Raw genomic sequence first — 144,179 nt, 5'->3', positions numbered from 1 at the left:
AGGTGGTCTCTGGAGCCAAGGAATCCTAAAAGGGGGACTTTTCTTGATGTACCTCCTGCTAGAAATAGGCCCTGATTCATTAAAAGTCTGAAGATGGTTGCTTAGAACTTTTTTTAATATATTGGTGCTTATTTTTAAGTAATTCTGGTGATTTTTATCCTGAAGGTCTACAAGAAATACCATTGCTTAGGGAATGGTGCATCTATTGTCTACTTCTGTTTTAGATGAGACATCACTGAGGAAATCATCAGGCCCATTGAGAGGGAAGTGGAGAAACTGGTGATTTTTCACATGTTCAGAAGATCACAGGGAGGTCAACATTTTTAATGAGCCAGAAACCAGCCTGTGGTTAGGTGTACACTGGAATGTAGAAACTGAGAACCTGATCTGATCTGTTCTTGCAGAGAGAAGAAAATCCCCTCTATCCTAACCACTGCACTTTTTTGTCTACTTTTTTATTCTCTTGGAGTCAGTGATGCTTCATCCCTGAGTGTGTGCAGTGACTCTGGTTCAACAGCAAACACTCATGGTGGCCTGGTAGAAGAGTGAGAGCTTATGTTCACCTGTTTCCAGGTAAAAGGAGTCTTGGAGGTGAGTGATGCCACTTTCTGGGTGAGTTCTCCAATGCTAAGCTGGCTCACAGAAGATAGAAAAAACACAAAACAGCCCAGGGAATGAACAGTCACATGCCTTTCTAAAGGATAATGTAAACTAGGCAACTAGGTTTCCACATTTCTGCTGCAAAAGGAATTATTTTGATGAAATATTCACAGTGGTTGGATTCTTTGAACAGTGCAATAGCCTTGGCTTGTGTTTGCAATCTCCTCAGGGGCTCAGGCACAGAGGTATCAAAACTCTGAATGACAAGAGAAGTGAATGTCTAGATGATCATTTGGAACAGGCCCTGAACCTGTTCAGGTGCATATGATTAAATAAGCAGAGCTTTCTGGCCAGCCAGGAAGGCACAGGTGAGTTTGTGGTGCTCCTTTGAATAGGTGGCCCTGGACCTATAAAGCCTGGACCTATGAAGCTTCATCACCTCAGAAGCCTGGTTAGGCTTCTGAGGTCATGGTCTCAGACCCAGGTATGGCTAGTCAAGTCTTTCTTTTGTGATTTTTGTGTGCTTGGGTGATTCTTTTTACAAGTCTCTAAATAGCTGATATTTAGTTCAGCAGACACCACTGGTGGTTGTGGTGCTGTAACTTGATGTGCCTGGTGCCCCCACAGTGCTTTCAGGAAACAAATTTCTCAGATTTCCTTCTTCAGAAACAATCAGGAGGGAAGCAGCACCATCTGGTGAGCAAACAGCTTTTCTAGTTATGCCTTCATATGTTTTTGAGTAGTGCAAATTTTCATGTTGCCTGAAATGAGATTATCAGTGAGGATCCCTTATGGGAGTAGTATGGGATGAATATTCATTTCCTGGAATATTACATGGGACTCTAAAGGCAGAAAGTTGTCTCCAGAATCTCTTCAATCATAGAGAAAGAAATCAGCCCTAAAATGGACAAAATACCTATATCCATAAAGAAGCAAGTTCTGTCAGTCAGAAAACTGAGTCCAGCCCACTCCCAGGTTTTCTGGTGGAATTATTCTAAGGCAACTTTAGCTATTCCCAGTGTTCTCCGTTTTCTTTCTGAGTTGCACAGTAGGGCATATTGTGCTAAGGAAGAGGTAATATATTCAGCAAATATTATCACCAAGTCTATTACAGATAAATTGCTGCAAACACTGTCTTCCAAGTGCTGGCATGCTCTTGTATCATTGTCTGGTTTGATTGAAAGCTCTTCTTTGAAGACACCTATTCTTGAACACCACAAATAAACTGTCCTTGTGTAACACACACAAAGAAAAGAGGCAGAGGTTAATGTGTTGCCTTCCAGGCTATTCAACAAGTCAGACTAGATTTGGAACTAGAATTGAAGTGCTTTTCACTCCTACTGCCATGTTGATGGATAAACTGTTTTGTGGTTTTTGGTTTTTTTTTTTTGGAAATTATAGAAGTAAAGGTCTTAAAGAGCTTTCTGCAAACTTAACTCCTCCTGTCTGGAAATTTCCTAAAGACTTTACTGCACAGGTTCTCAGCCCTTTGCTTTTTAATAAATCATTAGCAACTATGCTCCATAGGAAAATCCATCAGTCTTTAAGACCATATGAGAATCTGCATCTTCAGTTTCCTACTGAAATGGTGTCTGTTGTCAATTTGTCAGTGGTTGATCACTTGTTAACCCAGAAGCCACAATAACATGCAATGAAATATGAAATAACAATCCACAATCATATTCTGAAGGTTGAGAAAGTGCAAATCTTATTATAAAAGTACTTTTAGGTTTCAAAACAGGGACTAATGAAGAGGACCATTTGTATCTTGAAAGCTTAAACAACAAAAAAGACCTCTACAAATCACAGCTGCTAAGTCTTTTATAATCTTATGCCTTTAAAACTAACCATTATCAAGATTTTTGTGAGGTCTGACTCATGAGTCTTGACTGTTTGTGATTGGCCAGTACTGAGTAACAGATGGATGATTCAGATTGTATTTAATTATCTGTGAATTCAGAACTGTAATAAAATGAAATTAATTCCATGAAAGTACATAAATTAACTACAAAATGTGAACATGTTGTAACTACATTGAGAAAAATATATCAGGATAAGGAAAATTGCCTTCAGAAACTGTAATTAATATTTTACAGAATCCTTACAGCAAAACCATTATATATCCTTTCACCATAATTTTGAGGTCAAGCCAGTTAAAATCCCTTTCTGCTTTGTATTCCAAATAAATAGAATTGGCATTTTGAGGCAAATAGAAAAGCCAAACTATCAGGTGTCATATTTTGTAATAAATATTAAATGTGATGAGATAGAGAACAGGTGGCAACTTATGTTTAAAATGAAATGTTTCTCTTTTTTGGTATTCATGTTCTTCTTAATAAATTATGACTGCAGCTGAGTAAATAGTTCATAGTAAATAATTTATCCACAGGCAGCTTCTGAATCAGCCTGCTGGATATGTGGAAATAGATTAGGCTTAGCTCTGATGCTTTTGTTTGGGAGTTGATTTGTCTTCACAGTCTGACTAATACACTGGCTCACTGATAATAGTTCTTAAAACTCAGAACTGGAGCTCTTGTGTTGAGTTACAAGTACCTAGATACATCAAGAATTATTTCAATGTCAAAATCAGAAGAGACCAAACTATAACTTAAAACTACTGTGTACAGTAATTGAAAATGTTGCTACCAAGAACCCAACCATTACAGTTCTTACACTTGTCAGTAATGCTGTTATTGCAAATCGGCCTGCTTTTTAAAATTACTTATAACAAACATATAAATGTTTGAATGTTTGATTATAGCTTGAAAATGTTTTGTTGTTCTCATGAGTCTATCTGTAAGTGGATATTCAACTACTAATACAAATTGCTCCCTCTGATGATGTAGAGAAAGCAGGACCATAAGCATAGCACTTTTTGATGAGGTTCTCAAGTTGAGTCATGCCAGAGATGAAAGGTGCAATTGGTGTAATATGTCTCTCTGTGCACAATTTTAGCAAATCTGGCTCATTATCTCCTCAAACCCTGTGCAACTCTTGCACCATTTCTTTGCCCTAGATTCCTCCTCAGAAATGAGGCCTATTGGGACATTCATACCCCATTTCCAAGGTCTCTTTTTAAGAGCTTATGGAGTGCAGTGTCAGCTCTGCAATGAAACGTGGCTACCACAGCCAAGTGTAACACATTGATAAACCCTTCACCCTTTTACCAGTGGAGCAGCTGATAAAAATAAGGCCTTGTTCTTTGTAAATGGCATTGATTACTTCTGCTGTGCTGAAAATGAATCCACTCCAACAGTTTTGTGTAAGAGACAGCATGTTATTTCAGGTTCTTATTTAAAACACTACATTATTTCTATTCAGAAAAAACCCACCTATTCCTTAGAGAGGTAGGTGCTTATATCTGGTTTGCTACTGAAGAACAGCCCCCATTATTTGTCCTTCTTTTAAATAGGACACCTTATCAGCCTGACCAAAAGTTTATTTAAAGATCTCCTGCCTGCCTGTTTGCTCAGATTCTGTTTCCAGGTAGCTACTGATTGCTGCTCACTTGCATGAATTTCCTCTTTCTCCCCTAACTCACAAGACACCAGACCTCTTCTAAGATGAAATTTTAATAAATTATTCAGACCATTAATGTCAAAAGTAGAGTTGCACCACAGCTTTTCAGCAATTAGCCAGGAGGTGTTTTGTGATGGGATATGCTCCATTCTCTAGCCTGCTGAGGGTGCTGTGTATTCAACTAATCCATGCTGAATTTTGTCTTTGCAGGTATTTAGGGTGGGGGTGGCAGAAGGAGTTGGCAGAGACTTGCCAGGAGGCCTGGGAAAATTAAAAAAATTAAAATCTGGCAAGAATTGGAGATCATGGAAACTGAGGAAAAAAAGAAAGAGATAAGACTTTTTGATTCAGTGGTAATGAGAGAATAACTCTTTCTACTTAATTAATTACTTACCTCAGTAACATCATGTCCTTTTTTTTTTTCTGTAGGATTTTAATACAAGAACATGAAGACCACATTCTACCTAAGTTTGCTGCTGGCTGGGTTTCACACTGCTGCCCACAGTCAGCTCCCACCCAGTGACCACAATGGACATGACCCAAATGACCCTAAACACCACATACATCATGGAGGTGAAGCGATGGCTTGCCTCAGACTTGTGCCAAACAATGCTGACTTTGCATTCCAGTTTTTTAGGGAGGTTGCACAGGAGGCACCAAATAAGAACATTTTCTTCTCTCCTGTGAGCATCTCCACTGCCTTTGCAATGCTGGCCCTTGGGGCTAGATCAGCCACAAAGTCTCAGATCCTGGAAGGACTTTCCTTCAACCTTACAGAGATTCAGGAGAAGGAGATACATGAAGGCTTCCACAACCTAATCCACATGCTGAACCATCCTGAGGGTGGAGTCCAGCTCAACATGGGGAATGCCATCTTTGTAACAGAGAAGCTGAAACTCCTAAAAAAGTTTTCAGATGATGCCAAGGCTCTGTATCAGCTGGATGCTTTTACAACTGACTTTAACAAACCCACAGAAGCTGAAAAGCAGATCAATGATTATATAGAGAAGAAAACACATGGGAAAATTGCTAATTTGGTCAAGGACATGGACCCACAAACTGTAATGCTTCTGGCTAGCTTTGTTTTCTTTAAAGGTAAGTCTCCTCTAGGGTTCACATTCTCCCTATTCATTCTTATCAACACCCCTAATGTCGCCTACCTCAACTAAAAACTGGTCTGGGGAAAATTTCCAATGCTCCTTGCTGAAGGCCAGAAGATCCCCTAATGGCACAGTGGAGGTGGTGGAGGGGTAACAGGAGGCAGGTAATGGGCAGGCAGCTGGAGGCCACACAGTCTTGTTTCTCTCTGTGACAGCTCCAGGAGCTCTGTTCCAAGCCACAGCCTTCCAAGCTGGGTGTAACTGTAACTCCAATTGTCCCATATTCTTCTCATTTTCAGTGAAGGCACTGAGACTTATATAGGACCTCATGCCTCTTTTTAGATTACGCATGATTCCATAGCCTAATTTACTACATACTCCTTTTTTCTCCCTATCAGAGTCCTTTATACAGGCACACTAACATTTTTATATGGGAGAAGCTAGTGACGAATAGGGGGGAACATTTTAAGGAACAAAGCAGAAACAATGTGCATTTCTGATGTGGGTTAGATGTGCCCTTAAGCCCGACATAACACCAGTCAGATATGAGATCCTACAATATTTTATCTACAAATATGATTAAAGTCAGTAGAAATTATTGCATGCAGTATATGAGTACACAGATGATATTTACAGAAAGCCCACATAGATCTCCTGAACAGAAAAGCTGTGGTAGGTACAAAAAACCCCATCTAATTATTTCATTACTGGCATCTGAATTATAAATTGAAAGTGGAATACAATGCACTTTTTTGAACAGGTAAAAGATCCTTGCATTACTGTGATACACATTCTAAAGTGTCACATTTGAAAATTCAGTATTTAATGCATGGAGAAACAGGTAAATATTACTAGCTATAAAAAACTTAGACTATGATGAGATAAAACATTGAATATTCAGTTAAATTCTCCTTCTCTCTATCAGGCAGCTGGGAAAAGCCTTTCAAACCAGAGCATACTGAAGAAAGGGAGTTCTTTGTGGATGCTGAAACAACTGTGAAAGTCCCCATGATGTACCAGATGGGCAGATTTGACTTCTACTTTGATGAGGAGCTGTCATGCACTGTGGTACGGCTGCATTATAATGGCAGTGCTACTGCATTTCTGGTTCTGCCTGCAAAAGGGGAAATGAAGAGTTTAGAGCAAACTCTGGACAAGGAAACCATCCAGAAATGGTCAGACCATCTCTTCCAGAGGTAATCTTCTGCCAGTCAGCTGCAGTGGCACCTAATTTGTAGTATTTCTTCTTTTTGGGGAATGCAAACACTGTGATTGTGGTGATTCTGGGAACTGAGTGGGTTATTTTTGGCTCATATGCCCTAGTTGTAAAAATCTTGCAGCTGGTTGGTATTTAACTATTCTTTTGTTGGTGGATGAGTGACTTGCTGGACTCCCAACCAGAGCAGAGACCATCCTATTCCTACCTGAGGAATAGCAAGCCTAGACTGGTGTTTCTAAAATACTCCATGGACTGAAAGGAATGGTTGCAATTTTAAGTCAAATCTTCTATACTGAGATTTCAGCTAGTGTGTTTTTCCTCTCTTATGTCACTGATACACTGTGACTCAGGCATAAGTATGAACCTTAAATAAACCATAACTTACACAGTTTGTAGTAGTGCTTACAGGCATGGTATGTCCTACACAATTATCTTGCAGTTGTTGTTAGAACAGGCAAGTGATTAATTGTGGATGTCCTGATTTTCTGGCATTTTGTTTTGAAACTATATCTAATGAGTTTCTGTTAGCTTCAACCATTGACACCAACATCAGCTAATGCATTTTACAACCTTGTTTGTCTGGGAGAGATCTTAGCAACAGTAGATGAGTAATATCAAGTTAATATATGCTTAATTTACCAAGCTCTGCCCTAATTCACAATTAATAAGGCTGTGCAGTTCACACCCATCTATCTCAGTGCATCATCACAGAAATACCAGCACAGTTAGTAAAAATATAATGGGTAGCAAACTGAATATGAGCTAATAATGTGATACCTCAAATATCAAAATTAGAATGTATCATTCTCAGCTGCAATATCAGAAAAACCCTTATCTAAATGAATTTGTGGTGCGAGGTCATTGAGGATGAATATAGGAATAAGTTCTCCATGGGAGAAACTGTGAGAACCAAATGGCAATTTCTGTTTTACTGTTTTGTTGCAAAGCAGCAAAAGACTTGAGCTACCTAAAGGGTAATCACTGCTGTGGGTGACTGAGGACCCCTGGACAGGGTGTGAAAAGAAACCCAAGATAAATCATACTGAGCAGGAGCTGCCTGCAGACAGCTCGCAGTCAAAGGCAAACTTGATCATGGCCAGCCCACAGGAGGAAGACAATTAGAGGACATGGAATCCAAACGTGCAGGCAGCAGATCTTTCCTGGGGCCATGCCAAATGCCCCAGTTATGCCAAAAATACTTATTTGATTTGAAATGCTGGGATTTGCCACACTTCTCCCCAGGCAGACTTTGATCAGGACTTCTCTTCAGCTGTCTACCTTCCTGAGCATCATGGGCTATCCTTTGTCTCTGCCTGTAAAGAGGGGCTCTTGCTACTGTTCTAGTAGAAGGCAGAGTGCTTTCAGATTTCCTGAAAAAAACACCAGATAAATACTATTATGATTGCTATTTTTATTATTAAGTATGATAGTGCTTCTATCACCATGAGAAGCACCAGCAATTGAATTGGTGCCCACTGTACATTCAGGGTCCAAACACCTGGGATTTGATACTCAAGGGAATTAAACAGATTTCTCACCATCCTTTATATTGCTGAGAAATCCTTCTCACCACACTTTGTGTTTCTCCTCTATCTAATAGATCTATGAACTTCTATTTCCCCAAATTTTCTATTTCTGGGAGCTATGAAATAAGTAACACCCTTAGGAAGATGGGAATTGTGGATGTGTTCACCAACCAGGCAGATCTCTCTGGCATCACTGGCACCCCAGATCTGAAGGTTTCCAAAGTAAGTATTTTCCATTCATGCAGGAAAATCCATAAGTGGTAGTAGCATCCAGCAACACCAGGTATCTACAGCTCCCAGCTTCCCACCTTGCCTGCAGCTGGGTCACCCAGGCCTCAGCCTGCAAGCTTAGAAAAGGAGATTGGCTCTTGGTGACACTGGAGATCAGATTAGATTGCTGCATGTCTGTTTTTTACCAAGAATAGTATTGGCCAAAATTTTTTGGACAGTATCTGAAACATGCGAGGAGCATCAACCCCTGACTCCTCAAGGAAAACCACTAATGCTCCCAGGCACAGCACAACCTTCTCACCTGTCCTTCTCACCCTGGAGACTCAGTTTTGGAGGCACAGACACACAATTACAGGTGGAGCCTCTATCCTTCATCCAGTACTTTGGACTTTTTTAGGAGATCTCCATAGCCCCATCCTAACCCTCATTTAAGCAGCCATGACCACAACAATAGAGCTCTTCTGCCTCTACTCACTTCTCAGTGGATCCCCCAAAGCAAGGCTGCTTTAAAAGGACTCTGATTAATTTCTCAAGAGGCTGTTGACTGCCCAGAGTGACTCTATTTTCCTTTTTCCTAGGTTGTCCACAAGGCTTCTCTGGATGTTGATGAGAAAGGCACTGAGGCAGCAGCAGCAACTGCTGTTGAAATAATGCCAATGTCTCTTCCTCCAACCATTGAATTCAGCCATCCCTTCCTCATGCTGATTTTTGACAGAGATACAAACAGTACACTATTCATAGGAAAAATAGTTAACCCAACTAGTTGAAGTGACATATGAATTTTGTTTGCTACTACTAATTAAAGATGTGAAAATGCATTACATGATTTATTTCCATTTGTACCAGCTCATATATGGTTCTTTGTTAATAACAGTTTTTATTTTATGTCATCATCAAAAACTGTTGGTATTGACACTTGCTGAAGAGGAAGGAAGAAATTGTTTTAAATTCAGCTAGAAAATAATGCCTTTTTTACCTGACTGAAAGACCTAAGCTTTGCCAGCATTTGGAAAGAAATGTTTAGGTTATAATGGAAGACTCCTGCTTAATACGAGGTAGTCCCAGGTAAAATTATGAACATCCTTGCAAACAAAGCAGAAGTGGTTGCAATTTACCATAAGTAAATCTGAGATGGGAACAGTTGGATTAACATTGCAGGGTCACAGAAAGCTGAAGCTCCTAATAGATTCAGCACCGGGAATGTGAAAAGCGGCCTTCAACAGTCTTCTGTACCAGACACCTTTTATCATTCTTAGTATCAATCTAGCAGCAAATCTTCCAGAGTTTCTTGCAGCTTACAAGAGAGCAGGAGGATCAAATCTGCCTTGAATCTGATTTTCACCACATGTTACCAATTTGACAGATTTAGATGGAGTTACTGGCTCCTCACATATGTATCTATCAGTGGTGAGGAGGAGGGTGTAGCTGAATGGGAAGGTGAGGTATTTGGATGGCAATTACTCAAGCATACTGTCAGCAGAGATTTGTGGAAAACCTAAAAGGAGATTCTGGGAAATTAGAGATCTTTCAAATGCTTTTGTCCTTTTACAGCCAAAGGTGTAAGTCAGGAGCATGCAATAAGCAAATCATCTGACCCAGGTGGGGGTGCCAGGCACGTAGGTAGAACATAGGGCAGCTTGAAGGCTGGCTGGAAACCACCTTCAATGGACTTGCCTTGGCACCTGGTATCAGAGGGAGTACAATTGGCTCTGTTTTCCCTAAAGCTGTGGGGTTTGGGAAGAAATGAAATGGTGTCATGTCATTGCCAATGAGGCTGGGAGCAGTCAAAGGCTGGGGAAGCCAACACAACTTCAGCAAGTTCTTGTGTGCTTGCTGTGAAATTAAGAGCAAGTGTGATTTTATTAATGTGGTGCAAAGCATTGTCTCCCCTGTTGCAGTCTAAAGGAAAGCTCCCTTTCTGCTCTGTGTTCCTAGTAAATACCCTCTGTTAACAGGATGCTTGAAGGTGTTTTTTGACTAAATATAGTCTCAGTATAGGTGAACATACATATCAACAACTCACAGTATTGAAGGCAGGACTCACAGTGACAGAAATCCAGGTACTTTTGCAGCACATTCCTGCATGTTCCTCTGTTTGGGTGCCTTTGTAGCCTACTGCCCACACAGCAATAATTAATGAGACCTCTTAAATACAGCTGGAGGCTGCAGCCCCAGTGGGGTCAGTTTCAGCTGTTCTCACTCCTGCTAAACAACGGGCATCCAGTAAAGCCACAGTAAAACCTTTGGGGGGTAGAGAGCTCAGAGGCAATATCCTTACTTATGAATTTAATTCCCTAGAGTTGCAGTTAAAAAATGGAAATAATTGATTTTAGTAGGGTGATTCTCAGTTGACATCAAGAAGTGTGGAAGAAGCAGAGGCCACAGATGAATTAAATATTCCTTGCTCCCTTGTAAACCACTTTGAACTGGATGAAGACATAAACATAGAAATACAGCATAGTAGGAGGAAAGTTGTTCCCATGTGGTTCTGGGAGAAAATTGAAGAGAATTTCTCACCTAAGCTCAATCAGCTTTTGCAGGCTGTTAATCCTTATTTTTGGAAGGAGATTCCTACCTCTTCTACTGTTAGTGCCTTGGTGCCCTGACAGACGTGCCCCCTTGGCAAGCAGGATGCTGGAATTGTGTTTCCCTGACATATTCCAGGGAGCAGAGCCCACTGGGCAGCAGGACGGGGGCACAGGAGCAGCTGCGCTGCTGCCAAGAGCCGGCACTTCTCAGTTTGTGCTTCTCCTCTCACTGCATCTCTCTCTTACCCGATCTCTGCGTGTCTGTAAATGCGTGGGGAGGTTACGGGGACGCCGAGCGGTGCCAGCCGTGGGAGGACAAGGTGGCAGCGGTGCGGAGGGGCGCCTGCCGCTCCCATAGGGGATTTCCTGTCCATCAGTCGGCGTCCAGGAGCTGTTTGCTAGACTTGCTTCATCAGGCAATAGCTCCTGCTGTACTGACATCATGCTGTGATTTTCCACTGCGGGATTTGCCAGAGACAGTGCTGAGAAGAGGCAGGCACCACACTTAGCACAAAAGAGCAGCAGACAGCTTGCTCCCTGCCTACATCCGTACTGTGCTGCTGGTTATGTGGCCCCTTCTCATCTCTGCCCCCATCCGCCAAGTCCTACTCTCTTAATCCTGCTCTCGTCGCTGCAAGCAACAAAACAGGTTTTCCTCGTTACAGTCACTCTTCCCATTTCCTCTCCGGACCAGCTCCTTTTCGCAGCCTCCCACTCTCCCTCCTGCAGGCTAACATTTCGTCCCTCCCACTCGCCGGCGCCGTTTGTTCACGCAGGAGGGGAATTGCTGCCGCCTCAGCTGTGGCGGCGGCCCCGCCAGCAGGCCCTCCTCTCTCCTGCCCAAAAAATGGAGGGCAGGAGGAGACAGGGTCCTCTGCCTTCCACAAAACACCTCCAGGGCACTAGGAAGGCAGGGCTTCAGGTCACTAGGCTATTGCCATTTGCTGTGATGGGCAGTGTGGGAATGTAAATGAGCCACAGGCACATCTCAGGGACAATTAGTGACCAGGTTCATTAGCCATTGAAACAGCTGATACAGGTATAGAGTGCAAGGATGGAACTGACGGCTGTGCTTGTGGTCATCCCAGGTTTGGGTGGCCTGCCTGTCGCTGGGCCGGGTGCCAGCCCTGTTTCAGTGACTGCACCCCGGCAATGCTATGGGCAGCAGCCTCCAGGTGGTCGGAATGGCCCATCCTGAGGCTGCCACAGCCTCCTGGGCTCACACACTGCTTGTTGAAGCAGACACTGAGGGATTTGCTCTTCCCTCACCATCACTGAGGCTGTACCTCCAGGAAGGGAGCCAAAAATCCCCTCACTTCCCACCCCACACCGTTCAGCCTCCCTCCAAAGAGGAGTCAAGGGAAAGACGCCTTATTCATGCTTCAGGCAAGTGTGAGCTGATAGCTCTTGCTCAGCAGGAGGAAAGACACAGGTCAGCAAAACCTCTAACTTTGCAAATACAGCAGTGTTGTTGTTTCTTGTAGCCCAGTGGCCTCCTTTTTGTTAAACTAACAGTACAGGCCTTGATTCTTTGCACTTGCCGGGCTGTGCTTGGACCTGGCTGGCTGTGCTTGGACCTGGCTGGCTGTGCTTGGACCTGCCCAGGCCTGCCTGGTGTTGTGTTTTAGCTACTTTTTGTGTAACAGTAACTGTGCAGCAATTAGGTGCTAAAACCCACTTTGTTTAAATTTTCCCTTAGCTTTGGATGATTGTATACAGATATTTGTGTAACCAGGAGATATTAAGAACAAGGAGTTCTGCATGAATGAAGTGCCTGTGGCCCTAGAGTGAAAAATGAAGGTATGCAGACAAGGTAGAATGATAGCAGGGGACTGGAGAGTACAAGCAGAGGATGATGCTGGACACCACAGAGCTGAAATAATTTTGCCAGTGGTCAGTCACTGGTCATCAAAGCTTTACAGACCTGGGAGCTGGGTGAAAACAGTTTGGGGCTGTTTACCTAGGAATAACTAGGACCGATGAGAACAGAGATTGAGTACACAGTGTATGTGAAACACAGCCCAGGTACTGTGTCCAAGAGTACTGTGGACCTGTGAAACATTGAAGAAAATCAAGGGGAAGAACAGGTGAGCAAACGTGTAACAGTGATCCCAAGCAGACCCCAGAGCACAGAGGTTACATTTGCCCCTTGTACTCCTCCTGGCAAGGATGTAGCCATCCCTTTCCTGAGGTTGATGGTAGGTGAAAAACTGATGTTTTGGAAAGAAAGCATCCCCCCCAAAACACCCCTTTGTAGTCAGTCGGTGAGCTCTGCCAAGTGCTTCAAACCTTGTGGATCAATGTTGGACAAAAGGCAAAAGTTGGTGCAACAGGGGGAAGAGGAATCAGAGGCAAGGAGCCAGCCCTGGGTAGCAGTCCCGATCCTCTCCCAAAGACCCTCCCCTGGCCTGCCCTCCCACCAAGCCTGCTGCTGAGTGTGGGGCCACAGGATAGTCAGCTCTTGCCCACAGCTGGGCTGCAAGACTGTGAGGAGGGCTGGCAGAGGGGCAAGAGGGGCAAGGCCCCAGGCAAGAAGCTGTGATCTGCAGCCCAAGGACCTCCTGGGTGACCACTCTGGGGCTAACAGGCACAGAGCTCTGTTGAGGAGATCTGTCCCACAGACAGAATTTCACACTGCTTTCTTTGTTAGTCCAGAAACTGAAGAGAGCAGTACAACAGGCATCAGTAGAACTCCTTTTTCTGTGCCTCCTTATCTTATCTATTATGCTGATACTCTGTTATTCAGTCACTAGATGTTTAGCAACTTGACCAAAGCACCTTTTTTTTTTTCCCCTGGATAGCTAATGATGTCATCATTATTTATTCTGTCTTATCTTCAGGAGCTGAGCTAGTCAGCTACAGATTACTGGAAGGCATGAGCATGACTCTACTCATTGACAAAGGAGAGGAGCTCACTAAAAAGAGGTGAATCAAAGCTTAAAACTCTAGTTGGTTGCTTTCTTCATGGTTACAGAGAAAACCTATTTTAAAACAAATCTTCACATCTGTAAATGACTGTCAGTCCTGTGACAGCAACAGACAAGCTTCTGTGGCAAGACCCCTGTGTGCTCATTCACATGTGTCAGAGCTCTCAGCCTCTGACCAGAACTGAAACATCCAGTGTTGTTGGTGTTGGGGCACTGAAAACAGCCAGCATTTTTAAGGGCACCTTGTTGCAGGCCACATGTGAATGTGGTTGTGCAGGTTATTGGTTGTAGGAGACAAGCATGAGAGTCTGGTTTTGTTTGTCATCGCTCCCTAGGATATCTGGGTATAATTTGAAGCACTTAGATTACAGCTTGATCTAGTTCTATCCATTATTTTATATCCCTGGGTTGGCTATGTTAATTTACACAGAGAAATTATTTGCCTGGTAAATGGTGCAGCTGAGAGATTGTCAGACTACCTGCTGTGTTGAAATAGCTGGCTTCAAAGCACAGGAAAAACTGTTTAATCAATTTAACATGTTTGGCCACAGGTAGAAGTCTAGCATGACTTAAGAATTGTATAACATTTAAAACTTTAACAAAAGCTTGGGGGATTTATTTTGTTTTATTTTATTTTATCTTATTTCTTGGTCGATTTAACTTTCAATATTCTCAAAATATATCCTCAATCCCTTTTACAGTCATGTGGAAAAGACCTACTACTGGAGTGGCTCTGCAGTGGAAATGAGCTCAGCCTGTCACGCTGGCCAGTGAGGGTGATGCCATCCCACAGAGCCCAGCAGCATCAGCCAAGAAAACCTGTCTGAATCAGCAGTGTTCCCAAACAGGCAGATTTTGAGTGCATGTTTCTTTGTCAAGCTTGCATCCTTTGAAGAAAACAGAAGAAAAACTTCCTAACGATTCCAGACTTCAGTAAAATACAAATGCAAAGTTCAAGGATGTGTTTAAGCTGGTGTCTGCAGAAAAGCTCAGCCTCTTTGGATAGCACACAAGGTCATCTCACTCTGCTTCTGCCCATGGCCACCAGAACTGGCAGTGCTGGGGCTCAGCCTGGCCATGTGTGAGGCCACTTGGGCAGAGAAAATGGGGGTATCCCTCCAGGGGGGCTGATGATAAGCAGGAGTTGAGGTGAAAGGAGCCTTGGGTTTGTAGCTCTCAGCCTCACTGCCAGGCAGAGAGCCACTGATCATGATACAGAATCCCACTGCCATCGATGGGGTGTCCCTGAGTGTGCTGTCCTTCCTTGGGTAGCACACACAAGCACATGAGGGGAAAGGAAAGATTTCCATGAAGCTGGAAGTCTGAAGTCAGGAATGTGTTTTTGCTGCTATATTTGTAGGCATGATCTCCCCTGCAGAAAAAGCACCAATTTCCAAATGTGCCCTTTAACATGATACAAGCAAACCCCACAATTTTTAGGATATGACAGCTGAGATCACCTTATCACTGCAGAATCAAGAATTCACACTTGAAGACAGCCAATGCATTCTGTTTCAGCTCAGCTCTGCCTACCATGTATATCATATTGTAACCCATGCAGGTCACATTTACCAACACAGGGCATATCTCCACACCTCCCAAAGTGCATCAAGAAGAGATGAGTCTCAGACCTGCTGCAGCTGGGGAAGTGAACAAAACCACACATCAAGATGGCACAAAATCTGGACATTTTTGAAATTACTGGGAGACTGTGATGACAGCACTTTATAATACAGATTTCTCCCCAGCTCAAAGGCATCACTGTTGAGATGACAAAAGCAACAATGGGGTTTAGGTCTCTGCTCCCTCCTGGCTGTTTCCCCACACCACTGAGCAGTGCTGGGGCTGCTTGACATGTCAACAGGGCTCCCCATGTGGGCTGTGCTCCAGCAAGGCATATTGTCTTCTGATTCCTTCCCAAGATCTGCACACAGGCTGACTTCAATTTGCCATCATTCCTAAGCAAACCCTGGCTAATGGACAGAGAGACACAGCCCAGGTCCTCCCAGCTCTGCATCTGTTTGCTAAAGTCCTGGCACTCAGGCTCAGTGTCCTATTTCTTTCCTACAGATGCACCCACAAACAGATACACTTGCACACACTGGCACACACTGATCTTTACTGTATGGTTTGGGGACATCAAAGTGTTAAATTACACTGTTAGTGTAATTGAACCAAATTATTCTAAAGGAGATGGTGGGTAAGGCCCTCAGTGCACAGAGGAGGTTCCATGAGAAAATGCTTTGCTAGCTTATACCTTTGTTTTCTGCTCTCTCAGGGCAAATTTAAGATAAGGTTCATGTTTGCTTTGCAGTGAGCATGCTGACGTCGCATTGTTCTTCCACCCCGACTCCCTATTGCTTGATTTTAAACTAGGAGATAAAACTCTGGGCAAAGACTCCATTGCACAGCTCATTTTTCTTTTCAGCAGAGCTGAAAAGAGATGAGGCATTTGCATTTCATATGTGCTTAGGACAAAATTTCTAGCCAGGCTTCAGCTTTTGCTTTTGCAGCCTCATCTGTTAGAGCTTGTTTGCTGGCAGGCTTTCAGTGTCACGCTGTGGACTGGCCTCAGCAGCTGAATCTATCACAACTTCTTGAACTAGACATGCTGTTACCAACATAAACTGTAGCATGTGCATAATTAATTACTGAAATGGTCCTTGCCTGAGCAAGGGCAGTTAAACCCACAGCCTGCTCAGTGGAGTGATGGAGTTAAGTCATTGTACCACTGTCTCGTAGGGAGACTGTTTATGTCACCTCCCTGAGCTGCTGAGCTGCACTGCTACAGGCACAGCTGTAGTGGTGTAATTGCTCCTACAGGGAGTCTCCCCCTGGCTCAGCTCTCAGTGAGAACTCAAAACACCATGGCAGGTCTGGGCATGCCAAGAGTAAGAGCTGCTGTGCAAGTCAGCTGAGTATGGAAGTACATAGCCACAGAGGGACAACAGACCCAATCCTTTGGTGCTAGCTAGCAGTGGAAGCTGTGAGTTTTACAAGGCTTCATGTGTTGAATTTTGGTCAAAAAGGCAGAAAGAGTTAAATCAATTTCCCAAAATTATATTCAGTGATGTGCTGAATCATTCCATCTTCCATTAAACTTGATGCACACAAAACCAAGGTTCTGCTATGATCTAAAGGATTGGTTTAAAATAATGTAGTTCTAGATTGAAAAATTTCTGTACAGAAACTTTTGTTCTGACATAAGAAATCTTTTTTTATTTGTCATCTGTTGAAGAGTTTGCGAGTTTAAGCTCACCGAAGAAGTCAGTCATGCTAGAACAGAAATTCACACAAGGATTTAGGATAGTAACACTTTCCCATCACAATTCCACTACATTATTTCCTCAGGTAATAAGCCCTATGTCAGTTAAAATTTACTGCTATAACAATGAAACATCCACAGAGAAGGCACTGGTAGTTTTTGTCCCCTTACTATTGGAACTGTCTGTATCTTGTATGTTTCTTTTTCATATGAAGAACAGTTCTCTAGTTTTGATGTTCTGTTTCATGCTCCTGATCTGCTGCAGCCCATGGTGTCACACTTACCTGGGAGGAGCAATTTGATCTGGTCACAGCAGCAGGAGAATGAGCATCTGAGCACATTGTCACACATGATCCACATTGCTGGCACACAAACCCAAGGAGCTGAGACAGGATGCCTGCAGCAGGTTAAAAGCAAAGATGTTTGCCAGACCAATCTATATGAAGTGGCAGGGTGGATTATCATTGGGTCTGACCTCCCACAAGCATCACAGTACAATGCAATGACTGTATTCTGCCTTTAGAATGGGAGCATCTTTGTGTCTAAGCTTAGATCTTCCAATGCCTACCATGGCTACCTTGTGCTTAAGTTGTAAGATAGCTACAGTCAAGCAAAAGATACAGGTTTGGGTGGCAAGTGTATGAACCATGATTTTAAAAAGTCTTTTCTCTTACAGTCTCTTGATAGAGTCCTCTATTCTTCGCTATTACTGCACTGTGTGTTCACATGAGCACTTGTTTGCTTTTTGGTCAGAGAGAGCAAAGTCTTGTTAAATATAGCCACTTGCTCAATAAAATGTAGCTGAAATATCATATTCACCCCACGCTTATCTTCTACTGAACAGAAGTGTTGGCTGACAAGAAGTCTGACCACAGGACTGGCTGTCCTTTAGAAGGACAGTGACTGGAACTTGAAGACACCACTGCTCACTGAAGAAGAATGGGTGGTGGCTTGTAATTTAAGCCTCCTGTCAATGCAAATGTTTCCATGCTCATTACAATGCCAAAAAGAAAAATGAATACCTCCATCAAATGCAAATTATATGATGCAGAAATCTTGCATTCATTCTATAATCACATGCTGACCAAGGTTACTATCATTTACTATAGAGCGACTTCAGTGGGATCCAAAAATTGTTTCATTATATAGGGAGCAAAATAGGTGCTTTCAATCAAAAATGCCTAAGAAGGAACAAGTAAAGATGCTAGATGAGGCCTTCTGGGAGGTAAGAAGGATGGCTTGGATATGTTCAGGCACTTATTCTGATCTGGCCACAGCCCCAGGAAGTGTCTGAAGTAAGACTGCTCCCACACTAGAGATACCACTCTCTTTAAAGGAATATATAATACAGTGTATTATAGGCTTTTAAATGCTTCAGTTTGGCACAAAATCCTGACTGTAGGAGGCTAGGAATCTTTCCAAGAAAAGGCATAAAGAACAGTGCTGATACTGTAGTTATGACCGTAGCACAGAAAAGCAAGACTAACCTGCAGCTGAATTGCCACCGGGGTCCTGACAGTGCAGGTGCTTTGAGCTGACCCATGGTCCACATCCTGTGGGAACACAACTTTCTATTCCAAGTGACCCAGAGAGTTCCCTGAGAGACTGCATTGTCCATGCCAACCTCTTGGGAATGTGCTAGTACTAGCCAAGAAACAGACCTTGAACAGCCACGTTTCATGGATTGATGGAATCTTGGGCCATGCTTTGAGTGCCTGCAAGGTTCCTTTTTCTGAGCTCTGTTTGATAAAGTCTCAGCTTTCTGCAGCCTTGATTGTCATCCTTTTCTTCTCCTTCTAGCTGTCCTATCACCCTATAGGAATGGATACTTATACAAAAACTGTTAATCATGAACATGTCTCACTACTCTTTGTTATCCTGGAAGTGAGTATTAAGATTTTATCTGCCTCTGACACATTGATGGGATTAATTTACCAGCATAAAAATAAGTATCTGAAAGCAAATGTATTTTCACTTTTTTGGTACATACAAAGAGTTATCTGGCCTGCAGATTCAGTGAAACCTGGTTTCCATATCTTCTCTGGTGTGGATTATCTGATGTCTGACAAGGATGAGCTCACCACTTCCTCCCACAGTACAGGCTGTAAAAATATCTGCCCTGGATCAGGTCATTCAGCTTCATGAGCTTGGTATATTTCAGACCTTTATCATTTTGTCATGGTGGATGCAAAAAGAATACTTTCAAAATACATAAAATGCAATTGAGAGAAGGCAAGAGAGAGAGAATGAGATAAAGAAAATATAACCTAAATCTCAAAAAACCCAAGCAGAAAATTTATTGACTCAAAGTTCAGAGTTGGATGGCATTTTAACCAGAAAACATCAGGAACTGGGAAGAGCAGTTCTGGGAGGAGTAGCAGGCTGAAAGAAAACTCTCAAAAGAACTTTAAACTTAGCACCTGGTTTCCATCAGGACTGAAAGTGGTTCATGCATTTGCTTCATTTGCCAAATTTTTTTCCAATACAAATTATCCTCTCACTAGCAATGTATGTGCATCCTTAAGAAGTTCCATTTCAAAGATGAGTAAGGTTGCTAAGTGACATGAGCGCCTAAATCAAGGAAGTGAAAAATTAACACCTCACATCTGGCACTGCCCACATATTAAATGGAATATTTTTATGAAACATCAAGAAAGCCACATTTGAGTACCTATACAGCTCACAGAGGTTGCTGTCCACTTAATTATTTCGCTGTCTAAATAATTTTCCTTATGAGAAAGAAAATGGAAATGTAGATACTGTAGATACTGTCTTCAAAATATAGATACATAGATCACAACACGGATACTGTCTTTAAAAACCTCAGGAAGGGTCACAGACCAGCATGTATAATGAGTAGAATCAGAGAGGTATGGACATGTCTCATGGAAGAACAGGTAGTGTAAAGTGCTGGAGCAGCTTAAACAAAGTCACCAAGTCCTGTATGAAAACTGATTCCTGCTTAAATACTTCATGAGAGCAGAGCCAAGTAGATACAAGCTTTCTTGAGGAAGAAGTGTTGCTTTTGAATATCCAATCCATGCATCCTCCAACAGGAAGAGCACACACAGTGCCAGGCCTGCACTGGTTACTGCGTTGATAATTCTGTTCAAATGGAAAAACCCCTGAGAAGCACAAGTACCCAACCCCACAGTGCAGAGAGCTCTGCCAGTCGCTCTGGACAATGCAGGTAGCACTAATTTGCACTCATTTGGTGCTTAGTAACCCTCAGCACATTTCACAGGTGCCAGAGGGCACCTTTTGCATGTCTGCTACAGAGGCCACAGTGCAGAGATTTCGTCATTACATCAGATAATTGCTTCAGGCCAGACAGTCAAACACTGCAAGTCCCAGGGACTTAGATTGATTATCACAGCAGTAAGGAGATGTATGTGCAGTGCATGCAAATATAGAATTTGATTAAGAAATAGTGGGCAAATATATAACTTTTCAAGTTCAGGTCATCAGAGATTATTGTCTGTAAAATTTTCTGCCATTCTGAAGGTGCAAAAATAAGGGTTTTTTTCCCCTTATACATGCCAGTCTCTTACACACTTTGTCATTCCAGCCTTTTGAATTGGATTTTTTCCAAGAATTTAAAATAGAAATGCACTTGCATTTCACATCTCCTGGAGAAACTTTGAAATGCCCTCCCTGGAGAACAGAAATATCCACCAGTACCATTTTCTTAAGTTTGTGTCTCCTGCCTGCTCAAGTCCGGTCTCGTGACAAAAACTTAGTAAGGCACAGAGAAGGGCAGCTGTCCAAACACACAAAATTATCCTTCTTCCCATCTGAGAACTAAAGGTTGTGATGACACCTGCTGGCTCGATGGGGACTCAGCAAACACCAGCCAGCCCCTTCTAGAGCTTTGCAATACTTGCAGGTAAAAATGGAGGATAAATAAATATTAAAATTTTTCATTGCTGCAAGCCAGAAAATCACAGGAAACAAGGCTAGGCTAACTTTAAAAGGTCATTTACTCAATTTCCTGGAAAAAAACAGGGTTTGTGCTACTTCCATCATACATCATGAATGATTGCCTCTTTTTACCTCTTACTGAAAATTGACAGTACCTCTCTGGACACAGTGTTACAGTGTTTCATCATTTTTGCATTTCCTATAAAAGATTCCACAGTAAGATGTGTTATTAACATACAATTATACTTTCATTTGGGTGTTCAAGGACAGTTAGACAGCCCTTGACTGTGAAGTTGAAAGCATCATGGAGATACTTCTGCCCTATTTATGAGCTACTGCAGCTTTGCTGCTTTGTTGAGCTTGTACAGTAGTACACCCATCCCACCCCAGGTGACAGGCAGCAATAGGTGCCTTCCAAAGAGGCTTTCACTACAGCAATCCTGTCACATGAACAGTGGCACAGTTGTACAAAAGGGCTCAAGCTTATGAACAGCGTAGGCCTGGAGCCACGGTTGCATCCTGATGATTTCAATTATTATCGTGCGTTCTTGGAGAGGGAGAAGCAGCAGTCACCTTGATGAATCAGCTCGTTGACAAACTAAGTGTGTTCAGAAGACTGTATAAGGAGCTGTTTCATAACTGCTGGAGCATGTTAGTTTATGTGTTATGAGTAATTTCACAGTGAGACTTCAGAAGAAGTCCCTGCAAATCATCCCTGAAAGTCACCCATCCCCTGCACCATTCCTGGGATTTTGTTTAGTCTAAGAAATGTGGAAGAGGTTAGATCACATTCAGCCTAAATATTCTCCTGAACTGACACTTTTTACTTTCTCATCACTCTCCAGTATGGTCAGTATTTCTGACTGATTTCACCTAGATCCCTCAAGACAGTTGTAAATGCCCTGTGTCTGCCCTTGAGAACCAAATGTATAGCCATTAGCTGGGGACAGAAATTTGCAGGGTCTTGACAGAAATGTATCTGTTTAGTTACTACCTTGTTTGAGCAAGGCAAGAAATTCAGTTCCAAAAATCTCTCACTGGGAAGCTGGTACAGATACAAGTAATTAAACCACCCATCTCCTTCCTGGAACCTGCTCTCAGTAGTGCAATCATGCCCACCATATCTCATAGCCCACTTTGAATCTCAGCTGTGGTCAAGTTACAAACTGCTAAAATGGGCCATGGAGTGTGGAACAGAGGCATTACCTAGTCAAGAACTATTGCTGCTCCAAGGAGATCATAACTGGGAGGAATCAGACTCAGCACAGGGAACCTAAGCCCCCAAACCCCCAATATTAGGATGACTGGTTTCTTCATGGTCACAGAAGGTTTCCTAAAACTGACTGAGGAAATTAAGTAAGAGGAAAAGCAGCCATTGAAATAGAGGTGTTGCCAGTCCCACAAAAACTGAAAAAGGAAGAATTCTGTCTTATAACAGAAACTCTCTGACTATTTGGAACAAGCAGCTGAATCTGCCTCTGCAGTATCTACTCCCAGGTACTCAGGAGTCACAGGGCTATGTCAAACAGATTGGTGAGAACCTGGACTACATCATCACTGCCAAGTTTTTCAGAGTTGCATATGCATCCAAAACCAGTTGTCTATTAGAGAACAGACCATCTTTAGCTCAACTGCTGCCCAGCCTCAGCACTGCCACAAGCTCCCAGCAGAGACACAAATGGGCAGCAGTGCACCTCCATTGGTCTTGCTTGTTCTGGTTTTAGAGGTGGTTCTGTCCTGATGAACTGTGGAAAAGTGCAATTCTGCCAGAGTCACACACAGGCAATCCTCTCCCAGTAAATCACTCTGCATGTATAGTTTGGCAGAGTGTTACCCATATGTTGTGTGGAGTTTAACTGCTCAGAATGCTCTGTTGAATCCAAAGGGCAACTGACAGTATAAATAGGAGTTGGTGGGAGGAATACGTTACTCCTGATAGTGCATGGTGGATACACTCAGCAAGGTGTTACCTGGCATAAAAAACTAGCTAGGGCTTTGTGAGTAACTAGAGAGGAAGACAGTTTTCTCAGATCTCTGTACACAGCCAATACATCTCATAGCAGCCTCCTTTTTCCTCTGGGTAACACAGGATTGATATGGGCTTTGTGGTACAGCAAATATTTAGCCTAGAGATTCAAAAAATTTAAGATTTCTTCAAGCCCCTCTTTTCAGTACCACCTATAAACAATCTTAATCTTTTGAATATTAAACATCAATATTGAGTCTCTTAGCTTCCAGCAGTGACCACATGTGTCAGCATCCTGGTGCAAGGAGGAAGAGCTACTCTCATTGCAAATAACTGCTGATTTTGCTGAGCACAAAAGCCAGGATCTCTATCCATCAGGTTTTCCTTGTATTTTATTTTGGGCCACAACCACAGCACCACAGTCTCCAGAAGACACACAGATTCAGAGGCACACCACAGTAATGCAGCTTTGTTCAACCATATCAGATGCAAATTTCTTCCATGCGATGAGAGGACATTTGAATTTCAAATCCAACTGAATTAACACAAATACATATAGACTAGGAAGTAGGAAAAAAAAGTCCAGTCACATGGACAGAGAACAGAAGTTCTGAAGTCACTGGGGCATCCACAGTAGAGCTTTTTCATGCTTAGGGACTAGACTGCCTGACATTACAGGCCCTTCAGTTTGTAACCCCATCTTATTTTCCCATATTCTGTAATACAATGCCTACACTGGGGGCCTATTATGACTGGGATTGCTTCTAAAAGGAAGAATATTTTAAATTAATTTTTAAAAAATGGAATTTAACAAGCTAGAGCCTGTGACCTCTCTGTTGAACTCCTTAAGAGCATAAACCCCACAACTGCCCTCCAGTATGGTATCCTTGCAACAAGGACACAAATCTGATTAAATAATAGAGGGGCTACATTCAGTTCTTAAGCCCTTCCTAATGAAATCTTGCATCTTGTAAGCAAACACTCTTATAGAATCAATACTCATCAGCAATAAACAAAAGCCTTTTTTAAATTGAGTCCTGGATGCCCTAATTCTTAATGGGCTTTCTAAAATGTCTAATACATCCATTTAGACTGCATATAATATTTATTTTTTTCAGTTCAGTGGAAAATCAGAGACTAGTACCCTTATCTCACATTCTAAAGCCAAATTATTTTTCTTTTACAATCCAAATCAAAATTAAGTGTTCTATTTCATTTGGGAATATTTTTGAAAACAATTTAGGACCATGAGGAGATGATAGGGAATTCCATGTGTATGTTTTATCTGGAATTAGGCCAACGATCAAAATAGTGAAGAGTTTGGACCATCCCACTCTAGAGAAATTGTTGAATGAACTGTCTTAAAGAATGTGCCTTGCCCAACTAATAAGGCTCAAGACCCAAATCTATTCAAGCAAGACCAACTGAAAATTAAAAAAATTTATTAATGCCTACCATAGCTCTGCATAACTTTTGCAGGGATATCAGCTCGGCCCACTTTGTATTTTATGGGAGAACATCCCTCAGTGGTTATCAGGCATTGATGTTGGTAGACTGATACATCACCAAATACCTGGCATGCTCTTCAAAGAGGGAGTGGAGCCCTGGCCTCTCCTCTCAAAGCACGGCCAGATTGCAGGGCAAGGATGCTGGTAACACCCCTACCAGTGTTCTGGACCTTCTCCCTCTCTCCTCCCTCATGCTCCCCCTGCCTTGGTGAATATTGATATATTCTTCTATGTAAGGGGATAATTTAAACAGGATTGGATACTCTACTGAGTAGCTCAGAGCCTGCCTGAAAAATAATTCTCATGGGCTACTGGATGTGGGGGGCCACATCCTGATAGGGTGCTGAAGGGCTAAATGCAAAGAATTTATTGTTCTCTTGTTTCTCATGAAAGACAGAACATATTTACTGGAATATAACCCTCCCTTATTATGCCATTTATAGGAAACACACATTCAGTGTTTATAAAGCAGTTAATTTATAACAGACAAAACCAGATTATCTCTCTTTGGAAGAGCAAATATTTGTTCAAAAACTTCTAAATGCAACAGACATCTTCATCTCATTTTTAAACATAACTGATTGAGAAACGTAACAGAAGAGCCACCTAATAGGTAAGATAAGATTTATATGAAGCATTTAGATTTTAAAGGAAAGATTATTATATCTTTTATATATATATAATGCAAGTTTATATATTTATCAATGATTGTCTAGATGTGATGTTTTAAATGGTTGTCGACCTTAATTAGCTCCTAATGGATTTTTCTCTTGCTCTAATGCCTTCAGAAGAAAAAGGCATTTGCACAAGAAGCTTCTTTCTTTGATATTGATATTACTAGAAATAAATATTTCTTTAAATGGAAATAATGTTCACTTTGCTCTAACACACATTTATTAATGAACTGTCTGGTCTACAAATAAAGTGAGTTGTCAAAAATTAGTAATAAGCTTCACTCAGGTCTAAAAATACGAGTCTATAATGTACATAAATTCTACTTTATTGTTCCCAGAACTGTTTTTCCTAGTTCTGGAGGACATGCTCTATTTGTAACCAGTAAAGGTGAATGATGCAGCTGCTTTAATGTTAACTTTAAATGTTTGCAATCTCAGATTTGCAGTGATTACTTAGTGCAACTGCAAGGTTTTTATTCCCGTGTTCATTGCACCCAAATCAGTAGCAGATGTGTATGTGTTTGCCTGAGGATTCAGGAATCTTGAGTGTTGTATAGTTTGGGAGAAACCTGTAAACAAGAGCTTTTGCGTTTGTCCTGCCCTTTCTGTCCAAAACCTCTCTGTGTTGGGAAGGCAGAGCCCTCTGGAAGGCAGCAGCACTTTGCCCAGCCGGTCCCTTCACATCTCCTGGGGGAAGCTGGTGGCCACTTGAGCCAAGTCCTGTCCCAGACCTCCCAGAGAGAAGCAACAGTGATGTCTGCCAGATGCAACACTGTGTGCAGGAATTGCACCCTGCCTAGAAAAGATGAGGAAAGGCTTGTGCTCTGCAATGCTTGGTGAGCAGTTAGGCCTGATGCTAACTGCATTTAGAGGGACAAATTGCTGCTGCAGTGATTGAATATGATCAAAAGCAAAATTTTCCAGTCCCTGCCTCTTTGCTAGACCTGACTCTGCAGTGTCCAAGGATGCTTCTTCAAAGTAGGGATGATTCTCAGAGGAAAGAACCTCCTTCTTTGCTGCCAGGGCAGATGCAGCACTGTGGCAGGAACAGGACCCCTGTGCCTGTGCTACTTCCCACAGAAGTGGGTCACTACACAAGCAGAAGGAATGCTCAGCAGTTACTGCACTAGCTCTGAACTGCACTGCTTCAGCCTGCCAGGGGACAGTGAGTATCCCAGCACTCCAGATGTTGCAGGCACCACTTGACCACCAAGGCAGGAGCTGAAGACAAGTCATCCCCTTCCCTACTCCAGTCCTGAAAATCCAGACACTGGGAATCTCATTAAAAATAAATCAAGGGTTAATAGGAAAGAAAAATAAATTTTAAAATATTCACAACATATTTACTGCATATTTTGCTCTGTTCTCTGTCTGCCATGCACTCGAGAGCAGGCATAACATTCATCGAATTCGCTGCCTCCCGATTAAGTCATAACAGCCCATCTGTGCTGCAGCAAGTACAGAACGTGACCTATTATCTCCAAAGAAAATAGCACACCACCTGACTGCCAAAAGCACCTCGTGACTTGGCACCCAAATGTCTCAGTACTCACAGCAACATACCTTTTCAGGACTAACTCCCACAGCCTGAATCAGCCAACTGTGAAATTCAGCTGAACTCTGAATAAACCGGGTAAAACCAGCTTTCCCATATGCCAAATCACAAATTATACAGTGACCGTAATTTGCTGTTACAGATCCTGAGCTTAAAAGGAGTAGTTAACAATTGCCACGTGATTCTAGACTGTTGAATCACTTACTACTTTAATGATGGGCCATATAATCCATCTTTTAATCTCATTTATCCCTTTGCCCACTGCTATACAAAAGGAATCTGCGCAGGTTTGGTGGTCTTGAACATCCCATTTAATTTATAATCGGAAAATGCATCTCCAAAGATTGTAGCCATTCAAAATTTTTCCATGAAGTGCAATTCAACACTGCTGTATGGGAGAGAATTCATATATTGCTTTATGGAAAGATGGATGATAATCATATTTGCACTATATGCAAAGTGCATTTCATTTGCAAATTTACACAATGTTTGATGCTAAGGTTTGCCTTAGGTGTCCTGTAAGATCTGCCTGGTCTTCTCTGAACATTTTGTTAGACAGGTTTGGAGTATATACCCTGAAGGTGCAGAAAGACCACTACATCTTTAACCTTTTGCATTGTGAATGGAAGAACAAACTAAAAAGTCATTTTGTTGCCTTTCTTTTTTCTAGGAAAAAAACCAACTCTAAATAGTTCATTATTGGATGTCAACATGAAAGCAGGAATCTACATACTTCTCTTAAGTGAAATATGTTTTGAATTCATCCAGGCTGATATCAAACCTAAATTTCCAACGGAGGAAAAAGAGAGTAATTTCTTGGAAAGAAATAACATCAGTATTTCCAAAGAGTGGTATCATCACAAAAATATCTCTAAGTCTTTTGAACACCAAGGTTTTGAAGACCAAGGTCTTGAAGACTTCACTCTTCACAACTTCACTGAAAAGACCACAAATTTTGGATTTAACCTCTACAGAAAAATTGCAATGACACATGATAACAATGTAATCATCTCTCCATTTTCTGTGTCAGCTCTCATGAGTGTCTATATGATGGCAACCAAGGGAGAAACGCAGAGACAAATTGTAAAAGGTCTAAACCTCCATGATGTGAAGGACAGAGTGGATCGCCAACATTTACCAGCTTTGTTTAAACAACTGACAGGTAACATCACAATGAATGAAGAATTTCTCCTCATGCAAGGTGTTCTTTCTTTTATTCAAAAGGACTTCAAACTCAAGGAGTCTTTCCTGAATTTATCTAAGCAGTACTTTGATATGGAATTCCTGAAAGTAGACTTTGAAAACTTAACACAGGCAAAACTTTTCATCAATCAAAAAATTAACAAAATGACAAAAGGAAAAATCCCAAGACTTTTTGAAGAGCTGGACCGCCATAATAAACTGGTGCTTGTGGACTACATTTTCTTTAAAGGTAATTGCTGGTTTTACTATGCAGAATAATTATTTATTAGGATAATCAAGACTCTAATGTCAGCTACATTAGGAGGAGTTTAAATTAATTTAGATGTCATGTTTTCTCTATGTCTTTATCTAAGATTACTTTTTTCTATTAAGCTCATATAATAGGAAATTATTTTTCATTATAGGAAACCACAATTCTTCTATGCTATCTTCCATAAAATAGAGTCTCAAAGAGAACAAAAAGCCCTGTATCAAACTATCTCAGTCCATCTCCAAATTATCCCTCTTTATGACAGGAAACTAAGTTTTATTTTAATTCACCCATTAAAATGAAAAAGTCTTAATCATAATAGTCTTAAATGCTGAATACTGGGCATAAAATCATGCACTGATTTAACATAGTACACAAAATCATTGAAACAAAAATAATTTCTCTATTTCCATCAAGAATCATCTGCCCCAGAGGAACACAAGAATCCCATCACCTTACAGGGGGAGGGAAAGAAATACCAGGGATGGTCAGAAACCATTCCATGGAGAAGTCAGTGAATCCCCATCCAAAATATTGGATAATTAAATTAAATACAGGATACTGAACAGCTGGTAGACAATTTCAGAGAAGGTTACATGTTACAAAAGGTCAACTGATACTGAACAGCTGGTAGACAATTTCAGAGAAAGTTACATGTTACAAAAGGTCAGATGCTCACCAGGCATTGATAAAATAAAGATAACATAAATTCTGAACTTGAGTGGCAACTAACCAACCTTAGAAAAATATTTCCCTTCTTTCTGTGCAATGAAGCAGTTTATTTTGTGGATTACTCTGGGGTTTTTTCTGTAAAAAAAAATTTATATACAATAAACATAAAATATACTGAAATTGTCATCCACTTATCCCAGACACAACTGACAGCCACTTCAACTAGATGCAAAAAATATCCTATAGGTTTTTTAAGTTTTTAGAACATTTTTCAGAACAAATCTAAACACACATAATGATTTAATTTCTTTCTTTCTTTCCTCAGGCAAGTGGGTCTATCCCTTTAATTCCAAGTTCACAGAAATTGAGACTTTCCACATAAACAAATACAGAAGCGTACAGGTACCCATGATGTTCAAGTCAGATAAAATTAATTCCACTTTTGATGAGAACTTAAGATGCACTGTGATAAAGATACCTTACAAAGGGAATGCCCACATGCTGGTTGTTATCCCAGAAAAAGAGGGTGACTATATTTCAATTGAAGACCATTTGACTGCAGAGCTTGTGGAATCCTGGCTTGGGAACATGAAAACCAGGTATTGCTTTGACACCCATGGGGCCCTAATGTCTTTGATGTCCACTGCAGAAAAGCAACAAAGCCCAGTAAAGATTAGCTGGTCTTCCTAAGCCTTTTCCCATGGTAGCATGGCAAGAGCTATGTACAGAGTAGAGGTCCTTTAATGGCCTTTCCACAGCCCAAGTGGCATGTGAAAGTTGTGACTTAGAGGCAACAAAACTTCAGCTCATCTCAGTTAAAAATGTCTCTCTTTGTGAGAGAAGGCATGAGTCTTTCCATATTCTTCCTTAGGTCTCCTCTCTCCTTAAATTTAGCACTGCCAAGAAAAAACCACTATAAATCTAGACATTTATTAAACATTTCTTACTAGGGGAAACCCAGAAGAATTGATAAATTTGAATATAAAAATGTAAACCCAAATGATTCCTGTGAAACATAGTTCCTGAAGTGAAAATTCTTTTCACCAGTCAATAAATTAGTGTGTTGCCCTGGTATCAGGGCACTGTGACTGCTGGTGGAAGTATTTATACAGAGAAGGAAATGATTTGTAGCATCACTGGCAGCCAACAGGTTAGAAATTATTTTCTGCAACCTAAATGCCAGCAGAGACTGTCCAGTTTTTGTCCCTTCTTTTTCTGTGTAAAGCTTAATTCCTGAGTAGTGTGCATTTCAGCAGTCAAGTGACTGTTTGCGTTAATTTATTTTTTTTTAACAGAAAAGTGGATATTTCATTTCCAAAGTTTAAACTAGAGCAAAAATACAAAATGAAGAAACTGCTTCAAAGTCTTGGAATTAAAAAGCTTTTTACACGTTCAGCAGATCTTAGTCATCTGACAGATCATGAATATGTAGCGGTTTCACAGGTAAGCCCACTAAAATTATTTGTTGTTTGGATTATAATAGCATATTATTATTATTATTATTATTATTATTATTATTATTATTATTATTATTATTATTATTATTATTAACAGCCCAGCCAAGATGGTCATATAAATTTATAGGGACACTGATAGCAAAGTACCTCATCAGCCAGGTATGTGCAATCTACACATCTTAATCAGGATGGATCCCACTTCAAGTATGAGTTATGTAAGGGAAAGAAGCAGTGACATCTCATAGGTGCTCAACACCTCCCAGAGCTAACCCATCACAGGAGAAAAGCTCTGCCTCAAGAGGAATATGGTTGGCAGAGAATGAGCACAATTTCACAAAAACTGTGAACAAGAAAGACAATGTAAATGAGAATCAAATGGTAAAACCCAGGGCAAGTAAGGAAATTCAAGGAAAGAACTCCTCGTACACATTCCAGAGACAGTTATACGTTATACTTCTCAAAAAATAAAGAACCTTAGAAAGATTAAATAATAAAATCTCAAAAAGGTAACAGTGAGAAAGAGAAGTCAAAGCACTCCTGTTTTTCCCTCTATATACCATGGAAGAGAAAAAACACAATCTCACAGGAAAGGATTGGCACGATATAGTTGCACTCCAACCCATACAGATGTTCCACCTTTTATGCTGAAACTTTCAAAGAACCTTTAAACAGGTAAAGGAAAGGGCAGTGAATGGCCAAGAAGGCAGGAGCACAGCCCCATGGAAAAAGAGGAGCAGGAAGAGATACTTTGTACCACTGTTTAAGGGAGAGCACAGATGCAATTCAAAAGACTAATGGAAAACAGAGGCAGAATGAGAAGCAAAAGAGAATGGAAAACAAAGGACTTGTCAATCACGTCAATATCAAGAAGGAACAGTTCTATGTGACCAGAGATATCTTACGAAAAACAAACAGCTAGTCTATAAAAAAGACAATTTGCTGGTAATAGAAAATTAAAATGAATGGTCAAAGAAAGGAGATGAAAGACAAAACACACAGAGATACTTGTGCCCACAAGAATGGAGTGTGTGGAACAAGATGAAAAGCAATGAATTCTAGATACAAATTCATACATTAAAGTTAAAAAAATTTCTGAAACAAGATGAATTTATAAAGAAGATCCAAATAAAATTACTCTGGCACAGGATTTAAAAATGTAGCTTTATAAACTTATGTAAGGAAATTGTAGCATGCAACTGCTTGTGGTTGTGGAGGGTTGTATGGCAGAGACGATCCAGGACCACAACTCCAGGAGACACTTCCCAGAATCACAGAATGTTTAAGGTTGGAAGGGACCTCTGGAGGTCACCTGGTCCAACTCCTCTGCTCAAGCAAGGTCATCTTGAGCAAGTTGCTGAGGTCCATGTCCAGACAGATTTTGAATATCTCCAAAGAGGAAGAACCCACAGTGTGCCAATGCTCAGTCAGCCTCGCATGAAAAAGCATTTCCCAGTGTTGAGAGGGAACCTCCTCTGTTCAAACTTCCTGTGTTTCACTTGGTGCCCACTGCCTCGGGTCCTGTCACTGGGCACCACTGATGAGCCTGACTCTACCTTCTTTGCACCCTCCCTTTGGGTATTTGTACTCTATGAGAAAGAATCCTTCAGGTGCTGGTCTTACAAGTCTCCCTACACCATATCCTTATAGAAGCCTTTGTGCTCAGCCAATTAACAGGGTGGGATAATAAACACTTCTATACAAGTTTCAAAAACTCTCATGCTTCATCTAAAGGTTTTCAAAATTGCAGTGGCTTGAAAAAAAAACCTTTTGGGGAAGATCTAATATCCTAAGAATAAATATTTAATGGATAAAATTGCAGAGATTTTCAGTCTAGTATGAACTATTTCACCGTTGGGAAATATAAAGGCAATCTGCAGCACTTTTCTCCCTTCCTCTTGATCATGTAACTTTCATGCTGATTCTCAGCAGTTAACTATTGTGTTATCAAAAAATCACACTTTAACAGGAACTGCTAACTGATATTAGAAGCAATATGTGCATCAGCTACAGAGTGCCAGAGGAGCATCCTGTCCCTGGGAATTGTGAAAGACAGAAGTATTATTTAAAAATATGTAGCAGAAACCTCAACACTGGTGAAGTCCTTCAACTGTTTTCACATAAGTAATTCCTAGAATTAGGAGTTTAGGAGCTGTAAATCCACTAAATGACCAGGCAGTTCACCAGTACAGACACTAACATAGCAGAAGCACTCATAGGTATAAGCAGGCTGAAAGAACAAAATGGAAAATATGAAAAAATGAAAAAATCAGATTCTGCCAGGCTGCAATTTCAGTGAGAGTGGAAAATATTCAAACCAATCCAGGACTGTACCTCATTGCTCTACATATTTAGTCTGTGCTACCAAATGTACAAATTAGAAATATGCAGGGGAAAAAACAAAGATTGGTGCAATTCCCTAAGCTCTCACAAATGAGCTGTGAATGACATGTCCAGCCAGTCAGTGTTTGTGACTGGTGAAAACACATTTCCTACAACTGAGAAACTCCTTTGCACAGTTAGGTGTCAAAGAGGAGCACTCTACACAACAACAATGCAATGGCTATTTCACGCAAAACCCCCGATTTCTAAGTGAGGTCTGTGCTCAGAAATGTGGAAAAGTGCAATGACTCCTGAACTGGCATCCACACTGTGAGCATTGTGGGCATAGTGGCTGTGCTGACTCCTCTACCAGTCTGACAGAGGTAGATTGCACTGAACTGCTCATTTTAATCCTCAACAGAAGCCTACTTCAACTGAATGCCTGCAGCTGGAAAAATACTCTTCAGGTTAGTATTTACTTCTGTCACATACTTATTTCTGCCTTGCACTTCAGGTTATCCAAAATGCAGTTATTGAAGTGGATGAAGAAGGAACTGAGGCTGCAGCAGCAAGTGGCTCAGAAATAATTGCATTCACATTGCCTCGGGTCATCAAAGTGGACCGGCCATTCCTGTTCATGATTTTTGAAGAAACTTTTAAAACATTACTGTTCATTGGCAGGGTGGTTGATCCAACAGAAATGTGAATAAAGGTAATAGCTACTATTCTTTGGTATGTAAGAGGCTTTATTTTTAATAATTTATTTTATAATAAAAAGACACTAAAATATGATATGTGAAAACCTGTTCTGTCTCTCCTAGCTAGCACTAGGTCATCCTAGCAGTATTTTATTAATGCCACACAACAAGCTAACTTCTTTAAGGCTCAAAGCAATAAAAATGTGACTTGTAAAATCTACCTTTGGTAAAAGAAAACTCAACAACCACAGAAGTGAAATTTTTAAAATCAGTATTTTAGTGATAAATCTGAATAAAAAGCCCCATTCAAATACCAAAATATTCAGGAAGCTCATTCCCAAACACTGCAGATTCCTCAATGTTATCTTCTGTTACAAAGAGACGAAGAGCCCAGTGACGTCAATGTTAGCAGAATTTTGCCAGTTATAAAAACAGAAGAGTATCAAGTCCTAAAAGAGAATTTACAAACTTTGTCTAGAGATCTTTATTTTATTACTGTAGAAAATAAGTCTATCACGAAGTCTACCTTGTGACCTCTTTCAAAGCATTTATGCAGACTACCAAATCACCTCATTTTCTCAGAGTACATGATGTGCCTTGAAAACATTCTTTGAATTTAAAAAAATTAGTTCTGAAGAATAACTTAGTTATTCTGATTTTGGAAAATCTGGCCTGTATTATTTCATAGCACAAAGCTAGCCCATAGCACAATTCTAGCTAACCCCAGAATTTCTACCTGTAATATCATCTAGACACCAGGGTGAACTTTGTAACAGGACTCTATAACTGAAATAGGCAGACTTTGGTAGGGAAAAACATACCTCCATTAAAGTGTAATAAATCTATTCACAGAGTTGAGCCTAAAAGCCAAAGGTGTTGCCGTCATGTTTCAGAAAAATATTTCCATGATCTAACAACAATTTCCTTTATTCAAGTAGAGCAGTGCATCCAACAGAATGACAAGATCTTAACATTTAATAGATTTTAATTAGCAGAGTTCTATCTATAAAGTACAAAACAATGCAAAAAGCCACTTCTAGGTTTACGTAACTAACAGATGTCAGCATTATTCTGCTTGCTCATACAACCTTCACAAAATATCTGCCCAAAAAGGAGCAGAAGACTGTTCAAAATCATTTGGCAAGGAACTTCACAGGTGTCTATCAATTAACACAAGATAACTCTGCTAGAGAAGATACAAAAGATACATTATAGGATAAAGCTGGTAAATCTCAAAAAATCACCTCAGTCACTATTTGGTGTCTGCTCACAAGAGCCCAGACACTGATGTACCCCACTCACCAAAGGACTGAGGAGGCAGGCTCTGCTATCTGACTAGACTATGAAGGTGCATCTAACCTAGCTCCAGACTGCATTACAAACATATCCAGAAAGAGAATCACTCCTTCCTGCCACTGGTCTATATGAAAACCAACAAATGGCACTGCACAGTTGACCTTCAGCTCTTGTTCCAGAGCTACAGCTGACCAGCAGGTATAAACAGAGCTTTGAAGGGTTCAAATGCAGTGGTGCTGTTTAACGGAACTAACCCAGAAGTAAGTGGCCCCTAAAAAGACTGCTTGGATGGAGGCCTGTAGTGCAAAGGAGTGATGAAAGTATGCACAAGACACCAGAGGTACTGCACAAGGAAAATGACCAGTCCAAAAATGTCTAAACACAGCATTTCAAGATTACATTGAAGGAATTTTAGGTAATTGAGTAGAGCACGTTATCAGCATTAAATAAATTAATCAGTTTAAAATGACAGACAGTGACAGCCAAGAAGGAACAAAAGACACACTGTTTACAGAAGTCATTACCTGCTTATTAAGGGGAGAAAGAATTTCAATTTTCTGAACTTACTGGTTGTTCTGCATTGCTCTGCAAGGCGTCAAAAGAGCAAACACAGTTTTGAGTCCTGTTCTACAGCTGGCTACTGATGATCTGAGTTTGGTCCTGCCAAAGGTCAGACTGAGAACAGCCTGGGCAGTCTCCTGTGGCCCACGGGGGAGCAGCTGTAGCTGGCACCTGAGTCAGCTGTGCCTGGGGAACTGGAGGTATCTGCTCGCATCAATGCAGAACCCAGGAGGAGCCAGCCCAGGTCATCGGTACACCTCTATCAATACTGAATGTTAAACATCATAAAACTCAAAGAAGCTTTTAAAGAAATCCATGATGTACAAGATCCTATGCCAGGCTGCAGAGCAAACTGAAAAATTAAGTATTTCCAGAGAACCCAAATAATGCCTGTGACTTAAGACAGAGAATACTGCTAAATCTAACTGAGGTGTAGGAAGCTTTAGCATTTAGACAGTGCTTAATCCAAAGAAACATTTTGTACTTCACACAAGACAGCACACACCCAGCATTATTAGTATTTTAAATAAATACCCTCCATGGGTAAGTGCTTTTATTAATTTTAATTATAAAAGATGCCCTGAGATTTTTCTTTCAAGAACATGCATGTACAGCATTGTCCTAGATTTTATTTTGAGTAAATCACCATTCATGTTTTTACATTATAAAAAGTAACCACACTCACATTTGCATACACAGACCAGATCATCTTTATCATACACCAATAAATTTTAAAAACCATATATTTCTGATATCAATATATTTATGCTGCCTCCATTTTGAAAGAGAAGCTGACAATAGCTTCATAATCTCTCTCAAGTATTGGCATAAATAGAACTTTTCAAAATATGATTGCATGTTTTTCCACATTAATTTTGATAGAAACATTAGCATTAATACAAACAAATGCAGATGACATCACTGAACCATGACAGTTTGCAACAGCAGCTGATTAAAAACTAGATTCATTATTATAAATTATTAAATTGAAAATACAATTTGAAATACTAAAATTAAAACAAGTATTTATACAACAAAACTTATGAAATACAACTTTTTTTTACATCATCTGGAGACATTTGCTTTTAGATTGCTTTGAAACTTACACAGGATTTTTATGAACTTAGTACTTGTAAAAACATTAATTCCAAATTCACAGCACAATGCTTCAAAAGTCTATGTTTTTTTAATAATGGTTCTGGACTTTGGTCTTAAATTAGGTTTGCAGATTCTTGAAAATGTGGGATTCCTTTTTCATATTCATAACAATTCCTTCTATTTCTTCCTTAAAATATGGGAGCTTAGGGTTGCTAAGATTGTAAAGAAGCCAATTAAATAATGGGTATGTGCATTCTAAATCCAAGACTTCAAACTATAAAGGCCTAACTGAAGAAAACAAAATCTCCTTAGCTGCAGCAGTTAAGAGCACATAGCTGAAGTTATAGTTCAAATCATTTCACTATGATGTTAAAATTCTGCAACCATTACATTGTTTATCAGAACATATTTTACACCTTGGAATTGTATGTAAAAGATTTATTTTAAATTTTTAACATTGCAGGATGCGTTTTATTCAGTTCGGGCATCAGAGAGTCCCATCTGCTGCTCCCACCTTATCCCACCAGAACGTTGCTTCCTCCAGTCCCTGGTTCCCTCATTTTTCTTTCAGGTGATTTAGGAGTTTGATTTTCTGTTTTTTCTTCATACAAAAGAAGAAACACACATAATACGTTGTTACTATATCATTAAATTGCATAACATATTAAACTGTTATTGTGTAGAACATTTTAATATAGCTCTTAGCTGCTGTACTTTAAAAGTTATGAGCTGTTCTATTGCACCCAGTGAAAAAGCCAAATGGATATATTCTGAGGGCATTCTTGTCAAGAAGGGTGAAGTTCTCCATTCAGGTGTCTACAGAAGTTCTTGTAGAGATCCATCTGAGTGAGATGATTAAGGTGGCACAAACAGTCTCTTCATGGCTCCAAAAAGTGCCAGAAGTCTGGCACATTGCACTGTGATTTCTAGCTGTTCTGTTGACCACAAGGTCATTTAGGTAATTTCTGGACTTTTCATGGCTTAATTTTTTTAATCTTTAGATATATTGGTTTTCAGTTTCAAAGAGTAGTAGATGTCAATTAAAAACAATTTGTATCAGACAGAAATATTTCCAAGATGGGTGTAACTTTTAGAACTCTTGGAAAAACTAATTTTCATCAATATTTTACACTATCATTTACAAATAGCACAATATATTGTTCTGTTTCACTGCTTTAAAACTGCTGAATATTTAAAAATGGAATATATTATATGATAATATATCAGTGTCAGGATACCTACTCGTTTCATCATAGAAATGGGACACAAAACACATGCCAGTCCCACTGGAACTTGGAACTTCCAGCATCTTAAATGTGATGATCAAAACATGAATAACATCCGTAAGCAACCACCTCCAAATGTAGTAGATCAGTGGCAAAACTATTTCATCTTGTGCTTAACTTTCTAAGCAATTATAGCACTGGATGAAAGACATTACTTTAAAATACTTATCTTAAACATTTAACTGGTACATGCACCAAACTAGATGTCTTATAGGTCAGTTGTGGAATCTTATAAAATACTGATATTTATTTAGATTTATTGTTGCATAAAAATTAATTTACTAATAATAAATTGGAAAATTAATTTTTACGCAACAATAAATCTACTCTCTCTTTTTACAAGATGGAAAACCTGTACCACACATCCTTGAAGAAAGTTTTGATTAAAAGTGAAATAAAATCAACCAATATTTGTATGTCTCTAGGCAAGATGCAAAATACTTAAATGCTATCTATGAAGTGGATGTATTCATTGACAAATCTATAAAGTTTCTAAATAGTTTTAAACAATTGCATGTTGAACATTTGCAGTCATATTACAGCAATATAAACTCAAGCAAAATATCTTCTATCTAACAATCTCATAAAGCTGAAAACATTCAAAAGAACATAATAAAGCTACATGGCCTAATGATAGAAGATCAGACTGCTTGATAGAACACAGTGTTCATGATTTATATCAATGTCTGCGCTAGGATGATTCATGATCTAACTGGCAATTCTTCAACAGGAAGTCAGAAAAACTTCTCTGCTCTGCATACTAAGCAAGATTTCTTGTGGGACAAAGTACTCAACCAGTGCTTTTTCTGATTCTTTCCTATCCATCAGGTACTCGAAGCAGGTAGCCTTCTCTTTTGTGAGTCCCTCATTAAGTTATATGGGTGCTGCTTTAGCATAATTCTGGCATTTTCTATGGCCTAAGTATCACCTAAGACCTAGCAACTGACACCTACACTTAAACAATACTTCCTTGTCACCTGCTTGTGAGTACTGGATCATTATTTACTATTTTTTTTGCAGCTGTGTTATTTTCAAAAAGAGATAAAACTTTAATTGGCACATACTTATGAATAAGTTCAGACTGAATGTTTGAATGCATGAGTGTGATAAGAAAATACTGCAGGTCTCCACCAAAGTAACTCTGAGTTTTGAAAGATTCCTGGAGCACTATCATATATGAAATCAGAAATTCTTCATCCCTGCAAACTGCACTATATTGTCAAAAGTGAACACTTACCAATAATCTGCAGAGCAATTTTATGGGAAATATTAGGCTTAAGCAATTAAACAATATTTTATCCAAACATATACCACTTCAAACTAAGAATCAATAATTTTATCTGCTTATAATTTAATTATTGTGTTACTACCCACATATTTACTTAGAAACAGAAACATATTAGAAGTTACTCTACTCAAGTTGCAGAGCCAGGAAACTAAAAGTTAGGTCTTGCCAGAATTAAGATGGTCAGTGCAAATTTTAACCAGCACATACATGAAATACATGAATCTGCACAATGATACAGTCTAAAAAAACACCCAAATATTATTTTCTCACCTTAGTGAGTTTTCTGCCTTATTCAGTCCACCAAAGGTGGTGCTCATTGTTGAGCATCAATTCAATTGTACTTCTCACTGTACAATTGTCAAATTCTTCTCACAGAGTGATTTCTGTCAGCTGCTTATATATTTGGATATCAATTTTTTCCATCATTAAACTTAGAAAATAATGCTTCCTTGAAACTGACTTTTTTTCTGGTTTGTTGTTGTTTATTTTTAATTTAAGTGTGCAAATATTTAGCACCAGGCCTGATTTCCTGAGTAAAAGATAAAAAAGTATAGCTAAACATGTCTGTGATTGAATGCATTTACCACCAGACATTCCTGTATCTGTATCTCTTAATATCTCCTCATACAGCTGCTTCATTTTCTTATGAAAACAGTTAAGTATTGGGTCAGTTTACAAACAAGAAGTTGAATCTACAGCACGGCAGACATCAGACCAAATTGAGAGATGTCTTTTCCTAAAAGAACACAGAATACTAAAACTCTTATTCAGAACTAAATGTAGAACATCCTAAGCTTCCTCTTCTTTTCCCAAAAATGTTTTTCTTCCCCTGATACATCCTCTTAGCTTCTGACCCTATGCAGTTCAGGGACTTTCTGAACCTGACAAAGCACCCAGATCACTGTGTTTGATCAGATACCTACTTTCAAATACTCTGCTCTTAGGGTATTTGTTTGGGAATGGTACACAGAGACTTGAAGCTGTGTTTCTTACATTCCACTCTCCTGCCTGAAGACAAAAGTGCAAACTGCTCTGTGTGAGCCTTTTCCTATCCCTCTGTATTTAAACAAAAGATATCAGTTTTATTTTAAATGAAAGATAGAAAAACCTTTGAAATTTTGGAATGTTTTATGTGATAAAAAATATGTCTAACTAATCTTTGCACCTCAATGCTTCATGAATATTAATTAATTCATTTTTCCCCAAATCCTTGTGGGACAGCAAGTAATTGGAATTTCAACAGATTGCTAAAAATATTTACAACATTTGAACTAATTTTCTAGTTTTAAAGCAAGGAAAAGAGGCATACAGTGATTAGGGTGAAAGAAAATGAGGTTTTGAGCACACCTGATTTTTTAAACTATGTAGCACTCCACTACATTTTATTCTCAAGATAAATGCCCCATTTACTTTAGAGATAGCTGAAAATGTCAGCATGTCTACTAATCTAACTGCTGACTTAGAAATGGTGCACTTTGAAATAAGTGACCTCCTAATGATCACCTATAAAAAGCCTGAAGTGCTGTGGGTAGTATTAAGAGAAGCCATTAGACACTGGCAAAGACAAGGACAGAGGGCAAAGTGATTTGGCACCTTTAAGTACTACTCCTGTGAAGCCACTTACTCAACAGAGGCCATCTGCATTCACAACTTAGCTTCCAACCTTCTCTACAAAATAAAAGCAGTTTTAAAAACTACAGGTCACTATGCAAGCTTGAGTTCATTCCAGAAAACAATTTATCTTGTACAGTGAAGATGGCAGAATTCCAGCAGAAAAAAATCAAGTACACAAGGAGCTAAACGAATATTGTCCTGAGAATTTCTCTTTTTGTTTGTTAAAGTTTTTAGTGCTTTATTTTGCAATTTAGTAATTTTATTAACTTAAAATCCTGACTAAAGGTGGGAAGATATTTTGGTTTTTTTTTAAAGGGAACTGAAAATACAGAAGTGGAAAAATATATTCATCCAGATATTTAATTCACCAAAACAGACCATCACTATTGTTTCCTCTCTCTACCTAGCAAACCAGTATAAGATGTTTTCTCTTTCCTATCTTAGCTTCCAGTTGTAATTTCATTGTACATTGTACATTGAAGTCTGCTTTCCCAGACTCCCTTTCTTGCTGTAGCAGGCTCCTTCCCGTTCTCCATTCTGCCTTGACTAAGAATGCAAATCTCTGCTAGCAAAGAAAAGTCTCAGTTTGAGCCCACAAAATTACAGCTAGTCCAATGACAGTAATTTAGTTATAGTGTAAAAGGAATCTGCAGGGAATTTGCTGCTAGAGTCTACAGGGATCTGGGTGAGTGTGTGTCACAGTGATTTTCTATGATTTACAGTTTTAGCACAGGAGAATAAAATACATCTTTGATTTTGTTCTTGCAAAATGCTGAACAGCACTGGCTGATGTTTAAAGGAAAGCAGCCTGAGGGAGATGCCTAGCATTGATTTTTTGTTTTTTTGTAAATGGTAAGGCAAAGAAGTCAGCATTAATAACAAATACCAGTACCAGTTCATTGTAAGGCTCAAGATTCATGATGGAATTGTTACATAACGATAAAACATATATAAGTCCACAAAAAGAAGGAAAATTAGAAATGAAGTAGTCTAAAAATACTTCAATTTCTCCAACTACAGGCAGCTAAATCACTGTGACTGTAGTTATTACATATCAAAGGCACTAACCTTCACTTTTTCCCATTCCACCCTCTCAATTATATACCAGCTGAATGCAAATATGTGCAGGAGAAACAATGTGAAAGACTAATTAGAAGGTAATGCCATCTTAGAAACAGTTACAATTGCATACACCACATTTCTACCCTGCTATTTTAGTATCTCAAAATCTGTGTGCAGAAGTATAATAAATACAGGCCTAATTTTTTTTACATGGCTCTTTTGAGTTCCCTTTGAAAGCATTACCCCTAGGCTCAGATTAACATCTTCTCAACAACTTACATGCTCATCTTTCTGAGGGTCTGACTCTCCTTATTCCCATTGCTCTTGTGGTCAGCTGAGTTGAATAAGTTGCGAGAAGAGCTGGAATGGAAGGCAGCATTCCCACTATTGCCAGCAGCATGAGTCCTGAAGGAGTCATCTGAAACACAGAGGGGCAGCTTAGACAAAGAACTTTGGTTGAAAACACTGCACAGAAAGTAAACAGAATGAGCTGTTTTTCGTGTGACAATAGTGGCTTATTTCCTATGGCACTAATCCGAAATTTTAATGGAATGGTTTCTACTTAATATTTCTTCAAGTATTTTTATTAAACAGCCCCACTAAATAACTGGAATACACATTTTCAAAGAAAATATTAATATATTTAATGTATGTAAAGAGTGTGATTTCTTAGGCCAAACTTTAGCTGCTTAAAATTTAGCTCTTTAATGTAATTTAACTGCCTAGTGGCTAATGGTAGTGAATTGAAAGAAAGGTTTCTCTAGGAAGCCATTCATCTCAATCTTATCTTTAAGCATCCAAACTCTTTAAAATTTAGTGGACAGAACTGCAAACAGTAGTTTCTCTCTCTTAATTCAGTAGAATTTTTACATAATATGCATTCTCCTCATGTAAAATAGGTGGAGAAAAACTCCAGACTCAACCTTTTTATGATACCTGAAATTCCAACCAGGACATGACAAACTCAGTTTACTTTTACTGTTTTTAAATGTCAATTAAAACAAATGTGTAGGAAAAAAAAAAAAAGAATCTGAAAAATACTTACTAGACTAGCACTTAAATGCCCAAATCTATTGGATATCTATTATTCTGTTTTCTTTAGGAGAATGATACCTTAGAGTATGCCTGCCTAATTGGGCCCATATGTTCAATAACCAAGCAAAAAAACTGAAGTAAAACACATTATAGTGACCTACTTACCACTAAAGGATAACATACAACTCTTTCCCATCCCTGGTACTGAAGATGTATATCCTGTAGCAGAACTTTTACTTTAAAAAACCAAACAGAACAAAACCAAATTGGTTATTTCCAAAAGTGTTCCTCTCAATTACATCATCCTGCAGTTTAATAGTATTGGAGGTTATTTCTGAGTTTATATGAAGAAATTAAATGAGAAAGTTGTGCTGAAATGTATTTAAGAAATGTATAAAATTAGATTTAGCAATTCATATTGAAAATTACTTTTAATATATGATAAAAGGTGACATTTATTAACTTAAAAGGAATTCATAACCATTTCTAGGCTTCAGCATGCCTTAGATGTTTCTTCCTTCAGTTAATCAATTAAACAGAAAGCTGAAAATATAAGTCACAATTCAATGAGCACATCACTGCTTTCAGAGATCCATGAGCACTAATTTCATAAGAGCTGTCCATTAGCAAACATTTGCCTATGAGGTAAGCAATGAAGATTATAAAGATACTTAGGGCACTTGTCTATGTTGCTGTATTTTGGATGCAGTACTTGAGTACTGAAAGATTGGCTTCGAACCAGCTTGGATTTTTTTTCTTCTTTGCCTAAAATTATAAAGAACATTTTTTAATATGAATATTGCATTTCCTCAATAATTAAGAACACTTTTAAATATATTTTTCTGTCAATCTATGATAAATGAAGGAACGAGATGATTTAAATACTTTAATTTAAAAAAATAATCCTTAAGTCACTATTTATATATTACAGAATGAAACAAAACTAAAAACCAGAGAAAATACATTCAGTTCTAGGAGAAGTATCTTTTCCTCTGTGCAGTAGGTGTAACTTGGGTCCACAGATGTCAGCAGCAGCTTTGCTGGGGTTTAATCTGATGATGTGAAATCAAAGTGTTTCAGTGAGTCTTTGAACTCTTCTTACCTGCTGATGTACCAGAAGAGCTTCCAGAAATAGAGAGATTGATACTTTTTGCCAACACTGATGATGTTTTACTGTCTCTACCTACAAAAAAAAAAAAAAGTCTGGTAAAATCCCTTCCCTCTTAAATTTTTATATGAGAGAGGACATAACATATCAGTCCTGGAGCAAAGAGTAATACTATCTAATCCAGTGCTACTAGCACTTCAGAAATACCACAGACAAGTACTTACACTATAACCCAAAATGAAAAATAACAGAGAACTAAAACTGTAATGTATTTTATTAATAAAGCCAAAATAAAATACATGGGTTATTATATATTATACATAATATGAGGCCATTTTTCATAAACAACTTCATTAATACATAGAAACAATTTTTATATCCAATTTCTAAATCTCTGTTTATTGTATAAAGTGTCTCTTTCCTGCTCCTTTCTCTACTACCTTTGTAGAAGACAAAAGCATGCATAAACATGTACATAAACAAACTTACGTTTCTTTTCAAACATTTTATCATTAATATTTGTAGATCTTCCTTCATTTTTCTGCTTCTCTTTTTCTAATTGTTCCTAAAAGAATGAATAATTTTCTTAGATATTACTCAGGTAAAAGTAAATAAACGTGTTTCCAAGTAACAGTTCATTTCTACTCTCCTGCTCTACAATCCCTGATGAATATCCAGAGAACCAATTAAGTAATACAGAAAGAAATCAGGGTACATATCTCATTTTAAAACCACAATCTGAAGAAAGCTCAGAGTTGAAGTTCACATCTAGAACTTATAATTAAAATTATGCCCAGCTTTTGGCATTTTTTATATTCAAAAAGATACAGACATTGGCAGCTGGCAATGTAAAAATGTTCTGTAACACAGACACCCTGAAAACAGAACAGGCAACACTTTTATTTCATACAATTCAATGAAAATGTTTTTCTTAAATTTTAAGCTGTGTCACATATATTCAAACTTTATAAAGAACTAAAATCTACAGTTGATAAATCTTTATGACAAAATCAACTATGTAAAATTGTTCAGGTTCATGGAATTTATTTGCCCTTCTGTAATACTACCCAGCCTAAAAATATATTCCATTTGATGAGTAGATATCACACTAGCTTCAAAAAATTACACAATATTAGCTAATTTTCTATACCATTTTCACAATGAAAGTTAAGTGAACCATAATTGCTCTAATCTATATTTTTCATGCCATTCTAATTACTACCCAGTCAAGAAAAGAAAGAGGTAATTAATTCAGGTCAGGGTTGCTGGAAAATAGTTCCTACAAAATCAGCTACTAAAATGAAGGAAACTTATTAACATATTCAGTACTAAAATCTTTGGCAGTTAGATACATTTAAGTGGGTTGAATGGCTCTGCATCTGTTTGGGACTGCAACATGTCCCAATTCACTGTGTGCCTCTCAGGTTCCCCAAAAGCATGGCTCTCACAGACAGTGCCAATGAGGCCTTTGTGATACAAAAGGGTGGCACAGATCGGTGGCCTAAACCATAAAAATTCAGGTGCTTTTCTAAACTGCAGCTGTAGAAACAGGGTAAAAATTGATGTCATCATACAACACACAGTAGCACTGGAGGCTCTTTTGCACCAGGCAAACCCTTTCAGTATAAAAGCATTAACTGTATCTACCTGCAGACTGCCTGAGCCAAGTTCAAGACTTTGAGTTGAGTGTGTGTGCAGGTCTGAGAATCCAGCTGGCCCAGGACACTGGAAGTGGCAGGAAATCTGTGGCTCAGGTATATTTGCTCATACTGACCTGCAATACCCACTGACAGCAAAGTGGACCACAAAGGAGGAAACAAGGACATTTTTGGGACCCTCCTGAATCTCTTCTGGTTCACTACAAAGAAGTTCATTTACTACAAGTCAGATGAACCATGCTAACAATTTTAGGATCTTCTGAATCGTGTCAGCTGCTCAGCTTCTCCCACCTCAGGCTGGAGGTGGAGGGGAGGCAGCAGACAGGAGGACTGCTGTGGTCTAATTTAGGCTTTGTGGAGATGTGGTGAAGATACAAGCTGTGTGCTGAAGTGCCTACTGCACCTTCTGCTGTTCTCTCTTTCCTGGCTAGTTGGAAAGCCTGTAACACAGAGCATTCTTTGGCTTCCTTGGGACAAAAGAAGTTATGAGAATAATTTCCTTGCCTAGGGAAGCTGTATGTGAATTCCAATTCCATTGGTCAGTTTATCATGTTATACATGGTATTTCTCAAAAAACTCAAGTTTGCCTTTCTAATTGACACAGCACAATTTAGGTAGTAAAGAAAAATGTTACATGTTACTTTGAAGGACTTAACCCTATTACAAAGTGAAACCACACACAGATAATGAACCGATCAGGTCTCTCCAAAATATGCATTTCCCCTACCTTATATTACTGCCTCATTAATATAGAGCTAGAAACTATTTTAAAATAATGACAGTGTACTGATGAAATATACCATTTCCAAAAGTAGATGTTCTTGTCTCTCTTTTTCTTGATCCAATAAATCATTTTCGTAAAATCTTTTCTGAAACTTCAAAGTAAAATCAATAAAAATAAAAAATCACTACATGAAACTGGAAACTAAGAGGAGTTTATAAGTATTAAAGTTAGTAAGTACTTACAGCATCCACAGAGATCTCCATTCTGTCCAATTCTAACACCGTCTACAAAGAAAATTAAACCATTATTTATTATTACTCTACAGCATGCCACACTATGAAGTAAAGAATTGCCTTTTCTTCCTACATATTTGAAGCCTATGCTTTTATTTTTGTGGCACAAATGCAGTTTAAAAGCTGCATAAAAGTTTATCAGAGAGTATTCTCAGAGCCCTGCTGAGACTCACAATGAATAGATTCACAGAATATCTGTATGGAAATCAAAACACACTCAAGGAAGCACCACAGCAAGAATAGCTATAGCACAGGCATAGGAACCAGGACTGAAAAAAGCAACTCAGGAACCTGTGTCTAACTCAGAAGGTTCCACACAGGTTTTCACCCAGCCTCTCTCCTGCAGACTGGCCCTGTAAGGAAGCCATCTACTTGAGCTATTTCACTTCATGGTTTCTAAATTTGAGTCTAAGCATGGACATTCCTTAAAGATGTACTTTTTTGAATATTCACATTAAAAAGACATTTGTAACATTTTAAAATCCTGCAAATGCTTTGTCTGTATATTGAAAAATATCTAGTCTAACAAGATATCTCTGTCTAACAAACCTGATGAGTTTTACTAGAATCAATATTCAATCTTTCTCTAGTCTTTTTTTTTCATAAATGGTCATTGAGTCAAAATCCTGAATTTGAATCACTACAAAATAACTGCAATATAAGTAACCAAGGAAAAAATTAACACTTCTAAATTTCACAGAACATACTATACTACATCATCTTTTAATTGTTCAAAATTACATAATAGAGAATGGAATTTTTTAATCTCCTGTTCTTACATTGAGAAAATCCACAGAAAGCATAACTTTAGTCATCTTAACTTTCAGTGATAAACCCAAGATTAAACACTGCTTAAAAAGAAAAATGCTTACTCTTTTCACAATAGTCAAGACATCTTTGTCTTTCTCTTGACACAGAAGTTTCCTTATACATAATTCCAACTGCTGAAGTAAATGTTTATCAGTGGGAATCTTCAGAGTAGATTTGACTTTTGGCAACAAGCAGCATAGCTTCATTCTACAAAAAAAACCCCAAACAAACAACCCAAATATTCACCTTTTGATGCAGACGCTTAACATAAATCATTAATTCTCAATGCATTGCATGCTAGCATTTGACACAAAATAATTAAGTGGTCTTATTTTTCAGAAGTGATTGTTGCTTATGTGTTGATTCCAGACATACTGTTTTCAAAAAGTCTCTATAGATCATGAATACAGTCCACAAACATATTTGGTTTGTCTGGGTTTCTTTTTAAAATCTAGAGAAATAAGGAGACCTCTGGATTTTCCAAGCGATATGCACACCTAACTTTATCAGTTACCTACTGACCTGCTTCTGGGATTTTCTAGCACCATTCCCACACTCCCCTGCATCTTTAGTACTGGTCATTCTGAAAGCTCTTTATGTTTTCATTCAATTCCATTATTTAAGCAAAACACAAAACTTTTAACAGTATTTCTAATATATTATTTATAGCTCTTTTTCCTGTACACTGCTACATAGTCTACATACCTGACATTTGCCACTGGGTCATGGGTAAGTTCAAGCACAGGTAAAAAGAAGTATTTACAGAAGAATGATTTTGAAAACAGTTCCATAATGAATTCACAAGTATCTAAAAAACGAAGTCTGTTCCAGTAACTTTTTCCTTGGCCCAGTTCTGGAAAATAAAAATTTGCAGATATTATCTGTCAAGTTTTCAATGTCAGATAGAAAACATTTCACAGGCTGACCTTTGACTTAAAAGATGATAATCACAGGCATCAAAAGACATATTCTCAGCCTATCTCAATTCTTTCTTTTAGTAAAAAACTAACATTCTGAATTCAATTAATTCTGTCAGTGAGCACTCAAAAAAGCAACAGAGTAAGTGAACTACCTACAGTGTTAAACTAAGTCCTGTATGCCTTTCAAACCATGTTACAGAACTATCAAAATTACTGTGTTAACATCAAGGAATGTTAATGAGAACTGTTAAAACTTCTAAGCTATCTTTAAAACACATAGCATACACCAAAACATCAAATTTAGGTGACTGATTAATAAATTAATTTCTGAGATTTATTATGCTGAAGTCTCTAGAGAATTTTACTTCTACAGCGGAACTCTGTTTTTTATATTGCTGCACCCACAACTTAGTAATTTTGGCTAAAAGAAGTAGGGTTGAGGGGTCTTGGCATATTATCAGTTTCTGCATTGCCTCTTCCCCAAGCCCTTTATATAAATCTATATAGCTCCAGCTCTATTCCTCACATATTCACAGTACATTTTACTGGTGATAATATGAGCAACTGAATGTCTTCAAAGCGTAGTCCTTCCGATGATGGAAAGAAATTACACTGAATAAATGTAACTGTAAATAGATCTTCAGCCAAAACTAACTTTCATTTCTCAGTAATGGAGGAAAGATCATCTCTTACGTTCGATCAGTTTCTGAATAACCTCGTGTCTCTGTTCCTGTTTGCGATTGTAGCGCAAATAAACGCACAGAGTCCGAGCAGCTGCTTTCTGCACTGGCAGGACATTCTTGAAAGAAATAAAAGGAACACAGTTAAATGTATCTGCAGGAGTATGACTAAAAACATTTATAGAATTAGAAGAAAAATAGCTAAAAAGTTACGCAACTTTATGAATTTTTAAATAAATGCCATAACGTAAGGGAGAATTAGGAAGTTTTGCCAATTCATGAGACACCTGCTTCTTTATTCCTTCTGCCCAACTTATAGATTTAACTATTCCATAAGCACCTTAAAATATTCCATGTTTGGCAAGGCACCTTCTGTATTGCAGGTGTTAGAAATAAAATTTACATCATCTTCTTTTACAACAGTTTTATTCATGAATTATCTCAGAAAAATTTCAGAGTAGTGGCTCTAAATGAAAATTTATTTTAGAAATGCAGAGTTCTTTCATAAAGAACAAACACTAATGTATGGAATCAGGAAAAAGAAGGCATATTTCAGAGGAAAAGGTTTTGATTTATCTAGAAACAAACTGATGATGAGCACAAGGAAAGGAAGAAGTCTTAGGTAGGAGGAAAACTGTCAATCCAAATTTTGTTCCTCAAATGGGGGCAAGTTTTCAGCAAAAAATCTTATAGAAATAATGACAGGGCTTGATATACCATATGAAAAGGATAGGAATTTAATACAACACAGGAAGTACTACACAGAGCAAATACCCAGTGGTCTTACTTGAATTAACAAACCAAAACAAATGAGAAAGCGACAGGTGGGCTCACATTTGTCAAAATGATTGTCAACATCCTGTGAAGAAAACGGTAATAGATCTGATCACTTGATATGATATGAGGGAGACAAGCATATTTTTGCAGTAACTTCTCATGTGTTCTCCATTTTAAAGAAGTCGCTGCTCTCTGTTCTGCTGCCGTTAATGCAGGAATCAAGTCAGGAATAGAGAGTAACTAGAAACAGAAAGATAAACAATAATTTTACATTTTCAAGCTGTGTGTCTTGTCACTATACTTAAAAAGAAAATCACAACAATAGAAGAAGGGAAGACTAATACAAAAGGTATTTTAGTACCTAGCTAAATAGACTTTCATCTCTAATCCCTTCTCCTGACAAAGGAAAACTAAACACCGTTCTCTTTGGAACACCCTTTTACAGATATTAAAACCATTACACCAACTCTCCTCAGCACTCTCTTTCTCAAACCAAATGAATACCAATTCTCTTTTATCCTCTTAATCTTTGCAGTTATTGTTCTCAATCCCCTAATTAGTTCTAGTAGGAATTAATTTTAGTAGGAATTGTACACCTTTTCTCAGTAGAAGGCAAAGAATTTTTAGTAGCCAAGCTAAATTCCCTTTAATATTAAGAAAAATTAAACAAACTGCCACACCTGGCATTGCATTTTCTATATGTTATATATATTTACAGCTGTAAACAACTGACAAATTCAAATTTTTTAATTACACTGTCAACTTCTTCACGTACAAGAAAATAAATTTCTTCAGTTCTTATACTACTGCAATATCTCAATTTATCATAGATTTAGGAAGTATGCTCAAAACCAGCAACCTTTCTGTTCCATCTTAGAGGTGAGGAGTCAGGGAATAAACCATCATCCAGAGCCACATACAATTAAATTAGAAAAGATGTGAGCTGAGTACAGATCTCTTAATTCAGTGTCTTCAGGAAATAGATTTTCTTCTAGCAGAAGCCTGAAAATGGCACCCACGAGCAATTGATACATCAATATGAAAAATTTAAATTAGGTATTAGCTATTAATCCCTTAACACAAAACCAAGTTTTGTTTTCACTCACCTGTGGTTAATTAGAAAAAGAACATGTATAAACTGTACATTTTCATATTAACTCTAATCTTTCCAATTTTTTTTAATGTTAAAGCTTATAATGTCAACAATAAAAAAAAAGAAATGGAAACTTTGTATCTCTTCAAAGCAGAAACTAATCATGAAAGCCTCTTCCTACAAAATTTGTCTGAAATTTCTTACTACCCTCATTTAGAAAGAAAATTTGAAAAACCCCATGAGAATACCTACCTTGCTTTCTGATCCATTGTTTTCTCCTCTATTAGTCATTAGTTCAAGGATTTCAGGAAGGTGACCCACTAGGGCATCTAACACCTATTTAAAGAAAGGCTGCATGAAAGAGGTCTGTAAATTAACTCCATTTTTAACTCTCACCAACATATCCCTGCTGACACCTTTCAAGTTACTGCTCTCTCATATTGAAAGGAAAATGGAGATTAGTTGCATTGATGACTGATATTTTAATGCAGTAAGTAATATAAGCATTACAGGTCTCAGTTTTTATTTATGTGATCAGACAAGTTTTCTAACTGGAGTAGTCTAACTTACTACCAGAGAAACCAGTATCAGAGGAAATGGTCATTTTTTTCTTGAACATGTCTGTTTTTTACATCCTAAAAAGTCTCACTGTGCTAACTGCAATATAACTGATTCATGTTCTATGCAAGTTACCATGGACCAAAACTCTTTCTGGAAATCTTGATCTTCAAACCATACACAACTTCTTTATCTCCTCCTCAACTGGACAATAAAAATGAAACAAAGCAAAAGACCTTGAATCCTATCAACTATTAGTTTAATATTGTACCAAACCCAAAGCTTTTTAGAGTTTGCAAGGTAATAAATAATTATTACCTACAATTAACTATTAACTATTAACCTACAATTAAAACTATTTAGAATTAGTATTTTTAAAAGCTAATAAATTTAGTGTGGGTTTACTAAATTCAAACACCTTCCTATTTTCCTCCTTTTTATTCACAGAAGGCTGGCATCTTTATGCAGAGTCTGTGCAATAGACGTAAAAAGCTGTTAATCATTTCAAATTGTTACTCTACTATGGTAGTGAAGAGTTATTAAACATGAAGATTATCTGCCTCGATGTAACAAGCAAAAAAAGCTCCAATAAAAGTGTATTACCTCCAGTGACTCATCCTGTAACAGTGTAACCAGTTCTTTATGTATTGTATACACATCAGAATTTAAAAGCTTAGCAACCTAGAAAATGACAGTAAGATAGCAAGGTGAAACATTCTTTAGTTCTATGGCACAACACTGCTTTCTTACTTTACAGCAAGCATGAAGAGACACAGAAAAAAGTGTTTAATATCAGCTTCCTAAAGTTGTGTACTTTCCCCCGATCACATTAAAAACAAGCTTATATAAAGAACATGAGACAAGAAACAGGTCTATTATCTAACTATGAAACATTCTTTTGGAATTAACTCTATTCACATTTAACAAGAAGTTTTTAGGCTGCACTGCAAGGCTAGAAATTTCCTTGAGGAATATTCAAATGCTGTAAATTAGGAGAGTTAAGAGTCAGCCTGCTGTATAATTTACAGAAGATGAAATGCAAAATTTTCTTATCCTGTGCTGGATTTTAAGTTTCCCAAACCTTCCACCTGAAGTTTCCACCCCTTACTCCTTTTGGTTTTTGACTGTGACTGACTCATGTGATTCATAAGTCTTATGTACACTTTTAAAAAACACCAGCGGTCCATCTCCATGCTATTAAAAAGCTTTTATAGCAAGCATAACACAAACTTGAGGAATGAGATTTTTTTTTGCCACAAGAAATATTTAGATGATTTTTCTTAATGTTCCTTTAAGCCAAGTGAAAATAAGAGCTTACTTCCAATCAAGATGAAGCTTTAAGAAAATGGCTACAAGGACTTATATTTTTTGGAAAGTAATCCAGCTAGCAGGGAATGCCATAAATTACTCATTTTTACCTGTCAGGTGGTTGCCTAGTTAAACTGTTAAAATTAAATCAACAAGAACTAAATGTATATTTAGACTAAGGTATAACTTTACAGTTTTGTTTTTTTTTTATGAGCTAAAATACTTTCCTTATATTCAGGCAGTATTTAATAGTGCTATGCAGCTAAAACAAAATATTATGCAGAATTGATGCTAATTTTACAAGTTCAACAATTATGTTGGACTATCATTCATTAAAACAAGATATCAATAGCTAATGAGAACTGGAAATCCATACATCTTTCTTACAATGGTGGAAGTAAAGCCATTTTTCCCTCTACTATTCATTTAAAAGTTTTCAGCAAACTGCTTAATTTACCAATTTCCCTAGAAAAAAAATGGGATCAAAGCTAAGCTCAAAGACTGAAACACAAGTGTTATAAAACACATTTTAATTTCTGGAATTCACTCCATAGAGTTAATAATACCTATGTATTTGTACATTTTTTTCATTGCTCCTTACAATCTGACCTAGCAGTAATCTCTTGTAGACAAATGTCACACAACTTAAATAAAATAATGTGTGTAAATGGGCTATATACTGAGGTTAGAAGGAACCAAACACCCTTGAAAAACTAAATAATTTCAATACGTTTTCTCATGTCTATTTTGGTTGAACAGCCACAAATGTAAGCTTAAAGATGAAAGCAAAATAAAATAAAACTATGTGAACAGTAACAAAGAACCATTGTAGACTTACTTCAAAGAAACTAATGGCCATGGTATATCTGACAGGAACTTCAGGGTCATGACAAAGGCAGAAGAATACAGAATAAAGTTCTAAATGGAAGTTCTTTGGATCCACAAAAACAATCATGGCCTGTGGAAGGATAAAGTCCTTTTTAAACTACACAGCTAAAGGATGACACTAGCAGATATTATCAGATGAACTTGAGAGGTAACAGGTTGTTATTTTACAGAGGAAGTGCGGAGGTTTTGCTGGCCTTGCTAAAACACAGGCACCAGGCAAAATCCAGAGTTGAGAACTAAACTGAATTAACTTATCTTCCAGACATGCTGCAGGCTGTTTTTTTGAAGATAAAGACTAAAACCATGAGATATAAAACTTCAGATTTATAAATATTGCTAATGTTTCTGTACTCTAGCAAAAACTGCAAATGGATACTTCAAAAACAAAGAACACTTCAGCAAGCAGCAAAGGAAGAATCTGAATTTCAATATGATTATGTTTGTACATACCTTGGTTTTGCTCAAGTAAACCAACAGATGTCTACCTACATTTTTGCTTCTGTGTTTGCCTCTAAAAGGCAGAAGAAAAAATAGCAGTCCACTGGCTCTTGGTGCAAACATCTTTTCATTGAATACAAATGCAGAATGTCAAAATACAAAGTAGACTTACAGAAATATGACTGGTGTATTTAAAGACCTCACATAAAATTGAAAAGTCTTTCTGTACTCAGGCAGGAACATGACTAAAACATCAACCTGAGCATTCAGTTTCAATCTCCAACTCCCTAGAATGATGTGACACACAATGAATGTGGAAGTGTAGATTCAAGTGGTTTGAAACTGGGGACTCTGTTTCACAGACCTTTTCCCAAATCCTTTGTGCTAAGTTTTTGGAAAAAATGTGTAAGAAAGAATAAGACCAGTAAACTCTTAGAACACCATTCCCTCAGTCCGAATTTGCCAATAATTTTTTGAGGCTCTGCAAAAAGTAGTATTTCCTAACTCTTTTGCACAAGCTCACTAACTGAAAGTTTGCAGGAAAGAGCTAAATCTAGCTAATAACTTGGGAATAACTCCTCTATCACTTGTATAGTCCTATATAGGGAACTATATGTACAACACAAATTAATATTAAATATTAAATTAATATTACTTACTGGAAAATTGTAAGCACAGTTCTTCCTCACTGAAATATACTTCTTTTCCTGTTCCAGAGTTTGCAGATGTAGTTGATTATCATTATGCCCATTTTCCTGCTGTAAACCCAGTGTGGAAAGCTTCTTGTAAAATTCCAAAAACCGCAAGTGCTGTTCAGGAGTAAAAATGCCTCAAAAAAAGAAAAAAAAAAAAAACCAAACAAAACAACAAACTTTCCTCATTACAAATGCTATTAATAATGTACCCAAACAAATCTCACTTTAAAATCTATCAAATAACTTGATTTTATCCCTCCCCCTTGAATATGTTACACACAAGTACTCAGAACAAACTGGAATGTAATTAGCAAGAAGAATTAAAAAAACTACAAGTACATTAGTAATAAGATTAACCAAGAAAAGGCTCAATTTTCTATTCCAGAAGGCAAGGAAAAGATATCATTGATTGGTATCAAGAAGGCTGAAATTCTTAAGAATTTTTCTTTTCAAATTCCACTAATATCATCAGGCTGAGTACAATTAATAACTCTGACAAAAATTCAAGCTTTAAGTAGAGAAACAACAGGTCAGTGGATCTTAAACAAGAGGTTTTCAAAATGTGCAGTCAGATGTGCTTCATTCCAGTACTCAAAGTACTAGTTGTTGAAATCTTAAATAATAGAATAGAAAAGGGTTGAAGTGGTACTTATATTTAATAGCTGGAGAGGGAAAGGACAAGCCATATAATTATGTAAATCAGGCTACTTTCACACCTTTGAAAAAATTGAAACAAAAAACATCTACTACTAAATACCAACATACACACGCACCCACATATATCCTCTCACAAAAAATAACAGTGGCCAACATGGTAAAAGAAAAACTTGTCAAACTGATTCAATTTCCTTCTAGTATGGGATAACAGGAGCTGTGAAACAAAAGAGGCAATAAGGCTCATGACTTTCACAAGGGAACAGGAATGATAGATTAAAAACTATAAAAGTGCTCCAAAACTGCTTGGAAAAACAACTAAGAGAAAACTACCCATATACTAGTGACAAGATAGGCAATGGTATAAAGCTCTGTCCTAGTTGTGGTACTATTTGGTATTTTCACTGACATTCTAGATGCTAGACAAGAGACTTTGCCTATTCAGAATTCTGAAAGCATCAACCAAAGACAGAGACTACTTATTCTTCAGGAAGACAGAGTTAAAATGATCTTCAGTAACTGGACATATGGTCTTAATACTATTATTCCATTAGAACAGCAGTAAGGTACCATGCTTAACCTGATCTGCATCACCTGCACAAGGAAAGAGGAAAGACTAGCTGCTAGATTTCTTTTAAAAGGCAATTTTTCATACTGGAAAATGTGAACAGCAATATATTTGGCAAGATGTGTGAAGCAATCCTTTCATTTCATTCAACTGTCCTAAGGCGTAATGCTCTGAGAAAAATATGAACTTGTCAGATGGAGTTCAGAGGTGAAGAAAGATCATGAGTTAGTAATTCAACCTAGAGAAGACTGGAAAAACATGATAAACACAGGATGGACTGTCCTAGCTCTCTGTCTCTGAAAATAACATTTTGACACTGTGGAACAGCCATTTCAAGTAATCTGTAGTGAAGTAATGGTCACTTTGATTATCTCTAGAATAATCACGAAGGTTCATTTTAAAGACCTGTAGGAAAGATCAAAGGTTTTAAGAGTCTAGGGGAAAATTATAATGTAAAGCCATGATTCTGTGCTCTTCCTCCAAAGGTAATATATGTGGGCAGAATTATCAAGGAAAATTGTGCTGTGCTCAAGTGAAAATTCAAGCACAGATTATGGATATAAAAGTAATGAGTACAGATTTGGCCTCAGCTGCAGCTGGGGAATCCACATGGCATCTCCTTTCTCCCCTGAAATTCTTTATGGAGCACACTCTGCACTGTGCCTTAAAAAGGAGATCAAGCACAGAAAAGAACAAAGTTAACATCATAATGTTTTCAGAGGTTTCTAGTTTCAAAAATTCAATCATCTAAATAACAAGCTCCAGAATACCCCAAAAAATCAGTCAAACCAATAAAGATGAAACACCATGTTTCCATCTTTGACCAAGTCTAAACAACACAAAAACAATAATAAACAATATGCAGATAGTCACCCTAAGAGGAAATTTCCAAAATCTAACCAACTACCATTTCCTTTTTCTCCCCATTCCAAGGGGTTCAAATTCTCCAATCTTCCCTCATGTTTTAGATTTTTAAAAAGAGATTAAATCATACCATATAATCCATTACACAGTTTCCCTAAATGGAAAGATAAAGAAACTAGGATAGATTCATCTGTTTTGAAGGATTTTTCACAGAACGATTTCACTAATGGGAGAACAGTTTGACTCCGATCATCTGAAAAACAAAAGAAATTTTTAGAGTTAGCCATTTGTCAATATTTTCAAAAGAGTACAGAGACTGAACTTCTGTAATAAATTGAGAAAAATTTCATTTGACATTCTCAGGATTACTTCTGGCAGGCACTCACTGAAGGTACAAAACAAGAGGTAGAGAGAAAGATCCTAAATTTAGTACTTTCCTGTTATGTTCATTTTTTGTTTGTTGTTAGTGAAAAGGCATCCCCCAGCAAAGGATGAGGCAGAAAATAAATAAACAGTGACTACCTTCTCCATTCACCAAGAATATAGAGAGAGAAAGACTACTGCAGTACTCCTACAACAAGATTTCCCACAATAGTAAGAATACAGCGAGATCAAGACTGAACAGGCTGTGACAGTAAATAGAAAAATCAGGATATTCTGTATGTTAATTTTTTAAACCTACTGAGAAGTGTTTCAAAATCTTTTGGTATACCATGAATTCACAGAGAAACAAAATAATTAAGGACACAGGAAATAAATTAAATAATTTGGAAATTAAAGCCAAATCCAAACACTCTCTGTCCTCATAAAATAAATGAGCAAATGTTTGAAGAAATTTTTATCTTTGGACTGATTTTAAATAAAATCATTGTATTAAAATGTTTGAGTTTTAAAGGGATAATGATTTTTTAATGGTAGATCAACTGCAAAATTCAGCAAATAATTGTGTCTGAACAAAGTTAGATTGGCCTGAAGAAATATTTTAATATTGTGGGAGAGACACTCTAGGATGTAATATTGGGTCACCTGCCTTAAAAAGTGTTCATTTTCTATTTCAGCCATGAAAGCAAAACCCACACAAACCCAACTTCTAGAAACATTCCTTAAAAACCTGTAAACAACCCCTGATTGCTGTCTCTAAGCTTCTCACAGTAACTCAAAGCAGTAGTTACAGCAGGGAGTGCAGGAGGAGGAGTGAAGGGTGAGAGGTGCAAAGAGAAGCACAAACTTAACAGCACCAATACAGAGGCTCAAGAACTAGAAAATTAACCTACTGTCATACTTACTGGTATAAACACTCACTGCTAAAAAGTCCATTTACAGTATTGTCCCCAAAGCTATACTATATTTTTCTTTTCCTTATCCACTCCTCTAAATGGCTTAAATACATATATTGTAATAATTCATCACCAAGTTGCTGTACAGTACATTTTTGTTGAGCTAACACTTTGAATTCTGTGTACTGATAGCACTACATTAATTAGTTAAATGCTAGCAACACAATATTCCCATAATTTATGCAGTAATTTTACTCATTCTATTTAGGTGTATTATATTAGAAACTTGGAATATGATAATTGATTTCATGGACAACTAGCTCACCTCCCTTAAAACTTTCTGCATATAAAGCACTGCAAGACATGAAATATAAGGAAATACAAAGGACAAAGCAATGAATAAAATAAAATCAGAAATGTCTGAATAATGCAGTTGGAACAAAAAGCATTTAAATACCATTATAAGATGCACTAGAGCACTAAGAATTGGGCTAGGAAGCCTAAATTAGGTTCTTACCTGCATCAAACATATCAAGCAGGTTCACCAAGGTCTCAAAAGCTGCCAGGCGTACACTGCTGCCCTCATCTCTTGCCAGCTCCACTAACTCAGGAAGCACCACAGTTTTCGTTAGTTCTGTCCTGCAACATGAAGCAAGCAGTCAAAAGAAAACTTACAATGAAACAATACTGCCACTGAAAAACAGAATTCTGCCTTGAAATATTCATTTAGATATTTTTTGGGTAGCCAAGAAGAAAAAACGGACCAAGTTCTAAGGAAATTAAAGTTAAATAAAAAACCTCCAGCAAATCTCAGAACTTTTCTTCTTTGTCAACCAAGGAAACAGGCAAACTTCAAATGCAGAACTACATCATTAAAAAAGCATTCAAATTAGCTCAAAATAAATTAGAGAAAATGTAGTCTGAAAAAAAAAAAATCAAAGGACTCCAGCTATTTCACTGTATCACTAAGAAAATTCCTATGATCAAATATGCTCAATATGAGGGTCCAAAGTCAAAATTTAATAAATATGAGCCATGCTGGATTGAAGTGTCTGGAAATTTTATAAATCAAAGATGAGCCTTCTTTACAGAGAACATCTACTGCTCAGAAAAAATGCCATTTCCCAACTAGTCTAAACACTGACTTTTGGCCTTCGTTTAAAGTAGTAAAAAAAGGGCTCTGTTTGTCCTTTTTTTTGCCTTGGTACATACTGACATACTGCTGATACTTAACTCCAGGATGCTGAAATAAAAATGCTCAAAATATCCCTTCCAATCAAACTAAAGCAGTAACAGCTGCCCCTTTTGTAAGTCAATATAAACAATAATCCTTTCAAATGTTTATAATCAGCAACAAAGTGATTTGCATCTCATAGAGTTTATTTACCTACCAGCAAATCAAGAGGTGTTAACAGTATTCTTCCAAGAAAATTATTAAATATTCAAAGAAAATTATGATAAAATAACAGATCATTTAAGTGGCAACAACCCTAACTAGTAAAAATAAGTATTTGGACTGCTGTCACATTATACCTTCAACATTTACCTGACAATTTGCTCATGTCTGTTTAGTTACTTTTTTATTTACCTACTACTTATTCATCCTCAACATGACACATGGGAATACCTTCCATAATGAAAGCACTCAATGTCCACCATTTCTCATGAGATGATTAAATCACCTAAAGCACTGAGAAGGAATTAAGCAAAAACTTCAGAGTTAGAACAGTCTATATGAATACATTAATGCTAAAAATAAAAGTTGGTGAGGAAAGAATCAAAGAAAAAATACACAGGAAAGATTAGTAATTGATAACAAAGTATTTAGCCCTATGAAACCTACTGTTCTAAGGTGGGGTAAATTACCAGTAGTGCTGTCATTTGCCACTGCATAATACATATGATTTTTTTAAACTTTCAACTCCCAGAATAAGTGAAATTTAGAATAAATGAAATTTAGTTCATTTTAAAGACACTAAACAGAATTTAGAAAATTTCTTTTCCAGTATGGTTACTTATTAGTATAAGATCTAATCTATATCCCTGCTGTCTAGCACTGGGTAAGGAATGTTACTTGATAAATTTTCAATCTCTAAAAGAAGTTACTGTTTTTTTTCCTCCCTGACAAAATAACAAGTAGAGAGACCTCGAATTTTAAAATATTTGTTCAGTCAGAAACCAATCCTGTATGTAATTAACATTTTCTTTTATTAAAATTCCAGACTTTTTTGAATCCTGTGTGTGAATATTGAAGGCCCTCAAGGTTTGAGTAAAAGTTGATACTGAGCTGAAATTTGCTTACAAAAGCCATTTAGCATTTTTTCTCAAAACACTGCACAATAATTATTAAAACTGCTAATACTTGTCAGAATTTTTAAATAAGACAAATACTACCAATGGATATTTGAGATCATTTCAAGAAGCTATAGATGAAGTCATTATTTAAAAAATCTGCTGGGTTTACGGTTCAGCAATTTTACTATAAAAGAGAAAGAAAAATCTAAAAGCGGAAAAGAGACAACTGCCAACAGCAAATTACTAAGAACATCTGTACCTTCCAAATTCATTATTGAGTATGCATTAATTCAGCAATTTTAAAAGGAGTTGTTAGGTTGACATTTTAGAGAAATATTTTGTATTTTAGATCAGTCAGGCAAATTGCACTCACCCTATTCCTCGAGCTACATGTTCCAGCTGCCGACACATGCAAGCTCTAACTTCATATTCCACATCCTGGCACAGTGATTTTACCAATGGAAGCACCTCTCTTTTAACACTAAAAATGTGAACATTTTTTATTAATATATAGAAAAAGAATATATAAAATCTACTGAATAGTACTGAAGTTATACTCACATATTATTTGTTTATCCCATATAAAAAGTTAATAATTTATCACACACAGTAAAGGATTTTTCTGATAATCAGCAATTAGAAAAGAATATTGTACATTGGATGCAAATATGTGTTACAAAGAAACAGGAAAAGGAATATTTACTGTCATTATAATTTGCTCATAGTCATCTATTATTTCTTATAAAAGAAATAATTTCTCTACAAAAACAGTAGGTAGGCTACTTTAGTAGGATGCTGTCCTCATTTAATAAATTCTAATCTTCAGTACAATTTCTGAACAGCCACTGAAACAATAAAAAGATTATACAAATGGAAATGCAAATCCCAATTAAATGTCTGTAATACCTCATCTTTGATATGCAGGTATCACCCAAGACATAATTAGGAAGAAAGAAGAAAAAAAATTTAAGGCTAAAAGCTTGAATATTGCAATGCCTTCAGACAAGTAGACCAAGTATTCATGTAAATTAATGGCAGATACAAAATAAAAATTTTGATTCTTATTTCAGTAAAAACATATATTACAACTTGGCAGAATCAGTTATTGTGTTTCCTTTCACTGCTCAAGGTTCTGTCATAAGTATTCATAAAATATCCCTATAAAAATCCTTATGTTATTGCAAAACTCAAGATAAATAATATGTAGACACTGACAAGCAAATTTTCAAGCCAGCTTGCACAGCCTCTATTCATTTCAGTGGAAATTAATTTACTTCTTACAGAAAAAAATTAGCCTCAAGTTTCAAAAATTGTACAGTCTTGGAAGTTTGGCATTTTAGAATACACTAAATTAGGGGCTACATAAAAAGAAAAAAATACTTTTTATCTTGGAACACTGGAGGGTACAAAAACTAATGCTCCGTGACAAGGACAGGATATAGAAAAAAACTAGGAATAACATCAAATATGAAGTTTTTAATTATAGCATAAATTTTATGAGAAAAAACTGTGCCATTCTGCAGAAGAAAGTGAAGATATGTTTGTATATTGCCTACTCCTGAGGATAGATATGTCTTCTGGGCCTGTACCAAGAGCAGTTCTGAAAGGGGAATGAGAGTGTGCCCTGAATTTTACTCAGCCTGCCACATTCTAAACCTGAGGACCCAGCTCTGAACTGCACTCAAGAGCTCTCTACCAGAAAAACAACATATCCCAGAAAATTCTGAGTTATCTTCCTAAAATGTAGTGGCTGTGCAGAAAAAGTGCTAGGATCTGTTTACTGAAATGTGGGGATTCCTGCTTCTGAAGAGCAAGGAATCATGTTGAAGAAACATCACAAAAGATGTGATTGTTATGGCTACGAATTAACACTACTATATTTAACAGAAGATTCCAAGTAATCCATAAAGTCACTTATTTCCATGAGATTGTAGCATCAAATAAATAAATGCAGCTACTATTCTGACAGAGTCCTAGATATTTATATTAGGTAATTTATAGATATTATTAGATATTATTTAAAAAATCTGCTGAGTTTATGGTTCAGCAATTTTACTATAAAAGAGAAAGAAAAATCTAAAAGTGGAAAAGAGACAACTGCCAACAGCCAATCACTAAGAACATCTGTACCTTCCAAATTCATTATTGAGTATGCATTAATTCAGCAAAATTTGGTAACATTCTCAAAAATACTACTCTACCATTTTCATTAAATTTTGCATGTTCAACAAGTATATATATTGTCCTGTTCTTCTTTTCTGTTATGCTGAATTCTTATATTTTCGGGCAGATCAAAATCATTGTTAGAGTGAGCTTCCTCAACTAGGTAGTTTCTGGGCATTTGGTGGCCCACTGTGGATTTCTGTTGTAATTCAAAGTCATGTTGTGCTGGATTATCCAAAGTAATGTTGTGCTGGATTGCCCAGATACCAAACACATTTGGGGAAGTGGTCCTGCTATCACAGGCCTGAGTAAACTGACCAAGGAATTTACCACACCAACTGCTTTGAGCAGATGAGTGACTCAGATTTGCTTTCATCACTGCACTCTCTCCTGTCTAGGCTCACAGACACTGAATCTAAGGGCTGGAAAATATCAGGGAATAATATTAGTTCCTCATATATCTACATTTTAGTTAGGGATAGAAAAAAAAACAGATCTACATGCTAGATTTGGTTACATAATAAAAAGTTATGAATGGAATTCCTCTTCCTATGACAAGAAACTTAAAGGAGATGAAGTTGTGTTTTGTGCCTGTAAGTTTGCAGAGAAATCCACAGTGTGACTTATTTTCTACTAAGAAAAACAATGTGGAAGAATGGCCTGAAATGGTATCCATTCAAATCTGTAAAAGAACATACAAACTCAAGTTATAAAATGATGAACATCAGCAAATCTAAACATGCTAGTTAAATAATGAAAAGGATCTGTGAAAAAAAAAGTATTTCATTTTTGCAATGAAGTCTACTTTTCTTGTAGTAATTTGTGTCCACTAACAGAGAAATACTGGTTTACACTGTAGAATGAAAATACATTGACAGTCTACTTACATATGAGCTTCAAATTTGTTAGCTACTTTTCCCATGATTTTACAACTAACTAAGCGGGACTGAAGTGTTGGAGAAAGCTGTGCTTTGGAAACAAGTGGATTCAGAATCTACATGGAAAAAAAAAGAAGGCATATGAGTGGAAAAAATTGTGAGCATCAAATAAAGTATTCCTCTTCTTAAAAAAAAATCTACAAAAACATATCCCAAATGTCATTAACCTTTTCACTGAATTAATCAGTACTAGCAATAATGGCACTTACGCATATCAATAGTCAATTCTGTTTAAATTACATATTTTAAATTACATTGCAATTAGATTTTGAAGATGACTAGAATAATTTCTCTGTGTGTGTTCCAACCTTATGTTTTACCCTTTATAAGTTGAATTTTTAAACAGTTCTGAATTTCACTCTTATTTTAATGAGGATTTCTATACTACACAAATAATCGTTTATTTAAATCTCCATATTGTTTTAAATTATAAAAACAGTCAATATGTCTGTTGCAAAGCTTTTGAACTTAACAAAATATGAACACTCAAAAGTGAATAAATTAGCTGACTAAAGGGGACTGGCATTATAGCTTAGTGACAGATTTTCTTCTTTCTTTCTTGAGCTACACAGTGAAAAATGAAGAGTGTTTGCAGTGCATTAGAGTTTTGGTACACCAAGAACTACTGAAATACACTAAGCAATAGATCTCCAGCATTCAGTTCCATTTAGCAAATATTGGAATTTTAGTCCAATAGTAAAAAAAATGTAGTTTCTTCATGAAGACATAGATTGAGATACTAACCTGTAAACCAAAACAGGGTGCAGGAAAACATCTTACTGAGAATACAAAGTGCAGTGGAAATGTTACAGTGGAGTGTAAATAAGTGTTAACCTTATTTGCTGAAGAACACTACGTTTTTTAAGGTGACCTCCCTGTCTCGCTATTTCGCCCATTCATCTCTTACAGTGTGTTCCACAATCATTACCATTTTCACAGGTATGGAACTGCCACAAATCTGACTGAGGTGAATAAAACTTGCAAGGACATACAATCTTACAATCTTAATATTTTTTTGTGATCATAAGAAATTAGTATTACCTCATGTCTGACAGTTTCTTTTGGTAAAGCTTCTATTACAGCAAGAAGAGTTTCTAACCATGCATTGCTGACACCTGTTTAAAAGATATGAATTACATGTGATGTCTTATATTGTACATACAACAACTAAACAAAAACATGTACCAGTTTTACAAAATTTGTTCTAACTTTTTGCATGCATCTTCAAGGAGCTATGAATCTGAAAGCCACCATATTAACATTCAAGGCTTCAGAGTATGAAATAGGATAGGTAAGAAGCAAGGTCTGCCCCCATTTCCTTTCCCTTTCCAATTCCTACATAAAATTATTAACTACTCTAATTGCTTTATAAAGCTAATTTCCCTCATTTCATTCTTTTCTTATGCCCACTGAAACTTTCTAGTTGCACAACAGTCCTTTTCTTTCCTTTGTATTCTAAAATTAGTGTCAAAGAAATTAAGAAAAGATAATCAACACAGAAGAAATGTCAACCATCCTCCCTCCATTTTCTCAGCCGCAAAATGTTGGTACTTCAGGAGAAGCTCAGACTCAGAAACAAGTATGGGATTTAATCCTTCAGACAAAGTGAGAGGGGTTTTTCTGCTTCAATCAGAATTACATTTAAATATCAGTATGAAAGTGGTCATCATGCAAAAATCTTTCCATTCATGCAAGTCTAGATACAAAGTCACAGTGATTGCACTCACTGTTGACACAGTATTGTAGGGTCGCTAAGGAAACAAAACATGTAGAGGTCATCAGCCATCAGAGTGGCTGTGCAGCCCTGACCTGCATCTCTGTGTTCCAGGTTCTGGAGAATGATGTGTAGGAAGGAGTGGGAGTATGTATGAATGGACACCGACTCCTCTTGCAGAACAGTCAAAAAAGAAACAGCAGCTGTTAACTGCATTTCCACTCCTGCAACATGCAGAACCTCCTGTATAATTACAAATTATAACAATTTAGAGAGTGAGGCAGAAATGTACTGAAAGAACATCCAAATTTTTACATTCACTTTTAGAATTAATATGCAACAACCAGGATAAACTACAAAAATTGCTGTAAAATTATTTTCTCTTAATAGCAATTTATTGCAGAGATTATATTTTCTTATGATATATCATGAATCCTCTAAGAAAAAAAAGTTACTTTTAATATTCCTTGTGACTTTAAGTTTCATCAATGCAATGCATGGATTTTTCTACTTTACAAAACAAGAGGTAGAAACAGACCAGCCAACAATTGCACTCCTCTTGTTTATGCACATGAATTAAAAATAAGTATTTCATTCATTCATTCAGTAGGACATACTAAAATAGCAGAAGGCAATTTAAATTTCATCCCTTGACTAACATGGAATGCAAATAAAAAGTACATATATATAGTCTTAAGAATAAAGCAAGATCCACTAGAATATTTATCTAGCTAACTAAACATTTGTATTTCTGAGCTCTGACACACAAGAATGTCATTAATTAGGCAGTTTTTAAAATCATCCACTCAGAAGTTAAACAAAGTTAATATGTTGAAGTGAAATGAAATATCACTATTTTTTTAAATTTAAAAACAGGCAATTTAAATTTTAAATTTCAGATTTATGCACAGACCTTGCAGGATGCAATCTTTGACACAGCATTCATTGTAAGTTTTAGTAACTGTAAATACCTGTCAACTAAGTGAACATTCTATTTGTTTACTTTTCTAAGTGTGTCTTTCTATTTCCTGAGAAAATAAAAAGTTCATTATTCTAATACTAAAGCATTACACTCATTTTACAAATTACTCCAAATTCAGTAGGAGTCTAAAGCCCATACTTCCTACTTAGCATTTTATATATGTGGTTTTTTAAACTGCTTGATATGAATAGTGTTTTCTCAGATCACTCACCAAAAATCAAAAATAAGCCAAAATTAACTGAAAATAATAATAAGCCTGGATCAGATTAAAAAATATATATTCATTTTGCAGCTAAGTGCATAGTTGCTAATGGATTGTACTCTTCACTGGGTTACAAACTGTCTGCATGGCTGGGTCCCGAGTGTTGGTGAATGGAATTACATCCAGTTGGCAGCCAGTCACAAGTGGGGATCCCCAGGGCTCAGTGCTGGGGCCAGTCCTGTTTAATCTCTTAATTAATATCAAGGCCAAGGCCAATGGTTTGAGGTTCAACAAAGGCAAGCACTGGGTCCCACACCTGGATCACACAAACCCCTGAGTGCTACAGGCTGGGGACAGAGTGGCTGGAGAGTGGCTTTCCTCACTCAAAGGCTGGTCAGGCACTGGAACTGGCTGCCAGGGACGTGGTGGAACCACTTCCACCATTCCTGGAAATGTTCAAAAGACACCTGGATAGGGAACTCAGAGACATGGTGAAAATGGTGCTGCTGGGTAAACAACTGGACTTGATAATCTTAGTGTTTTTCCAGATTTAATGATTCTATGACTCTAAACATTGCATATCAGAGGTATTTTACTGAGAAAATAGTTTGTAGAGAACATCTGAGAAATTACTATTTGACTTGGTATAAAATAAGTTCTCATTCTACAAATGTCGAACCATTTGTACATACAACTGTACAATTATTAGCTATTTCAAGGAGAACAATAACTTATCTTTCAAAACCCATCCCAGTTTACAACGATGTTTCTTTCTCAAAGGATTCTGTGTGTCCTTGCTCCCACAAATGAAAAAAAGAAACAGCACTGTGCTGCTTTCCAACAAAGTATTTGCATTCAACACCTATGGAAACCACCTTCTTCTTATTTCCACAGACTCTGACCTTGTTCCACCACTGCTCTTACAGCCACAGCCAAAAAAGAATAAGAACACCTACCAGTTTTGTATTTTGAATATTTTTGGGATCAGAATACATGTCCATACTTTTATGGGATTCTGGCTTAAAATTTGTTCAAAAAAACATCACCAAGAGAACCAAGAGAACTATCCACACACTGTAGATTCTAACACAGCAGTGTAGACCAGAAATTTACGGAGCAGTGCCAGGTTAACAGTTGGACTTGATGAACTTAAAGGTCTTTTCCAACCTAAATAATTCTGTGATTCTATGAATTCAGTTTTCCGTACATATTTACTTTGTACTCAATACAAACAGGGTTACTTACCAACAAACAAAGTTTCCAAATAGTCTCCTCCACTGATCCACATAACTCTGGATAGTCATGTGTGAGAACACATTCTCTGGATGTGCCTCCTCATGGACCTCGGGAGACATTGAAATATAAATTTCTAGACTGCTTACACACCTGCCTGCACTGATGTTTACACTCAGAACTATACAGTTCTGCATTTGGAAAAGCATGGGTCTCCTCTTTCCATTTTCATACAACCCAAGCTGAGTAACTTAAATTTACTTAATATAAATTTATTTATTTAGAAAGTAATGTATTTTTCTACACATGGATAGTCCAAAAATTTTCACTCCAAACTAAAAAAGCTCTCCCTGTCTATCTTATTCAGACAAGCATTAAGTATTTAATGGAATTTAAGGGTATTAACATGTTCTTAACTATTCTAATGTCTACAAGTTAAACTCAGGCCTCAAAGCGTAAAATTTAGAAAGCCTAGTTTATGCCATTAATTGGAAAAAGGAAAATTCATCTCTAGTTTAAATGAAGATTTTCTCCTGCAACAACAGAATTCTCTTGAAAGAATGCTGCAAGCAGAGACATAGTCAAATCATTTTAGTAATTGCATTGGTATGATAGAAATTTTAGACTAAAAGACTAAGAGACACAGAAATAATGGAGATTACAGAAGTTGAAGGATATAATGAGAATGGACTTTGAAATTAATGTACAGTATAAGGAAGGATAAAAATCACCCCACCTTTTCTTAAACCATAAAATCAGCTACAGAAAAAAAAGCTTTCAAGAGGAGGCTGATATATTAGGAAAATAAGTAACTCTGAGAATTAATTTGGAATTAATGAGACAACATTGAATAAAGCTTGATATATACACGACAACAAGAATAATCATAGTTTGCTGCAATCACAGCATTTGGAAAAATCTTATTAGTTATTCAGATAGACACCTGCAATCTCCCTCCATCACTTTTGGTTGCAGAGCTCAAAGATGGAAAGCAGAAAAAATACTATTAACATCATTTGAAAAGAGCCATTTTGTGCACAAAGAGAAATGCTTTTAAGAATGTCTAAGCTTTGCCTAAATCTGCATTTCAATGACTTCGAAGGTTCATGAGGAGGTGCATGCAGAAATCCAGAGTGGGCTTCTCTATGCAGAAGAACACATACAAGGATGCAACTTCATTTAAACAGCAGAATTTTAAAAGAAAACTTCCTAATCTCATTCCTACATTAACATCTAAATTATATACTGTATGTTTGTTTAAATAGCATAACCAAAATACTGACACTTAATTCAATGATTACTTATGTATGTCACATTTATTGGTGTATTGATTTTACTCATCTCAAATCTAAAATATGTTAATCATATAGTGTCTTTGACACAATTTTAATTTAACTAGATTTCACAAAATGATAAGCAATTAGCATACACCCATTTCTATATTTCTAGAAGTAACCATTTTTATCAATTTTTTCACAAATGAAATACAAATTTGCAATGTATTCAGACTGAACATTCCTTGTATTTATTTCTTTCTTCATCTGCCTTACCCTCAGCTCTAATAAAAACATTAATTTTGCTTTGGGTATCTGCAAGTATGCTAAATAAGTACACTGGTTTCCTTATGCAATTATATGGTAACAATACCTTCAAAGAAACAGCCCTCTGAAACTATTACACAATTCATTTTTCATGTGCCAATTTGATTTCACAAATGATTACTCCCAAGCTAAAGAAGTAAAACCAAGTGCAGTAATTTAAATCAGTTTATTTCCCTGCAATGGCAGACCACATTTGCAAGACTCTAAGCGCAGTGGAGTTCAATTATGCTTTTACAGACTATAAAAGTTTCCATTTAATGGTCAGAATGATTCCTCCAATAAAAAACAAGGTTAAGAAAAAAATAATAGGTCAAATTAATGATGTCAAACACTGTTTTGCAATTAAAAGTGCAGTGCACATGGTTACAACATCACTTTACTTCTACTACAGATAAATTATATTAGATAACAGAACACCATTGAAGGACTGGCTTTATAAGAGCAATGGCACAGAAAGGAACTTAATTCATACACATTCCACAACATTTCAGTTTATAAAGCTTAAACTTTAAAGGAACTATTGGATTTAGACTGACCTCATTATATTTTACTTTTTTACCTCTGTCTGGAGCCCATTAGCTTAGGTTTCATTTAATTTATCATCTAGGAAGACATCCAGTTTGGGTTTAAATTATACTGTAAGATGAAATCCACACTACGTTTCTCAGTAATTTGCTCAAAGATTGATTGCATTCATTATTAAAGTTGTCTGCTTCATTTCAAATATTTCTATCTTCAGTTCCTACTGCTTCTTTCTTCCTATACTGTTTTCAGTTGAATGTCTTCAATATTACACAGGAAGACACTTTTACAAAGTAACTAAGTACAGCCTGATCAAATATCACACTGAGATCCAACTTCCACTGTACAAATACTTTCCTATTCATGCAAATGATTATACTTCCAAATATTTTCTTCATCCCTAAATAAAAAATTTAAAGCTAGAATCAAAAACTGTATTCCCATACTAGACTTTTTATTGAAGACAGGGCAAGACCAGCATTTCTCTACAGCCTGAAAAAATAAAGGTAGAAAATCCCTAGTGTTTCTTATTACTCCTTAATTTTAGGAAGAATTCTACTCTCAAAGTAGAAGACTAGAGGTAAAAAATGGATTCGGTACGGTAAGCATAAAAAAACCAAACCAACTTTTCTTGAAGCCAGTAGGTTGGTTTAGAAAGACTGCATTACATATGTCAGGTTAATTGGTGGTTGTAACTGCAGATATTTGGTGCAAGTTGAAGGGTTACCAATTACTTTGCAACTTCAAGTCATTTTTCTCAAAGCACTTTTACACTCATACATATTCAGCAAATGCCTATTGACCTGCATCTCATAGTGCAGAATGTAGCCAGAAGTACTTCAATGTTTTCTAAATCATCGGTCAGTCTGTACCAATCCTTAGTCCTGAGAAGAGCTATTTCTTGACCATTTGCTGAATCTAAATAATCAGATAAAAGTTGAAACAGCTCCTTTTAAGAAACAAAATTCTCCTGAGATCAGGACAGGCCATTTCAGGACATAACATGAAGTTGAGAGGTGATGTCTGATATTCACAGAATGCTTGAAGGCTGGAAGGCTCTTCTGGAGGGCATTTTCTCCAATCCCCCTGATCAAGCAGGGCCAGTTACAGCTGAGACATGCCCAGATTGCCTTTGAATACCTCCAAGGAGGAAGACAACAACATCTCTAAGCAACTTGTGCCACTGCTCTGTCACCCTCACAGTGAAAAAGTGATTCCTGATGTTCAGAAGAAGGCTCCTGTGTTTCTGTTTGTGCACATTGCAACAGTTGCAGTTCTGTCACTGGGTACCATTGCAAAGAGCCTCTCTCTGTCTTTGCTTTGTCAGGTATTTGTATACATTGATAAGGCCTTCTCCAACCCTCTTCTTCTGCAGGGGTCCTAGGGGTCATTAGCATTATTAAGTTTTACATTTGCATTTGTGATTTAGTTTGTTCTTATTTGGCCAAGGTGCTCCTAAAACCACACCTTAAACGAACTTGTACATTTCTTCTGGGTACTTATCTGGGATGGAGTGGAAATATGGAGACAGGTATGTTCTTCACAATCACATAATCATAGAATAGGTTGGGTTGGAAGGGACCTTTAAAATTCAGCTAGTCCACCCCCCTAGCAATGAGCAGGGACACCTTCCACTAGACCAGGCTGCTCAGAGTCCCATCCAGCCTGACCTTGAACATTTCCAGGGATGGGGCATCCATAACTTCTCTGAGCAATCTTTTCCAGTGCTTTACCATCCTCATGTCAAAGAATGTATTCCTAACATCTAGTCTGAATCTATCCTTCTTTAATTTAACCCCATTGCCCCTTGTCATATCTCAAAAGGCACTGCCAAAAAGTTTGTCCTCATCCTTTTATAAGCCCCTTTTGAAGAACTGAAAAGTCAAAATAAGATGTACCCAGAGCCTTCCCTTCTCCAGGTTAAACAACCCAAATCTCCCTTAAAAAACATATCTCTATATAAAATTACTGTACAACGTTACATGGTCAGCATGCATTTATCGCAACTAGCAGTGACTTACTAAAAATGTGGAGGGTAGAACGTGAAATTGCACAGACTAAAAGCAAACTATACTCTTCTGGACAGCACCATGAAGATCTTAATGTTTGGATGAAAGGGGTTTCAGAACATCAGAATCGACCATTATGACTCGATAGTCCTCAAAAAGAATTCTCAAAAAAGCTGTCAAAACACTGGTAAATCTTTTAGAACATTTAAATAGTACTAATTCTGCTTTTGTTTTTCCCTGTCATAACAATTTTTAAAAAAACTATAATGCCTGTAATACTTTGTAAGTTCAGTGAATTAATGCAGAAGACCTACTGGACATACACCTCCTAGAGACTGAGTTTGCAATAAAAGTGGATTTTTTTTTCTTTTTTAAAATAATTAAACTGGCAGAAAAAGATACATTCAAACCTCAACACACAAAACTTACTCTGACTTTTGGTAAAACCCGACGAAGTGTTTCTGCAGGATTCTGTCGCATAAGGACTGGAAGATTTGCCACCACACTTGTTCCTTGGATATCCTGACCAGAACTTACAAAAACATAAACATACAATACATTACTCACTATGATGATTACAAGCTCATGGCTTTCATTAGAAAACAAAACAAAACCAAGAAGAACAAACCTACACTACTCAGGCTTTTCATGCAAGCAATGAGGCTTTTTTTTTTTCTTTTTTTAAATATGTGGTAGAAGACCACGTTTAAAAAATCAACCTATCAAGCTATTATATATCATTTCCTACATGGAATGTTTTAAATTTTAGTGTAGCTCTGCATAAAAATGTGAAACTTTTGAAAGATCTTTTCAAACCAGATGATCAAGGCAGTGGTTTCATGGAATCTTTTGCCTTATGGCAATACAAGGGATAAACCATAGGAAGGGGGCAAATAGAAGATATACATGAAAATAACAAACAGGGTGCAGCATTTTACCAGAAACCTACCATTATATCCTTTTTGTAGGGAAAGCAGTCAGATGTATAGTCATATGCACACAAACATGATTAAAAAAGGATGTAAAAAACTTGGTTAAATTACAGACCTTGTACCTTTCTCCCCATTCTGTCTCACTCAATGGCATCCCACAATTGAAAAAGGAAACAAACAAAAAAAAAAAGCAGGATGGGAAGGAAATGGTAGGCAGCAATGAAAAAAAGTATGAGGTGAAAAGAAAAATTACTCAAGTAGATCAACTCCTAGAATAGAATCAGAAAGCAAGAGGGTCTGGATGCCAAAATTAAAACTAAACATCAACACATCCTTTTCCTTTGGCAAGGCATGCATATCTTTGTGTTATCCAGTAGTAATGCAAAAAGCCAAGGTAACTTGGAGAAGATTTTTAATTTAAATTTTATTCATTTTGTATCAACATGGAAGAAACCCTAACTGCTAAAAAATGCAAACAAAATGCTACGCTTATCCTTCAAAACGTAAAGAAAAGGGAAGCATTTCCCTTTAAATCAGAAATTCTTAGTATCTGGCCTACTGCCAATTAAGAAAGTGAAGCAGGAGGCATTTCAACACCTACACAGTCTGTAATTTTCCAACTGCAGAAGATTTCTATTTCTACCAAATGAGCTGCACCACAGATTTTCTTTAAATATCAAAAACTCCAGAATTATAGTGAATTATTGCTAAATGCTCAGCCGTACACATTTTTGTACTAATAAACAAATTAAAATAAATCCTGTATCTTTTCTTCAGAGTCACAATAAGCTCAGTGTTTTGAAGGCACTATTCCTTTATTAACAGTGCTAACTATAGAAGAACACAACAGAGCCCTATACTTAAAAGCAATTCAGCTCAGCCTCTTTTGTGCTAGCAAAATCCACACACCATTTAAATATAAAACTTCAGGACTCATCTTCTGAGTTCATCCTACAGGAGATCCCAGTGATTTAGCAATGATGGGAATCCTCATGCAGGGAGGGAAGCTCTCAGGCCCCAGTGCTCCTGCCCAAATACTTCCTTCCTCTGCAAAAGCAGCTGCTTCCTGCTGGACAGTGGTACCAGACCTGGCCTAACTGTAAGACCCCTTGTAAAGCAGTTTTCAAACACTTCTCAAGCACAAGCATAGCACTAAGCCTTCTCCTTCTAGCTCCTGCATTTGCTTTTACTTATTTCTTTTACCATCATAAAATGAAGTCCACATAATCATTGTGATTTCTTGTGACTGAAGCAAATCCTCCTAGAAACCATTTCCAAACATTTGAAGGACAGAAATGTGACTGCGAGCAGTCAGCCTGGATTTGTAAAGGGGAAGTCAATCCTGACCAGCCAAGTTGACAACATGTGACTGGCTGAGAAGGTGGAAGTTGTTTAACTTCTTTTAGCAAGGCTGCTGACATTGTCTCCCATCATATCACCATAGAGAAACTGATGAAGTACAAGCTGGACAAATGGAAAGTGATGTGGACTGAAAACTGAGTGAACTATTGAGCCCAAAGGGCTGTGATTAGTGGCAAGGGAGCCATCCACAGGTGGTTTACCTCATAGTTTACCTTACTGGGGGCAATAAAGTTTTCATTAATGACCTGGACGATGGGACAGTGGGCACCCTCAGTATGCAGATGACACAAAACCAGGAGGAGGTGTTGATAGACCAGAAGACTCTAGTGACTCAACAAACTGGAGAAACAAACCAACAGGGATCTTATGTTCCAGCAGCAGGAAACACAAGTTCTGTAGCTGTGGCAGAACAGCCCCATGCACCAGTAGAGACTGGGGGCCAGCCAACTGGGAAACAGCCTGGCAGGAAAGGGCCTGGGGGTCTCAGTGGACACAAAACTGAGCTGGAGGGAAAGGCAACTGACAGCATCCTGGGCTGCACTCAAGAGCATCACCAGCAGCTCAAGGAACATGATTATTCTTCTCTATTCAACAAAAGAATCTCAGACAGGTGGCAGTGAGTTCATTGCAATATTTGCGCAGAAGCTTAGACAAAAGGGATTTTTAATCTTGAGAAGAGAAAGCTTGGGGGCCTTATTTGACATGTATAAACTCTGATGTGAGACAGTAAAGAAGACAGAGGCAGATTCTTCCCAGCAGTGCCCAGTGATAGGATGCAAAACAATGAGAACAAATTCAATACACAGGAAATTCCACTTAAACCTTTAAAAACCCACAAATTCTTCTGTGTCAGAGTATTCGAATATTGGAAAGAGTTGCCCACACAGGTGGTGCAGTCTCTATCCATAGGACTCAAAATCCTGCATTCAAGACAAGACTCTGAATACATTGCCACTAATTGACACTACTTTGAGCAGGAAGATGATCTCCAGAGATCCCTTCCCACTATACTACGATTTTATTCAGGGTATGTGTTGCCAATTTTGCAAATTTTCATGAAGCTCAAGGAAGACAATAAGATTTCTTATATTAATTTTAAAAGCATTTTTAAAAACAGATTCTACAAGGTAAGAACAAAGAAAATTTTAAAAGTCCCAGGGTACTGAATTAGAAACATTGCTATTTGGAAATGGATGGAAGGGCTACTCCTTCGGCAGCATGAAGAATTGAAGATCAGTCACGGAAAGTACTGCAAGACAATATTATCACAAAGGATTTTGAAAAAGAAAAGACAGATTTACATTTCTCTCTCCTTCATTCACACTAGCCTACAAAACACAATGGCAGGAGCAGAATACAGTCCTTTAAAGAAGACTGAGGTACAATGTTTACCCAAGCTCTAACTGAAGCTCTGTTTGTGTAGAGGCTTTTCTTTCACACTGGGGCTAACTGCACCAGTTTGGCAAAAGTGATTTGTTAAATAGCCATTGTTGAATCAACAACTCAAATCTGTGTTCTGTGTAAACAGAAGTTCTGATGAGTGGCTGCAGGGAATTACAGCGTTAACTCAACACCCCTTAAGTGACATTATTTTCAGTGCAATATTCTATAACATTCTATGTTGGTCCAAATCTGAATTTGTTGAAGACAGAAGTAAAAATTTAGCAACTTCAATGAGTGAGGGATTAGAACACCACAATTAAAAAAAAAAAAGATTAAAGCATTCAGTAACTAACTGGGTATTAGGAAAATGAAATTCACAAACACTCAAACCTGAAAAAGGGTGTCCACAGTTGTGGGAATCTTTGGACACATTCATAATTCATCTGTACAATGTCTTGAGCAATGTGAGCTAACATCAAATGGCATCAGACTTGGAAGCTGGCTCTGCTTTAACCAGGGCATTGGACCAAATGACTTCCAGGGGTCCTCAACCACCTGAACTATTTTGTGACTGGGATTCATAAATCCTAGACTTAATTTCCTATTTGTATAAAAGCTCAGTATCTGACAGGATTTAGCCTTTTCAGAATTATTCCATTTCAATTCTCCCCCCAGGATTTCTGTTTTCCTGTGCAATCTACAGTTGCCAAGGCAAACTAGAAATCCAGATAAATATTTCTGTCAATAACATAAAGGTGTGTGGCTCATAAGACTTCCTTTGAGAATCATCTTCAGTTTATTGTGAAAAATCTACATGGTCTATATATTAAATAAGAAGAAACTAATCTGATTTTAGTACATATCTGAACTTACACCACTACATGTGAAACTTCTGTTGTAATTAAAGTAAGAATCGAAACCCAAGATTTAGCTGTACAGTAGTTCTGTATTCATAGCAACCTTGTTTACCAGGATAGGTTTGGTCAACTGAAGTCTCTTATTTTTGCTTCCTTGCTGAATATCTGTCAAAGAGAGAAATTAGAATTTCTAACTCATACAGATACCCCCTTCTGTTTCTGAACCAAACCAAATACATTATAATGACACAATAATTTTGTTCTTCTTAATATCATCAGATCCATGAGTTTATACATTAATTATTATGAGTAAAAATTGAGCTTTTCTGCCTTGAATTTTAAGAAAAATTTCAAGAATGTAAGTGTCTCAAAGGAACACGTTTTTCCTCTCAAATATTACCTCAATATAAACATTACAATATCCTAGAAGATAAATGTTTCTTCTTCCTTAGAGGACTTATAACACGTATTGCATTTTATATGATTTCTAGGTAGAATTCATTTTGGCATTTTTTATTTTGAGTCTGAATGTAAAAAGTAAAGCTGGTCTTTTTACTTCAAGATCAAGATAATGCCATTTCCCATTCCTAGGTGATACAGCAAAAATGAGCTATGAGCTGGTATTATCTTTCATTCTGCCAGTCTTCGTTCACTGACCCAGAATTTATAATTTTCACATTCAACCAGATTTGTCATGTTCACAGCATGCATTATGTGTTATAAGAAGTCTTCTGAAAAAGTACAAGGCCTGTAATTTTTCTAAACTGAAAGTGAAAAAAAAATCACAGATGCTAACAGAATTCTAGAACGGTAAATTACTTCTGTTGACCTAAATTTGTCTTATAGTCTAATTTAGACACAGGATATCTTTTCATTCTCCAGTCTTATTTTTTCTATCAGTATACTTCATTCACACAGAAAGGAAAACTTTAAATGACCTAATAAGTGCTAAAATCTACTTAGAGTCTTCTTCAGTTTGTGGGTCTTACCTGTGTGGAGAATTATAAACACCAGTTCCCAAAGCTTGCCCTTCATTACTCTGTGTATTTCTATCATGCCTTCTCAGCCTTTCTGACTATAGCATATTCCATCTTGAATCAATTCCATACTTCTTTTTTCATAGCAACTATAATCTAACAGTCCTAGAAGCTGATGAGAATTTTTTTTAAAAAAGAAAGCTGTAATTGTACATTTCAACCTCTCCTTTCTAAACTGACTCACAGGTCTAAAAAAATTGTTTATTTCTTCAAGATTTATTGACAGCTCTAACAGAAGCTGCCACTTCACCTCAACCCTTGCTATGAGTCTCTTCAATCATTTAAAAACAAATTATGCTATGCTAAATCCACTTGCAATTCCTCTGCATGCTATTAAGAAAAGCACATTAAAGGTTAGGAAAGCAACTGTTAACTGGTTTCTGCCTGTATCTGCTTGGCTTCATAAAAAAGTGCTTTCTGTATTTGCAAGAGTTGAAGACAATGGTAAAAGCCTGAATAAGCCTAGCCTTTTAGAATCAAAGTAGAACTTCTTACTAATCTTTCAAAAAATTCAAACTTTTTAGAATAGGCTTATAATCCCCATAACAAAATCCCACTAACAGTAGAACACAGACAAATGGTAAACAAAACATACTTTGTGCATGAGTTGATCAGCCTTTTTCAAAATCACAGGGACTGGGTCAAAAGAAAATGCAAATATAAAAGAATCATAAAGACACTAAAAAAAAAACTGAATACAGAATGAAACTACAGGGTATTAGTACAGTGATTGAGTGAAAATCCACAAGAAAATAAAAATAAAAAATGCTAAAGAGAGTGTTTGAAGCTTTTGATCACAGCATTTTCCTCATATACAAGAAAACCATAACTAGATATCTTAGATATACTTTATATAGACATCTATATATTGTAAGTAGATAGGCATTATATCTAGTAATACAAGCTTAGCTTATGTTCTAAATTGATAAATATAGGAGTCAAATTGTGAGCACTGAAAAATATATCTAAAATTTTAGAAACAATTTGAAGTTTTAGCTGTAGAAGCAGCCAAGGAAATTAACTGTGAGCTCAGAATGACTTTCAACAGTTCATATTAAATTTCTATCAAATTACTGCTGTAAGGGCCTGATGACTCAAAAGAAAAAATAATTAGGAAATGAAGATGAGCAGTGAACTTACTCCATATAAGAGCTAGATTTTAGACAAGTTAGAAGTGGAAAGCTTTGCTGGTTCACATTCTATTCATTACTCAAGGAGTATACATAGCTTCAATACTCATACTTTCAAGTAATTTGGACTCCTATTTTCAAGTATACTCATATTTTCAAGTATATTGGACAGCTCCTTCAGACTGATGCAGTTCCAGGCATCAGCAATACAGCCTCAAACAGCTGACTCTAGTGCTGCTTTCTCATGTATCAAAAGCAACCATAGATCGAAGGCAGCTTTCTGAGGCAAATACACAAATAACTAAAAACTGCTTCAATTTCAAGCTGTTCCTGATTCATGTTATGTCAAAAAAAAAAAAGTGTTTTACTTGCTTTATGTTCACTTTGGAAAGTAGGATAAAATTCAGCTACTTAATTAAATAGAAGAGTTAGAGTCATGTCTCTCAAACAAACATAACATTTGTTCCATGTTGGAGTGGACAATCAAACCAGGTAATACATTTAACATAATAAATTGAAGTAGTGACACAAATCTTTCAAATTTCCAGCTCTCTGACAGAATAATTTCAGACAGTAGATAAAAACAAGCATTACATATACAGATAATTAATCCATATCTGCATTCTTTATAAAACCATTATCAGCACACCATCAGAATCCTCCTACCTACCTGCAATGGTTTGGCCTGGGGAACAGTTAATTTTCTCCCCAGTGGCTGGTACAGGGCTGTGGTTTGGATTTGTGCTGAAGACAGGGTAGATTATAAAGAGATGTTTTTGTTATTGCTGAGCAGGGCCTACACAGAGCCAAGGCTTTTTCTGCTCCATGTTAGGGAGGAGACTGGAGGTGCATGGGAGATTGGGGGGAGACACAGCCAGGACAGGTGATCCAAACTGACCAAAGGGATATTCCAGACCATATGGCATCATGCTCAGTATATAAAGTGGGGGGGAAAGGAGGAAGGAGGGGACATTTAGAATGATGGTGTTTCACTTTCCAAGTCACCATTACACACGATGGGGCCACGCTCTTCTGGAGCTGGCTGAACACCTGCCTGTGGGAAGCAGTGAATTTGCTTTGCTTTGCTTGTGTGCATGGCTTTTGCTTTCCCTAATAAATTGTTTTTATCTCAGCCCACAAGCTTTCCAGCTTTTACCCTTCTGATTCTCCCCCAGTGAGTGAGTGGCTGCGTGGGGGCTTGGCAGCTGCCTGGGGTTAATCCAAGTCACTACTCAATTATGTTTAGGTAACTAGTAGTCCTAGTAACATTCCCTATCTTCGAAATCACTAAAATAATCTTAAATAGCCTTTTGCTACACTATTTTTTCCTCACATATTAGCTTATTTTTTTAGTGATACAGTTATCCCAGAAAGAGTTTGACGTTCTGCAATGGAAAGAATAAACAAAAACATTTACCAGTAATTCCACCCACATTTACTAAAATTAGTCCAGAACCATCTCTGAAGAAAAGAATATCTCTTTCCTTTGAATACATATCAAATATGCTCAGCTGCATAGATCCTTCACAGCATATATTCAGTGTTAAGCATCAGAATTTCTGGCTTATGTATTTACTATGTTGATATCAATATCATTCTATGGAAGAAAAATTAACACAGAAGAAGAAAAATTATTTTAAAAAGCATCCATTGGTACAATACTATTTGCATGCCATTCCCCATGGTTTGTTTGTTACTGAAGAAGAACTTTAACTGATCACTGAAAGGTTTGGGACAATCAATCTTTAGTCTAAGCTCATGGTGTAGTATTAACACAATATATTATTTTCATGAACAATACTTTTGTTAGCTATGTGAAGAGGCATCCATGCAAATGGATATTGACTGGCAGAATTTGCCATACACACAGCCCACAGTGCTGAAGCTATCAATGTTATTCTAGTGCATAAAGAACTCCAAAGTTCTATACAACTTCCATTGGGCCAACATAGTCTTTAGAGATGTCACAAAACCCATCTCAGTTGGTATTCACTGTGCAGTCCCCTGAAAATAATGAGTTTAAGGCAAACCCCCAGTCGCAGCAATGAAGGCAAAGAAAATGAAAGTGAGAAAGGGAAAGGAATAACATTTGGGGGAAAATACTCCCAACACCCTTTACCAAAAGGCAGGTAAAGCGAGTCATGAACATCTCAAATGACCTATCAAGTACTAAACTCTAGTTAGAATCTTTTTCAACTTGTGGGTTTTATGGGTGGGGGACATTATACCCAACAGATCAAAAAGCAGCCACATTCCAACCGTTCATTTAAAAAGACCAAAACCACCTTCTTCATTTAATAAGGAAGATGAGATACTGAAGAAATTTTTACTTAATGCCCTCAGAATTTGCAATAAATATGTAAGATACAAAGATCTGTATATCAATTTTATTGATCTATCTACCCTCTAACACATCATTCTCAAACAGATGGGAAAGTTTAAGTGATCAAAGCACAAGTGTATTTATCCACAATAAGAGTTGATTTTTACATACCAGTATGCATCTAATGATTTATTACAAACTTATGGTGCAAGTATTTTCTTGCAATACAACAAGCATGCACAGTTCAAAAGAATTTACAAGTAACCCTTAAAATACACTTAAGTTTGCTTTACATGGTGATAAAAACAAGAAGAAATAGATACACTCTTGGGTTAAAACCTGTAGTAAATAAGCAGGTTAATTTTAAGTATCATTCTTTTCTGCATTGATTTAGTGACTATCAATTGCTGCAGTTGGAAAAAAACAAAAATAAAATTGAATCTTGCCCTGAATGTAACTAACTATAGTCTAACTAACTTCTAGTTCCCAAAATGGCAGAGAAATAGGTGTCCTAGTCCTGAGCTTTGAAATGAAAGTACATAAAAGAGATTAACTGTTTATAACAGAAAAAGTTTGGTGCAAGCAGCAATCAGGCAATGACTCATGTTTTGCTATTTAATATGGACATAAATCCTCCCCCTCAAAAAGCTCAGTTACAATTTCAGCAGTGAAAATGGGATCTGTTCTGTTTCTCCATTTAAAGATAGGATTTTTATCTCCAAGCCTGCCCAAGAATGTAAGCAATATTATCATACAAAAAAGTGTATTAAAGCAGACGCCTTTCACATTTCTCTTTTACATATGTTTATTCTGCTAGAAACAATACAATCAACACTTATTTACAACAAAAATACAATTAGCATGTTTAAACCATTTTCCTTCTGTTCCTAGTTGAGCCTTCTCAATATATGCTTGGTAACAGAAGTTACCAAGCAATTTCACTAAGGAGGAAGAAAAAAAAGCCAGTATATACACTTCAGGAAATCTGACCACAAGCTGGTCAGCTGCACTTCTCATGCAGCACAGACAAACAGTAAATCATCCTATTTTGTAGGCATAAACTACTGCAAGCAAAATGCAACAGTTTTATTGAGTGCAACATCACTTCTGCTGTGCAGTTCATATCAATTGTGTTATCAAATGCTTTGATCCACCTGGAATCCAACTTTCCTTGTCTATTCCAACTGATAAAGAGAAATGCTTCGGAATTAAACAAGCAGCTTTGAACAGCCTTTATTTAATTGTAGCATAAACTGGTGGCTCCAGTGCTTAATGTTGTTCTTTGTTGTTCAACAATAGCCATGGGGAGGCAACAGGGGTGGGGAGAGAAAGAAGCAAATTGATACCTACCCAAATTAATTTACTGGTTTTACTTCAAAAAATGTTGAATTTTTACTAGAGGCATAATTGAAAATTTGGACACAAAGCTACTTGGATAAACAAAAGTCCTCCAAGATTTTCTGTTTATACCTTTTCTCTTAGACTATCACATAAAACCCCGTGGAAACCTATGCAATTTTATTTAAAGTTGCATTGCTTTGCCATTTAAAAAACTAAAAAAAAATTATAACATTCTGATTTAAGATAGATTTCGGAAAGAAAAAAAATATTTTTCCCCCCAACAATCAAACAGGAGATTTAACTCTAAAAACTTAAGAGAAAAATGCCCTAGGAAAAAATCCCATATTGGTCCATTTCCAAAGTTAGAAGTATTCTCTTCGGATGATTCTTGAAAAATGGATAAGGACAAGAAGAATGCATAAATTGCTTTTTCTCCCTATTTGAAAGAATGTAGGACCATGCTCTTTGAGACTGCAGCCTTTCTGCACCACTACACATCATATTGACTTAGCAATGTGGGTCACCTTCATTTATAGAATCTTACAAACATTGTCTTTTAAAAAAAAAATATCTGAAGTCTTATAACAAACTTCTGTTACTATACTCAGCTTGGACTCACACACACTTAAAATGATGGAATTCCATTCATGCCAGTTGATCTATCCCTGCATGCACACTGCCTACACCTGACTTTCTTATAGTAAATTCAATAACAAGTAGAAGAACGTGAAAGTTACATTACATAGAAACACTCAGGCTAAATTCACACTGTAGCATGTTTCTGTAAACAAAGCAACTGCAATTTTGGAATTATGCAATGACTAAGAAGGACTGTCTATATGTAGCCTGTCAGGAAAGGTAATATATAAGGGATAGATGGGCAAGACGTTTCCAACAACAGTTAATGAGTTCAGCAAAGCAGAGCAATTACCCTTGGTCCTGCTCTGAATTGATACAATTGACAAGGAATGACTCAGCTACACTGTACATGAGAGTTGTACACATTCTCACAGCCCACAGTCACGTAACATGGAATAAACAAAACTGCTGCTAGAACAACTGCTACCAAGATACAGGGACATATCCCAAGCCTGATATTTTTATTTCTTAACATTAACTCCTCACAGGGTAATGTTTTGCAAAGAGAAACATGCAGAAACATTTATCTGAATGTAAAAGAGGCTAAATAGGATAATTTAAATAAGAATACCTGCATCACCAAGAGTCCATTCAAATAATAACACCAATGTGAAACATCTGGTACTTTCTGCTTGTGTAAAAGTATCAGGCAGCAGCAAAAAAGCCTCAGACAGATGTATCCAGGAGATCTAGCAAAAGTTTTCAAGTGGTTCTTTGTCCCTTTCTTCATTCTGTTTAATTATCACTCTTACACCAGAAAGACATTTTTCTTCCAGATACAAGGGTGGATAGGCCACAGGGAATTAGCATTCAAAGGCAAAGATTCCATCTTGTCAAAGTTTGGTTTTCAAAGCCTGCAAAGGATACTGTTACTGTTCAGACTGCAAAGACACATCCACAACCTGATCTAGAAAGGTAAAGATTCACTGGGGTAAAGGAGAGAATCAAGATCTAAGATGCCAGTGACACATTAATTCTCAAAGGGTAAATTACAAGAAAAACTCAGTTATGAACAATTCCCATCAATGTGCTTTTGTATTACTGGTGTTTTTTAAAAAAACCTTGCCTGAGGACATAACTGTCTTTGGCTAGAGATGCCAGTTCTGGCATCAGTTTTTGAATCTGAAGTGACCTTATTCAGGTACAGTGTCCTATAATTGTGTATCATGAAAACAGTTCGTTCTTTAGCTGTAATATGGGTTTTGCCAGATTATGTCAATAGAAGCCCTTGCTATAGAAATCACTTCAATTTCCTGTTCTGTTTGTCCTCAAGAACTAAAGAGAACTTCTCTTACACAAAAAACTGCCCCTAAAAGATTAAATAAGATGTTCCTACCAATGTTGAAGATCTTCTCAATGAATAATGTAGACCTCTTTGAGTTGCTTAGTCTCAAGCCCAGTCTACATTCACATTCTGTTTCCACTGTGAAAAAATTTCTCTCTAAGTGATTAAATGATCCTGGTTTTGTTTCCTGTGACATAAAGCTTTGGGCTCCAAGGCTTGACAAAATCCAGGATAACTCAGTGCTGGCACTTAGAGTACCAGCTGGTGGAACAAGGAAAAAAACATTAATATTACTAAAGTTAACTCTAAAAATAGCTAAATGAACCATTATACAAGTTTACCCCAGAGAGCAGGATTAATTTTAAATCTCAACAAAGCTATTTCTTGTCTTGTTCCAAATTCTTCTGTCACAGCATATCTGCAAAGGCACAGATACAGGCCCAAGACTGCAGTCCTAGTTCCTGAAGTCCTAAAATTTTAATCAGAATTTCCCCTTAGTAAAACAACTTCACATAAAGTGTACAGTGTAGCAATATGAACCAATATATTTCAGAAAAGATTTAAACAGCCCTGAATGCAAAAATACAGGGTGTATCAGCACATCAGCACTAAGAGTCACTCTTCTGAGGAGTCTCAAGAGTACTCAGATGTTTTGGGACAGCTAGTGGTGCATGCTACTAACCTGCTTTTAGGGAAAGAGTGGCTGAATCGGTACTAACTCCTGTCTCTTCTTTGTGCTAGCAACATATGGAGTCAGAGTGCAGGGCCACGGAAGCATCACATCATGACATGTGAAGGGCTTCCAATGTCTACAACAAGGTAGTCCTCAAAACACCATAAGGAATTTGCAAGAAAGACATGTTCAGTAAATAAGGAATCAGTGGGATGTTCACATTTAGAGGATAGTGGTCATTGTTCCAGAGTCTCAATGGACATCAGTGATGAGTGGTGTCCCTGAGAGGTCCATACTGGGACCAGTGTCATTCAGTATCTTCGTTAATGGTGCAGACAAAAGGACTGAGTGCTGCCTCAGCAAATCTGCCACCAACACCAAGCTGAGCTTTGCTAGAACATCATGAGGTTTGACAAGACCAAGTGTAAGGCACTACACCTGGGTCAGGGCAAACCCTGGTATCAACACAAGCCAGGGGATGAACAGATCACAGCAGCCCTGCTGGGAAAGATTTGGGGGTGTTTGTGGGAGAGAGTCTGGATGTGAGCTGGCTACTACTGCACTGTGCAGAAGCCAGAAAGCCAATTCTCTCCTGGGCTGCATCCAAAGCAATGTGACCAGCAAGGAATGTGACTCTGTACCCTGCTCTCATGAGAGCCAACCTGGAGCGCTGGGTCAGGTTTCCTCAGCAGAGAAAGGACATCAACGTGTTTGAAGAAGGGTAACAAAGACCCTGTTCAGAGGAGGGTCACAAAGACAACTAAAGGGATGGAGCATCTCTCCTGCGAGGAAAGGCTTAGAGAATTGGAGTTGTTCAGCCTGGAGAAGAGAGCAGCCTCTTATAGAAGCCTTACAGTACCTAAAGGAGTCCTACAGGAAAGCTGAAAAAAGACTTCTTACAAGGGCATGTAGCAATAGGACAAAGAGGGATAGCTTCAAACTGGCAGTAGGTTTAAATTGAGTATTAGAAAGAAATTTTTTACTGTGAGGGTGGAGAGGCACTGGAAGAGATTGCCCAGAGCTCCCAACCCTGGAAGCACCTACAGCCATGTTGGATGGGGCCTTGAGCAAAGAGGCCTAGATGAAGGTGTCTCTGCCCATGGCAGGGGGTTGGAATTAGATGACCTTTGATCCTTTCTGACCCCAGCCATTCTATAAAAATTGACTAGAGATTTGTGTTTCAGTCACTAGCATACAACAGTCATTATTTTACAGGCTACTATCATGTGAAAGCATATTCAGACTAGCCAAAAATGGACAGCTCGATCTACTCTTTGAAGAGTCTATACCTTTGATGTATTCTAACACAAAATATTATACTTTCCCATCTACATAGATGCATTTCCAGGACCTGACAAAAACCAGTCCAATATTATCATCTCTTGCCAAAGCAGGCAAATGATAAAATTTAAATTAGTATTATTGAGCAAGGATTAGTATTATTGAGGAAGCTCCTTATGCGCACAAAATGTTTTTCATAAACACTTGGAACTTACTAAGGAAGGTGATATAAAGAAGAATTATGTTATTTATACATTAATTATGTGACATCTAAAATGAATTGTGCAACTGTTTAACCTATTTATTAAATGCCAGTGCTCATCCAAACAAAAACAAAAGAAACTCACTCTCCTGATGGGCGACAGGCTATTTATGTATGGGATACATCATGTAGGAAGAAAGAAATATGGGAAATATTTTGCTGGATATTCCTATGTCAAACATTTCTAGGAGAGGATGATAAGGTTTTCCTAGGACAACAGAACAATTTTTAGAAGAAAACCCACAGATTTTTCAACTGTGTTTGATATTCAAAAATATCAAGCTAGATAGTTTCTCCTTATTATGTCATGAGCAAAGATGCTCTGAAACACAAATAAAATTGGCATCTCCAGAGAAGAATCTGACAATACATAAGGAAGAGCTACCTGGTCTCACACATCACAGCTCAGGCAGACTTCCAAATCTCTCACAGAGCTGATCTCCCTTTCATGACCAGATGAACCATGTAGGAATGGTGTAGGGTGTGGGTCTTTGACACTGTTTCCCACATCTTTCTTCTGGAGAAGCTGACAGCTTACCACTCGGATGGGTGTGCTGTTGGCTGGCTTAAAAACTAGCTGGAAGGCTGGATGCAGAGAGAGGTGGTGAATGCTGCTGCATTCATTTGGCAGATGGTCACTAGTGGTGCTCCCCAGGGCTCAGTGCTGGTAACAGTCCTGTTTGATAACTTCATCAATGATCTGGACAGGGGATCAAGGGCACCCTGGGTCAGTTTGCAGATGACACCAAGTTTGGTGGGAATGTCACTATGCTGGAGGGTAGGAAGGTTCTGCAGGGGAATCTGGACAGGCCAGATCCATGGGCTGAGACTAGTGGTATGGGGTTCAACAAGTCCAAGGGTCAGGTTCTGCACTGGGGTCACACGGTGCCACAGGCTGGGGCAGAGTGGCTGCAAAGCTGCCTGGTGGAAAAGGACCTGGGGGTGCCCTCTGACAACAGCTGAACATGAGCCAGCTGTGCCCAGGTGGCCAAGAAGGCCAATGGCATCCTGGCCTGTGTCAGCAATGGTGTGGCCAGCAGAGCCAGGGCAGGGATTGTCCCCCTGTACCCAGCCCTGGTGAGGCCACACCTCAAATGCTGTGTTCAGTTCTGGGCCCCTCATGACAAGAAAGAGATTGAGGGGCTGGAGCATTGAGGGCAGCAGAGCTGGAGAAGGGTCTGGAGCACAAGTCTTGTGAGGAGCAGCTGAGGGAGCTGGGGTTGTTTAGCCAGAAGAGGATTACTCTTCTGTATTACTTTCCACAGCCACCTGAAAGGGGTTTGGAGCCAGGTGGGGATCAGACTCTTCTCTCAGGCAACAAGTGGCAGGATGAAAGGAAATGGCCTCAAGCTGTGTTAGGGAATGTTCAAGTTGAAGATCAGGAAGAATTTTCATTAGTTAAGGCTGTTCAGAGCAGTGGTAGATTCTCCATTCCTGGAAGAGTTCAAAAATTGACTGGACATGGCACTTAGTGCTATATTTTATTCGACATGGTGGTGTTTATTCAAAGGTTGGACTCAGCGACCTTAGAGGTCTTTTCCAACTTTGTGATTCTTTAAGTCCATTTTATGTCAAAGGCCTTGTTATACAACAGCTGATACTTACTATCCTCTGCTTATTTCAGCCAGTACTTAACTTCACAGATTCAAAGTATACATTCAGAATCAGAGTAACAAGAACCACATCTGATTTGCTATTGACAGCAGAGTCATCTACCAGCTGTGACTTCTTGTTTACACTCCCATTTATAGCAGCACGAGCAGTTGCATTTTGTTCCACACTTTGCTGGAACCAAGCATCTGAAAATTCTGTTAGACTTAGCATGTATTCCCTTATCTGACTGTGAGATTGTGTGGCTGCAACAGCATCAGTGCTGGAACACAAAACTTATGAGTACCATGCAGTCACATAACGAAAGGAGAGTTGAGCTTCTCTCTGATATCAGGAAAACTTCTTTCAGCTTAACTTGAGTGTGAAACCAGACACCAGGAAACCGTAACTTCATAAATACCATAAGCCAGTCAAAGTTTCAGGCATTTCACCCCCTCCCAAGCACTGTTCCCATGCTGCTATTCAATTCCTTTGTGCTGGCACAGGTCTTCTTTAAAGTATACAAAGTCCTGGACCACACAGTTGATCAGTTTTAAAACTAACCATCATTTTCAGGATTTGCCTCAGGTGAAGTCCCCAGCACGTTGTGCAGACAAAAGGGCAAACATAGTTCAAACACTAGAACAGGGAGAGGACTGGCACTGCCATCTTCCTTCACTGTAGCCTGAGAAAGAAACCTGAAATTTTTCTCTCTCCTTTATTTTAATGCTTCTCAATGCACTACAGTAACTCTGTTCTGTATATTCACAGCTGGCTCAGCTGCAGTTTCAACTCAGCAAACATGATTAACAGAAGTATTTGCACCAATCTAAATTTAAATAAAGGTATGTGACTTAGCAGCACTTTAGGAATCTACAGGTACACCTTTTACTTTAGGGTGAAAGAATCAATATTATACTCATTAGTTTATTTGCATAACACATTTAGGGTCAAACAAATTGTTCATCTGTCCAAGTAAGTGAATCAGAATGAAACTTTTATAAAACTTAAAGTTGCAATTTGAAAAATAAAGGATGGGAAAAATGAAGAAATACTTTTTAGGTTGATATTTACAGCTTGACAGGACAGATGGAAAAACTATTTTCCAATATGCTGAGCATTACAGCTGGATCATTAGGACCATAAACTGTATAACTGGAATAGAATAGCCAGTTCTCATGATTATGTAACACACCAAAAAAATCTATACAATGCAGAAAATCAGCTCCTAAAGTTACATGTAAATGAAAGCTTTCATTTAAAATCAAATTATTTTAAAGTGATTTGCCTGAACCTACAGAAAAGTTAAATTTTCCAAAATTAACACCATCACTAAAAACCAGACCAAAAAAAAACCCCACAAGCTTTTAAATAGTAGTGGTTTTGACATTCACAATCAACAACATATAATGCATTAAAAGATGTTTAGAATTTGAGAATGCTCTAGCTAATCAAGGATAGCTTGTACAATACAGTACAATTTTTCTTCTTGTTGCTGTGGCCTTTTTAAGACATCATAACTTTAGAGGCATTGAATTCTTTCCAGTCTAGACAGAGTATCTATTGTGTCTTCAAGAACTGTGTTAAATGTTTTAGAAAGGGATTGTTTTCTACACTGATAGATAGAATCTCTCCAAAAACAATGGTTTTGTTCCTAAAAGGGTGAATAATTCAATCTTCCACCTTGATAACTCATTATTACTGTGTTATTTTGAGTAAGACACAAATGTCAAGGTCTGGAAGCTTTAACACTAGCAGGCACAAATGAAAAAAAAAAATAGCTGAACACAAAATCATACACTACACACAACAATCCAAAAGCCCTAGGGAAATCTATCAGAAAAGTCCTCAGAAAACAAACCACCCTGCAGTGGTTATGCCAATAAGCATCCAGAACCAGATTCTCATCAGGCAAAGAATACTTTGGGCTGTATACCCAAGAGTGAGCTACGGTAAGACAAATTAATATAAGTAGTAACACCAATCAAGCATCAGAAAACATGGAAAAACTAATTACAGGCAAAAATTCACAGCAGGAATAAAAATTATTGTCCCCAAGCTGCTTATTGCCACTGTCCTGGTAGAGGTCATGATGCCCTGCGGTGGAATGCAAACTATTCAGTTGCTTCAGTGTGTTCCAGCAGCTCCTCTTAATCTGCTGATGGTTTTATGATCAGCCATCAATCTTGACACTGACTCGGTTGAGAGTCAGTGCTGTTTTGCTGTCTTTGTTCTTCTGTTGGGCCAGCATCATACAAAGTACAGACAGAATACAACTCTTCAGTGATTCCTGTTAGAGGCTCCAGAAACCACCAAACACACAAGTTGAAGCTCTAATATATAGTTCTGAGACAATCAAATCCCTCTTCCTCCCTAAGTCCCTAAACCCATTTGGTTTCAATGAGAAGTTCATAAACATCCCTGACAGTCTGGTCTAAGGAAGCCCAGTTCCTCTACCAGAATCAAGGTTAAATGAGATTAAAATAAATTACAGTCCACTTTGTTACCACATTCTTATTAAATTAGAACTTGCTCAGTCTAACTGCAGAATGTTACCTAATTAAAACCAAGTATTCTGGGCGTTAGCAGTTTAAAGCAGAAGTTCATTTATACTCAGGTCATATTAAAGTGATCCTAGCCACCAGGAGAACTGCTACATCCTCTCCTTTTGCTTGCAGAACTGTTTCTATATCCACATGATGTAGCAAATCGAAGAGTTGGATTTATCTGACAATTAATGTGACTAGAAATTATCAGCTTTACCTAGATCTTCTTATCAATCCACCTCATTACACAGTTATCTGAAAAACAGTACTAGCAGAAAAGGGGAGACTGAAAGCAAAGACATTCACTAGCAATAATAAAGAGAGAGAGATTTACTTTCTAGATGGTTACAAATACATACAGGATGAGCAAAGCAATTAACTTCACAATGTCAAGTAAAAGTCCACACCAGAAACTGTATGGTACTACTGGCAAATGAGAAGCAAAGAACACAAGAAGTGAAAAGAGAAGAATAACTGATGAAACTCTGAGAGCTGGAAAATTAATACCTTCTCATATATACAGTAAGCAAGAATCAGTCACTAGGGAAAAAAAAGAAAATCTATCTCCAACCTGGATCTCAGTGCACCCATTTTCAGACTACTATAGTAAAAGACTTCAGGAGCAGAAATCTTCTAAAAACAAGTATCTAACAAACATACAACTCTGCATATAAGCAAATATAAGCAAATCCAAGTTCAAGGGTGGGGAGGAGAAGTTTGGGGGCAGGTTTTAGAAGTGAAGGATGTGAAAAGAGAAGAAAGTGGTTGAGTTTTTGTTCAGAATGAAAGCCTTTAAAATGTGAAGACTCTTTCTGAACTTTCCCAGAAAATCACTAGTAAACATTAGCTTTGCTGTAGCATACAAAGCTTCTACCCATTATTAATCAGCTCCATTGCACTGTAAAAGCAACCTGAAAGATACTCACCTCAGTAAATTTAAAATCTTCAACTTGCAGATTAGAGTGCAATAAGTAAATGACAATACAAAAACCATTGTGACAAAAGTAGTATTCTGATGCTACCTGTAGATATTTAAGATGAGAGGCCCGCTTTCCGTTACTGTTCTTGTATATTTTTAATGTATATGTAATGTATACATCCTTTCCAAATGGGATACAACAGATACAAATTGTCTTTAAGAATTTGTTTCAACCTCAGCAAAGCTATTTCTATAGATAGACTTTCAGAAAAGGCAGTGGCTTTTTGGATTAGATCAAGGTTAGTCCCACATAAGGAGCAATGTGAAGGACAGTGAATAATGCATCTGTGTGAGAAAATGAGGCAAAGAAAGACTGGACTGATATTACTATCAAACTGCAATAGGCAGGTATATTGTATTATAACAGAGGAAAAATTCCTGACAAGCCAGAAGTACATACTCTAGTACATTATATAAAAGGTACTACTAGGTTACAGGCAGCTTTTCAACTCTGCTTTTACTCCATTCAGTATAAGGACAGCAACGTGCTATTCAACAGCAACAGCTTCCACTGGATGACTGTATTAACATACATGCACAGCAAGACTAGCTTACAAAAACCATACCAAGCAGATTGAAGGTTCCTTTCAGCAATGAGAACAATGCAGAGGGAAAAATGAATGCTTCTTTAAAAGAAAAAGAATATTATGTGTCGAACAGCTGCTGGAGTAGAGAAAATCACATAAAGATGTCAGGAGAAGGGCAAGGCCAGGTTGAAAAGCAATTGATAAGATCAAAGCTATGAATGCCATTTAAAAAGGCAATTATCTAGTTAAGACATATATGCTGGAAACATGGATTTTTAAGTGGAAAAGAAGCAAAGAAATTTGCTACACACTGGAAAAGAAAAAAATCATCTATGCTGGTTGTTGTAAGGTAAAACCCAGAACGGATACACGTCCTTTCAGTGATATGTACCACATCCAAAAGGTTTACTCTGAATTTCCCTGCAGTCAACAGACTGCTTTGATTACAGCAACTAAGAGCAAAGCAAGTTTTAAAAGCTTCTATTTAATAAATTTCAGTAGTCAGTATCAAAAGCAGTATCAGCAGTCAAAAATGATTACTTACAAATACTGCCATGCACCCCAAAAAGAGAAAACTGTATCACCAAGAATATCTATCCTAAATACTGAGCACAGGCTTAAGACTAGAAAAGCACTTAAAATAGCAGAATAAGCAAACTGAGAGGGAGCTGCAGCTGGTTCTCCAATTACTAGGTATTGTTTAAAAATGCATATTCAACTCAAAATCCCCCAGAACATTTGTACTCTCAAAGATGAATTACACAGTAGTTGAAAGATCCATACTTTAAACTACCAAATTTAAGTTATTCAAATAGCTGCAAATAAATATTTTCAACAAGAAGGAGGAGGTAAGATGATGAAAACCAGAACAGAGGGAAGTATTAACACAGTATTTTCTACAATAATTTCTAAGGACTATAGAACTAATGTCTCAAGTTTTTTCTTCTGAAAGTCCAAACACACAGGATGCTAGAACAGCTCTGTTACCAGCCTGTGTTAACTGCCCATGAGTGAATATTTGCTTGGAGTGAGTATGAACTCCCTGAATTATTGGTATTAATAACATTGACACTCAGGGAATCTTGCAAAATCAACTACAGGGGAAAAGACGATTAAGTACAACTCTGTGATGGTGAGGAACATATTAAAAGATCAGAAATTCTTATACATGTACACAGACACCCCATTATAGGGTGATTTTTTTGGAAATTACAATACCTATTTTCATCTTGCCTAAATGCTTAACATAGATGAAGGCAAAAGAACTACTAATAGACTGAAAATTAAAGGAGTGAAGAGTAAAACACTAAAAAAGCTGTATGTAAATACAATGGTCAGCAATGTTTCACAGCAACATTTTAGGAAATACCTGAGTAGATAAACAGCCCTTTCAATATCACTGAGTTCTTCATCAACTGTCAATCTTTCTATTTCTTCTGGTGTCTGTCAAGTGTGAAATAGAGATTATGAGTTTACAATGCTTGACTACTTTACTGTTTTAATCTTAAAACAACCCGCTTCTCCCCACACATACAGGGATAGCTTCATGAGTAATCTGAATTTATTCATGAAACCTCCAGCCAACATTTCAAATTCAAACACATAAATCTTTCACCAGGAAAAGATGGAACGTCAGAGAAGTACAGTTTCAAGTCAGACACTATCACTATTAAACAAGTGGCATATAATTTAATCTAAAGCTAGTCTATTTGTTCCCATCTTAATGTTCTTATACTGAAAACATCAAATCCCTGCTATATAGAATTGGAGATTGTTTATTATAAAATGACTGAGAAGGAGGTTTCATATCCTGGTGCTGTACAAACAAACAAACAAACAAACAAACCAAAACAAACGCTAGAAAAACGGTCTTTTCACTTATTTGTGCATAATTAAAACAGACCCAATTTAAAATAGATTTTAAAGCACCATTCTTTTTCGAGGTATATATACCTTCAGGCTCCTGCGTACTGGCCTCTCTATAATAGTTAGTTCCTGCAGGTCTTCTATGTATCCAAAAAGACTGCTATGACTAAAATCCATTTTGGAGAAGATTACTGGGCGCATGTAACAACTAGAGCCTTCGGCAGCCGTCGCTGTCCCCGAGCCTCACATCGCAGCGCGGGCGGCAGGAGCGAAGCCCCGGGGCGCTCCGGCGGCCGGCAGCGGCTCCGGCTCGGCGCACACACTGCGGCAGCGCCGCCGGCCGCCACCCCCGCCCGGCCTCCTGCCGGCAAACTTTCCGCTCCGCCCGGGCGGCCAGGCGGCGGGGCCGGCGCCCGCAGCCCCGAGAGCCGCTGCGGCCGCTGCTGCCTCGGCGGGCGGGAGTTTCGAGCCAAGTTTGCCCTCGTCGCTGGCCACCCCGTCCGCAGCGAGGGCGCGGGGACCGCGGTGCCCCCGGGCGCCAGAGGGGCCGGGCGGACCCCTCGGCCGCGGGCTCGTTCCTCAGCAGCGGGGCAGGAGGGAAGGGCAGGGCGCGGAGCGGAGCGCAACAGCCCCGCTGCGGTGCCCGGGTGCCGCCTCCCCGCCCGCCCCGGGAGGAGGGACGGTCGCTGTGGTGCAGTGACGCTCCCCGCCCCCGTCCCGCGGCGCAGCCCCTCGCCTCCGTCCCCGGTGAACGCCGCAGCCCCCGGCCGGGGCAGCCCCAGCCCCGCCGAGCCGGTCTCCGCGGCAACGCGGCGCTCCCGTGGCCTCCGCGGGCAGGGCAGGGCAGGGCAACGCCGGGCGCGGCAGCGGCGGAACGCGCGGAGGCGCGGCCCCCTCAGCGCCCGGCCCCGCGGGGCTGCCCGGCCCCCTCAGCGCCCGGCCCCGCGGGGCTGCCCGGCCCCCTCAGCGCCCGGCCCCGCGGGGCTGCCCGGCCCCCTCAGCGCCCGGCCCCGCGGGGCTGCCCGGCCCCCTCAGCGCCCGGCCCCGCGGGGCTGCCCGGCCCCCTCAGCGCCCGGCCCCGCGGGGCTGCCCGGCCGCCGTGGTGCGGTCCCGGGGGCTTCCCCTCGCAGGGCGACAGCGCCGCGGCCGCTGCTCCTCCACCCCTCCCCTGGGGGGCGCCAGCGGCACTGGGACCCCCACCAGTGTCACCCGTCTCACCGCTGTGTCAAAGCAGAATTACACCGGGGAAAGTGAAAACAAGTGCTGTTTTTAATGAAAAGTCCAAACCAGGTTCCTCCCCCAATGAACACTTTTATATTAATGCTTAAAAAAAAAATACTTCTTTGGCAGAAAACTAAAACTCTGACGAAGATAGCACTTGCACTCTTCATAAATTCTTACTCTTCACCTTTTGCATTCTATACCCAGGTTACACACCAGTCACACAGCAGCAGCACAGATTCCAACAGGAATAGTTTTCCTGATATGTGCAGTTAGGCCTTGGATGCCTTAACCATTTCGGCTCACAAATGTGGAATGCCTTGGGGGCTAAAGGGAGAGTGCTTTTTTCAAAATAAAAGTATCCTAATTACCTCTGATTCATATACAAATAAGCATGGATAATCTTTAAAAACTTAGTAAGAGAGCTTCTTTTGGGGTGGGTAAGTGATGCAAAATGCATGCAGGACAAGAATCATCATACAGAGTTAGACTCAGCATTTACTGACATAAGTAATTCACCAGACCTCTAGACAGTGGACTTTGCAATGGTTATATGAACACATCAGTCACACTCAAACCAGAAATTAGAAAACCTGTTGTCATGGTTTGAGAAGAAGTAAGTTTTCTGGGATGTGGTATTGGCACCTTGTGTGGCCACTGGGAACATGGATATGCCTCTGAGAACACAGGGGTTAAAAGCAGAGCACGGCGGGGGAAGCTCTCTTGGGTTCCAGTGAGGAAAGAGTTCGGGTCTCTCCCCTGTCCAGCTGCTGCTGCTGGGTGGGGCGGGGAAGCCATGCGGCCGGGTGAGGTAGGCCGGGGCTTTGGACAGAGATGGGAAGTGAAGAGGTCCCCCGAGGATGGAAGGGTGGGAGAAGCACCAGAGGGGCAGCGCCCCCCCAGGAGAGAGAGAGAGTAGAGCCTGTGCTTGGGACTGTGCTACCTGGAAACTTGATAACATGTGCCGGCAGCACAGCCGAGAAGGAGAAGAAAGGGGGGGTAGCGAGGTGTCCGAGTTCCTGAGCAGGCAGAGCCCGAGTTTTTAACCCTTTTTTGGACAATGAAAACTTTTGCAGAACATTAACCTTTCCTAGAAGAGAGATAGAGATGAAATGGAAGAAGGAAATGTGCAAGTGTGAAGGTCTGGGCAAGTGAAAGATGTCAGAGGAGTAGAGAAGAATCTTAGGTGGGAAGAGATGATGGAGTGGCCTTAACTAGACTCTTCTTGTTATAGCCATGGACAGAACCATGTTCCTTGTGACACAGAGACTGCATCCAGGGGGAGGCAATGGCTCAGAGCCAAGAGGGTTCAGTGTTGAGACCCCTCGGCCCCAAGGGATGAAATTTGAAGGGGACAGGTGTCCCAAAGGTGAGACTGTGCTCTTTTTGGAACGGGACAAAGCATCCTTAAAAGGACAACCCTAGAAGCAGCTCTGGTCCATGTGCAGTGGTGAGAGCACTGGACATGGAAGGAAGAGGTCACGATGGCAGATGTTCTCTGGGCAGTGCCGCGAGTGACACGGAAACACACGAGGTTTCAGCTGTGTTTCCAGGGGAAGCCTATGGCACAAGAAGGACTCCTCTCCTCTTGATGAACTGAGAATTGATTGTCTGAAGGGTGGTGATGGACTGAGAGTTGGTGATTTGGAGGATAGATGTATTGGAAATTTGGTGGGGGGAGGAGGAAACATTTTTGGAAAGCTTTCATTTTCCCTGTGTGTTTCTTGTTAATTAGAGTTGTAGTTTAGTTAATAAAGTTTTCTTTTCTTTATTTCTAAGGGGGGGCCTGCTTTGCTTATTCCTGGTCACATCTCACAGCAGACACCAGAGAGCATATATTTTCATGGGGGCACTGGCATTGTGCGAGCACCACACCATGACACCTGTAAATATTTCACAAGGGCTTGTTTGAGGGGGTGCGATGGTTTTTTATCCTTGGAAAATGCCCATGTGACCAAGTCAGTTTTGTTGATAAAAGATTAAAATTCCAGCAGTCATAAAGATTATATGATACTCTGTGGTATTTTACCCAGAATTTTATTAATTTTTATTCTGTGACCGGAAAGCACCTCAGCTTTTATCTAGCAAAAAATAAACATTGTCCCCTATGTGTTACTTATCTGTCTACCAGTTAGGCCAAATCCTGTGCTTGGACAAACCAGTAAAACATTAAAAATTAGAGGATCTCCATTAATTTCAAATGTACAACAGAATTATTAGCAGAAAAATCTAATCCAATACACATATACATAATTAAAGTGTTATGTAATAGAAAACTAAAACCATTTGGAATTTTCAAGGGATGATGATGAATTAAAATAAGAAACACTTTTTTGAACATCTCCTTTGTAAAATCGTTTTAACCAGGGAGCATCATTAACCAGAAAATACAATAAATAGCTGCAACTGAACCTAAGTCCTCTCGGAGTTGGTAAGGAACTAGCTCTACGAGAGGAAATAAAAAAAGAGTTTTAGACAATGTTCCTTCCTCAAATATAAAATCCTGGCATGCAGGCTTCTGCCAGTGATAAGTATTAGGAAAACATATTGAAATCCCAAACACAGTTAGTTAGGAAAATCCTTTTGCAAGTTCTTTCACAGCCAATCTGTGGTTATTTCACCTTGCAAGTAGTTCTCATGAATCATAGATATCTTCTGAAATCAAAGGTATTTTCTTCTGAATGCCTTGAACTAGGAACTCAATGCAGTTTTCAAACAAGGAATTCCAGAATTCAGTTTTATAGACTGAATAATACAGAGTTTAAATATGCAATTAGGCTGATTACTCATGTTGTATTTTATAACATTTATTATAAACTTTGTAAGCCACTAAGGAAGAGAGTTTTTTATAAATGTGTAAACATTTAGAAAAACATCTCTTCCTTACTGCCTTTAAAAAACTGTCCTTCTAACTCAGTCCAGGAAACACTGAGCAGAAATGATTCCCATTAAATTTAAAATCTGTAGATATGTCAAAGATATCTACAAATATCCTGGAAATATGAAAAACAGAATTAAGAAAAAAGATTTTTTTTCCACTAAATATAGTACTGGACTAGAATAAAGAACACAGAAGGAATTAGATTAAATATAAACATATCTCATTTTGACCCATACATTTGACAGAAAACATAAAGCTTGCATATTTTGTTCCAAAACCACATAAATAAAAATGAATCCCCTCTGATAGTAAACCTGCAGGCAAGTGGTCTCTCATTCTCATCTGTAACTAAAGTCACATATGACTTCCCTTCCACTGCTGCTGCTTTCAGCTCCTCCCTTTTCCACTCCTCTCTTCTCTTAAATAAACTCTACTCTCAGCTTCATTCCAACCTTGTCATAGCCATTGTATTAGAATCAAGAGCTATTTCATGCTGCTTTAATGAAATTCAGAGTGAATTGGAGCCTTCATTTTAACACAGGAGCTGTGTAACCTTGGAAAGACAGTACCAGGCTTTTTATTTGAATAATCCTTTCTTGAGGAAGACAACTGCAGAGCACCTGGGGAAGTGGTACCCATACTTACCTAGTGGAAGGAAAGAGTATTATTCCTGCCTTCTAAAGCAATGAGCTCTAAATTCAATGCAGGTGAAGATAAAAAAAAAAAAAAAAAAAAAAAAAAACCAAGACAACATACGTAGAAGGACTTTGTATCTGAAGTTTTCTTTAGGTACTCTGACTCTACCTCAGGATTCTGGGGTGAAGTGATTTGTCAGGTTGGACAGATGCAGAATTCTTCTTTGCTACCCAGCAGTGAGGTGTCTGCCTTTTGGAAACTGCTCTGAAAAAGCTGTTTTTCTTACCATATCTGTTACATGTACCAAAAGAATCTACCAGTAAATCAAATAATTCACAGAGAAATTGAAAACTTGTGAAGTCTCAGAATGTATTGCAATGCCTGAATCAGCTGAAATATGAAGGAGCTGAGGAACTGGTTTGGGGGATATAGAAAGACATGCCAAGAAATGCTTCCAGGCAAAATGTATATGCTCCTGATTAAGAGTCAGATTTCTCATGCAATAGCCAAACCAAAAAAGAAGGAAAAATTCAGCAAAGTATTTTTTAATTATGTTGGGAAAAAAAACAAAAAACCCATAAAAAGGAACTCATTCTTCATTTCTCATTTTCCCTAATTTAACAGTCCAAAGAAAAAATAAATACCACTTCATAATGCACACAATGTAGGTTATGCACTGTGTAATTACAATTCTGCTCAGGACTCAGCACCTGAACTGTGCAGAAGTTCAATTCAGAATTTTGTCTGTTTGCCACCACTGAGAGACAGCCAAAGCTGCAGCAGCTGTTGCTCACCATTTCCAAATGAGTGACCTCTGACTGAAATTGGTTTTTACAGTCCACCAGACTCTTAAAAAATGCAGTTTTGATGTTCAATCTAATCCCTTAGCCTTACAAAACAAGGTTGTTTTTATTCTATTTGTACTCCAAGTAAAAATGTAGCCATGAACAGTGGCTTTTCAGGAAATCTCTGTGTCAAGGCAAACCTGTAACAAGAATAATATAAAAGAAACATGGTCAAAAATATTAATCTACTTCAGAACACTGCTTGGAATGTAGCACACACAAACCTCAGTAGGAAAAAGATATTATTTAGTGTATTTTCCCGTTGTTGCTAAGAAACTGTTGCTTCATTTCACTATTGTCATTTGCAGAAAAATTTTGATTGTTCTTTTGCATTTTGGTCATCGCATTGTAACAGCTATATAAATAAGTGGGTTATAAAGGGAAAAGCACTGAATTGTGTTCCATGTGCTTTCATCTGTAGCCTGGTCTCCCATATTCTTTCCTGTAACTTAGTTCCCACCAAAAAGATCTAAAAAATTAAATAGATTATTTTACGAGAACACAGAAAAGATCCTTAAATTTATTTTTATGTAACATATAAAGTCTGCAAGATCACAGTCATTGTGCTCACCCTTTCTCTGAGAACTAGGAATGTATTCCTACAGTGTCTAATCTGCTGCCCTCTGTCCAAAAGTAGTTAAAAGCACATGCAAAAAGATAGAATAACAACAGAGAAAACAGAAAGTGTTGTTTTTCTTCAAATCTTCCAGCTATTTGTATGATTTTTTGACCTGGCAGTAGGACCTAATACCCAACTACTTTACAAAGTTTAAATGAATGATTTTCTATTGTAAAAACTGGCTCTACCATGTTCATAAGAGGAAGCTGATGAGTCCAGTTCCTTGCTATGACAACCATGAACACTGTCACACTCATGTCAAATATTATATTAAAACTAACAACTTTTTGTCTTCAAGTATTCTTTACTCATTAGTTGTCATAGAAACTTAAGATTTCCTACATAAAATTACTGTTGGTGAGTTTACCAAGTTTTTTCATATGTTAGTGTCCTTTATTCTTCTTTTCCTGGTATGTAAAGACTGCAGTCATATCTGCTCTCATCCTGGATTAAATAAGCTAAACTCAGAATTTAGTTTTCAGTCCTAAAACAGGCTCTTCATTCTCCTGCCCATCCTAGCAGTTCCCTTGGCATCTGCTGCAGTTTGACTTCACCTCTCTTGAATTAAGGTGATCAGAATACAGTATTGAAAATAAAAAATATCTGGGAAATAATGCCTCTTGCAAAGAATGAATATCTGTACAAGAGTTAGTTTACCAAATATACTACATTGGCGGCTCACAGTTAATCTTGTAGTCAATTACTACTGTCATCCACAGTGACCTAAAATTAATTAAGTCCCATCTTAATGGTATACATTCTCAGGATTAACCTTAGCTGAATAGTGCTGTACTTTGGATAATACAATTCATCCAATTATAATGGTCCTCAAGGTCCTTTCAATCGGCCTTGATATCATAATTCCCCTCTGTATTAATAACTGTGTCATCAGCAAATTTAATACTGTATCACAGTTATTCATTAAATAAGATTAGTCCACAAGACTTTAAGAAACTCAAGCAAACTCCATATAGCTGATAGGTTAATCTATCAATATGCACACCAATGTGCTATGCCAAAGGAAACATACATTTCCCTTCCTCTTTAGCCAACTTCATTCCCCTTGAAGTTCTGTCCTATTCCTTTTTCCCCTATGAAGAATATTTTGAGGTTGTCCAAGATTACATGCACTTTATTTCTCTGCCCAGAAAACCAGTTACCCTCTTAAGGGACATGGCCTGATTTCCCATTTCCCCTTGGTTAACCAATACTGACTTTTATTTAATTTCCTGTTATCTTCATAACTTCCTTTAGCATTCTTCCCTTGAAGATACATTCTGAAGTATCTACTGCATCTGACTGCAATTGCAACCATTCCAAATGTTTCTCTCATATTAAATGGAGTTGTCTTTGCTATTCTTCAATCACACAGAAAAATCTTCACCTTTATAAATCTGTACTTGAAAAAGTCTTTGCCACTAGAACTAGAGTTAAGCATGCCAGTACTCTTAAATCTCATACTTGTTCTCCTGGCTTTATGAACACATTCTCTGAAGGAGAGCATGATGCTTGACAAAAGTAAGAAATGCATTTGTGAAGTTGGAAGAACAAACAGAGAAAAAGTAAAAAAAGGCAGCACAGGCAAAGGGGTATATATTTTCAAATGAGGTTTGACAATAGTTATTTTTTCCATGGTGCTATGCTAGAACAATATTCCAGAACTTCTGAAAATGACAACAAAGGCCTTAAGCCCAAGAACCAAGGCTTTACCTTGCCACTTCAGGACCAGGACAACAAGCCTGATCTGGCTGCATGACAGAAAAGAGAGAAAAGCAAATTTTACAGTCTGCAAAGCACAGGAGGCATCAGGTCCCCCACTGTCCAGCAGCTGCATGTTCTTCAGGTGTACAGTGCACTGTGAGTATTAATATAAGTCACAGTACAGTGACACTCCTTTGTTAGCAGAAGCAGCTATCAAAATCAGTAATTAAGCACATACTGACATACTCTCTCCTGCAAGAGAGAAAAAAAAAAAAAAGAGAGAGAGAGAAACCAAAGAATTTGATTACTAAGTGAAAGCCTACATCAGCTGCTGACATGCACATTCAACTGTTCCTGGTGCTGAATTCAGCTACACGAATCCCAAAATTAAAGGTACTGGTCAAAACATTCTCTAGCTTACACTTCTTTAGGATAATTCTTCCATATTTTATAAAAAACTAAAATATGAATTGAAAAAATATATAATATCTATTATGTAATACTGCACAGTAGGGACCAAACCACCATCCCTGGGCTACTGATCTGCAGGAATGTAAATTTACAGCTGGGAAGAACAGGATCTGTTACCAGGTGAAGTTCTGTAATGAGGACATCAAACCCTTCAAGTTCTCTTGGGCTCTCAAGACATACTGGCTTAAATACCTTGGAAACTATTGATAAAATAACAAAATATGCATGTACTGACATGAGTTATGCAAACAAATGACTTATTAATACAGGTTATTATCTTCAATTCACAATTTCCTGGTATTTAAAGAACTGTTGATCTAAAGAAGCCCTAGGGGGGTAAAGCAGACCTGTTTCATTTGCCATTTATAGTTTTACTAAGAACTCACTCTGCAGTGTTGGTTATGGAATTGTATTTACCAGGAGTTTAACAGCTGTTAGACATGAAGGTGAACTTCTCATTGACAAAGCCTTGTCACAACATACCAAAGCTGGGCCTCTTTCAGGTCACAAAGGCTCAGAAAGATTAATGCTACAAAGGCTTAGCAAGATTATTGTTACTGTAATACTGAGCAAATTTTTAGTTCCCTTGGTTATCCCATTTCAAAGCAACTCAAATAACCAAACAGAGAAAGTTACCATGTCTGTGCTGGCTGTTCTGAAGCTATTGCTCATTACAAACAGGCATGTCCCTTCTTTCAAAGTGAGATTTAGGGCCTGCAATTCAGTCCCTCAGTCCAGAATATAGAGCTCAGTACTGCTCTAGAAGAAAATCAGCTGCACCCCTCACATGAGTTCTTACAGAAAAAATCAGAGTACCCCTTTCTGCCGTAAAAACATGTCCACAACTACACTAGAAAGCATAATTCAACATAATATGGCAAATCATGTCCATATTAAATCTTTCTTTCAGGACAAAGCTGGAAATTCTACAACTACAAAAGGACATGTAATTATACCTAGGAATAACAGGTAAGAACACTTCTTACCTGTTATGAAATAACAGAAAGAGAAAGCTTTCTCATTATTTTTATTCAGTGTCAGTGTTAAGTCAACCACACCAGAATTTCAGGGTAATCTACTTCTTTTGCTTCTGCAAATTTATTTTTGCTTACATGCAGTAAATAAGAAGAGAGAAAATGAAAAATATTGTCAAGAAGCTTTTTTGTCACTTCTTTTGAATCTAAACAACCTTTAAGGAAAGGTACTTTTAATGAAGGAATGCATGAAGAGTGCTGGGAGCCTTCCTTAAGGCTGGCATGAGGATGCAGTCCCAGCTCCTGTCAGTGAGACAGTCCTGTTGGCCATTGCTGCCTCCAGCTCAGCACTACATCAATAAGGTTTGATGGCTGTATAAGGTACCATGTACAACATGTAAACCATGCACACCAAGAAGGGGGAGTCTTCTGAAAAAACTGAATTCTCTAAGTGCCCCAGAGCTGAGCCTAGGGGTTTTTGCCACGTGCCAAAGTCACTGCCTCAGCTCACAGGGCAGCAATGCTCCCTGTGGTGGCACAAGTGATACTGCTCCCTCCTGACTGGCAGCCTGACCTTCCCCTCTCTGCCAAAATCCCCTCACCAGGAAAACTCCTGCAACATGTCCTCTCTGCCAGAGAAAGAGCAATTTACTCACTGGCATCTGTTCTACACACAAAACCCAGCAGCACTGTCTCCATCTCCACAGGCACATTGCTCTGGCATTTCTGTGTGGGAAGAGTATTATTTTACACATTTTTGAGGGAATTTCTAAGTATTTGAGACATGTTTACAAGCAAGTAAACTCAAGGGTGTGTACATATTTTTGTCCAGACAAGCCCAGGAAAAATTCTAACACTAAGTAGTGCCAAAAAATAAACTTAATACTGCTGTAATAATTAGATTATTAATAAACGACACTGACATATTTTACATGAACTACACCATAAATGAATTACAGGGGAGTCCCTGCTCCCTGAACTCACTTCCTGACTGTCACTGATTTAAACTCATCTCATACAGAACATCAGGACCAAGCATCAAAAGCTCTTTAGCCTTGCTCATGGAATATGAATTGGGAGAAACTCCTCATATTGTGCATTGCTAAGTCATTAATGATGACTACCTGGAACTGAAAATGTCATTGAAAACATTTAATATGCTTATTTCTGTCCTTGGCCTTAAAACATTTAAAAGAAAAAAAAAGTAGAGAAAACAATCCTCTGGTTTCCCATCTTCTCACAGACCCAGGAAAGACCTGCAAATACCAATCAGAAAAAATAATTATAACTGTTGTAATTGTACTTGAACCAGTCTCTATCACCTACAAAGCTCCTGGTTTTTAACTCACTCTCCCCGTCTCATAGCAAGACGCTCTTCTGAACATCAGCCGACCTTTTAGAAGAAAAAAACCCTTCCATTCTTATTTATGCTGAGCTCTTCCTACGACAGGATCCGGCTGCCAAGAGCATGGGTGACACAAGAGGAAAAAAGACCCTTGCTGTGACCTCGGTGGCGTTCGCTCCTTCCCTGCAGCTATTTACAACACGTAACTCTGCCTGTAGAAGGCATTAAAAACAGCACCACACGCACACCCAAGCAAGCGTGAGTAACAAATCCCGGTGTTGCGGCAGTGTCGCTGACCCCGAGCAGGATTCCCGGGCAGCTCACGCCCCCCTCTGGACCGCACCCGGCCGGCGCCGCGCACTGACGTCACGCACCGGGTGACGTCACGCGGCAATGGCGGCGCCCAGGGGCGCACGCGGGGCGCAGCGGCGGTAGCGGAACGCCGGGCCTGGACAAGGCCTGTTGGGTGTCCCTGTGTCCCTCTCCATCCCTCTCCGTCCCGGAGCTCCTGAGCGCGGTAAGCGCTGGGCGGGACGGGGGGAGCAGGCGCCCGGAGCTGCCGCGTGTGGCGGCGGAGGCCGTGCTGGGCCCCGCCGCGGCTCCGGTGCTTCCCGGGGCGGGCAGGGCTGGGAGCGCTGTGCGGCCTGGTGAGGGGATTTATCCAGCGGTCCTGCTTTTATCTCCGGAGGTGTTCCAGGAGGGACGCAGTAGGCCTGGCCTGCCTGTTGTATTTAGTTATATTGTCGTTTAAGTTGTATTTTAGCTATATATATATTAGCTCGAAGTTATATTTAAGTTGTGTTATTGATATATCTAAAAAAGAAGTAATATAACTATTCCATGTATTCTCATTTGCGTGAATATCAATGTGGTCTCCATTCTTTGTATTTGAAGGCCTTTTTTTTCTCCCTCGGTTTCTTTTTTAGGTAAAAAATGAAGGCCAGAAAAGGAGGGAGATTTAGATCTTCCTTTAAATTGAAGCGAAAAGGCATTGAAGTAGTAGGAGAATGGAAAACCGTGCCGATCGACCCCAATCTGTTTGCTGAGGAGGAGTTTCGAGATATAGTGTGCTTGGAGGAACTCACAGAGTACAAGCTAGTCAGTTCTTCCAAAGTGGGGAAAGTAAAAGAGAAGAAGAGAAAAGCTGAGAGTGCTTCTGAAGAAGGCAGTGAAGAGGTGGAAGAACCTGTTGTTCCTCCAAAAAAGAAAAAGAAAAACAAAGATTTGAGAAGCCAAACAGATAAAGGCAATACTCCTAATGCAGCAGAAATTGATGTGCTGGTTGATAAAGAGGCAAAGTGTAATGAAATAATCAAAGAAGAAGCTAATTGTGAAGACCATGGACATGTGACTGAGAGCATATCAAGCAGAAGAGACACTCCAAGGAAGAAGAAAAAGAAGGTGCCTAAAAACAAGGCTTTTCAAGCACAGGAAGCCCTTCCATCAGTAGCTACTTCTAAAAAAGTCAAAAACTGGACAACAGAAGTTTTTTCTGCCTCAACTGATCAAAAAGCTGATGTGTCTGCATGGAAAGACCTGTTTGTACCTGAGCCAGTGCTGCAGGCCTTGAGCTCCCTGGGGTTTAGTGCTCCAACTCCTATCCAAGCCTTAGCCTTGCCTTCTGCCATCCGGGATAATATGGACGTTCTTGGTGCTGCAGAAACAGGTACAAGTCTGTTCAGCTGATCCTGTATGCTGGAGTATCCCTTTCTCTCCTTAAAATGTAGCCCATGGCTGCAAGGTTTTATATGCAGAAGAAGCAGCTTTTCTGTATTATAAAAGAGCTTTTGTCTTTTACATATCCAGAGTATTAATAGAGTGTTAAAACTTTGAAACTTACGTGTTTGTAAGCATGGGAACTTACATGCTTGTGAACTTACATGTTTGTAAACATGTGAACGTTCCCATCTTTACAAAGCATGCAAAGCTTTGAAGCCTCAATGAGTTTCTGTGCTTTTGGCAGAAGTCTCTTTTCCTGTTTCTCAAACTGCTTCCTGTTTTGGGAATGGTAAGGTGATACTCTGCAAAAGGCAGAGTATTAATGAAGCAAGCAGGGTCATTTCTGCAGCAGCCAAACACAATCTGTGGAGATAATTCATGCTAGCGTGGAGCAGTGAATGAACCCTGGGCACAGTGTTAAGTGTGAATATGACCCAGGTCCTACTCAGAGCAAAACGTGCCCACCCTGTGCTCTGTCCCCCGGCTTTGCCCATTTGTTGTCAGCAGCCCTTCTCCCTGCTTAAAATGAGTTATTGCATTAATGGTTTGAGAGGTAGATTCACATCCATCTTGTGCTCAGCTCATGCTTTCAGTGTTGCTAGCCTTCATGAAATTTGTAATAGCTTCTTGTTTACTTAATGCTATGAAGTCTCAGAACATTGTGTTCCCTCAAACTTTGCAGTTCATACCTTTGAAGTTTTGTCTTTAGCAACATTTTTTCCCTAAAACACCTAGAGATAGGAAGTACAATTGGAAGTTGCCTTGGTTTAAAAGCTTCCTTTAGACTGTCTTCATTTGTTCCAGTTGCTTTATCTCACTGCTTCTCTGTAAAGTCATTTACTGCTCTCCAGCAAGAAGGTATAGTAACTAATAAGATATGCAGTCATTTGCATTTTTATTTTAATTAGAAGCTGCGTTGATGCTATTAGCTTTAGTAAGATTAGAAAGCCCCACAGGGAGTGTTTTTAAAAATGGAACTGAAAATTTAAATGATGTTTTTGTACTGCAAAAAAGTGCCATTTTGGCAGTGCTGGTAAGCAAATTCCTCTCTAGCTGCAGAATGGCATGCATGGTTGTTGGCAGGCTATGTTGTTGCTTTATAATTTTGCATAACCCTGAGGTAGTAGGAATGTGTTTTGCTCATTTATTCTTTCATGAGTAAAATCCAAATTCTCCCCAGAGAGTCCATCGGATCATCATGTTCCTGTAGAAACTTGGGAGATCTGAACAATTGCCTGTAAGGAGGTGCTGCAGTTGGGAGAGGTTGAAACTCTAGTTCTTTTCTTCTGCATCCTGCAGCACCTCTTAACATTGGGCCTGAGGGAGGAATATGCAGAGTTAAAGAACTAGTAAAGAACTAAATAACTAATATTTTCTAGTAGCAACATTGGGAAGACTGGGAAGATTTTGATATGGCAGTAGATCCATGTGCAGATCAGACAAAGGGAATGTCAAGACTTGGGTTTGCACTGGGTCTAACCCTTGCTGTTCATTACTGTGTAGAACCAGTGAAGTTTCTGGTTAAGGAGCTAAATCTATGTGAAATTATACAATATGAAACTGCTTAAAAGAGCACAAATTGGCTTGAACTGTAGTACCAATATATTCCTTCCTCGTAGTTTTGCATGCATGTCTGTGGTATGTGGTTTGTGTGTTATAAAGATAACATGTCCTGTGAGGTGATAATTTGTTTAATTTGTGGTTGAATCTATTGCCTGTAGAATAGCCCTGATTATCACAGCCATAATCTGTCTGGGTGCAGTACTGACATTTGCACCAGCAAACTGCATTAATTACATTTAATTCAAAATCAGCAGTGCTTTTCACCTTAAAAACAGATATTCTGTATTACCAGAACCTTATTGTATAAGTGCTCTAAATACAGGTTATAAACATTTTCCACTTCAAGTGCAGGCAGAAGTCATAAAATACCTCCCAGCCATGCAGAAAGGTGAGTAAGTGGATACCAGACTTTGCAGCAACACTGGTCAGGATGATGACACTGGGCTTATCTGTATTAACTCATATTAAGGTTCTCCCCTTAAACAGGCAAAATTCTGTGTTGCTGAATTGGCAAACCTTTACAGCTTTTTGATATGGAAGGAATTGAGATGAGATTTCCAGAGGACTGTTTTCCAGCAGTGGCCTATTACAGGCATGGTGTAATAGTGTATTGTACTCTGGATGCTGCTTTCATGTTTAGTGAATTGCTACATCTGAAAAGCTTAACTGGGGTGGATGTGCTACCAGGCTTTTCCTAAAGTCTTTATTACTGACAGATAGTTCAGAAGGGAATATGTGGCAGGGATGTAACTTGCAGTTAGTACAGTGAACTCTTGCAATTAAACTTGTTTTTGACAAGCCCTGTCTCTCCAAAGTGGATTCTCTCTTTTAAATTAGATGTGTGTATTCTGATTGTAAAAATGTGACCCAGTGCTAGATCAGGAAATTAGACAATGGAGTGTTTCAAAATACAGTATCTTAGCAAATTGTAAATACAGTACTATAAATTGAAGATGGAAGCTAATAATCCTTCAAGTGCATTCCAGTTTGTCCTTGGCCTCATTTGCTATTGCTTTATTTGGAGAATGTTGATTAGAACGTTCAATTAGGGCATGGTATTCTCCTTATGGGCATACAATTCTTTAAAAATATCTTGACTGCAACTGCAGCTTTTTAAAAACACTTTAAGAACAAATAAATATGCCTGACCTGTTAGAGATTGGAAAAATACCTGTTCCCCAGGAACAGGGGAATGGAGATGTATAAAGGGAACAGGAGAAAAGATGCTACTGCTGCAAGTTTCTGGTCTTCTAAAGATCATGAGTTTGCATCTGTTACAATGCTGTGTTTTAAGAACAGTGTGTGATTGGCTGTTGCTTTTCTCATCTTTTCAAATAAATGACTTGTCAGTCTGTGTTATTATTCTTGTTTGTTTTTTTTTAGGAAGCGGCAAAACGCTTGCCTTTGCAATTCCAATGATTCACTCTGTGCTGCAGTGGCAAAAATCAAATAACTCAACAACCAGAAATGACAGTGTTTCTAAAGAGTCCCATCAGCATCATGATGAACCAAGATGGGAAAATGAGGATGAAGCAGAAAAACTAACCCATCAGCAGGTTGAAGATAGCGGAGATGAAGATGATGCATCTTTCACAACAGGCTGTGTGAAGGTGCTGGAAAATGTTGAATTTGATTCCAATGACGAGACACTCACTGTTGGCTCCGATAAAAACAGACCTCTTTTAGGACTGGTCCTTACTCCTACAAGAGAATTAGCTGTACAAGTAAAGCACCACATTGATGCAGTTGCAAAGTTTACAGGTATGTAAATCCCAGAGGCCATGTTCCACAGCCAGATTAGACTGTGTTTGGATCTTGGCATTGGTGTTGAGCCAGCATGTGTGCTGCACTTCCTTCCATAAAATCATAAAATTAGTATAACTTTTGAGGGGTTAGAGTTTTAACCACTGATGTGTGAGAAATGCATGGAGATTCTTCAGTGAGATGCTCATCGAGGTAAGCAGTTAATGTGAGCTATTTTGCTTTAAAATGTGTCTTCCTTCAAAGAGGTATTGATTCATGCTCTCACAACACAGAATCAGTAATAGATACCTGGCGACAGATAACCTTCTTCTAGTTTTGGGTAATGTAGGCTCTATATAATTAATAATTTCATTATATATATATATATATATATAATTTCATTTTTAACAAGTATATCAATCTTTGTATATACTGTATATGTATAACTTTGTTCTGTCTAATAAAAAAAAAGTTATGGCCATAAATATTTAGGGTAGATAGCATTGCTGGATTGTCTGGTTTATCTCCTGCAGCAGTCAAGCCACAGAAGTGTTACTAAATAACATGCCTGACAAAAGCAGTTCTCCCCTCTTCCTTTCCTTTCCAAACCAGAAGTCAGTACATCTGTTAAGTGAATGAGTGAGGACATGTTGAAGACAGAGAGTTTTTCCCAATTCTCTGTACTTCTCCGGTACCAGTAATTGTTTATTTATTAAAGAGGTTATGTAGTGCAACACACTACTTTTAAGCCCATCTTTCTTTGGTGTCTGTATGTCCTGCTGTGCTCCTCAGTCTGCATCTGATTACAAGGCTTATTTTAACTGCTAGGCTGAAATAATCAATTTATGTCATACAGTTCTGATAGGAGCAGTACTATTTATGTATAAAAATCTGCTGCCCAAGTGATAATATAGTTGCTGCAGCAGGAGAGGCAATATTTTGGTGTGGACTTTTCATTGCCTCAAACTCACTTTGGGGAAAAAAACTGCTGAAGTGTTTCACAAGTAGTCCAGAAGAGAGATCAGTGGAAGCTGGAATATTGTAAGGGTCTTGCACAGTAGCATTGAATTTATCAGGGGCCAGTGTGTTCTTTGAAGAAATAGGGTGAAATAAGCCATGTGTGGAGTCTGCTTCCAAAGATAAACTCCTTTCAGTACCTCTGCAATCTACTTAAAGCTAACGAGGTCTGTGCTACTGTGCAAGAATCAGTAATTGGGTGAGAGCATACTTTGTAGGATTATTCCATAGCAAATGAGCAGCTATTTAGCAAGACAAGCATTTCTCAGTTTCTCAGTCTTATTCTTGAAAGGATCTTCTGGTTATTCTTAACAGGAATATGTTTGTTCATGCAAATATAATTGAGAAAACAGAAGACTCAGAAATTTGTGTAAACAAAACTAACAGCTATGGATGTGATTCTTCATGCTGTTGAAACACCGGTGCACTAATTCTTGGCATCTAACTATAATGAGAATTCTTCTGTAAAATTGAGTGCATTTCTGTATGCTCAGTGTTACATAAAACCCCTGAAGTTTCCTGGCCAAAATGCTTGTTGAAAGTTGTGATGTAGACTGTTTAAAACACTTCATGAAGCAGATATATATAAAAACATTCACTGGTAAATGAGTGGAATAAAATCTGTTATTTATATGTTCTAGGCATTAAGACTGCAATCCTAGTAGGAGGCATGGCTGCACAGAAGCAAGAACGTGTGCTGAATCGAAAGCCAGAAATTGTAATTGCAACCCCAGGCCGTCTGTGGGAGTTGGTTAAAGAGAGACACCCACATCTTTCAAACCTTCGTCAGCTCAGGTGAAGGGGCCTTTTCAGATGACTGCTGGATACTGAACTGGGCAGCCCTGCATACTGGTTAGGTTTACTGACAGATTAAATAATTTAGACTACACAAGGTCACCTATTTCTGTGTCAGTGTTTTATTGAAATGCACATTGGTTATTTTGATGGAGGGATATGTCAGTTAAAGGCAGTAGTAAAAAACTGATTCTTCACAAAAATGCAGAAGGCTACTGTAGCTGCTCCAGCATACCTGGTGTTCCTTTTGGTTTTATATGCATAACATCCTTTATATGTTTAGCAGGAAAAGTTGTTCTTAAATGTATCAGGTTTGTATTTAGATGCACAAGTGTATTTTTACTGTGTGTTTTCTACTTGACAGGTGCCTTGTGATTGATGAAGCAGACCGAATGGTTGAGAAAGGTCACTTCTTAGAGCTGTCTCAGTTGCTGGAAATCTTAAATGATTCACAGTATAACCCTCGACGACAGACTTTTGTTTTTTCTGCCACTTTGACTTTAGTCCATCAGACCCCTGCAAGAGTTTTACAAAAAAAGAATGCTAAAAAGATGGACAAGAAGACCAAACTAGAATTGTTAATGGAAAAAGTAGGAATAAAGGGCAAACCCAAAGTAATAGACTTAACAAGGAAAGAGGCTACTGTTGAGACACTGACAGAAACTAGAATCCACTGTAACACAAATGAGAAGGACTATTATCTCTATTACTTTCTTCTCCAGTATCCAGGAAGAACCATGGTCTTTGCAAACAGCATAGACTGTGTAAAACGCCTCAGTTCTCTCCTCACAATCTTAAATTGTGATCCTCTTCCTTTGCATGCCAACATGCACCAAAAGCAAAGGCTGAAAAACCTGGAAAGGTTTGCTGAGCGAGAGAGGTGAGTTGATTTTCAACTTCCTAGTAGAGAAAAAAAGAAATTTCATGTAGGGTGGTGGTGAGGGGAAACAACTCTGTTAGAGTAGGAGCAGGTTGGGGAAGTTCACTGAGGATAGGAGTCCCCTGTTCATGAGCCCAAGATATTAATGATTAAGGATGAGGTTTCACAGTTAAGGTGATGAACTGGAGCAAGTTCAGTGGAAGGGCCACCAAGATACTCAAGAAGCACTGGCTCTGCAAGAGAAGAGGCTGAAGGGACTGGGTGTTTGTATTATCTAGGAAAAGTATTTTGTGGGGAGCTAGTGGCAGCCCTCTGGCACCATAAGAGAAGGTTATCCAGAAGATGGAGCCAGGCTTTTCAGAGTGGTGCTTGATGGGAGGATGAGGGGTAATGGGTGCAAGTTGAAATAAGAGATTCAGGCTGGATATGAGAGAGTTTTTTCTCTGTGAGGACAGTTGAGCCTGGGAACAGGCTGCTTGTCTTGGAGTTTTTTGAGGCTCAGTTGGATAAAAGCCCTGAGCAACCTGGTCCAGTCTTGCAGCTCACCCTGTTTTGAAGAGATTTTTCTAGAGATCTCCTGAGGTCCACTAGAGCCTGTGGTCTGGGAGCTTGTTCATGCTGAAGGAGCTGTCACTTGATTTGTTTTCCGACATTATTTTAGAACTGTCCTGCACAGCTCTGCCCAGGTCTTGGCTCTGGAGCTCATTTGATCCTCTGTAAGTTATTGAATCTCCCTAAACCATCAGAAAACCACTTATTGCTTATTTGCAGGTTTAATTATATAAATCAGTATCTTGAGGGTTGAAGAATCTTTGAGCAATGCAGAAGAATAGCATTTGTGCCTTTCAGCAGTAGTGGGCAACCAGGGCTTACCCAAGCAGACCCATCCTACCATTGTAGGAAACATTGTTTGGGGTGTCTTTGGCTTGGCCTTTGGGAGGAGATTTTTAGTGTCATTACTTCCATAGTGCAGAAGCCTCACAGTTGAGTCCTGCTGTGAACTGCTGTGTGCTGTCTGGGAGTTTGTACCTTGTTAATAGATCCAGGCATGGAGAACAAGGTTGAATTGCTGTGATGGAGCTGCAGCATCCCTTGGCAAATGTATTGATAGCATTTGCATAGGTCAGGTGAAGTGTTTTCAGAGACTGCAGATTTTCAAGGCAGGAAAGAAATTTATGAGACCATCTCTCATGGCCTTGTGCAGATTGCAAGCTGTAGAATTTTCTGTTGTTATTTCTGCTTTGAACCTTGTAGCAATAGAGTATGCAGTCAGATGCCATAAAATCTTAACAAATTTCTGTTACCTGAAAGCTACTCATTTCAGTTGGTGGGAGATGTTTTTAAAACAAACTGTTCCATATCCTGGGGAGACTGGTGTCTCTGTAGAGACTTCTTATATAAAAGAACAACTTCTTTGAGTAGTTCATTTTGTCTAACAATAAAGAGAAATAGTAATTGTTAGAACAGAACTCCCCCTTTATTTCTAGGTTTTAATTTACTGAGAGTATATTTGAGTACAAGTTACTCAAATATAAAAAGTAAAAGATACTTCACCCCCAAAAACCTGTTATTTATGTAGATAATGTTAATAATGTGATTTTTCTCAACTGGTGAAACTTTTAATAACATGTACTGCCAGAGGATCAACTGTGTTGTTGATGGTGGGGTTGTAGCAAGCTAAAGAAATTCTTTAGAACCTAGACAGTGCACTGAAAAGTAATGCAGGGGCACATATCTCCCCTTCCTCATTGAATAGCAATTTTTTCTAGCATTCTTGTGAACTTAGAGAGAAGAAAAACATAGGAAAACAGGATCCAGCAAGGTAGTGCATTTATTTATTGAAAACAGAATAGACCTGCTGAAGGCAACACTTGCATTTTAAATTTTACTTTAAGAATTATTGTTTCTGTTATTGTTATTGAGGCAAATTGGGAATCGTTTCTGTAAGGGCAAACAGAATGCATATGTCCTACAGATAATACAGTATAAACTTATTTCTTACTGCTGTGGTAGAATTCTTGGTTGCTGTGTTTTATGTTCCTTGGCAAATTTTTTGCTCTTCAATTTTACATTCATTAAATTTTGTCACTTTCTCAGCTGTGTCCTCCTGACAACAGATGTTGCAGCTCGTGGTCTTGATATTCCTAATGTCCAGCATGTCATCCACTACCAGGTTAAGCATGTTTAATATTTTTCCTTTTACTATTCTGGTTTGATAGAAGTTTTTGCTAATCCAAATCCTGAACACAGTAAAGCTGTAATTCTTGGACCCATATATAGTATAGTCCCAAGTACAGAGATTAAATCATTCAACTGTCCATAGTGCTTTGTACTTAAAGATCTCATTTCTGCAGTGACTGTAGGTAGCATTTTATGAATGTGTGATTATGTATCAGAAATGACATAATAGATATGATCCTCCTTGCTTTTTGCTTACCTTTGATATCCAAAGGTGTCAAATTACTCAGCCTTATAACCGTTCTCTAAAGACACATAAAATTTGGGTTCTCTGGCTTCCCGCAGGTGCCTCGCACCTCGGAGCTCTACGTGCACAGGAGCGGCCGCACGGCCCGAGCTGCCCACGAGGGCCTCAGCCTGCTGCTGATTGGCCCCGAGGACTTGATCAACTTTCGGAAAATCTATAAAACATTGGAGAAGAGTGAAGAGCTGCCATTTTTCCCAGTTGATGCCAAGTGCATGACTTCTATTAAGGTAAAGAAATAACTTTTTTTTTTTCAGCCTGAGTAGTTGCTTCCTTATTTATATTATTGATATAAATTTGCCTGTTATATTATATCAATATCAATGTTATATTTATATCACTTAATTATATTTTTGATATAATATTGCCTGTCGCGTTTTTTCCAGGTTTCAGATGAAATTTACTCTTGAGGATCTGGATTAGAAAATTAAGTTAATTGCACTTTATATTTTTTTAGCAATATCTACGATTTCTCATCAATAAATGGCCCAAGAAAGTTGTTCAAACATAAACATCACTTATGTTTTTCCAGAAACAGTACAGGGAAGTGGATATGTTTTGTGGCTGTGCAGCTGGGATGTCTCTGCTAAATACATTGTTTGAAGCCTCTTATGTTAGGAACAGACTAGAGAACAGTAGCAGGTTCAGGGATATTCAGTGATCTTCACCTGCCTCTTCCCATCTGAAGTTGTGAGTTGTCTGCTTTTCTAAAAGTTTTTGTACTGTGAGGCCACAGCTGCCAAGGAGTCAAACTGTGTTTCCTGTCAAACTGTGTTTCCCTTTCCTAGGTTATTGCTCATTTTAAAGATGATTCAGCCACTAGCTCACAAGATACACAATGGTTAGAATTTACAAAACAGTGTGTTTAAGAAAGCATCCAGCTAGCCATTGCAGATTTTCTACTTCTTTAATAAGAGACTATTTCATGTCTCAGCATTGTCTTAGCAGTTTGGATGGTCAGTCATACACAAATGGGACATATTTAAATACTAGATTTTAAAGGAATCCTGCTGGGGTAGAAATGTCTGAATATTGCACAGTCATTGAAAACAGGGAAGAGTGCAAGCAGTCAGATAATGCAGCAGGTGTCTTCCTCATGGTATTTTGATTCAGGCTTACCTACTTGGATTGGACTGAGCCCGGGGTCTACCCCAGTGGCAGCAGCAATACTTGGGAATAATGACAGGAATCTTCAAAACCCAGGCTTGCTGCAAATAGGGTATTCCTTTCAGGGATGCAGCTTTCTGAAAGAGGAAAGGAAATCAAATAGATGCTTCCACGGATTCTTTTTTTTTCCTCTTGGTAGTAATGAAGAGAATCTGATTCCCACCCCTATCTCCCCCATTGTCCCTTCCACCCACTAAATGTTACTAGTTACTGAGAGAAATCTGTTATTTTGAAGAGTGTTGCTTCAGAGGTTCCTTCTGTGTTTCTTGATGAGTAGTTGTTGGCTCTTACCATGCTCTGTCAATTAATGGGCAAATAAATGTTGTTTCTACACTTTCTTTTTCTTGTCACCATCTCTATCTGTAATAGTGCTCCTCTCCCCAGAAGAGATCTCTGTAATTGTAGCCTCATAAGCCCTTGCAACAGTCCTATCTTGTTTATGCTTTGTCCTGGGTTTAACCACAAAGTCAATGTAGTTGGGACTAATAGTGCTGCTGGTTCTTTGTCTGTCCTGTCGGCACACTCCTTCTCTTCTTTTGCATGCCTTCATTCAAGTTCAGGAAAAGTTTGAAGGGGTTTCACTTGAGAGGAAAAGAATTGTTGAACTAGGATAGATTTAAAGAGGACTTAAATTTTACAGAGATGGAAAAGGTTGCTTTAAATTTCTTGTAATGATCTAACAAGTGACTGACTCAGTAGTCCACTGCGAGTGTTAGTCTTTCTCTGCAGTAATTACCCTGGCAGTCCTGGCTGCTGCTGTTACTGTGCAGCACTATTCTGATTCCTGCATGGTTTTGCTTTATGCAACTTCAGGCACATTCCAAAGAGCAGAACTTGCTTCTAGTTGGTTCATAATTGCTGTTAGTGCAGATTTTCTTTCCACAGAGAATTAGTTATTTGTTTGGCCCAGCTGGAAGCCTGCAGGTCAGGTTAAGTTTGCTGGACATCTTTGTTCCACCTGTGTGCAGCTGGGAAGAAGGACAGGACATTCTGTCCTGTGCCTAAACAAGATCCAGGTGCATTCCTGAAGATATGATCTGTTCCTTCCATATGGCCTGCAGGAGTTTACTTTCTTCAGAGTGGAATGAAAGTACTGCTGCTCCTTACTGCTGAGACTAATAACTCTGAGATCAAGCTGTACTATATAAGTATGTAACTTGGAAATGATTGGTGTCTGAATCATGGTTTGTTCTTGATGTCTCTCAAGTGTTTATAATGATTCATTCATAGAAAGTTGAGCTAACATTCAGGTATGTTTAGTAGTTGAGATGTTTAAGAAGTCAGATTCTATCATGGATCTAAGGAAGGAAAACGCTAGTGAATGATGATGTGTTTATTAGGTGGGATGTGAGTAGGGAACAAAAGTGTCTCTGCACCCCAGATGCACTGCAGTGCATGCTCTCAAACACTCTGCTGAAGTACCCCACATTTTAACCTGATCATAATGTCTAAATGTACTTTCATTGCAGGAACGGATGAACTTGGCAAGGCAGATTGAGAAGGCAGAATTTTTCAACAGTCGGGCAAAGCAACACAACTCCTGGCTCCAGCAAGCTGCAGAGGCTCTTGAGATGGATCTTGATGATGACATGTTGATGGGCAAGTAGAAAATGTTTTTTCCATGGATATGCTCAGTAGGGCCCATAGTGCTGGTGTCCAGAAGAAGCCTCACCATGGCAGAGAAGCTTCAAAAGCTTCAGGGCAGAAGTTGGGGGGAATGAAAGGAGTGTTGTTGGTGCGTGGTGTTAGTGCTGTTTTCAGGATGGTTGTGCAGCTGGAGCTGAGGAAGCAAAGTGTGACTGTTCTGACAAGTCTGCATGTTGTAGGACCAGAATTGGTGAGCTTCTGGCAAACATTTCAGAATAATCTAAGCAGCCCAGTATGTCCTGATTTGAGTCTTGTCCCCTCTTGTCATAGAGAAGGCTATTTCCACACTTCTGCTTCTCTCTCCCACTCTCTTGTAGTCAGGCATCAGGACAGGAGCCTGACAGCTCTGTGTGGGAACAAGCAGGAAGTGCTAGGGAACACTAAATATTATGTGAGCCTTAAGTAGGTTGAGCTGTGTGGGCTAAGTGGCCGATACATATATTGAAAATGATGAGGTTTTTGGTGGTTTGTTAGAAGTAAATAATTTCTTACATTTTTAAAATTAAATATTTTTCAGGCTGTAGCTGAGAGAATTTGTAGGGTTGTACAACTGCAAGTGGCTATTAGTTCAATGCCATGAAATTTTGCAAAGCTTAGATGCACTGTAAAATGCCCCATTGTGTGTTCATATTTCAGGAGCTGTAGGTATGATTTCCCACCTGTTCTTTGAAGGCAGGCTGAATAGGGTTGCTGCAGAAGTCACTTCAGATTAGTCTGGCACTAACCTGTTAGATGCTAAGTATGCCAATGCCTTTATTTTGAAACATGTTTAGATTAATGTCTTTATTCATGCCTGGACTAGCTGCTTCTCAAGCAGCAAGCAAACATTAACCATCTCTGTCTGCATTGTTCAGGAGTGCTTTCAGATAATTAGCACTCTGCTGTCTTGTTTTGACATAATCTGAGTATGCTGTGTTTTGGAATGAGTTTCCAAATAGCACATCCAGTCCAAGTAAGTTGTAACTCTCAAGTGAAAGACTTTGTAATTGCCACCCAGAAACTTGCCAGGTTTATGCTTTAAAGTGTACTCAGTCTCTAATTCTTGTGTGCCTTGTTGGAGCCCAATTAAACTCCCAGTCGTTCGTGCCATAAGTGAAGTGCCTCTTACACAGTTACAAAAGATTTAGTAATTTGCTTTCAATTTTACCTTACAGCAAGCTTGATTTCATTTTTCTCCTCAGTTCAGGCCTTAACTGTGGTTTCTCAGTAGTCAGGATTCTTCTTGATATTATTATCTGGTGAACAGCCTGGGTGATCTGAAAATGTCACAGATGACTGGGGGTTGAGTGACCTTGTTAGAGAGAGAAAGCTGGGGTCAGCATCTGCCCTTATCAGGTCTAACAAACACCTGCAATGCAAGTTTATTTCTTGTTGTAACATTCTGTATCTTTGATTTCTGCCCCAAGGAAGAAAAGCTAGTGAGCAAGAAGAAAGCCAGAAGCAAAAGATGCTGAAGGGGATGAAAAAACAACTGAAACATATGTTGTCCCAGCCACTGTTTAAAGTCCTTATGAAAACCAAGTACCCAACACAGTCTGGAAAACTACTCTTGCCTCAGACATCAGAGAGCATTTCAGCTCTAGGTGCCATGTCCAAAAAGCAAGCCAAGAAGAAGAAATCAATAAAATAAAATTAGATAACAGCAAGATCATTCAGTGTGACAGAAGCAAGGACTATACTCAATCAAGGCTGTCAGTGCTTGTGGAGGATCCCAGCTAGAAGACAGATTGTGTAAGGATGTTGCCTGTGTATTGGTTGTGCAGGCACAAAACAAAATGCTGATTTAAAGGGCTTAATTAACATCTGGTTAGTTACTGTTGAATATTGTCTTGGATCTTGGTTTTTTATGTTCTTATTTTTTTTCACAAATCTCTATATTAATAGAAGTTAATTAGTTTTTACATAGTTCTGATAATTACTCCACTTTGTGAGATGGGGTAAGAGTTACTGAGTGGAATTCACTGTGGGCATACTCTAATGGTAGAACTTGATTTGAATTTTAATGTTTTTGAAGGACAGGGGAAGGTCAGCTATATACAGTGCAAGTACAGACTGAGCTGGTGGTAGTGGGAGGTTTGGCTTTTACTGCCTCCAGCTCAGTGTGGAAGGCAAAAATACAGATAATGTTACCAGTAAGTCTGCAGTTCTGGTTGTGGAAATGTCCCTGTTTTCTTTCTCCTCTGATAATATTTCTGCTCTGTTCTCCACCAGCTTTAATTCTCTTAGTCCTGTGTTAATACATTTGAATGTGCAAAAATAAGTGAGGGTGGCAATGGGTCAGGACTGACCTTGGGAGATGTGTAGATTTCTGAGGAGTAAATGTTGCTACTCAGTGTTTTCTTGATTAATATTTGAAGTTAAGCCTGTATTTGAAAACATGTTAGAACCATGACCTTTACTGTAATAGAAAAAATGTTTTGAAATGTCACTTTTGAAGATTGCTCCATGATAATTGTGCTTTTAAATAATTCTTATCTGATCTGGGCAAATATTTTTTTAAACTGTTTTTTAAAATATGTCAGAAAAATATATTTTGAATTTTTGTTAAATTATAGCTGCCATAAACTTCAAAGCCTGTGTCTGTTTTCAGTTACTTGAAATTTCTAAATCCTTTATGGCTGATGCTGTTTACACTTAGAAGGCAAGGAGAGGGGAAAAGTACCCAAAAGACAAGACAGTGGAATCTGTATTGGTGGGAGGACAGGTAACCTTCACCTTCTGGCTCTGGGTGAGGCTTAGTTTAAGTGTCTCAAACAGTGTGGAATGAACCAGTGTCACTGCCATGACAAGAATCACCAATTTACTCAGCTACCCAGGGAAATTTGTCTGTGGAGTTGAGACTTGCTAGTTATGTGAGAATAGCAAACTCTTTATTCTTTCATGTGTGTAAATAATTGAAGCCCTCTGTCTCTGGAGGGCTTTTCTCTTGTTTTCATGCATTACTGAAGAAGAGCTCTGACAGTGTAATCATAAGCATACAGAGTTTGTCAATGATGTATGAGACTTTCCTTGCAATGCACTGTTTGTCTCATGCCCTTGGGAGCAGAGGGGAAAGTTCTGGGGAGAAGAGATGGGAAGGTTGTGTTTCCTCTCTCATGTGAGGAGATGCATCTTTGGAGTTAATGTGACATCTGAAAAATAAAAACAATTTTATGACAGTTCCTTGTAAGGAAGGCTGAAAAAAGAACTGAACAAAGGTAAGCATGCCCTCATTTTTTTTGCATGCCATTTTAATCAGACTCTTATAGTATGATATGGAAACTTGTATTGGTTTTGCATCCTGAAGGATTAGAAGACCAGGTAAGTCTTTTCTGAATCTTATGATGCATTTCTGTTTCCATTTCATTAACAAAATCAAGGCTGGATCCTGACAACAGAGCTCAGCATCTCCCCATCTGAATCTGCATGAGTTTTGGCAATTTCTACTTCCATGAGATCATGAGGAGAACTGAGTCGGGGACAGTGAGAGTCTTGTTATTTCATTTCTATCATTGCTATGAAGTTTTCCAGCTGCTTCTGTTTCCCTGTGTTTAACCCAGCTCTCACACTCTCAGCCCACTGTCTTGCCAAGTCTCGCCAGGATGGAGCATGGCACTTGTGCCCTCCTTGCTGCTTTCATAGAATCATAAAACCTAATTCCACCGTGCCCAATAGCAAAGTGCCACATCCACTTGTTTTTTGAACACTCTAGGGGTGCTGACTGCACCACTTCCCTGGAGAGCCTGTTCCAATGCTTAATGGTTCATGTTTGCTTGTGGGACATGCTCTGGGGCTGGTTTTCTTCTGCAGCCTCTTATGTGCTCTGCATGAACTCTCAATGCTTAAATCTACTGATGCTGCACCCCCACAGGAACTAAAGCAGAAATTGGACCCTAAAAATATCTCAGTGTCTTAAAAAGAACACTTGTCTAGAGCTCTGAAAGCTCTCTTGTGGCTGCTTGTTTTGCTTTGTCATTATCTTAGCAGGATACCCTGAGTCTTCTAGCTAGAGGAAAAACCTAATATTTGCTTTAGCTAATTTTGAAGAATTGGTAAATCTATAACTGAAAGATATTACCATTTAGCAGCCCCACTCCTATGTGAATGAAGTTACTGCAGAAAGAGGACAGTAAAGGGGAATGTTTTCTCAATCTCTGATTTGTATGTGTACTACTGGTGCATATTAGACATGAAAAGTTTTACATCAAGTCCATATGGGCAGTGTCATCTTCCTGTTTATCAAATATGTAGTAGCAAATGTTTTCTCTAATGCTGTGCTGGCACAGCAGTTACACTGAGGCCTCTAACCAGTAATCTCGTTTTGTGGCAGCTTATGTCTGCTGAAATACCCATAATTAAAGGACTTATTAAGTCTCTTTAAGCTGTCAAAGCAACTTCCAAGTAGTTTAATAAAAGCATGACTTCAGCAGAGTGGTGGTACGCTTCAAGCTGATACAGAGCAACCAGTACTACCTAACAAAGAAGTGAAACAATTGCTTCTGAACCTTCTTTTTTTTTCTAAATGCATGGGGCCAGTTGATCTCATCCCTGCCACAGAGTTCCTGCTCTCTCATACTCTATAAAGAAAAGGAAGAGTCCCTGCAGTTTAAGGCATCTGCTGAGGAGATAGTTTGGACAGGATCTCACATATTAGACAAGAGAGTTTCCTGACATTCCCCATGCCTTTTCTTTCCTCCCCTGTATGTTAATACAACAGTAAATTAGCAGAGCAGAAGCTGGAGTGGTGCCTTGCCATATGCCAGCAGCCCAGGCGCAGGGTTGGCCATGTGGCACAGGGGAGGTAATTCACACCTTCCTGAGAGAGGGCTGGCTACCCCACGCTTTCTGCAATTAGTCTGTATCACTCCCTGAGGGACAGGAGATAGGAAAGGGACACTTCTTGACAGCCTCACCTCACACAGCCTGACACAAGCAGGAAAATGTGGTAAGAAATGCTGTGCTTTCCTGGGTGTTCAAACGCTCCCTGCTATGTCCTCTGCTAGCAGGATGTGGTTTGTGGGTGCCTGAGCTATTCCAGACTTTTTGATGAATGGCTTGGTGAAAGAAGGAGCTCAGAAGACATGAATGACTGATATATAGCAAGCAACAATCTGTAAGTAATACCCAAAAGTCATTGCAGAAAAGTAGGATGTTGTCAGTGGTCGTAGGTTTGGGAAGTAGAAGGGAGGCACAAGACAGAAGGGGTCTCTTTAGGAAAATTATCCTAGTTCTGTAACCTCTGTAGATGCCCTCCATGTAGCCCCCTTCTGACACTCAGGAAGATGTCTGATACTCTTCTGGCCTGTGAGAGATTTTCTATTTCAGCTTCTTTTTGTTTTCAGCTTCCTGAGTGTTTTCTCAAGTCAGTCATAAGCTCCTCCTGGGGTTGGCCTCCCACAGTGAGTAAGAAAGAAGAAAATAATCTGTCACTCCTGTGGCAAGTTTATTGGCCTGGGGAAGCAAGTGAAAAAGAGCTGCTGTGCTTCCTTGCACTGGAGTTCAGCAGCTCTTGCTGTGAAACTGGAAGAAATTGTAGCCAGTTTCCAGAGCAACCAACTTTAGATGGTACAAATTGCCAAATTTCTGTAGGTGAGAGCTGCACATACAGAACATAAATACAAAACCTGGCTTGGAAAAGCAGAGCAGGCAGTACAAAGTACATGTGGGCTTTAGTACCACTGGTCTAATTAAAGGTCTGATTATTTTTTATTATTGATGTGATTATATCAGTCTAATCACTAGTGTGGATGTTTTTTTAGAAGTTTCTTTTTCTTTACTCGTGGCAATATCTATAGCAGTATGAACTGACAGGTGTTATGGAATTACACACACTGGCCATCTTAACAGGGTCCAATCCCAGGATCCCACTGCTTAATGTCAACTCCAAGTGAAGGTTTCCAGTTCTCTTTTGTTAGCTCTCAGGTTACAGGTGTGTGCCTCTGGAGAGGGATCCCTTGCCTAGACCCTGCCCCTCAGTTATACCCATACCAAGCATCCCCCAGTCTACACATCACTTCATTCTGCTCAGTGGTCTCTCAGTTTCAGATGGTTTTCACTATTGCTGGGCTGGCCCTTCTTAAATTACCTCATTCTCTTGTAATTGTCTCCTTTGTCCTTGCATTCTAGAAAACAAAAGGAACTAAAGCATCCATGCAATGAAGAGTTTAATTCTAGTATCTCAAGGTATAGAAGACAGCCCAATAATAAAACTGGTTGAAACCATCTGTCTTGTAGATGTTTTTGTGTCCCTGGTATAAATTTGGGAATTCATTCCTCTCCATCTAAGGGGCTGATCATAGCAGGGACAGTGGTGGCAGATACAGCTAAGTGCCTGCCAAACACTATTTCTGCTGGTGGCAGGTATTTCTAATAGCCTAAAGGCTGTTTCAAAGCTACCTGACTACAAATTCAAGTAATTTTGTCTTGAGTCTTACTCATTTTTTTCCCCCCCTCTCCTGAGGACTGTGAATGATATTGAATGTGTAGTTGTCACTGTGTTCCTAAAATTTTATAGATGTTGTTTAGTATTCCTGCTGGAAAGAGAACCTCTAGCAGGTTCCATGTTTTCAGGTATTCCACATCTGATAAGGATGTTTTAATCACTCCCACAATAACAGTTTTCCTGGTGGGAAAAGCTTCTACCCATTCTGAGAGCTGGTCCATGATTACCAGTGCTCATAAGAGGCATGTCAGCATAACCACTTTGCAAATGGGAAAAACAAACATGATCCTACTTCAATCTCTTGTTTGTGTTAGAACACTTTCAATATGTCAGACAAGAAATCACAATACTTTTCATTGTCATATATATTTTGGGGACTGCCCACATTTTTCCATCTGGTTAACAATTGCTATCATCTCTTCAGATATTTTATCATGAAACCACATAACCTATTCTACCAAGAAAATAATGAGTTTGGCTATCTCCCAATAGTCCAAATTCCAGTTTTGTCTTTCAGAGTCTTCTAACTTTCCCATCAAGCCCATTCTTCCTGAGTAACCTCTGCATATATTTGGGCTGGATTACTGATCTCTAGTCAACCACCATCAGAGGGAGTTATTATGGTGGCACACTCATTATAGGTTGTTGGACAGCAGTTTTAGTTTCTTTATCTGCCAGTTCATTATTTGTTCTGCTTTTGCTGGACAGCACACTACAGCAATTTCCCTTGGAAGCTGAATAGCTTCCAAGGGCATTCAGAATTCAGTTCCATTCAAAATATACCTCCTTGCTGAGCTAAGGAACCTTCATTCTTTCCACAGCATACCCATTGCCTGACACTCTCCAAAAACTTAGAATAAGAATAAACACCGCTGATGTCCCAACCAGGCTGCTCTTGCTAACGCAGTTAATTCATCAAGGCTTGTGGAGGTTCTGCTTCAAGTACCTCTGGCTTTTTCACCACTGCATAGCCTACATATCATTTTCATGTAGCATAAAGATCTGTCAGTGATAAGGGTTAGATTTGAGTTCTCTAGAAGCAGATCCAGCAGATCTTCCTGTGTGCAGTTGGAGTGAAACACAGCCTTAGCACAACCATGACAGGGCCCATCACCATAAGGAGCAGGCAGTAAAGTTGCTGGATTCAAAACTACATCTCTTTAAAATAACATTACTCTCATTTAAGATAATTAAATTATTTTAAATCATAGAGCTGTGCCGTTTATGGGGACAATGCTTGAGTAGCATGTCGCTTCAAAATCAGTTTTACTTGATGGGGGGCACGCAGGGTTGAGGGGCGAGCCGGGGGCGATGCTCTGCTCTGCTGCTCTCCGCGCCGGCCGCCGCTCCCGAGGCTGCGCTCCGCTGGGTCTGTCCCGCGCAGGGCCCGGCTCCGCCCGGCGCTGAGCCGCGGGGCGGCCGCGCTGCGGAGGAGCTGCGCCCGCCGCTGCCTCGCTCCCACACTTCGTTCTGAGGACCTGGAATAATTCAGCAACCCCAGGGCAGGAGCAGAAGCTCCTTTTTACTTAGGAAATCCTTTCCTCTTTCTGGATCCCACGGTATAGTATGTACAAAATATATATATATACACACATATTATATATATAATATACTCATAGATATCATCTATAATACAATATATAATGGTTATATGTATTTTACCTATAACATATATATATATAATATATATAATTTTATATGTTATATATTATATATAATATATATTTATATATAGAAATATATATTAGATATATATTAGTGATCCCCATGCCTCTGCCTTTGTAGCTTCTCCCCCAATATCCAGGGTCTGCAGTATGCTGCTGTGCCTAAAAATCCACACAGTATCTTTAAGTAATCTTTAAACAAACTGAAGAATACAGTAGGAGAGCCAGTGAACTCTGGGGGCAGGAGGGTCCATGTTAGCAGTTGATTTTTACACATAAATGCAAACAGGAGCTGGCTGCTTTCTGCTGCAGGAATGGAGGGACCCCTACCCCAGAACAAGCCCCTCAGTTATACCTGTACCACCCACTACTCAATCCATACATCCAAGTCCCTTAACCCTGGTCAGTGGTGTCTTGATTTCTTATTAGTTTTCACTCTTCCTGGGCTGGCTTTCTTCTGAAGTTACCTCATTCTCTTGGAATTGTCTCCTTACTCTTTGTCCTTACCTTCTTCATTTCACTCACATCTGCTGGATCCTGCTAGTTCTGTGTTAGGAACAATTGTTTTTCAAAAAACTTGCTCTCAGTCAGCCCTTGCAGCCTAGAGCTTCAAGTGCTTTAATTACTGGTGCTAAGCAATTAAAGCTAAATGAGTCTATTTAGAAAGAACAGTTAAATGTCTTCTATAACACATGAATAAGGTATAACGTGCAGTCACTGCTCTTTCTTATCAAGTTACTTGTAAGCTGGCTCAAAAGTGAGACCATTTCCATCATTGCAGTTCCTAGATGATACCACAGTTCCCTTGCCAAGTTAAAAAAATTGTGAGAATTAATTTGCTGAAATATTTCTCACTAATTTTCTTTTTTCTAGGTCTCTAAATCTCCTAAATTCCAGCTGGGAAAAAAGTTTATTCTTGCACATTTATGCAGGTATAAACATGATTGGAAATAACGTCCCTTTCATCAAAAGTCTTTCAAGAGTCTATTTTTCTAGTACATCATTCAACTATATATGTGTATATACATGGACATGCTGTGACTTCTTAGCTAATTGAACTACCTATTTTTATATAAGAAAAGTTATCATCATTATCTTCCTGCCCCTAGGAGGTGTTTTTTTCATTCATTAATAAAATGAAGTAGATGTTTACCAAATGATAAATGAACATAAAATGGAAAAAGTGTTGCCATCACAGATTTCAAAAGAAACAAGAAATTTTCAAAGTTCTATCTCAACTAAATCGGAGCCAAAAAAATGCAGCTTCCTTTAAGCCTTAAAATATGATTCCTCTTGATGTCTTACCTTTTTTCTTCCTATTTTCTATACAAGGACAACAAAAATTACATTGATTTATTGGCAAAAGAAGCCCAGGAACGAATACCTGATATTTGACGGGTATAAAACCCTAGGACAGGTTTATCAAGTTGAAATTTAATGTTGTTTTTTTAATTTTTAAAATACGATCAGTGTGAGCACAAAAATAAACACTGAGTAAATTTATCAGGAACTGTTTAATTATAAAAAGGTACTGCCATTTCTGTACACAAAAGCATTTTTCTGTACACAAAAGTCTTGGTGTTACCCATAACCAGGGACAACTTCCTCCTTCAAATTAAGAAAATGTATGCAGTCTCCATTATATGACATTCACATTTTACTGCAATGCCTTATTATTTAAAAACAAAACCAAATAACACCCCAAAACCCTAGACTGGGAGAAGTTTATCTATTGTATATAATTGGAAGCTGTCTGTTATTCCTGTATTTTAATTAAACTGTTCCTTACACCGATGGTGAAACCAGAACCTAGCTTATGATGAATTATGTCCTCCCAGAGCTGAGTTACTGTGCAAGAGCAAACAGCCAGACACTGACTCTACTGCTGGGCAATCAATGCTGTAAATTAACATTTCTACTCCTTGGTGTACTTACATTTGTTGTCATTATAGTGCAAGAGTTCTAATGCCATTACATTGCAAGGGTTCCATATTGCCAGAGTTTTGTACCTCCTTGATGTTTCTCATAGGCAGCTCCTCCAGGCACTGACTATTCCTTGTCCTCACAGCAGCCAACTGACTCCAATTCCCCCCCAGCCAACCAATCCCCTCTTTTATAACACTCTTCTTATTGGCTACAGCTGTGGCCTGTTAAACTCAGGCCTGTTCCCAATCTCTAATAATTATCTCAGCTGCAACTCCTTAAAGGGGTAAGATTACTTTCTAGTCTACCTTTATTTACTTATATTCTATCCCCCTACATACATTTATGACCATTTTAATATGCTCTGGAAAGCAAGTCAGGCACTTGCATATATGGCCCTGTTTCCTCAGCAGAGGATGAATGGACATGGCACAGGTACACACACAGGGCTGGTAAATGTGCCTTGCCCTACACAACAGCCAAAGCAGAGGAGTTAGCAAGGAAGCCGTTCAAGAAAACATTTCTGTGACCTTGCAATTACTGGAACTTCATACTCTTTTTCTCTGTTTTATTTTTAAACTATTAGCATAACTTTTCAGATGATTTAATGTGAAAAGTAAACACTCATTTAGAAAAATTTATTAAATATCCCTAAGGGTGCGGAGGGAACTAGATTTGAGTGACAGCTTTACAAGTGGTGCTTGTGAATTCCTGACAGCTCCCACCAGTTACTGATCCAATACTATTAACGCAGCCAGAACCACCAGCTGCAGACCAGGCTCCTGTGTGCTTAACAACCATGGATCAAAAGGCTGTTCACACCTCCCAAGTCAGAACCTGTTTGGGTGCCAAATCATTTGTCACTTTAAACCCCTGTTTGTTCAGCAGGCTGCATGGTGTCCAGGGGATAGACAGGTGTCTTCCACTAATATCTGGTGACTGGTGAATATCAGGCATTGTGTCCGTGTGCCCTTTGCAGAAAAATTCCATGATCCTTCAAATCTTTTCACAAGTTTTGAAGGAGACCATCAAATTTAAAAGGCTGCTGCTGTGAATAGTAAACAGGCCTTCTCTCTGCTTTAGCCACTGGTTTTATCCATCCTGGCAAATCTGATAGTATATTTTTCCCTACCCAGCTTAAAGTAAACAAATTCCATTTGGTGTTGCACTATAAAATGCATAGCACATTGCAGCAGTGGATACATAGAGAGGTAAAGCTGGTACAGTGATTAAGTCCTGCACTAATTTCACACAAAGCTCTTTTGTGGACATACTGTTTTGTCCCATGTACAAAATTTAACCAGAGTGATGCTGCTGCACAAGCAGTGGTTATCCTGTGTGGAATCCTGCCTCCTCCTTGCAAGAGGGAAGTGAAATCCATTAAGATGAAAGGAAGAGCCTTGCTCTCCTTGTATGGCAAAGTCCCTCACCACTGCCTGTAGTTACCACCCACCTTTCTGCCTTGCTTCCCTGGGCCTTATCACTATAGAAATCCTTCTCTTTTTATATTTTAGCCTCCCTTATATTTATTTGTTCAGTTATTGCACTAAAACCAAATCTTGCCAAGTGTTGTTGCATTGCAGTGATGGAGAATACAAGGAGAAGTCTGGAAAGATGATAAATACTCATAGCAAAAACATCTGTTATCTCTTGTTAATATAATTTAAAACAAAAATTGTAATAGGACAGTGTTGTTTAAATTTAAGTGACTACAGCCAGGGAATTCCTACTCTGGGTGATGTATTTTCCTTCAGTGTCTCATTCTTTCAAGCAAAATGCTCTGTACCTGTCTGTCAGCTCATCTCTGAAAAGAGTCTCTTCCTTAGCCCTTTTCCAGTACGCAGGAGCACAATAAGAGAGGGATTAGGTTTGGCCTTTCTCCTGTTAATCCAGCATAAGGCAATAGCTATTTATGTTGCCAGAACCTCCCACATTTTATCTCCTGGACAGCTGGCACACCTTGAAATGCTGACTGCTGTTCCCATCATCCTCCCACTGGCAATGGCTGTGTTTGTGCTGGTGGCTGCTGCCCTCTGCCAGCACACACCTGTACCTCCCACAGCCGAGAGAACCAAAATGGGGCAGGACTTGGGACAGAGCAAAGCACTGATAGAAAAAGAGAGAGATTTTCACAGGACAGTTGAGTTTGTTTCAGATCTACAACATGGCTCCACCTGCCACAGCTGTAGTACAAGTAGGAGAGTTTCCTGGAGTCTTGCTGAAATGCCTTTGCTCACATTCTGTGTCATTTTCTGCATCTGTTCATTGTTCCTTGTGTCAAGCAGGTGATCCTCCGGGCAGGTTGTAAGGCAGAGCTGCAGCCTGGTCTGGAGGTGCAGCCACAGCAGTGCTCAGCTTAGCATGTTACTCACCATGGAAGGATGAAATCAGCTGCTCTGCCCATAAACACCACAGTCTGCTTGGGCTGTCTGGTGCTTTTTTCCAACACACTGAAAGCATCACGTGGCAATAAAGGTGTCTCAAGCTGCTGCATGTACCAGCTTTGGCATGTTCTTTAGGTTCCCATCAAAACATCAGCAGTTTGCCGTTTTACTTGGTAGGCGATTCTCTGTTTCTGCCTGTGTCAGGCAGTGCTCATCGATGGCTTCTCTGGCCAGGTCGCAGGCCTGCCTGAGCCACTCTCCTGTCTCCTGCAGGAGGCAGCAGGCTCCATATTTCAGTGTACTGATCGTCTGCCAGCCTCAAAGGACTGTTCTGTAATCCTTAAGCTTTTTTGTGTGTACTGAAGCCATACAGATGTGATGTCAGATAAAATGCTCTATTTGATTGGACTGGAAAAATAATTCAGAACTCTGATGTCTTGTTTAAAAGTTAAAATTCAGGCTAAACTAAATTGGCGGTTTGGGGGGGTGAATTATTCTGGGCTGTTTTGGGGTTTTTTGTTTTGATTTTTTTCTTCTCTTCTCTGTGTTGTGGAGTGTGATTACCTTTTAGGTGAAAATGTAGGATCACAAAATTGCTGGAGTTGGAAGGGATCTTAAACATCATCTAGTTCCTGTCCTCCTGCCATGGGCAGGGACACCTTCCACTAGACCAGTACCTAAAGGGCCCTACAAGAAATTTTAGATTAGCAATTAGGAAGAAATTCTTTCCTATGGGGGTGGTGAGGCACAGGCACAAGTTGCCCAGAGAACTTGAGGATGCCTCATCCCTGGAAATGTTCAAGGCCAGACAGGACAAGGCTTTGAGCAACTGGTGTAATGGGATGAGTCCCTGCCCATGGCAGAGGGGCTGGAAGAAGTTGATCTTTAAGGTCTCCTCTGACCCAAACTGTTCCATGAGTCCATGAAATAACTGGCCAGCATGCATCCCTGGTGTTTAATGTCACAATGGCCGCGTGTCTATTGAAATAAACAAAAAAATATGGACGACTTTTTACTCATAACATCTATGGATACAACGGAGCTTGTGCTGCTTCTGTCTCGGATGTATCTTCACCCAGCCAAGCTCATTAGCACACAGCCAGCTCACTCCCGACTCCTGCCTGCCTGCTCGGGGCTGCTGCCGGCCAGCGGGCGCTGGGTGGCACCGCTGCGCTGGGAAAGCAGCGGCAGCCCTGGCTGGGCCTCCGCATCCCCCTGCCCCGAGCCTGCCGCATCCCCCTGCCCTGGGCCTGCCGCATCCCCCTGCCCCGGGCCTCCGCATCCCCCTGCCCCGAGCCTGCCGCATCCCCCTGCCCCGGCCCGAGCCTCCGCATCCCCCTGCCCCGGGCCTGCCTCATCCCCCTGCCCCGAGCCTGCCGCATCCCCCTGCCCCGTGCCTGCCTCATCCCCCTGCCCTGGGCCTGCCGCATCCCCCTGCCCCGGGCCTGCCGCATCCCCCTGCCCCGGGCCTGCCGCATCCCCCTGACCTGGGCCTGCCGCATCCCCTGCCCCGGGCCTGCCGCATCCCCCTGCCCCGAGCCTCCGCATCCCCCTGCCCCGAGCCTCCGCATCCCCCTGCCCCGAGCCTGCCGCATCCCCTGCCCCGGCCCGAGCCTCCGCATCCCCCTGCCCCGAGCCTGCCGCATCCCCCTGCCCCGGCCCGAGCCTCCGCATCCCCCTGCCCCGGGCCTGCCTCATCCCCCTGCCCCGAGCCTGCCGCATCCCCCTGCCCCGTGCCTGCCTCATCCCCCTGCCCTGGGCCTGCCGCATCCCCCTGCCCCGGGCCTGCCGCATCCCCCTGCCCCGGGCCTGCCTCATCCCCCTGCCCTGGGCCTGCCGCACCCCCTGCCCCGGGCCTGCCGCATCCCCCTGCCCCGGGCCTGCCGCATCCCCCTGCCCCGGCCCGAGCCTCCGCATCCCCCTGCCCTGGGCCTGCCGCATCCCCCTGCCCCGAGCCTCCGCATCCCCCTGCCCCGAGCCTGCCTCATCCCCCTGCCCCGGGCCAAGCCTGGGCCTCTGCGGCCACAGCGGCCTGAGGGGCTGGCACCAGAGCCACTGCAAACCCCCAGCGTCATTCCCTCTGTAATTCCCCTCTCCCTGCCTCTGAGAGAGGTGTCCCTGGCCAAGTTTACCTCTCTGTAAATCGTCTTCGTTTCGGTTCACGAGTGAAATGAGGAGCATTGGGTATTTGCACTGCCCCTTTTACCTGGCCCAAATCTGCCAGTTTTTGGTAACTTGTTTGTCTCAGCAACAAAGATGAAGCAGACTGCACTTTAACCTCATGTAAATCCTCAGGATAGTTCAGCCATTTTGTTCTTGTGCCCTTGCGATGATCTGGTTGTGTTTAGTCCTGGGGATGACAATAATCACAGTTGTTCTTTATGTCCTCCCCAGCAAGGAAGGCTGAAGACACTGGAAAACTGTGGAGCCAGACAGCAGTGTGGAGCAAGCAGATGTGGGTCCAGACAGCAAGGACTGGCATTTTGTTATCACATGGATAAACCTGCTTCCTGTCCCAAAGCTGTGGAGACACAGCAGCTCTGGATTGTTTACTCCATTTGCCTTCTGCCTGAAACAAAGACTGTTTAACTCTCCTCACTTCTGTTCATAGCTAGTCTCAGCAGACCCTTCTTGTGGGTTTCTCTTTTGGAAGTCTCACTCAGACTCTTCAGTCTGGCACTCTGTAGACTCCTAATTGTGATGCTCTCACAATCTGAGACCAGCTCTCCATTTGAACTGGTTAGCTTGTGTAGGTCCTTGTGGGGCAGCAGCCAAGCCATGGGAATCTGGGTCATGCAATGGGGTGCAGTGGGGCAATCCACAGGCATGAGCCAGAGGTGACATTGCTGCCCTGTTTAGCTTCCTCCAAGAGGCTGGAGCAGCTAAGTCCCAATTTGCTCAAGTGTGTACTGACCTGAGCCAGATTAATTCATGTTCCTGCAGTGAGCAGTGATGAGCATCTGAAAGCAGGAGTCTTGGTGGGAGCTGGAAGAAGATGGTGGGGAACTGTAGGTAAGGAACAGGAGCATCTGGTTGCCTCTGCCTAGTACCCAGAGCTGCCTGGGGCCAGTGCAATTCCATTGCATTTTACACTGCACAGGTTAAACAAAGGTGCAAAGAGGAGGAATGAGACATTTCTGAGTTTTGTTCATTTAATTTTCAGAGCTCCTGATTTCCACCAGAGGAGCTATGTCATAGTGGAATGTGCATGAGCACCATTCTGACTTTGCAGGGCTGTCACAGAAAGAAAGACCACAGCAGCTCCAAAACTTTGGTTTTCTTATAGAAAAAGGACTTAGTGTGGCCTAAATTAAAAAAAAAAAAAAAAAGAAAATTAAGAAAAAATATGAAAATTATGAAAATAAAGAAAATGTTAAAAATTTATGTGGTAGTTTACAGTTTTAATTGAAATCCTTCCAAGCATTTTGGTAGAAGAGGGAAAGCCAGGGAAAATGTTGCTGAAATAGAATGTTTCATTCACTGGAAAATTCTGATTTAATTTCTGAAAACATGAAAGACTGCAGTCAAAACAGGAGCTGTCATGCTGCTGAAAAGTCACATTTTACATTTGCAGCTGTCATTCTGGTCTGAAGGCTGAGATCCTGAGGGGACCCCTCAGCTTCCTTTCCCTGGGAGGTGCTGGCCTTGCTATTTGCAGAGACAGGGTGATCCTGGCCTCTAGGAAAGCTGAAGGATACAGAGAGCAAAGTGCAGCTCTAGTCTACAGACCCTGTGTCTTTCATTTTTCAGGTATTTGCATAGCTGTTGTAGTATCTCAAGGGTCAGTTTCATTTTCTATCCAGCCCCGCAGTTTCAGAAAGTCCTGTTTACATTCAAAAGCAGTTTCAGCATTAGCAGTGCCTGTTAACAGTTAATGAGTTAATGAGATTCACTCCAGGACTGGTGCACAAACAGCCTTTTCCAGGTGCCTGATGCTTTGTCCTCTCTTCTGCACAATGATAAGCATGAGAGGAGAGACCCCACAAAGCAGTTTTGGGTGAAGACACTCCAAGTAAAGATAGGGGGCCAGGAGAAGGACAGAGGCTGCCAGGCAGTATGGGAAGCAGTCACTTTTAAATCTTATTTTTTAAGTCCTAATGAATCTGATCACATAAGATGTGGTGCCCTCCCTGGTAAATGAAATCTTGCAGAGCACAATGGCACTGCTTGTCCCTTCCCAACAAATCATGCTGTCCCTCAGCTGACTGAACTGGACAGAGTAACTGGGGTCAGGTTTCATATGAACAAACTGTTCTTCAATCATTTGTCTTAACACATCAGCAACAGGAGCATCTGCCTTCCTCAGGTCTTTAAACACATTTTTTTTACTGTACAACTTAATTTGCAGCTGGTTGATCACCTGACTTGGTCCTGGTTGGCTGTACAGACATTTGTTGTATAGGGGATGTCTTTTAAAGGTTTCTAAGCTGTGAACTGAGCTTTGATAATTCCTACTTATCAAATAATATCAGCTTCAAAATACTATTGAACTGAGCCTTCAACACCAAAGGAGAATCCATGTCCTTCTCCAAATGAGCACAGGTGGTGTGGTTTCAGTGATTTTGTTTGGGGTTTTCTTTATATCAGTGCAAACCATAGGAATACTGGTTCATTCTGGTCTTTGGCCATACAGCAGCACTCTATGTAGTAACTATGGCATCATAAAATCATTCAAAAATCTGAAATGTGGAACTTAATGAAATCTGGGGAGACTGAGTTGGGGTGAGGGAGGTGATTCTCCCTCTCTGCTCCGTTCTCTTGAGACCCTCCCTGGAGTACTGCAGCCAGCTCTGGGGCCCCCAACGTCAGAAGGACATAGACCTGATGGAGTGAGTCCAGAGGAGGGACACAAAGCTGACCAAGAGGGCTGGAGCACCTCTCCTGTGAAGACAGGCTGAGAGAGTTCCGGTGAGGGTTTTTCAGCCTGGAGAAGACAAGAATCCAGGGAGGCCTTATACCTTCCAGTACCTAAAGGAGCTCAATAAAGCTGGAGAGGAACTTTTTACAAGGGCATGTAGGGATAGGACAATAGCTTTAAACTGAAAGAGGTCAGGATTAGATTAGATATAGAGCAGAAATTCAACCCTATGAGGCTGGTGAGGCTCTGAAACAGGTTTCCCAGGGAAGCTGTGGATGCCCCATCCCTGGAAGTGTTCAAAGCCAGGTTGGATGGGACTTTGAGCAACCTGGTGAAGTGGAAGGTGTCCCTGCCTATAGCACAGGGAGTTAAAACTAGATGATATTTAAGGTCCCTTCCAACTCATTACATTTCATTCTATGAATTAACTGCTACACCACACTTTTTTGAAAGAAGGAATTGTTATCCATTTGCCAATGGACTGACTGGGCGTGGGGTTGTGGTGCAATTGGAGAGAAGGTGTTACTTTCATCCTCTGTATGATCAGAAGAAATTTCATTCCATATCATTCAGTGCAGTCCAGTGGGCAGCCCAGGTTAGCCCAGCCCACTCTCCCAGGCATTGGATGAAGAGCCATCTTTACCACACCCCTGCTGGAGAGCATGGGGGGACCAGAGCCAAGCCTCTCACCACAAGTGCCTGTCCAGGCCCCTGTCATCAGGCTGAGAGGCCAAATGGCATCTCATGGCAGTCCCTGGGCAAAAACAAGGTGGAGGCAGTCACAAACCCTGCTTCTGCAGCTACCCAGGGACAGCTCAGGATTCATGAGGTGGGAGGGGAGCAGGATCTGCAGTGCAGTGGTGGGACATTTTGGAGAGCATGTGTGAAGCTGCACTCTGCTCTGGACACAGATCCACACCTGCCAGCCAAGGCACCAGTGCAAGCTCTTACCACCACTTGCCTACCTGTCCTAAAAGTTGGGATCCTTGGCAGCAGTATCACTCTTTGTTGAGTTTGGCAATAAGCATGGAGCACAAACTGCTCTCAGCTGCTGTCCCACAGGGCTTTTACTAGCTGGGGATAATTTTTTGTGACTCAAGGAGGGCTGGTCTTGACAAGTGGTTTGATGCCAGAGTTATTAAAGCTGATGCTACCTTTGGACTGAGACAAAAGACAAGGAGTTTGATGCTAGATCTGAAAGAACTCTGCTGCCTGCAATGAGTGCCTCCAGCTTCATCTGCTGGTGAGTCACTTAGGAGTGCCTAATTCCATGACTCTTAGGAAACAAAACTTCACCAACCAGCTCTTCTGTTTGGAATGGTGTGAGAGAGAACTCAAGGGCTTGGTTCCCTGTAGCATGGTGCAAAGCAGTGTCAGATACTTCCTTTCCAGTTTGGTAGGGTTTTCTAGCAAGCTTGCCCTAGTGCAGAGATTTGGCAGCTTGCAGGAAAACTGAATGGAACATGCAGCATGTTATGCTGCTGGAAATCCTGGGTAAGGTATTCACCAGGCATAAGCCAGTAGAGCCCCTGTGTTTCATAGGGAGTGAATAATTTCCCATACAGAGTGATGGATACTGTGATAACACAACACAGTGTGTGTTACTGGCCAGTACCAAAGTACTGTCATGAGATCAGTGATTCTGGGTTTGCATCTTTCCCTTTCTTGTTCCTCCATTGCTATTCACATCTCCTGGCCCTGGAGAGCCTCTGGTCCTGCTGCCCTCCTCTCTCTTCGCACCCTGAGCTGAGGAGCCCCCCAGAGTGGGATTGTCATCAAGCAGGGAGTGTAGGAAGGAGGATGAGCAAAAGGGAATTGCACTCCACTCTCCTTTTTGGCTTCTGGTGCTCTTGGAGCTACTGGCTTGTGTCAGCCTTTGAATAATGGGCAGGGGAAGGGCACTGTGCACTGGGCAGAGGGGTGAGGGCCAATTTCAGCACAGCCTTGTTCCATTCCAGGTTCAGGGGAAGTTTCAAGAGAATTGCGTAAATCCTATGGGCAAAGTGAGCTAGTGAGGAGATAGTGTGGGGAAACAAAGAGGCCAAAAACCTCTGAACCCCACTGGCCTCAGCCTGAGAAGATTCTGAAGTACCATGATATGGTATTGACACTGTGAATGATTCCAGTAACACCTTCTTTTTCCCAGAGAAGGGATTAAAATGAGGAGTCCTGCACTAATTTCAAAGTAGATGCCCTGAATCAGAGTGCATGAAAATGTACATTAGTCCCACTGATTCCCATCATGATCAGTGTAATGACAATATTTTCTATTACCAGTGTGTTTCCATTCTGCAGCAGTTAAATCTACTTTTACCAAGTTGGATATGCAGGGAAAAGAAATTAAAAGGCCATTAGAAGAACTAGATAAGAAAATCAGTTAGCCTAATGCTGGGGTTCTCAATTTTAAAAACAGCAGTACATTCATCTAAAATCGTGCCATGTGGATGCTTTCCATTTTTTCTCACCACGTTGTATTATTCCATCACTACCCACTGGTAACTTGTTTTGTGCCTTCTTTGTAGCATCTTGAAGAGTCTGGTCTCCAACACCAAATGGTAACCTTCTGGATTCATCTCTCTGTATCACTAAGTGTATGATATGAATTTTTTCAGAAGTAAATTCTAGTGATGTAAAGGAGAGGAATCCTCTGCAGGAAACCATTAATTTCTCTAAGTACCCTTCTAATCTACAGTATTTGAGTTACAGTTCTGCTCTCCTCAGCCTGTGCCTTCACCATACTATTGTCAGGGGGCTGTGCTGTCCCTTGCAGGCACATGCTGTAGCCCAGAATGCAGGCAGAGTGAATCACAGGAAGTGATTGTGTACACACTATTAACTAGTACACATTAACTAGTATATCTTTATGTACACTATTAACTAGTCCTGGCCAGTACTGGGACTATTTATTGTTATTAGCATGCCCTACCTTTAGGATTTCTTGCCCTTGCTATGAAATGCATGTATACACAGACTAGGTCCATAATCTGACATTTGAGACCATAAAGCTGAACTGATTTCCTCCTTCCTCTTGATTTTTGCAAGGTAAAATAATTGGTCTTGTCTCAAGAGGGCCAGGATTTCAGGTGAAGATTGAGAGACCCAATACATGGTTTAGAGTAAGACCCAAAGGGGTAACATCTTGGGAACTGTCTGGATGCTATTCTTTGCCCTTTCCTCTGACCAAGCACGTCTCTGTGTCTTTGTTATCTCTCTGTTAAGACAGGATTATTCTTCTAAACCCCTTTAATACAGGGCTTTGGAAAAGGCTGGAGAAAACTCTTGAAATACTGATGGAAAAACCATGGTACTTCTCACTTTCTAGAAATGTCCATATATAGCTAAACTTAGACAGTCTCCAAGTGGATTTATTTATTCTAGCAGATTGCATGTTCTATGGCTTTCTCTAACACTGCTCCCCAGGTTTAGATTCCCAGGGGCTGAATTCTGAAAAATCAGTTTTGAAGAACATGTTGTGACATATCTCAGCCAAAAAGTACATGTCTCCCTGTCCTGGTTTGATGGCCTGTCTGTTTTCAGATAACCTAAAAGGAGCTAAGCCCACCAGCACTATTTTTGTTGCAGACTGGCAGCAAGATGAGACTCATAATGGGCTTTGTGCAATGTGCACACCACACATGCACAGGTGCCTGTGCTGCTGGTGATATGTAGCCCTTTTTAGCACACTTCCCCCAGTATTTCTGTTGTTTAATGTATCTATTAATTTTCAGAGAAAAAGTGAGAGCTGGAGAAATATTGCTCTTTGTGAGGAAATTGAAGCATGGCCTTATGTCACCTTTTCCCAGTCTCTTTGTAGCTTTGCTGGGAGAGCAGAGAGACAGTTTGGAGCCCCTTGTTCCTGGTTGTTTGTACTCCTGCTGTCATCAGCAATGCTGCTAATCTGAGGATTACTGCAGCTGCCAGAGTGCTTTGGTGAGCAGGGCAATTCCCCAGAGGTTTAGCTGACAGGGGTGTGTGTGCAGTCCTCATGAAGGTGTGCCACAGATGTTCCATACTCAAAGTTTGTTACTTACCTGCCTCATGTTGAGGCTTGATGAACATACCACCTCCTTGCCAGGGCTGCTTATGGCGGGGTGTCTGACAGCAGCTTGACTTTCTCCTGGTTCTGCCCCAGCACAAAAGCCCTGTGTGGATTTCTGCCCCCTGCAGAGAATTGAGGATTGCCAAGTTCCCAGAAAAGGCCATTCTTCCCATGCTGACAGAGCAGGGCTTCAGCCCAGTACAGATCCCTTTGGGAGATCCTCTCTTTCTTCTGGCAGCTGGCCAATGCCACTTCTGCTCGTGTCCCTGTCCCCATTTCCTCCTGTGACTCTGGCTGGCCTTGTGCAACCTGCTCACCTGCTGTCTGTAATGACCTGGGTGGTGTGTAGCTCTTTGGTTTTGTTTCCACAAGACGCTGCCCTTCTTCTGGAGTGGGAAAACTCACTCATCAGCACCTGGATGAAGAGAACAGCAAGCTGACCCACTCTTGTGCCTCTCACTTGCAGAGTGACTGCTGGCTCTGGCAGCTTCCAGTTACCAAATGGATTTCCAGTTACCAAAGTAATTCCAAGAGTCTTTGCAAATTTGCCAATCCTGCTCTGGGGCTGGGCAGGGACAAGCATAGGCTGGGCTGCTCCACAAACACCAGGGCTCTGCACAGGGTGGTGCAGCTCTGTTCTTCTGGCAGGACCAGCTCTCACTGTCAAATGAACCAAAATGAACCTCGAGCATCTCTGGCATCAGCACTCAGCCATTGCTGAGCAGAAAGGTCAGTGAAGAGCTTAGTGCCACCCAGACACAGCCCACACCCAGTGGGCACCACTGGAGCCTCCCTGGGACCTGGTCTGGAGTATTGATCAGATCCAGGGTGATAAGATGTGGGGATGGGCTTTTTGGGGCTGCTTTCTCTCCCAGTGAGTGCATCGTTTCTCAATTTATCCCAATTGAAATAATAAATAAGGATGATTGATTGAACCAAAAATATAATGAGTGTTCTTTTAATCATGGAAATCAGCCTCAGTAGCAATATTTTGTAAACATATGTTCAAAATAGGCTTCAGTCACCATGTTTGTGTATCACCACGGCCTGGATTGCACTTGGCCTCCTTCCAGGAACCCACTTGATATCCATGAGAGATTCCAACAGGGATGGTATCCAGACCGTGCAGTGGCCACTGACACCACTCATTTGACAAAAGGGATTTTTTTTTCTTCCCTTTTCAAATTAGGGAAATATATTTTATATTTATGGTTAGCAGGAGCTGAAGAACTGTTCCCCTGTTCAGCTGTTGCATGTAAGTCTGAAGAATTCTTGCAAGAAGATGAAATTCAGCACCACTAAGCATTTGATTTTTAGGTGGTGTGACTCGACCTAAATACCACCTTATAAACCATAAATAACCTGCTTAATAACATTACAATTTTTGCGGTATCATGTTCCCATGGCTTGGCTTCAGGGTCATGCTATTTTTGTAGTCATGGTATTTTTGTGGTCATCTGACAGGATGACTAAATTCTTTGTCAAGATCAGGTTTGTAGGTGAGTCTTGTGCTTCCTGATGGTCCCCAAACGTTTCAAATAATCAGTAAAGGACAGAGAGAAATGAAACACAAAGTGGACAGAGGTGCCACCTATCCCATATACATGATGGTCCTTTCATGTCATGGTAGGAGCCAAATCCTACTGATGTACAGGTTTCTACCTGCAGGATTCTCATGGACCTCTCAGGAAGTGACTGCACTTACAAAGTCCACGAAGGACCAGGACCTCTTCATAACAACCTAATCTCACTTTTGGGGAGTGCATCTAGTAGTGAGAAGTGATTCAAGATGACTGATTAGGAGCACTTGTGTCTCAGCTCTCAGTTTGCTCCCCTCTACTGCATCTGAAGGTCATCTCAGAACAGTGAAGAATTCCAAAAATGGAAATTGGGAGTGATTTGTTCTTGTGAGTTTTTAAATGTGGGAGTTTCACATTTTCAGGTGCAACTGCAGGTTTCCCTGCTACTTTGAAGAGGCTTGAAATAGACTCCTGAGGAAAACAAACCACGCTGTTTTCTTTCCCACCCCCACCTGAACAGGGGGAATTCTGCTTAACCTGCTGAGTCCAAAGCATGAGCTAGATTGAGAGGTGAGAAAATTATGTAAAATGCCTGTGCTGGTGAAAGTCTGGCAAAAGGAAACAGCCTGTTCTACTCATAGAATGTGAAAGGTAAGAAAACAAGGCAGGTGATGTGATTTCATGTTAAAGTTTTGTCAGGGAAATGAGTGGGACTTCATACCTCTCCTACTGAGGCATTTAAACTTCTAATCTCAGGGAACTTAATCTCTGTAAAATGCAGTGATAAGGACAGAAAGAAGGAAAACTCTCTCCCAAGTAAAATGCTCCTCCGTCAATAGAGAATTAATACAGTGGGATTGAGTAGTGATCCAACAAGGAAATCAATCCGTTGTGAGATTGATTAATTGATTCACACCAATGAGTGAAATGGGTTTTTAAGAAAAGCTATTTGGTTTGGATTTTGGCTTGGTTTTTGTAAATTGGGTGTTTTTTGTTGTTTTGGGATTTTTAAATGTCTGCATGGGTACTTTGTGTCCTTTAAATAGGCCACACCTTCAAACAGACTTGACCTGATAGTGAAAACAAGCCAGTGACTTTTCTTAGCTCAAGGTCTAAATGTTGCCAAGAGATGAACTATTTATAAGCTTAACACCTGACTAGGTGCTAAATAGCTCTGGCTGATAAAGCTTTTGGTGCAAAATTATCACTCCAGATTAAGACTCGACTGGGCACCCAAAGACCTGAAAGGCTAGAAAGGATTCAGGTAGGATTTAAGATGCATTTTAAAAGGTGTATTTAATGTATTTTCTCTAAGGTTATGTAATTCAGCAGGATTATGGAGTTTGATAATGATAGACAGGTCTTTTACCTGTATGTAAACAACACAACAGGGAATTTATTTGAAAGAAAATCACCTGAGTGTTTAAATACAGCATTAAACCACAAATGGATTTATCTACACCCAACAAGCCTTCTGCAAGCTGGATCTGTGTTTAACAGACTCCACTGGATGGTGCCCCCCTCTTTCTAACATAAATATTCCCCTGACCCCAGTATATTTGTTATAAAAACAATAGAATAAAAAAATCAAAGCTTGTTGGACTGATTTTCTTGCTTGGAGAAGCTGACAGAGCATAGTTGACCTTAGACGTGGCAGGGAGGGGGCCAGGGAGCAGGACTGTTTTCATTTTATAGTGTAATAAAAGTTCAAACATATCACAACCCTCTTGCATGGGGCTACAGAGGTCACATCCAATTTACTGAAAAACACTGAGCAATAAAACAGTCTGGAGCCTCTTCTACTGCAGCTCTAATCCCCTAATAAAGAAGTGGAAATAATCAGACTGTCTCATTCACAAAAGGGCAGAAGTAGAATTTCAGGGCTTTCTCCCATCCACGTTGTTCCCATGCAAGCATGTGCTGCAGAGCCATTTTGGGGCAAGATTCACAACCACCTGGAGCAAGGGAAACCAACCATAGTCAAAACCCAAGTCTGGGGCCTGAAGATGTGCCTGTTGGTCTGAGAAAAGTGCTGAGCAAGGCCATATATAGGTTGCAATTTTTCCAGGCAGTTTTCTTCAGGTTGGCCTCACCTGAGTGTGCCATGGTTGTGTGGAGCCAGGAGAAAAACAGAACTAACAGCCAACAATGGAAATGGGAAACAAGGGGGTCAGGAGGCTCAGGATGCTTATAGTCACTTTGGGTCTAGTCTGTGCTTGCAGGGATAATGTGGTGTAACCACCCAAGCACCACTGCCCACTTCTGCAGCTCAGCAGACCTGCTGCCTGTGGTAAATGGTTGGAGTTGCAGTCTAAGAGCTCCCTGTGCAAGAGGCATGCTTTAGAGCCCACCTTCAAAAGCAAGCCCAGCAAGGCAGAAATGAACCACACACTTTGTGAATCCTTTTAGCAACTTCATGTTATCTTGGTCCAAACCAATTCCTGAGTGGACACCATCAATTAATTGTGGTGATGCTTCTGAGCTGCACTATGCAGTCCTTTCTTCCCAAGCACAGTTATATTGGTAAACTGAAGAATTCTGCCCCTTGTGCTGGTGTCAGCTGCAGGAGTTTTTGCTCCTAGTTCCCAGCCACGAGGCAATGCAGATCCCAGGGTCAAACTGGGCTGCTGCTCTCATTGACGGGATTTGTCTCTCTCACCCTCTACCTGCCCCTGGCCGTGCTGCCCAGGCACAGAGGCTCAGCCCATGGAGTGGGTCTGACTGGCTCCCCGCTGTTCCTGCCATCAGCTGCCAGGTGCACCCCAGCGCAGCCCTGCACAGCTGATTGCTGGTAACCAGACCCAGCTCAGGAGCAAACTGAGCACTGCCAGTTGCTGTTATTACAGTAAAGGAGACAGCAGGTGCCTCGGAGTAACACTGTCAGGCAATTTGCCACTGTTTTCCAGCAGGAAATCCTTCATATATTTTGTATTTAGCAATTTTCCTCTCTAGCTGTTGCAGCCTGCAAAGAAAATGGAGAAACACACAAGACAATTCTAGAAGAGTTAGCTCAAACAGTAAGAATGAAAGGTGTTGTTAAAGGGACCTTTTGTTGTCAAAGGAGCTTTTAATCCTGTTATGCCTCATGAAGAAAATTTCTATGATGTTGAAGGACTATATAAAACAACTATCCTTTGAGGGGGAAATCCAGCTGTTCTGACAGTTCAGTCTCCTGAAAAATAAAAAGAATTTTAATAACCATAATACTTAATAATAGCCAGCATTAATGTCCTGTGGTACTAGATATGTATAAGATCTACTCCCAAATACTGCATGCAGTGTGCCCAAAAGGCTGCCTCACACCACACAGGTGCAGTAGGGAGATCTGAGCAGAGCAGGGGAGCAGAGAGCCTGGCTGGAACAACGGGAACTTGGCTGGCTCTGAGAAAATATCCCAGAGTGGATACCAGTGCTTTCTATAAATAAAGCAAGGACATAACATCAGGGAGAATGGAGAGCCAGCTGAGCTAAAGGATAGAGTTGGCAGCAAAAGAAATAAAGGACCATGAGACAATTAAAGAGAACCTTGTAATCAGTGGAAAGAGGTTTTGAACAATATATTACTGGGTGTAACAGGAGCTGGGGCTAGAGCCATGTTGGACACCATCCCTTTGCATCCTGTCCTTGCAAGTTACAGCCTCTTGAAAGCCCTCTGGTACCTGGGGGTACCCAAATCACTTAGCACTCCCCCACAGGCATCAGGAGCCTCTGGGGAGCTGCAGGCCCTGTGTCACCACATGCCCAGCACTGCTCAGGATGAGCAGCTTTGTTCATTGCTCATCCCTGAGCCCCATCAAAAGTGGCTGATCACCAGCTGATATGCTGGGGGTTTAACCTGGATGGCTTCTCATCATGGTCAAGAGCCACTGTATTTAAGTCATGACTAGAGGAGGAGGAGAGAATATTCCATCACCCACATTTTTTAGGCAGCTGCTTTGTTGATAAATAGGCTAGATAACAGAGGTTAATCCCTGCTGACTGCAGAAGGAACCTGAACTCCCAAATTTCAAACCCCCTTTCAGTTTAAATCAGCATTTGTCTTGTCCAGCTCAGCTGTTCTTGAAGCCTCTTAAAGTGTTTCACCCAAATTTCCTTGCTCCTTTTTGATGGGTCTCATTATATTCTGAATGAGGATTGTGCATAATGTTTATTTACAGCAGGGGACAAGACCTAAAGATGCAATGAGTCCCTTTTAGTACCTTGCTCCTATTACCAATATTGTAGCATTGTGCTGATTTATTTTACTAACAGAACAGATGAAACAACAGACATGCAGGATATCAGCTGGTATCAGATGAGAC

General features: G+C 39.4%; 4 protein-coding genes across 6 annotated transcripts; 3 read left to right on the top strand and 1 right to left on the bottom strand.

The window, feature by feature from the left end:
• The first annotated feature begins 4,565 nt into the window (after positions 1–4,565).
• LOC136557982 (alpha-1-antitrypsin-like) lies at positions 4,566–8,962 on the top strand. The gene is made up of 4 exons (XM_066552218.1): positions 4,566–5,214; positions 6,145–6,415; positions 8,039–8,186; positions 8,774–8,962. Exons 1-4 carry the CDS (start codon positions 4,566–4,568, stop codon positions 8,960–8,962), a joined length of 1,257 nt encoding a protein of 418 aa, XP_066408315.1.
• An 18,276-nt stretch (positions 8,963–27,238) lies between these two features.
• On the top strand, positions 27,239–33,146 carry SERPINA10 (serpin family A member 10). The gene is made up of 4 exons (XM_066552691.1): positions 27,239–27,971; positions 28,990–29,263; positions 29,960–30,107; positions 32,955–33,146. Exons 1-4 carry the CDS (start codon positions 27,251–27,253, stop codon positions 33,144–33,146), a joined length of 1,335 nt encoding a protein of 444 aa, XP_066408788.1. The 5' UTR covers positions 27,239–27,250.
• Positions 33,147–35,506: 2,360 nt separating this feature from the next.
• Positions 35,507–93,710, bottom strand: PPP4R4 (protein phosphatase 4 regulatory subunit 4). 3 transcript variants are annotated; one of them, XM_066552173.1, is made up of 24 exons: positions 93,451–93,703; positions 92,867–92,940; positions 71,780–71,882; positions 64,897–65,044; positions 64,129–64,202; positions 63,037–63,143; positions 60,360–60,467; positions 58,209–58,330; positions 56,545–56,667; positions 54,293–54,462; positions 53,146–53,265; positions 51,603–51,680; positions 50,694–50,777; positions 49,406–49,588; positions 48,585–48,690; positions 47,677–47,824; positions 47,034–47,178; positions 46,111–46,152; positions 43,976–44,051; positions 43,481–43,561; positions 43,050–43,143; positions 42,544–42,614; positions 41,623–41,761; positions 35,507–36,694 (listed from the first exon to the last, which is right to left on the bottom strand). In XM_066552173.1, the coding sequence occupies exons 1-24, from the start codon at positions 93,562–93,564 to the stop codon at positions 36,670–36,672; spliced, it is 2,535 nt and encodes an 844-aa protein (XP_066408270.1). In that variant the 5' UTR covers positions 93,565–93,703; the 3' UTR covers positions 35,507–36,669. The 3 variants fall into 3 exon arrangements, with proteins under 3 accessions (XP_066408270.1, XP_066408271.1, XP_066408272.1); XM_066552174.1 differs by lacking the exons at positions 71,780–71,882; positions 92,867–92,940; positions 93,451–93,703 and adding an exon at positions 67,231–67,328; XM_066552175.1 differs by lacking the exons at positions 35,507–36,694; positions 41,623–41,761; positions 42,544–42,614; ... (15 more) ...; positions 63,037–63,143; positions 64,129–64,202 and adding an exon at positions 67,231–67,328 and having other exon boundaries at positions 64,902–65,044; positions 93,451–93,710.
• Positions 93,711–104,444: 10,734 nt separating this feature from the next.
• DDX24 (DEAD-box helicase 24) lies at positions 104,445–119,641 on the top strand. The gene is made up of 9 exons (XM_066551767.1): positions 104,445–104,573; positions 104,983–105,722; positions 108,722–109,099; positions 110,740–110,893; positions 111,258–111,773; positions 113,871–113,946; positions 114,297–114,485; positions 116,892–117,021; positions 118,476–119,641. The coding sequence occupies exons 2-9, from the start codon at positions 104,990–104,992 to the stop codon at positions 118,697–118,699; spliced, it is 2,400 nt and encodes a 799-aa protein (XP_066407864.1). The 5' UTR covers positions 104,445–104,573; positions 104,983–104,989; the 3' UTR covers positions 118,700–119,641.
• The last annotated feature ends 24,538 nt before the right edge of the window (positions 119,642–144,179 follow it).

Source organism: Molothrus aeneus, chromosome 6 (assembly GCF_037042795.1).
Source record: "Molothrus aeneus isolate 106 chromosome 6, BPBGC_Maene_1.0, whole genome shotgun sequence".
Taxonomy (NCBI): domain Eukaryota; kingdom Metazoa; phylum Chordata; class Aves; order Passeriformes; family Icteridae; genus Molothrus; species Molothrus aeneus.
This window is presented reverse-complemented; position numbering and strand designations above follow the sequence as displayed.

Excerpts from the sequence above, each read along its gene's own strand:
- PPP4R4 (XM_066552173.1), bottom strand. The coding sequence starts at position 93,564 with ATGCGCCCAGTAATCTTCTCCAAAATGGATTTTAGTCATAGCAGTCTT. Across the intron at positions 50,778-51,602 it reads TACAGGATGAGTCACTGGAG|GTGTTAGATGCCCTAGTGGG; the intron begins GTAATACACTTT and ends TTCTTTAAATAG. Across the intron at positions 41,762-42,543 it reads TTGTATGTTATCCTTTAGTG|ATGACTCCTTCAGGACTCAT; the intron begins GTAAGTAGGTCA and ends TCTGTGTTTCAG.
- LOC136557982 (XM_066552218.1), top strand. The coding sequence starts at position 4,566 with ATGAAGACCACATTCTACCTAAGTTTGCTGCTGGCTGGGTTTCACACT. Across the intron at positions 6,416-8,038 it reads TCAGACCATCTCTTCCAGAG|ATCTATGAACTTCTATTTCC; the intron begins GTAATCTTCTGC and ends TCTATCTAATAG. Across the intron at positions 8,187-8,773 it reads CAGATCTGAAGGTTTCCAAA|GTTGTCCACAAGGCTTCTCT; the intron begins GTAAGTATTTTC and ends CCTTTTTCCTAG.
- DDX24 (XM_066551767.1), top strand. The coding sequence starts at position 104,990 with ATGAAGGCCAGAAAAGGAGGGAGATTTAGATCTTCCTTTAAATTGAAG. Across the intron at positions 105,723-108,721 it reads TCTTGGTGCTGCAGAAACAG|GAAGCGGCAAAACGCTTGCC; the intron begins GTACAAGTCTGT and ends GTTTTTTTTTAG. Across the intron at positions 117,022-118,475 it reads TGATGATGACATGTTGATGG|GAAGAAAAGCTAGTGAGCAA; the intron begins GCAAGTAGAAAA and ends TTCTGCCCCAAG.
- SERPINA10 (XM_066552691.1), top strand. The coding sequence starts at position 27,251 with ATGAAAGCAGGAATCTACATACTTCTCTTAAGTGAAATATGTTTTGAA. Across the intron at positions 27,972-28,989 it reads GGACTACATTTTCTTTAAAG|GCAAGTGGGTCTATCCCTTT; the intron begins GTAATTGCTGGT and ends TTCTTTCCTCAG. Across the intron at positions 30,108-32,954 it reads AATATGTAGCGGTTTCACAG|GTTATCCAAAATGCAGTTAT; the intron begins GTAAGCCCACTA and ends CTTGCACTTCAG.